The following is a 144,179-nucleotide window of genomic DNA, read 5'->3' as shown; positions in this document are numbered from 1 at the left end:
ACATTTCCAGCAGCCGTTACAAGCGTAACTGTTACGCGTAACCTCATTCCATAACTGTTACGCGTAATCAAATTACGTAACTGTTACACGTAACCTACTTGCGTAAATGTTACTCGTATCAATTTCCGTAACCACGTGCGCTTAATGTAGCACGCAGGTTAACCTTTTAGCTTATTCACGTACGAGCTTAACCTCTTTGTGTACCGTTACGACGCGTAACATTATTGGGAAACTGTAACGCGTAACCTCCTTGCGTAACTGTAACGCGTAACCTCCTTGCGTAACTGTAACGCGTAACCTTCTTGCGTTACTCTTAAGCGTGTCAAATTGCGTTACACAACGGAACAAATCGTAAATGTAACAATACTTAAGCGTAACCATAAACTTAAACGTAACCATAAACGTAACAGTTAACGTAATCGTAACCGCAAACGTAATCGTAACCGTAAACGTAACGTTATCCGTAAACGTAACAGAAAAATAACCGTGGCCATATACGTAAGCGTAAACGTAACAAAACGTAAGCGTTACAATGCATGAACGTAACAATAAACGTAAATGTAAACGTAACCGCAAACTTAAACGTAAAAGTAACCGTGAACGTAACCGTAAACTTGACCGTAACCGTTAACGTAACTGTAAACGTAACCGTAAACTTAAACGTTACCATAAACGTAACCGTTGACGTAACCGTAAACGAAATCATTAACCAAAACGTAGCCCTAAACTTAAACGTAACCATATTCATAAACGTAACCGTAAACCTAAACGTGAACGTTGGAAAATGTAAATGTAACACAAAGGAACTATTTGTAATCGTAAGAAAACAAAAACGTAAACGTACCGTAATTGTAAATGTATCCGTAAACGTAACTGTAACCATAAACGTAACAAAACCAAATGTAACAAAACGCAAACGTATCAAAACGCATAAAAAATTAAACGTAACAAAAATTAAATATAACACAAAATAAATAAAGCAAACGTAACATAACCTAAAGGTAACAAAACATAGAGTTAACACAACCAATTAAACGCAACCCACCGAACCCAACCATACCCAACCCAACGTAACCTAACCTATTTCACTTTCGCGTGTACGGGGGAAACATTTTTGAGTACGCGTGTACGCGCGCAATCTTCTTGCGAACCCGTGAACGCGCGAACACTTCTTGCGTACTTTTGCACGCAGGTATACATTTCCAGCAGCCGTTACAAGCGTAACCTACTTGCGTAACTATTACGCGTGTCAATTTGCGTAACCACGTGCGTTTAATCTAGCACGCAGGATAACCTTTTTAGCTTATTCACGTACGACCTTAACCTCCTTGTGTACCGTTACACGCGTAACATACTTGGGAAACTGTAACGCGTAACCTCCTTGCGTAACTGTAACGCGTAACCTTCTTGCGTAACTCTTAAACGTGTCAAATTGCGTTACACAACGGAACAAATCGTATACGTAACAATACTTAAGCGTAACCGTAAACGTAACCGCAACCGTAACCGTTAATATAACCGTAGCAATCAACGTAACCGTAACCTTAAACATCACCGTTACCGTAAACGTATCCGTAACCGTTAAGGTAAACGTAACAGTAAACGCAACAGTAAACGCAACTGTAACCGTAAACTTAACCGCAAACGTAACCGTAAACGTAAAAGTAACCGTAAACGTAACCTAAAATGTAACCGTAAACATGAAAGTAACCGTTAGCGTAACCGTAAACGTAACCGTAAATTTAAACGTAACCATAATCGTAACCGTTAACGTAATCGTAACCGTAAACGAAACCGTAAACCTAACCGTAAACTTAACACAACGGAACTATTCGTAATCGTAACAAAACTAAAACGTAACCGTGTACGTACCGTAATTGTAAACGTAACCGTATACGTAACTGAAACCATAAACGTAACAAAACCAAATGTAACAAAACTTAAACGTAGCAAATCGCATAAAAAACGTAAACGCTACAAAAATTAAACTTACGCGTGTACGCGCGCAATCTTCTTGCGAACCAGTGAACGCGCGCACACTTCTTGCGTGCTTTTGCACGCAGGTATACATTTCCAGCACCAGTTACAAGCGTACCCTACTTGCGCAACTGTTACGCGTAAGGTCATTGCGTAACTGTTACACGAAACCTACTTGCGTAACTGTTACGCGTATCAATTTCCGTAACCACGTGCGTTTAATCTAGCACAAAGGATAACCTTTTAGCTTATTCACGTACGAGCTTAACCTCCTTGTGTACCGTTTTACGCGTAACATTCTTGGGAAACTGTAACGCGTAACCTCCTTGCGTAACTGTAACGCGTAACCTTCTTGCGTTACTCTTAAGCGTGTCAAATTGCGTTACACAACGGAACAAATCGTAAACGAAGCTATACTTAAGCGTAACCGTAAACGTAACCGTAACCGCAACCGTAATCTTTAACGTAACCGTAACAGCAAACGTAACCGTAACAGTTAACGTAACCGTAAACGTAATCATAACAGTAACCGTAAACATAACCGTAACATTAAATGTAAATATAACCGTCACAGTTAACGTAACCGTTACAGTAAACGTTACCCCAAACGTAACCGTAACAGTAACCGTAAACGTAACCGTAACCGTTTACGTAACCGTAACAGTAAATGTAACTGTAACCGTCACAGTTAACGTAACAGTAACAATAAACGTAACAGTAACCGTAACCGTTAAAGTAACTGAAACCGTAAACGTATCCGTAACCGTAAATGTAACCGTATCCGTAAACTTAACCGCATACATAACCGTTAAACGTAGCCATATTTGTAAGAAAAAGGTAACAAACATAAATGTTACAATACATGACCGTAGCCGTAAACGTATCGCTATCAGTAAACGTAACAGAAAATGACCGTAGCCATAAACGTAAGCGTAAACGTAACAAAACATAAGCGTTACAATACATAAACGTAACAATAAGCGTAAATGTAAACGTAACCGCAAACGTAAACTTAAACGAAACCGTAAACGTAACCGTTAACGTAACTGCAAACGTAACCGCAAACTTAAACGTATCCATAAACATAACCAATTACGTAACCGTAACCGTATAATTAACGTTATCCGTACACGTAACAGAAAAATAAAAAGTTGCCATACACGTAAGCGTAAACGTAATGAAACGTACACAGCACAATACATAAACGTAACAGTAAACGTAAATGTAAACGTAACCGCAAACATAAACAAACTTAACCGTAAATGTAACCGTAAACATGAAAGTAACCTTAAATGTAACCCTAAACTTAAACGTAACCATAAACGTAACCATTAACGTAATCGTAACCATAAACGAAACAGTAAACCTAAACGAAAACTTAACTCAACGGAACTATTCGTAATCGTAACAAAACAAAAACGTAACAGTGAACGTATGGTAATTGTAAACGTAACCGTAAACGTAACTGAAACCATAAACGTAACAAAACCAAATGTAACCAAACTTAAACGTAACAAATCGCATAAAAACGTAACACAACTTAAAAAACGTAAACGTTTCTTAACGTAAAATTAACAAAACGTAGGCGTAACAAAACCAACTAATCCCAACACACCGAACCCTAACGAACCCAACCATAATCAACCCAACCTAACGTAACCTAACTTATTTCACTTTCCCTTGTACGGGGGTAAAATTTTTGAATACGCGTGTACGCGTTCAATCTTCTTGCGTACTTTAGCTTGCAGGTATACTTTTCCAGCAACCGTTACAAGCGTAACCTACTTGCGTAACTGTTACGCCTAACCTCATTGCGTAACTGTTACGCGTAACCTCATTGCGTAACTGTTACGCGTAACCACATTGCGTAACTGTTACGCGTAACCACATTGCGTAACTGTTACGCGTAACCACATTGCGTAACTGTTACGTGTAAACCCATTGCGTAACTGTTACGCGTAACCTCCTTGCGTATCTAAGGCGTAACCTTTCGTAATTCTTAAGAGTGTCAAATTGCGTTACACATCGGAACAAATCATAAACGAAATAATACTTAAGCGTAACCGTAAACGAAACCGTAGCAGTGAATGTAACCGTAACCGTTAACGTGTCCGTAAGAGTAAACTTAAACATGACCGTAAACGTAACCTCATCCATAACCATTAACGCTACTGTAACAGTTATCGTTAATCTAACCGTAAACGTAACAGTAACAGTAAATATAAGTGTAACTGTCATACTTACCGTAACAGTAAACGTAAACGTAACGGTAACCGTACTAATAAACATATACGCAACCGTAACCGTAAACGTAACCGTAATCGCAACCGTAACCGTTAACGTGACCGGAACAGTAACCGTAACCGTTAACGTGACCGTAACCGAAAAACGCAAACGTAACAGTAACCGTAACAGTAAATGTAACTGTAACCGTCACAGTTAACGTAACCATAACTGTAACCGCTAAAATAATCGTAAACGTAACCGTAGCCGTAAACGTAACCGTAAACGTAACTATCACCGCAAATGTATGTGTAACTGTCATAGTTAACGTAACAGTAAACGTAACCGTAAGCGTTAACGTAACCGTAGCAGTAAACGCAGCCGTAACCATATACCTAACCGTAAACGTAACCGTAACCGTTTACGTAACCATGACAGTAAATTTAACTGTAACCGTCACAGTTAACGTAACCGTAACAGTAAACTTAACCAGAACCGTTAACGTAACTGAAACCGTAAACGTAGCCGTAACCGTAAACGTAACCGTATAGGTAAATTTAACCGCTTACAAAACCACAAAACGTAACCGTAGCCATAAATGTAAGAAAAACGTAACAAAACATAAACGTTAAAATACATAAACGTAGACGTAAACGTAATCGTAACCGTAAACGTAACGTTATCCGTAAACGTAACAGACAAATAAACGTAGCCATATACGTAATCGTAAACCTAACAAAACGTGAGCGTTACAATACATAAACGTAACAGTAAACGTAAATGTAAACGTAACCGCAAACGTAAACATAAACGTAATAGTGAACGTAACCGTAAACGTCACCGTAACCGTTAACGTAACTGTAAACGTAACAGTAAACTTAAACGTAACCATAAACGTAACCGTTGTCGTAACCGTAACCGTAAACGAAATCATAAACCTAAACATAGCCCTAAACGTTAACGTAACCATATTTGTAAACGTAATCGTAAAGCTAACCGTGATCGTAACAAAGTGTAAACGTAACACGACGGAACTATTCGTAATCGTAAGAAAAGAAAAACGTAAGCGTAAACTTAAACGTAACCATAAACGTAACAGTTAACGTAATTGTAACCTTAAACAAAACCGTAAACCTGAACGTAAACTTAACACAACGGAACTATTCGTAATCGTAACAAAACAAAAACGTAACCGTGTACGTATCGTAATTGTAAACGTAACCGTAAACGTAACTGAAATCATAAACGTAACAAAACCAAATGTAACAAAACTTAAACGTAGCAAATCACATAAAAAACGTAAACGCAACAAAAATTAAACGTAACACAACTTAAAAAACGTAAACGTTTCTTACGTAAAATTAACAAGACGTAGACGTAACAAAACCATCTAATCCCAACACACCGAACCCTAACGAACCCAACCGTACTCAACCCAACCTAGCGTAGCCTAACCTATTTCACTTTCCCCTGTACGGGGTTAAATTTTTGAGTACGCGTGTACGCGCGCAAACTTCTTGCGTACCCGTGAACGCGCACAATCTTCTTGCGTACTTTTGCAAGCAGGTATACTTTTCCAGCAGCCGTTACAAGCGTAACCTACTGGCGTAACTGTTACGCGTAACCTTATTGCGTAACTTTTACGCGTAACCTCATTGCGTATCTTACGCGTAACCTCATTGCGTAACGGTTACGTGTAACCTCATTGCGTAACTGTTACGCGTAACCTACTTGCGTAACTGTAAAACGTAACCTTTTAGCGTAATTCTTAAGCGTGTCAAATTGCGTTACACATCGGAACAAATCGTAAACGAAACAATGTTTAAGCGTAACCGTAAACGTAACCGTAACCGCAACCGTAACCATTAACATAACCGGAACAGCAAACGGATCCGTAACCGTTAACGTAACCGTAAACGTAACCATAACCGTAACCGTAAAAGTAACTGTAACAGTAAACCGTCACAGTAAACGTAATCGTAACAGCAACCGTAACCGTTAACGTAACCGGCTCAGTAAACGTAACCGTAACCGTAGACGTAAACATGACCGTTAACGTAACCGTAAACATAAACGTAACTGTAACCGTCAAGGCAACCGTAAACGTAAACGTAGCCCTAACCGTTTATGTGACCGTAACAGTAAATGTACCTGTAACCGTCACAGTTAACGTAACCGTAACAGTATATGTAACCGTAAACGTAACCGTAACCGTAAACGTAACCGTAATTGTAACCGTAACATTAAACAGTTACTGTTACAGTTACTGTAACCGTCACAGTTAACGTAACCGTAACCGTTGACGTAACTGAAACCGTTAGCGTAGCCGTAACCCTATCCGTAAAGTTAACCGCGTACATAACCACAAAACGTAACCGTAACCATAAATGTAAGAAAAACGTAACATGACATAAACGTTACAATACATAAACGTAGCCGTAAACGTAATCGTAACCCTAAACGTAACATTAACGTAAAGGTAACAAAACATAGACTTAACACAACCAATTAAACGCAACTCACCGAACCCTACCGAACCCAATCATACCCAACCCAACCCAACGTAACCTAATCTATTTCACTTTCCCGTGTACGGGGGAAACATTTTTGAGTATGCGTGTACGCGCGCAATCTTCTTGCGAACCCATCAACGCGCGCACACTTCTTGCGTACATTTGCACGCAGGTATACATTTCTAGCACCCGTTACAAGCGTAACCTACTTGCGTATCTGTTACGCGTAACCTCATTGCGTAACTGTTACACGTAACTTACGTGTGTAACTGTTACGTGTATCAATTTGCGTAACCACGCGCACTTAATCTAGCACGCAGGTTAACCTTTTGGATTATTCAAGTACGAGCTTTACCTCCTTGTGTACCGTTACACGCATAACATTCTTGGGAAACTGTAACGCGTAACCTCCTTCCGTAACTGTAACGCGTAACCTTCTTGCGTAACTGTTACGTGTAACCTCATTACGTAACTCTTACGCGTAACCTCCTTGCGTAACTGTAACACGTAACCCTCTAGCGTAATTCTTAAGCGTGTCAAATTGCGTTACACATCGGAACAAATCGTAAACGAAACAAACCTTAAGCGTAACCGTAAACGTAACCATAAACGTAACCGTAACAGTAAATGTAACTGTAACCGTCACAGTTAACGTAACCGTCACAGTCAACGTAATCGTAACCGTAAAGTAACTGAAACCGTAAACGTAGCCGTAACCGTATCCGTAAGCTTAACCACATAACCATAAAACGTTAACGTAGTCATTAATGTAAGAAAAACGTAACAATACATAAACGTAGCCGTAAAAATAATCGTAACCGTAAATATAACGTTATCCGGAAACGTAAACGAAACCGTAACCGTAAACGTAACGATAACCGTAAACGTAACGATAACCGTAAACGTAAGCGTAAACGTAACCGTATCCGTAAACGTAACCTAACATCACCTAACCTAAACATAACCTAACCTAATCATAACCTAACAATAAGCTACCGTAACCTAACATCTGTTACGCATAACCTACCGTAACTGTTACGCCTAACATGCGTAACTTACGCGTAACCTACATGCGTAACTGTTACGAGTAACCTTGTACGAGTAAACGTAACCGTAAACATAACCGTAACCGTAAGAGTAAATGTAAACATAAACTTAATCGTAAACGTAAATAGAAGTAACAGTCAAAATAAAGGTAACACTATCGTAAACGTAACGGTAACAGTAAACGTAACAAAACGTGAACGAAGCAAAACGTAACAAAACTCAAATCAAAACGTAAACGTAACAAAACGTAAACGTAACACAACGTAACAAATCTTTAACGTATCTTAACGTAACAGTAACAAATCGTAGACGTAACAAAACCAACTAAACCCAAGCTACCCAACCCAACCAAACCCGACCATACCCAAACCCAACCTAACGTAACGTAACCTTTTTTATGTTCCAGTGTACGCAAGCAAGCGCGCAATCTTATTGCGAACCCGTGAACGCGCGCAAACTTATTGAGCACTTCCGTTCGCAGGGATACTTTTCCAGCACCCGTTACAAGCGTAACCTACTTGCGTAATTGTTACGCGTAAGCTCGTTGCGTCACAGTTACGCGTAACCTCATTGAGTAACTGTTACGCGTAACCTACTTGCGTAACTGTTACGCGTATCAACTTGCGTAACCATGTGTGCGTAATCTTGCACGCAAGTTAACCCTTTTGCTTATTCACGTAGGTGATTAAACTTCTTGTGTACAGTTACACAATGTTACGCGCGTAACATTCTTGCGAAACTGTAACGCGTAACATTCTTGCGTAACTAACGCGTAACATTTTTGCCCAACTCTTAAGCCTGTCAAATTGTATAACACAACGGAACAAATCGCAAACGAAACAATACGTAAACGCATCCGTAAACATAACCGTGACCATAAACGTAACCGTAGACGTAACCGGTAACGTAACCGTAATCGTAAACGCAAACCTAACCGTAAAAGTAAACGTAAACATAAACGCATCCTAAAGGTAACCGAGAAAATAACCGTAGCCGTAAATGTAAGCGTAAAAGTAGCAAAACGTAAACGTAACAAAACTTTACCGTAACGAGTAAAAGTAACAAAATATAAAAGTAAACGTAACCGTAACCATAATCGTATACGTAACCGTAAACGTAACCGTAAACGTAATCTTAACCGTAAACGTAAGCGTAAATTAAACCGTATCCGTAAACTTAGCCGTAACCGTAAACGCAACCGTAAACTTAGCCGTTAACGACAGAGAAACCGTTGCCGTAATCGTAACCGTAACCATAATCGTAAACGTAACAGTAACCATAAAATTAATCGTAACCGTAAACATAACCGTAACCTTAACCCTTCACGTAACCGCAATCGTGAACATAACCGTAACCGTTAACGTTATGGTAACAGTATGAGTATTCGTAACAGAGGACGTAAACGTAGCCGTAACAGTAAACGTAACCGTAGCCACAAATGTAAGCTTGCACGTAACTTATACGTTACATTATATAAACTTAACCTAAACGTAAACTTATATGAAAAACTAACCGTAAACGTAACCGTAACAGTAACCTTTAAGGTAACCGTAAATGTAGCCCTCAACGTAAACGTTACCCTGTCCGTAAACGTAACCGTAAACGAAACACTAAGGAACTATCCATAAACGTAATAAAACATAAACGTAACTGTGAACGTAAACCTAACCGTAATCGTAAAGGTAACCGTAAACGTATCAATGACCATAAAAGAAAAAGTGAACGTAACAAAACGAAACATAACAAAATGTAAACGTAACAGAATTTAAACGTAATAAAACGTATACCTAACAAACGTTCGCGTAACGAGTAAAAGTAATAGAATATAAACGTAGCCGTTAACGGAACCCTAACAGTAATCGTAACCGTAAACGTAACCTTATCCGTAAACGTAACCGTAACCGTAAATGTAACGATTACCGTAAACGTAAGCGTAAACTTAACCGTATCCGTAAACGTAACGTAACCTAATCTAACCTAAATATAACCTAACCTAATCATAACCTAACAATAAGCTACCCTAACCTAACATTTGTTACGCCTAACATTCTTGCGTAACTTACGCGTAACCTACCTGCGTAACTGTTACGCGTAACCATGTACGAGTAATCTTGCCTGATCACTTAACCGTGAACATAACCGTTAAAGTAAACGTAAACGTAACTGTAACCGCAAACGTAACCAACCGTAGACCTAACCGAAAAACGTAAACGTAACCGTATACATAACCTTAACCGTAAACGTAAACATAAACTTAACTGTAAATGTTAATAGAAGTAACAGTCAAAATAAACGTAAACGTAACCCTAACGTAAACGTAACCGTAACAGTAAACGTAACAAAACGTGAACGAAGCAAATCGTAACAAAACTAAATGCAAAATGTAAACGTAACAAAACGTAAACGTACCACATCGTAACAAATCGTAAACGTAACTTACCGTAAGAGTAACAAAACGTAGACTTAACAAAACCATCTAAACCCAGTCCACCCAACCCAACCAAACCCAACCATACCCAACCCAACCTTACATAACCTATCCTTTTTTACGTTCCCGTGTATGCTTGAACGCGCGCAAACTTATTGCGTACCCGTGAACGTTCGCAAACATTTTGCGCTCCCGTTACAAGCGTAACCTACTTGCGTAACCTCATTGCGTAACTGTTACGCGTATCAACTTGCATAACCATGTGCGCGTAATCTTGCACGCAGGTTAACCGACTTCTTAGTCACGTAGGCGATTAAACATCTTTTGTAAACGTGAGCGTAAACATAACCGTAACCGTAAACGTAAACATAAAATTAACCGTAAACGTTAATAGAAGTAACAGTCAAAGGACACGTAAACGTAACCCTAACGTAAACGTAACCGTAACAGTAAACGTAACAAAACATGAACGAAGCAAAACGTAACAAAACCCAAAGCAAACCGTAAACATAACAAAACGTAAACGAACCACGACGTAACAAATCTTAAACGTAACTTAACGTAAGAGTAACAAAACGTAGATGTAACATAACCAACTAAACCCAAGATACCCAAACCAACCAAACCCTACCATACCCAACCCAACGTCTTTTATGTTCCTGTTTTAGCATGCAAGCGGGCAATTTTATTGCGTTCCTGTGAATACGCGCAAACTTCTTGCGCACTTTCGTTCGCAGGGATACTTTTCCATCACCCGTTAAAAGCGTAACCTACTTGCGTAACTCTTACGCGTAACCTCGTTGCGTAACTGTTACGCGTAACCTCATTACGTAACTGTTACGCGTATCCAATTGCGTAAGCATGTGCGCGTAATCTTGCACGCAGGTTAACCGTTTTGCTTATTCACGTAGGCTCTTAAACTTCTTGTGCACAGTTACACAACGTTACGCGGGTAACATTCTTGCGAAACTGTAACGCTTAACATTCTTGCGTAACTCTAATGCTTGTCAACTTGCCTAACACAACGGAACAAATCGCAAACGTAACAATATGTAAACGCATCCGTAAACATAACCGTAACCGTAAGCGTAACCGTAGACGTTACAGGTTAAGTAACCGTAAAAGTAACCATAAACATAACCTTATCCGTAAAGGTAACCTAGAAAATAACCGTAGCCGTAAACGTAAGCGTAAAAGTAGCAAAACGTAAACGCAACAAAACGTAAACGTAACAATACGGTATCGTAACAACGCGTAAAAGTAATAAAATATAAATGTCACCGTAAACGTAACCCCAAACGTAATCGTAAACGTAACCGTAACAGTAACCGTAAACGTAACCGTATCCATAAACTTAAACTTGACCGCAAACGTAACCGTATCCGTAAACTTAACCGTATCCTAAAGGTAACCGAGAAAATAACCTCAGCCGTAAACGTAAGCGTAAAAGTAGCAAAACGTAAATGTAACAAAACGTTACCGTGACAACGCGTAAAAGCAACAAAATTCAAAAGTAACCGTAAACGTAACGTAATCTTAAACGTAACCGTTAATGTAACCGTAACCGTAAACGTAACCTGAACCAGATCCCTAACCGTAAACGTAAGCGTAACCGTAACCGTAAACCTAAACATAACCTTAGACGTAAGCGTAACCTTAAACGTTAACATAACCGTAACCGTTACCGTAATAGTAACCGTAACCATAATTGTAAACGTAACCGTAACCATAATAGTAAACGTAACCGTAAACGCAACCATAAACTTAATCGTTAAATTAACCGTAATCGTAAACGTAACCTTAACCGTTAACGTTAATGTAGCCGTAACCGTATCAGTATACGTAACAGAGAACGTAAACGTAACCGTAACAGTAATCGTAACCGTAGCCAAAACTTAAGCCCACACGTAACTTAAACGTTACAATATATGAACTCATCCGTAAACATAAATGTAAACCTAAACGTAACCGTGACAGTAACCGTTAATTTAACCGTAAACACAACCGTAATCATAGCTCTCAACGTATACGTAACCGCAAACGAAACACAACGGAACTATCCATAAATGTAACCTCCTTCCGTTACTACTACGCGTAACATACTTGCGTAACTTACGCGTAATCTACTTGCTTGATCACTTAACCATGAACGGAACCGTTAAAGTAAACGTAATCGTAACCGCAAACATATACAACCGTAGACGTAACCGAAAACGTTAACGTAACTGTAAACATAACCGTAACAGTAACCGTAAACGTAAACATAAACATAAGCGTAAACGTAAATAGATGTAACAGTAAAAGTAAACGTAAACGTAACCCTAACGTAAACGGAGCCGTAGGAGTAAACGTAAAAAAACATGAACGAAGCAAAACGTAACAAAACTCAAAGCAAAACGTAAACGCAACAAAATGTAAACGTACCACATCGTAACAAATCGTAAACGTAACTGAACGTAACAGTAAGAACACATAGACGTAACAACCAACTAAACCCAAGCTACCCAACCCAACCAAACCCGACCATACCCAACCCAACCTTACGTAACCTAACCTTTTTTACGTTCCAGTGTACGCATGCACGCGCGCAATCTTATTGCGTACCCGTGAACGCGCGCAAACTTTCTGCGCAATTTCGTTCGCAGGGATACTTTTCCAGCACCCGTTACAAGCGAAATATACTTGCGTAACTGTTACGCGTAACCTCATTGCGTAATTGTTACGCGTATCAACTAGAGTAACCATGTGCGCGTAATCTTGCACGCAAATTAACTGTTTTGCTTATTCACGTAGGCGAATAAACATCTTGTGTACAGTTACACAACGTAACGCGCGTAACATTCTTGTGAAACTGTAACGCGCAACATTTTTGCGTTATTAACATGAAACATTTTAGACTAACTCTTATGCGTGTCAACTTGTATAACACAACGGAAAAAAACGCAAACGTAACAATACGTAATCGCAACCGAAACATAACCGTAACAGTAAACTTACCCGTAGGCGTTACCGGTAACGTAACCGTAACCTTAAAAGTAAACCTAACCGTAAACATAACCGTATCCTAAAGGTAACGGAGAAAATAACCGTAGCCGTAAACGTAAATTTAGCAAAAGGTATATGTAACTAAACGTTATCGTAACAAAGCGTAAAAGTACCAAAATTCAAAAGTAATCGTAAACGTAAACGTAACCGTAATCGTAAATGTAACCGTAAACGTTAACGTAACCGTAAACATAACCGTAACCGTAAACGTAGCCATAACCATAACTATAACCGTAACCGTAAACGTAACAGTAATCTTAAAAAATAAACATAACCGTAACCGTTACCGTAATCGTAACCTTAACCAAAATAGTAAACGTATCCGTAACCATAAAGTAAACGTAACCGTAAACGCAAGCGTAACCTTAACAGTTAAATTAACCATAATCGTAAACGTAACGTTACCCGTTAACGTTACCGTAACCGTAACCGTATCAGTATACGTTACAGAGAACGTAAACGTAACCGTAACAGTAAACGTAACCGTAGCCAAAAATGTAAACGCACACGTAACTTAAACGTTACAATATCTACACTTAACCGTAAACATAAATGTAAACCTAAACGTAAACGTAACCGTAACCGTAACCGTTAATGTAACCGTAAACACAACCGTAAGCATTGCTCTCAACGGAACTATCCATAAACGTAACAAAACATAAACGTAATTGCAAAAGTAACTGTGAAAGTAAACGTGTACCTAAGAAACGTTACCGTATCAACGAGTAAACGTCATAGAATATAAACATAGCCTTTAACGTAACCCTAACCGTACACGTAAACGTAACCGTAACCGTATCCGTAACCGTAAATGTAAACGTAACCGTAACCGTAAACGTAACCATAACCGTAGACGTAAGCGTAAACGTAATCGTATCCGTAAACGTAATGTAAACTAAACTAACCAAACCATAACCTAACCTAATCATAACCTAACAATAAGCTACCCTAACCTAACATATCTGTTACGCGTAACCTCCTTCCGTAACTGTTACGCGTAACATACTTGCATAACTTACGCGTAATCTACTTGCCTGATCACTTAACCATGAATGTAACCGTTAAAGTAAACGTAATCGTAGCCGCAAACATATACAACCGTAGACGTAACCGAAAACGTTAACGTAACCGTAAACATAACCGTAACCGTAAAAACGTAAACAGAAACTTAACCGTAAACGTAAATAGAATTAACTGTAAAAGTAAACGTAAACCTAACCCTAACGTAAACGTAACCGTAAAAGTAAACGTAAAAAACCTGAACGAAATAAAACGTATGAAAACTCAAAGCAGAAAGTAAACGTAAGAAAACGTAAACGTACCACAACGTAACAAATCGTAAACGTAACTTAAAGTAACAGTAACAACACGTACACGTAACATAACCAACTAAACCCAAGCTACCCAACCCAACCAAACCCGACCATACCCAACCCAACCTTACGTAACCTAACCATTTTTACGTTCCCGTGTACGCCTGCACGCGCGCAATCTTATTGCGTAACGTGAACGCGCGCAAACATCTTGCGCACTTTCGTTCGCATGCATACTTTTCCAGCACCAGTTACTAGCGTAACCTACTTGCGTAACTGTTACGCGTAACCTCGTTGCGTAACAGTTACGCGTAACCTCATTGCGCAACGGTTACGCGTAACCTATTTACGTAACTGTTACGCGTATCAACTTGCGTAACAATGTGCGCGTAATCTTGCACGCAGGTTAACGGTTTTGCTTATTAACGTAGGCGATTAAACTTCTTGTGTACATTTACACAACGTTACGCGTGTGACATTCTTGAGAAACTGTAAAGCGTAACATTCTTGCGTAACATTTTAACCTAACTCCTAAGCGTGTTAACTTGATAACACAACGGAACAAATCGCAAACGTAACAATACGTAAACGCAACCGTAAACCTATCCGTAACCGTAAACGTAACCGTAGACGTTACCGGTAACGTAACCGTAACCGTAAAAGTGAACCTAACTGTAAAAGTAAACATAAACGCATCCTAAAAGTAACCGAGAAAATAACCGTAGCTCTAAACGTAAGCGTAAAAGTAGCAAAACGTAAACGTAACATAACGTTACCGTAACGAGTAAACGTATCAAAATATAAAAGTAACCGTAAACGTAACCGTAAGCGTAATCGTATACGTAACCGTAAACCTAACAGTAAACGTAAACGGAATCGTAACTGTAAACGTAAGCGTAAACGTAACCGTATCCGTAAACGTAACCGTAACCATAAACGCAACCGTAACCTTAACCGTTAACGCAAAGATGCCGTTACCGTAATCGTAAACGTAACCATAATCGTAAACGTAACAGTAACATTAACAGTAATCGTAACCGTAAACGAAACCGTAACCTTCACCGTTAACGTAACCGTAATCGTAAACGTAACCATAACTGTTAATTTTGCCGTAACCGTATCAGTATTCGTAACAGAGAACGTAAACGTAACCGTAACAGTAAACGTAACCGTAGCCAGAAATATAAGCGTACACGTAACTTATACGTTACAATATATAAACCTAACCGTAAACGTAAACATAAATGTAAACCTTAACGTAATCTTAACTTTAAACGTAACCGTAACCGTAACAGTTAAGGTAACCGTAAACACAACCGTAAACATAGCCCTCGACGGAAACGTACCCCTGTCCGTAAAAGTAAAAGTAAACGAAACCCAACGGAACTATCCATAAAAGTAATAAAACATAAACGTAACCGTAAACGTAACTGCGAACGTAAGCCTAACAGTAATCGTAAAGGTAATCGTAAACGTATCCGTAACCATAAACGAAAACGTGAACGTAACAAAACGAAACAAAACAAAACGTAAACGTAACAAAATTTAAACGAAATTAAACGTATACCTAACAAACGTTACCGTAACAACGCGTAAACGTAATAGAATATAAACATAGCCGTTAACGTAACCCTAACCGTACACGTAAACGTAACCTTAACCGTATACGTAAACGTAAACGTAACCGTAAATGTAACCGTAACCGTTAACGTAACCGTAACCGTAAACTTAACCTAAACTGTAGACGTAACCGTAAACGTAACCGTAGCCGCAAATGTAACCTAACCTAAACTCACCTAACTATATCTAAACCTAATCATAACCTAACAATAAGCTACCCTAACCTAACATATCTGTAACGCGTAACCTCCTTCCGTAACTGTTGCGCGTAACATACTTGCGTAACTTACGCCTAATCTACTTTCATGATCACTTAACCGTGAAAGTAACCGTTAAAGTAAACGTAAACGTAATCGTAACCGCAAACATATACAACTGTAGACGTAACCGAAAACGTAAACGTAACCTTAAACATAACCGTAAACGTAAACATAAACTTAGCCGTAAACGCAAATAGAAGTAACAGTAAAAGTAAACGTAAACGTAACCGTAACAGTAAACGTAAGAAAACGTGAACGAAATAAAACGTAAACGTAACAAAACGTAAACGTACCACAATGTATCAAATCGTAAACGTAACTTAAAGTAACAGTAACAACATGTAGACTTAACATAACCAACTAAACCCATGCTACCGAACCCAACCAAACCCGACCATTCCCAACCCAGCCTTACGTAACCAAACCTTTTTTACGTTCCCGTGTACGCATGCACGCGCGCACCGAAGCCGTTACCGTAACCGTAACCATAATCATAATCGTAAACGTAACAGTAACCTTAAAAGTAATCGTAATCATAACCTTAACCTTTAACGTAACCTTAATCGTAAACGTAACCGTAACCGTTACCGATACCGTAACCGTATCAGTTTACGTAACAGAGAACGTAAAATTAACCGTAACAGTAAACGTAACCGCAGCCGGAAATGTAAGCGTACACGTAACTTATACGTTACAATATATAAACCTAACCATAAACGTAAACATAAATGTAAACCTAAACGCAAACTTAACCGTAAACGTAACCGTAACCGTAACCGTTAGGTAACCGTAAACACAACCGTAAACATAGCCCTCAACGTAAACGTAACCCTGTCCGTAAACGTAACCGTAAACGTAACTGCGAACGTAGGCCTAACCGTAATCATAAAGGTAACAGTAAACGTATCCGTAACCATAAACGAAAACGTGCACGTAACAAAACGAAACATAACAAAACATAAACGTAACAAAATTTAAACGTAATTAAATGTATACCCAACAAACGTTACCGTAACAACGCGTAAACGTAATACAATATAAACGTAGCCGTTAACGTAACCCTAAGCGTAATCGTAACCTTAAACGTAACCTTATCCGTAAACGTAACCATAACAGTAACCGTAACAACCAAACAATAAGCTAACCTGAACCAACATATCTGTTACGCGTAACATCCTTCCGTAACTGTTAGGCCTAACACACCTGCGTAACTTATGCGTAACCTACTTGCGTAAATGTTACGCGTAACCATGTACGAGTAATCTTGGCAGATCACCTAACCGCGAACGTAACCGTTGAAGTAAAAGTAAACGTAACCGTAACCGCAAATATAAACAACCGTAGACGTAACTGAAAACGTAAACATAACCGTAAACATAAACGTAACCGTAACCGTAAAAGTGAACATAAACTTAACCGTAAACGTAAATAGAAGTAGCAATAAAAGCAAACGTAAACGTAACCGTAACAGTAAACGTAACAAAACGTGAACAAAGCAAAACGTAACAAAACTGAAAGCAAAATGTAAACGTAACAAAACATAATCGTACCGCAACGTAACAAATATTAAACGTAACTTAACGAAACAGTAACAAATCGTAGACGTAACAAACCCAACTAAACACAATCTATCCAACCCAACCAAACCCAACCATACCCAACCCAACCTTACATAACCTAACCTTTTTTTCGTTCCCGTGCTTGCATGCACGCGCGCAATCTTATTGCGTACTCGTGAACGTTCGCAAACTTCTTGCGCACTTTCGTTCGCAGGGATACTTTTCCAGCACCCGTTACAAGCGTAACCTACTTGCGTAACTCTTACGCGTAACCTCGTTGCGCAACTGTTACGCGTAATCTCATTGCGTAACTGTTACGCGTATCAACTTGCGTAACCATGCGCACGTAATCTTGCACGCAGGTTAACAGTTTTGCTTATTCACGTAGGCGATTAAACATCTTGTGTACAGTTACACAACATTACGCGCGTAACATTCTTGTGAAACTGTAACGCGTAACATTCTTGCGTAACTAACGCGTAACATTTTAGCCTAACTCTTAAGCGTATCAACTTGTATAACAAAACGGAACAAATCGCAAACGTAACAATACGTAAACGCAACCGAAACATAACCGTAACCTTAAGCTTAACCGTAGACGTTACCGGTAACGTAACCGTAACCTTAAACGTAAACCTAACCGTAAAAGTAACCGTAAACATAACCGTATCATAAAGGTAATCGACAAAATAACAGAAGCCGTAAACGTAAGCGTAAAAGTAGAAAACGTAAACGTAGAAAACGTAAACCTAACAAAACGTTATCGTAACAACGAGTAAAAGTAAAAAAATATAAAAGTAACCGTACACGTAACCGTAACGTAATCGTATACGTAACCTTAAGCGTTGACGTAACCGTAACCTTAAACGTAATCGTAACCATAACCGTAAACGTAATCGTAACCGTAAACGTAAGCGTAAACGTAACCGTAAACGTAACCGTAGCCGTAAACGCAACCGTAACCTTAACCGTTAACGGCACCGAAACCGTTACCGTAATCGTAACCGTAACCATAATCGTAAGCGTAACCGTAACCTTAAAAGTAATCGTAACCGTAAACGCAACTGTAACCTTAACCGTTAACGTAACCGTAATCGTAAACGTAACCGTAACCGTTAACGTTATCGTAACCGTATCAGTATACGTAACAAAGAACGTAAACGTAACCGTAACAGTAAACGTAACCGTAGCCAGAAATGTAAGCGTACACGTAAATTATACTTTACAATTTATAAACCTAACCGTAAACGTAAACATAAATGTAAACCTAAACGTAAACCTAACCGTAAACGTAACCGTAACCGTTAAGGTAACCGTAAACACAACCGTAAACATAGCCCTCAACGTAAACGTAACCCTGTCCGTAAACGAAACAACGGAAATGTCCATTAACGTAATAAAACTTAAACGTAACCGTAAACGTTACAGTTAACGTAAACCTAACCGTAATCGTAAAGGTAACCGTAAACGTATCCGTAACCATAAACGAAAACGTAAACGTAACAAAACTAAACATAACAAAACGTAAACGTAATAAATTTAAACGTAATAAAACGTATACCTAACAAACGTTACCGTAACAACGCGTAAACGTAATAGAATATAAACGTAGCCGTTAGCGTAACCCTAACCGTAAACGTAACCTTAACCTTAAACGTAAACCTAAACATAACCGTAAACGTAAGCGTTAACGTAACCGTATCCGTAAACGTAACGTAACCTAACCTAAATACAACCTAACCTAATCACAACGTAACAATGAGATAATCTGACCCAACATATCTGTTACGCGTAACCTCCTTCCGTAACTGTTACGCCTAACATACTTGCGTAACTTATGCGTAACCTACTTGCGTAAATGTTACGCGTAACCATGTACGAGTAATCTTGGCTGATCACTTATCCGTGAACGTAACCGTTAAAGTAAACGTAAACGTAACCGTAACCGCAAATATAAACAACCGTAGACGTAACTTAATACGTAAACATAACCGTAAATATAACCGTAACCGTAACCGTAAGCGTGAACATAAACTTAACCGTAAACGTAAATAGAAGTAGCAATAAAAGCAAACGTAAACGTAACCGTAACAGTAAACGTAACAAAACGTGAACGAAGCAAAACGTAACAAAACTCAAAGCAAAATGTCAACGTAACAAAACGTAAACGTACCACAACGTAACAAATCGTAAACGTAACGTAAGAGTAACAAATCGTAGACGTAACAAAACCAACTAAACCCAATCTAGCCAACCCTACCAAACCCAACCATACCCAACCCAACCTACACAACCTAACCTTTTTTACGTTCCAGTATATGCATGCACGCGCGCAATCTTATTATGTACCCGTCAACGTTTGCAAACTTCTTCCGCACTTTCGTTTGCAGGGATACTTTTCCAGCACCCGTTACAAGCGTAACCTAGTTGCGTAACTGTTACGCGTAATCTCGTTGCCTAACAGTTACGCGTAACCTCATTGCGTAACTCTTACGCGTAACCTAATTGCGTAACTTTTACGCGTAACCTCATTGCATAACTGTTACCCGTATCAACTTGCGTAACCATGTACGCGTCATCTTCCACGCAGGTTAACGGTTTTGCCTATTCACGTAGGCGATTAAACATCTTGTGTATAGTTACACAACGTTACGCGCGTAACATTCTTGTGTAACTGTAACGCGTAACATTCTTGCGTAAATAACGCGTAACATTTTAGCCTAACTCTTAAGCGTGTCAACTTGTATAACACAACGGAGCAAATCGCAAACGTAACAATACGTAAACGCATTCGAAACATTACCGTAACCCTAAGCTTAACCGTAGACGTTACCATTAACGTAACTGTAACATTAAACGTAAACCTAACCGTAAAAGTAACCGTAAACATAACCGTATCATAAAGGTAACCGAGAAAATAACCGTAGCCGTAAATGTAAGCGTAAAAGTAGCAAAACGTAAACGTAACAAAACGTTACCGTAACAACGCGTAATAGTAATAAAATTCAAAAGTAACCGTAAACGTAATAGTAATCGTAAACGTAACCAAAACCGTTAACGTAACAGTAACCATAACCGTAAACGTAACCGTTTCCGTAAACGTAAACGTTACCATAACTGCAACCGCAAACGTAAACGTAAACGTAACCTTATACGTAAGCGGAAACGTAACCATATCCGTAAACATAGCCATAACCGTAACCGTAAACGCAACAGTAACCTTAACCGTTAACATAACCGTGACCGTTACCGTAATCGTAACCGTAACCACAATCGTAAACGTAACCGTAACCATAAAAGTAAACGTAAACGTAAACGCAACCGTAAACTTAACCGTTAAATTAACCGTAATCGTAAACGTGACATTAACCGTTAACGTTACCGTAACCGGATCAGTATACGTAACAGAGAACGTAAACATAACCGTAGCCAAAAATGTAAGCGCACACGTAACATAACGTTACAATATATTAACTTAACCGTAAACATAAATGTAAACCAAAACGTAACCGTAAATGTAACCATAACCGTAACCGTTAAGGTAACCGTAAACACAACAGTAAACATAGCTCTCAACGTATACGTAACCGGAAACGAAACACAACGGAACTATCCATAAACGTAACAAAATATAAACGTATCCGTAAACGTAAATGTGAACATAAACATAACCGTAATCATAAATGTAACCGCAAACGTTTCCGTAACCATAAACGTAAACCTGAACGTAGCAAAACGAAACACAGAAAAACGTAAACGTAACAAAACGTATACCTAACAAACGTAACCGTATCAACGCGTAAACGTAACAGAATATAAACATAGCCGTTAACGTAACCCTAACCGTACACGTAACCGTACCCGTAAACGTAACCGTAACCGTATCCGTAACCGTAAACGTAACCGTAACCCTAAACGTAACCGTAACCGTTAACGTAACCATAACCGTAGACGTAAGCGTAAACGTAACCGTATCCGTAAAAGTAACCTAACCTAAACTAACCTAACTATAGCCTAACATAATCATAACCTAACAATAAGCTAACCTAACCTAACATATCTGTTACGCGTAACCTCCTTCCGTGACTCTTACGCGTAAAATACTTGCGTAACTTACGCGTAATCTACTTGCCTGATCACTTAACCGTGAACGTAACCGTTAAATAAACGTAAACGTAATCGTAACCGCAAACATAAACAACCGTAGACGTAAGCGAAAACGTAAACATAACCCTAAACATAACCATAACCGTAACCGTAGTCATAAACTTAACCGTAAACGTAAATAGAAGTAACAGTAAAAGTAAACGTAAACCTAACGTAAACCTGACCGTAACAGTAAACATAACAAAACGTGAACGAATCAAAACGCAACAAAACACAAAGCAAAACGTAAACGTAACAAAACGTAAACGTACCACAACGTAACAAATCGTAAACGTAACTTAACGTAGCAGTAACAAAACATCGACTTAACAAACCCAACTAAACCGAAGCTACCCAACCCAACCAAACCCAACCGTACTCAACCCAACCAAAGCCAACCGTACCCAACCCAACCTAACGTAACCTAACCTTTTTTACGTTCTCGTGTACGCATGCTCGCGCGCAATCTTATTGAGTACCCGTAAACGCCCTCAAACTTCTTGCGCACTTTCGTTCACAGGGATATTTTTCCAGCACCCGTTACAAGCGTAAACTACTTCCGTAACTGTTACGCGTAAACTCGTTGCGTAACAGTTACGCGTAACCTCATTGCGTAACTGTTACGCGTAACCTACTTGCGTAACTGTTACGCGTAACCTCACTGCGGAACTGTTACGAGTATCCACTTGCGTAACCATGTGCGCATAATCTTGCACGCAGGTTAACCTTTTTGCTTATTCACGTAGGCGATTAAATTTCTTGTGTACAGTTACACAACTTTACGCGCGTAATATTCTTGTGAATCTTCTTGCGTACCAGTAAACGCGCGCAAATTTCTTTAGTACTTTTGTATGCAGGTATACTTTTCCAACACCCGCTATTAGCGTAAATCTTGTATAACTGATACGCGTATCAACTTGCGTAAACATGTGCGTGTAATGTTGCACGTACGTTAACCTTTTTGCTTATGCACGCACGCGCTTTACCTTTCTTGTGTAACGTTACACGCGTAGCCCTCTTGCGAAACTATAACGCGTAACTTTTTGCTTAATCGTTAAGCGTGTCAACTTGCATAAACAACGGAACATATCGCAAACGTAACAATACGTAAACGTAACCGTAAACGTAACCGCAAGCGTAAATGTAACCGTAACCATAACCGTAAAAGTAAAAAAACCATATCCGTAAACGTAACCGTAAAAGTAACCGAAAAAATAACCGTAGCCATACACGTAAGCGTAAAAATAGCAAAACATACACGAATCAAAACATAAACGTAACAAAACGTAAATGTAAAAAAGGTTACCGTAATAAAATATAAACGTAACCGTAACCGTGACCGTTAACGTAACGGTAACCGTTAACATAACCGTAACCGTAAACATAACCGTGACAGTAAACTTAACTCTAATCAGAAATCTAAACGCAAGCGTAACCGTAAAAGTAACCGTAAACATAAGCGTAACCGTAACCGTTAACGTATCCGATACCGCAACCATAACCGTAACCGTACACGCAAGCGTACACTTAACCGTGTCCGTAAACGTAACCGATAACGTAACAAAACTTAAATGTTATAATACGTAAACGTAAACATAAACGTAACCGTAAACGCAGCCCTAACGCAAACGTAACCGTAACAGTAAACGTAACAAAGCGTTAATGCAGCATAATAAATATAAAAGTAACTATACGTAAACGTAACAAAACGTTACCGTAACAGAGCGGAAAAGAAAGAAAATGTAAACGTAACCGTAAAAGTAAACTTAACATTAACCGTAAACATAAACGTAAAACTAACCGTAACCTTTAACGTAACCTTAGCCGTAAATAGCCGTAAACGTAACCGTTATCGTAAACTTAACTATAACCGTAAATGTAACCTTAAACGTAACTAACAGTAACCGTAAACGTAGCCGTAAATGTAAACGTAAGCGTATACGTAACCGTATCCGTAATCGTACTGTAACCATAAACGTAATAGTATGTGTAAACGTAACCGTAACCGTAATCATATCCGTAAAATTATCCGTAACCTTAAACGTAACCGTTAGAGTAAACGTAATCGTTTCCGTAAGCGTAACCCTATCCGGAAACGTACAGGTAGGCGTAAACGTAACCGTATCCGTAAACATAACCGTACCCGTAACCGTTAACAGAACTGTAACCATAAACGTAATCGTAACCATAACCGTTAAAGCAACCGTAACCTTAAACGTAATCATAAATCTAACCGTAACGCTAAACGTAACCACAAACGTAAACGTAACCGTAACAGTAAACTTAAACGTAAACATAACCGTTATCGTACCCGTAACCGTAACCGTATCCGTAAAAGTGACCGATACCTTAACCGATGCCATAAACGTAAGCGTAAACGTAACATGACTTAAACCTTACAATACATAAACGTAAACGCAATCCTAACCATAAACGTAACCGTAAACTTATACGTAACCATCATTGTTAACGTAACTGTAAACAGAACCATAAGCGTAGCTCTAAACGTAAACGTTACCTTGTCCGTAAACCTATCCGTAAACATAACCGTAAACGTAACCTTAACCGTAAACGTAAGCGTAACCGTAACAGTTAATAGAACCGTAACCGTATATTTAACCGTAACAACATCATCGTAAATGTAAACGTATCATTAAACATAACCGATAACGTAACCTTTGCCATAAGCGTAAGCGAAAACGTAAAAAACTTACATGTTACAATACATAAACGTAACCGTAAATGTAACCCTAACGTAAACGTAACTGTAACAGTAAACGTAACAAAACGTGATCTCAGAAAAATAAATATAACCGTAAAAAATAGTTACCGTAAGAAGGCGTAAACGTATCCGTAAACGTAACCGTAACAGTAAACGTAACCGTTACCGTAACTCTAACCGTAACTGTAACCCTAAACGTAACCTTATACGTAACTTTAACCGTAGACGTAACCGTAAACCGTAAACCGCTTACGTTTACGATTAAGGTTATTTTAACCGTAAACGTAAGCATAAACGTAACCGTATCCGTAAACGTAACTGTAACCGTAAACCTGACCGTAACCGTAAACGCAACGAAACCGTAACCGCAAAAGTAACCGTAACCATATCATTAAAAGTAACCGTAACCGTGAACGTAACCATTATTGTAAACTTAATCGTAACCGTAATCGTAACAGTAACCGTAACCGTAAACGTATGCTTAAACTTAACCGTATCCGTAAGCGAAACCGTAACCATTTCGTAAACGTAACTGTAGCCATAAACGTAAGCGTAAAATTAAAAAACTTAAACGTAACCTTAAACGTAACCGCAAACGTAACCGTAAACACAAACGTAAGCGTAAACGTAATTTTAACCGTATCCATAAACGTAACCCAAAACGTAAAGTAGCCGCAACCGTAAACGTAACTGCCAACGTAGCCGTAACCGTAAACGTAACCGTATCAGTAAACGTAACCGCAAACGTATCTGTAGCCATAAATGTACTCATACACGTAACAAAACTTAAAAAATATAAGAATAACCGTAAACGTAAACATAAACGTAACCGAAAACGTAACCGTAGACATAAACGCAAGCGTAAAAGCAACAAAACATAAACGCAACCTTAAACGTAACCGTAGAAGTAAACGTAACCGAAAACCTTACAGTAGCCTTAAGCGTAAGCGTGCACGTAACAAAACTATAACGTTAGATTATATAAACGTAACCGTAAACGAAAACATAAACGTAACCGTAAACGTAACAGTAAACGTAACTGTTAACGTAACCGTAACCGTAAACGTAACCATAAAAGTAAACGTAACAAAACGTAAATGTAACAAAACGCATACGTAACATACTTTACCGTAACAACGCGGAAACGTAACCTACTCGCGTAACTGTTACGAGTAACCTCATTCCGTAATTCTTACGCGTAACCTCATTGTCTAACTGTTACGCGTAACCTACTTGCGTAACAATGAGCGCGTAATCTTGCACGCAGGTTAACCTTTTTGCTTATTCAAGTACGCGCTTAACCTTCTTGTGTACCGTTACACGCGTAAACTTGCGAAACTGTAACGCGTAACCTTCTTGCATAAATGTAACGCGTAACTTTCTTGCGCAACTGTTAAGCATTTCAACTTTCATAATACAAATCGCAAACCTTAAACGTATCCATAACCGTAAACGTAACCATAGCCATAAACGTAAGCGTACACGTAACAAAACTTAAACGTTACAATATATAAACGTAACTGTAAACGTACACATAAAGGTAACCGTAAAAGTAACATTAACTGTAACCGTTGACATAACCGTAAACATAACCGTAAACGTAGCCCTCAACCTAAACGTAAACCTGTTCTTAAACGTAACCGTAAACGTAACATAACGGAACTATTCGTAAACTAACAAAACATAAACGTAACCGTGAACGTAGACGTAAACGTAACCGTAATCTTAAACGTGACCGTAAAAGTATCCGTAACCATGAACGTAAACGTAACAAAACGAAAAGTAACAAAGCGTACGTAACCTCGTTGCGTTACTGTTACGCGTAACCTCATAGCGTAACTGTTACGCGTAACCTACTTGCGTAACTGTTACACGTAACCTACTTGCGTAACTGTTACGCGTATCAACTTGCGTAACCATGTGCGCATATAGCTTGCACGCAGGTTAACCATCTTGCTTATTCACGTACGCGCTTAACCTTCTTGTGTAACGTTACACGCGTAACCTTCTTGCGAAACTGTAACGCGTAGCCTTCTTGCGTTATTGTAACGCGTAACATTCTTGCGTAACTGTCAATCGTGTCAACTTGCGTAACACAACGGAACAAATCGTAAACGTAACTATAAGTAAAAGTTACCATAACCGTTACCGTTAAGTGAACCGTAACCGTAAACGTAACTGTAACCGTTAAAGTAAACGCAAACGCAACTGTATCCGTAAAAGTAACCGTAAACGTTACCGAAAACATAACCGTAGCCACAAACGTAAGCTTAAACGAAAAAATACGTAAACGTAGCAAAACGTAAACATAACAAAACGTAACCGTAACAAAGCGTAGACGTAACAAAACGTAAACGTAACAAAACATAAACGTAAAAAACGTAAACGTAACAAATTGCAAACGTAGCAAAACGTAAACGTACGAAATCGCAAAAAACTCAAACGTAACAGGACGTAAACGTAACACAACATAACAAATCGTAAACGTACCTTAACGTAAAAGTAACACAACGTACACGTAACAAAACCAACTAAACCCAAGCCACCCTACCCTGCCAAACCCAACCATTCCCAACCTAACGTAAGGTAACCTAACCTTTTTTACGTTCCCGTGTACGGGAGTAACTTTTGCTTATGCATGCACGTGCGTAATCTTCTTGCGTACTTTTTATGCTGGTATACTTTTCCAGCACCCGCTACAAGCGCAAACCACTTGCGTAACTGTTACGCGTAACCTCATTGCGTAACTGTTACTCGTAACCTCATTGCGTAGCTGTTACGGGTATCAACTTGCGTAACCATGTGCGAGTATTCTTGCACGCAGGTTAACCATCTTGTTTATTCACGTACGCGCTTAATATTCTTGTGTACCGTTACACGTGTAGCCTTCTTGTGAAACTAACGTGTAACCTTCTAGCGCACCTGTAACGCGTAAACTTCTTGCGTAAATATTAAGCGTGTCAACTTGTATGACACAACGGAAAGAATTGCAAACGTAACAATACGTAAACGGAACCGTAAATGTAACCGTAAACGAAGACGTAAACGTAACCATAAACTTAAACGTATCCGTAAACGTAACCGTAAACGTAGCCAAATAAAACCCGTAGCCATAAACGTAAGCGTAAAAGTAGCAAAACATAAACGTAACAAAACATAAACGTAACAAAACGTTACCGTAACAATGCGTAAACGTAATAAAATATAAACGTAACCGTAAACGTAACCGTAACCGTAGACATAACAGTAACCCTAAACATAACCCTAGCCGTAAACGTTACCGTAAACATAACCGTAACCGTAAACGTAAGCGTAAACGTAACCGTTAACGTAACCGTAAACGTAAGCGTAAACGTAACCATATCCGTAAACGTAACCGATAACGTAACCGTAGCCATAAACATAAGCGTAAACGTAAAAAACTTAAGTTACAATACATAAATGCAACCGTAAACATAAACCTAACCGTAATCGTAACCCCAACTTAAACTTAACCGTAACAGTAAACGTAACAAAACGTGAACGCTGCAAAATAAATATAAACGTAACAAAACGTATACGTAAAAAAAGTTACCGTAACAAAGCGTAAACGTAACTTTAAAAGTAAACGTAACCGTAAGCGTAAACGTAACCGTAAGCGTAAACGTAACCGTTAACGTAACCGTAACCGTAGCAGTAACCTTAATCGTAACCGTAAACTTAACCGTAACCGTAAAAATAACCGTAAACGTAATCGTATCCGTAATCGTAACCGTAACCGTAAACGTAACTTAAAATGTAACCATAAACGTAAGCGCAAACCTAACAACACATAAACGTAACGAAACAAAAACGTAGCAATACGTATACATAACAAAACGTAACCGTAACAACGCGCAAACGTAACAAAACGTAACCGTTAACGTATCCGTAACCGTAAACGTAACCTTAAAATTGCATTCAAGTAGTGCAATATTAACACATTATAAGGGATAATTCCTCAAAAGTGCAGTGTGCTGAACTCTAGAGGCAACTAGCCTACTTAAATGGACCGAAAGTGAGTGTGTTTTCTCTTTTCCCACCAAGGAAGACCAAAGTTTAAAATGGATTAGAGCTATTCATCGGAAAGATTTTATTCCTACGAGAAACTCCAAGATATGTGTAATGTTAGCTTACTGGTACCGGCAGTTATAAAAGTGAAATATTCCTTCAGTGGGCGTTGGATACTCTACATTCACCTATAATTTTCTTGGTCTGGAGTTAGTTCCGCCTGAGTCACGTTTATGTTTAGTGCGATCTAAGGCACGACTAGTGAATCTTTATGAACAGCATCCTATAATTACAACATACGGAATCTATGTAGTAAATACGTGTAATCCGCCAGTTTCCGCTAGTATCCTCACACTCTGATTTGTTATATGGACTACATATTGATAAAATAAAAGATTATAATTAACAGTGCCTCCCAAATTCTTCCTGGGTTTCAATAACTGACCAATGTTGGCTTAGCTGTGGGCTCCTATTACATGAGAAAATTACGCGTAACATGCCTAAAATTTACTTCTTGCATTGTGAGGTAACGTCAATGTAATTAATAATATTTCGGAGGTATGTATGGAGACTTCTTTCTTATTCACATTATTTTTATTCCACTGTCCATTTTTTTCGAAAGATGTATTAGATTATGTTAGACAAAAATAATGTAATTCTAGGCGCGCCATATTCTTTCAGATGGCAGGGAAAAAACTCAGAGAAAGAGCGCTCCGGGAATAATCTATCAAAGAAAAGTGTTCATTATCCGTAAGTTAGTTTATATAGCGCAAAATGAACAACCATAAACCGAAAACTGAAGTTATAATTATGTTAACTTACGTTTCGCCAGTGCACCTCTAGCAAACATCCATCCCAAGCGACGCCATACTCTAAATGACTTCTACGAAGTTACGAATGGTCATCTATAAACAGATCACACACAGATGACGTTATTGGGGTGAGTTCCAGAAAGATCTTCCAGAAGCTTTCAACAATAACACCAAACGGAGAGCCAGCGAACGAGACGGACGTATTGTGTACTGCTCCGCACCAGTCATGGGTCCTCAGAACAACTCGTATGCTGCAAGCGCTGTAAAGCTAAGCTGGTGAATGGTTTGAAATGTTCTGATTGCGAAAACATTTACCATCCTAGTTGTGCAAGGTCAATTAATCCTATCCAATTTATTGATGAAGAAACCATTAAGTGCTGCAAAAATAGTGAAACTGTAAGTATACTTGAACACAGTTCAGAAAATTCAGTGGATATTGACGAAGATTTCCAGAATGCTCTATCAGAGCTTTCTGATTCTGATAATAAAATTGATGTGCGCATTTTCAATTACGTGATTAAACAAAAGGACGAAATAATTAAGCAGAAGGACATAATTATTAGTGAGCTTCAAGACAAAATCAAGTTGTTAGTGAAACAAGCGGAAATGCCTGCAAAATCAAAGATTGTCGACGTAATTACTAATAGTAGTGAATTCGACGACTTTGATCAGTGCACGTCAGCAAATAAAAAACAAACTAACAGTATTAAACTTGATAAATTGGAAAGTGTTGCTTCTACGAGTGTGAACTTAAATAATGTATGTACATCTATCGAGTCGGGAAATGAGTTATCTGATAAATCGAGGTTACAATCATGTGAGGTTATACGAAATGACGAATGTAAGATACAAGATAGTTCAGAACAATCTACATCTGTTCGGACCAATACAAATTTGTATAGTGATATAGTTAAAGGAGCTCTAGATCGACCTAATACTGATAAAGTTGTTCATAGTCATGTAAGAGATGACTATAATAATTCGGGTAATGAGTGGAAGACTGTTCAACCGAAGAAACGTACAAATTCTCGTGTTCAAATAGTGGGTAATAATAGGTGTAGTGGCATAAAAACAGTACCTAAATGTGTTGATCTACATGTATATAGAATAGATCCTGACATTACCGTAACTGATATAAAGAGAATGTTAATTTCAAAATTTCCAGAAGTAATATGTGAACAATTGTTCGGAAGAAATACAAAACAATATTCTTCCTTTAAGGTCACAATTTATGAGAGTAATTTTAGAAATGCCATGAATCCTTCAATATGGCCGTATGGCGCATGTATCGGCAAGTTTTTTCACATTCGTCCGAGGTTGCCTCCAAAAGAGTGATATTTGACCCGGATTTATTGTTACTTAATATTCGTGGTATTTCTTCAAATAAGATTAACGATATTGAGATTGATTTTTTATCTGATGCCAGTAATTTAAAATTCTTATGTTTCACTGAAGTTTGGGTCACTTCAGATTCCATTCAATCATGTAATTTTAATAACTTTACCTTGTCTACTTTTTACTGTAGGAATGAATTTTTACATGGTGGTGTTGCTATTTGGACTAAGTTGGGACTAGACACATGTGTTATCGATTTAAATGCTTTTTGCATTGATAAACATATTGAAATTTGTGGTCTAAAATGGTTAATTAATGGTGTTTCTTATATTATTTTGGTCTGTTATAGATCACCTAGTGGTAAACTTAATATATTCTTCGATGGTATTTACAATGTTTTACATAGTTTATATACACCAACTGTAAATATCATTTTATGTGGAGATTTTAACTTGAATTGTTATCAGCCCTCAAAAGATTTTATTGATTTTAGTAACTTGTTATCTGTCTTTGGCCTTACGCATAGAGTTCAATGGCCTACGCGTGTTTCTGAAAATAGTGCTACTACGATCGATAACATTTTTACCAAGGTTGATGCTAGGGACACCTGCTGTGTCATTGACAATACGTTTTCTGATCATCGTACTATTTTATATGAATTTTATTGTAATGATGTATTTAGAAATAATTCTGTATATCCTAAAAGAATTTTTAATTTAACCAATTGTGAGAAATTTTTAAATATGGTGGCTGGAGAGGATTGGATAGATGTCTTCGAACTATCACATTTCTATGATAAATTTAGTTATTTTTATAATGTATTAATGTATTATTTTAACATATGTTTTCCTGTCAAATTCTGTAAATCTTCTGAATCCTCTAGATACTGGGTTAACAACGAAGTTAAATATTCAAGCATGTATCTTAAGAAATTATTTTTTCTATCTAAAGTTTATCCGGAATGTGATATTGTTTATAAAAATGCTAAGCGTAACCATAGAATATTGGTTAATAACACCAAACGACATTACTACAGTAATATGTTGGATAATGCACTGAATAAAGGTAGTATGGCTTGGAAAATAATCAGAAAGGTAACAAATCGTCAAAATATACATGAAAATATTTCTCTGAAAATTGATGATGTTATCACGAAAAATCCTCAAGATATAGTTGATAATTTCAACAATTTTTTTAAAGATGCACCAGCACAAGTTATCTCTCACTTAAATGGTTCTAATTTTGAACACAATGCTAGTAATTTTAAGTCTACTGACAAATCCATGTATTTGAGTGAATTTTCAGAGCCCGAAGTTCATAAAATTATAAAAACTAAACTTAAACGTAAATTCTCATCCGGCCCTGATGATTTTCCTTCTATGTTAATTATTACAGGTAGTGAGTTTATAATTAAACCACTTACATACCTTATTAACATGTCTTTCTGTTGGGGTATATTTCCAAATGAATTAAAACTTAATAAAGTTATTCCAGTCTTTAAAAAATCTGATAAATTGAAAGTGGAAAATTATAGACCCATTGCAATTTGTAATACTATTTCTAAGGTTTTTGAATATTGCATGCTAGACAGACTACTCAAGTACCTGGATCGTTTTAATATTTTAGTCAATAATCAGCATGGTTTCAGACCCTCAAAGTCCACCAATACTGCTATCTATAGCGTATTCAATGAAATTTTGTCTGCTCTTGATAATGGTAAGCCTCCTGTTGGAATTTTTTGCGATCTTAGCAGAGCTTTCGACTGTGTGAATCATAACCTTCTTCTGGCTAAGCTTGAAAGATATGGTATTCGTGGGATAGTTTTAAAATGGTTTGCCTCTTATCTTCAAAACAGATATCAATATGTGGAAATACTACACAAGGATCATAAAATAAATAATTTTACACATAAATATAGATCCAAGAATGTACATATTGATGTGGGTGTTCCTCAGGGCTCTGTTCTGGGCCCTGTATTGTTTCTTTTATATGTAAACGATTTACCCATGTATGTAAGAAATCATTTTATGTGTATGTATGCTGATGATACTTCTGTCATTGTAAAAGATGGAGAGGAACTGGATTTAGAGACAACCTGTTGTGACCTGTTAAAAGATCTCAAAACATGGTTTGATAGCAATCTGCTTCACTTAAATTTTAATAAGACCGGATATATTTACTTTCACAATTCTCAAAAGAGAAATTTGAAGGACATCAATATTTCTATTCAAGATCAATACTTATGTAAATGGGAAACTACTAAATTCTTGGGCGTTAAATTTGATGATTGTTTGTCTTGGAGACCCCATTGCACAAGTTTAATTTCTAAGCTCAATAGCATTTGTTATCAAATCAGAATTTTGAGGACGATAATAAATCACGATGTATTAATGTCTTATTATTTCGCACACGTCGAGTCAAGGCTTTCATATGGTATTTGTTTTTGGGGATCTGGAACCATGCTGAATGATATATTTATTGCTCAAAAGCGTATTGTCAGATGCATAGCGGGTGTTGACAGTAGGACCTCTTGTAGGGAACATTTTTTACAATATAATATTCTTACTGTTTATGGTTTATACATTTTCAATGTTTTACTACTAATTTATAAAAATCTGTCTGATTTTCATCAAAATTGTGATTTCCATACCTACGACACTCGTAACAAAAATAGTTTAACTATTCCAGCTCACCACCTTACAAACACTAGTAGAACATATATGGTCTTTGGTATTAAAATATACAACAGTTTGCCTGATGACATCAAATATACAAAAAATTCTCTGAAATTTAGGAATTATATAAAAACGAAATTAATAAAATTGTGTCCCTACAGTCTTGAGGATGCACGCATGGGCCGTTGAAATGAATATATATATATATATATATATATATATATATATATATATATATATATATATATATATATTTGACTTATTTTAAATTAAATTGTAATTGTATATATTTGACAATGTCTATGCATACATTGTGCCATCGACAATAAAGTTCTATCTATCTATCTATCTATCTATCTATCTATCTATCTATCTATCTATCTATCTATCTATCTATCTATCTTCTATCTATCATTAACAAATACATACAAAGATAAAAAGTGCTATTTTTAAGCCTCTCATGCACAGCTTATTCAAAGCACCAACATATTAGAAAAAGTGCAATGTAATTTATAAGAGAAAGTAGATACTTCACATCATTTCCTTATTTTGAGCTTCGATACTGGCAGCACTTTTTTTGTTGTGCCTCCATTGCTGAAAGTATTGTGCCACATTTACCCTCTAAAAATTTCTAAATGTCAAAACTCGCCAGTTGCGGGAGCTGCAGGTTCATATTGCTGCCAGGGTGAATGTATTTATTTATTTATTTATTTATTTATTTATTTATTTATTTATTTATTTACTCTGACAGGATTAGGTCATAAGGCCTTCTCTTTCATCCTCCCAGATAGCACACATAAATAAAAAATGCAAACACTGATGAAAATAATACAAATTAAATTAACCCTTAAGCAGTCCCACTTAACCAACCAACCCACCCACTTAAACCGTTATCTCGAGTATTCAAATTCCGATTTCAGAAATATTTAGGGTTATTGTTGCCTTACCAATTCCAATAAAGGTACTGAAAGTTTCGGAAGTACAGGGTTACTGAATATATAGTTACGAGTTCCGTAATACCTGTCTGGGGTGTTCACAACATCTGGGGATAATACATATTCCTCGGCATCACGTCACTTAGATATCCCTCAAAAATACTAACCTTGTCACATACCTTGTAGAAGGCCGGTGTCGTCTCGGAAATTCCCAATCATTTTAACAAACAAATCTGATTTCAAGAAAAAATCTTATTTCAATAAAAAAATCACTAGTAATATACCAACTCTGAATTTATTGAACATAAATAAGGTTATACTTGTATGAAGCTTATGCTAACGCCATTACTTCTATTATTTACCTTTTATGCTGTGCTGCATTATTTGCCACAGGAAACCAAAATAACTGGGTTTTCCCATGACTGCAGTACACTGTAATATATTTACGGTGTAGGAGATCAGCCATCTGCCTTTCAATTAACTGAAACAAACAGTAGGCTAGTATTATGTAACGTATTAACACAGTCTAGTATAAACAGTCGCGAACCTCAATACGTAGTAAATATGAAAACATAAGGTAGTTGCTCACCACTAGGATCGCTAATATCGCCTCATTACAGGCAATGCAAAATAGTACCGTCACAGTCTACTGTTTCTAGCACCCTCAAAACTCAAGCTTCGTGACTGTATATAGTAGACTGTGATATTAATAACACTACATTTCATAAAACAATTAAGGCTCGATTCACATTATACGGTACATCAACGTCACTGACCATCACCATCACCGTCATGTCCAATGCAAACTCATTCACACTTAACGGCAAGTGACAGTCAGTTTGCCGGCGTCATCAAGGATAGGGAAGTAGTCTATGCTCTCAAACAATGTCGTAGCTTCTGTGAGAGACAATCAATTGCACTGTAATTTTTAGTGTTCATATAATTATAAATGTCTAAGGAAAGCATATAAAAAAATTGAAATTATGGACAATGGTAATTACTTTTAAAAGTGGTTGATATTCAAAACCTGTATCGGCTTGCGAGTTGCGGCGAGTTTAATGTGGGGGATGGCGTGGCGGACTTTCTTATGCACGGTGACAGCTTTTGCCTGTCAGAACTGCGGATTCTCATTGAAATCATCGCTCTCATTCCAAATTTGTGTTCAAAATATTTCCATTGTTTAAGGTTATCGAGTTAATCATGAGTTTTGAAATGTAATTAATATATTCCTAGTACAGTATATAAATAACATCTATGTTGATTAAACACTAGTATGGCATAACTTGAAATTGAGAAAAAATAAAAGAAAGAATTTATTATTGTATTATGTCGTTATTATTATTATTATTATTATTATTATTATTATTATTATTATTATTACAAATGGCTTTCAAGGAACCCGCAGGTTCATTGCCGCCCTCACATAAGCCCGCCATCGGTCCCTATCCTGTGCAAGATTAATCCAGTCTGTATCATCATATCCCACCTCCCTCAAATCCATTTTAATATTATTAATATATTAATATTATATTAGCAATGATACGCAATAAATATAATATTTCACTGAACTCCATACACTGAAATAGAAAACCCGAACATAACATTACGGCCTGGTCTAGATTGAAAAGACATTGACTGTGCCGTATTTCGCAATGTTGTGAAAAGTTGTGTAAACTGTGAAATGTTCGTTATCGGTTGTAATAACTGTAAATGAACAGGTTATTTGAGAAACCCCTCATGTCCATTTTTTTTTTCAAAATTGAGATAAGTATCATATAATATCTTTAGGGGTCGATACATCGTTTTATGGAGAAACTCCTCAAGTTTAGCCATTCTTGTAGCATATAGAACCTGTTGAAAAAGACATATATTTGAGAAACCCCTCAAGTACAGGACATGAGGGTTTTCTCAATTACATCACTTTCTGTGATTTTGGAATAGCTTTCAAAATGTTACAACATTTAATATTTATATGTTGGTAATGTCTCGGGAGGAAATTAAACACAGAATAAATATGGAAAATGTCTCTTATTATTCGGTTGAGAAGCTTTTATCATCCAGTATGCTTTAAAAAACCCTGAAAGTTAGAATTTATAAAACAGATATATTACCGGTTGTTCTTTATGGTTGTGAAACTTGGACTCTCACTTTGAGAGAGAAACAGAGATTAAGGATGTTTGAGAATGAGGTGCTTAGGAAAATATTTGGGGCTAAGAGGGATGAAGTTGCAGTATTCTTCATTTCACATAATTAGAAGCATTAAATTCAGACATTTGAGATGAGCAGGGCATGTAACAGTATGGGCGAATTTATTGAATATAGTGTTGGGACGCCGGAGCGAAAAAGACCTCTAGGGAGGCCGAGACGTAGATGGGAGCATAATATTAAAATGGATTTGAGGGAGGTGGGATATGATTGTAGACACTGAAATAATCTTGCTCAGGATAGTGACCGATGGCGGGCTTATATAAAGGCAATGAAACTCCGGGTTCCTTAAAAGCCATAAGTAAATAAGTAATGTTAAAAGTTACATATTTATATGTTGGTAGCATTTGCATGATTTGATATAACTGGACAGTGCTGTAGTAAGACATTACCTAAGAATGATTAATAGAAAATTCTTATCAATCAACTTTTGTTTCACAGTATTATTGACTGATACCAATCATTTTTGGAGACTTCAAAATATAGGCTGTGGCAGTGGGATATGACGGTTTTTACAGCCCTGTTGTGGGGAACTCGGGACGAATTGAAAGGAAACACATACTGGACGTAATCGCTTCATTATCCATCTGGAACAAAACGTAAGGAACAAAATTAGTGGCATCGAACCTGTTTTGTTGGGACGAGTTATGCAGAAGTTTCATAGCAGATTGCAGAAATGAATTCGTTGCCGTGGAGGCTGCTTACGAAATGTAATTTTTAAAAAGTAATCAGACATTAATAAATTGCATTATACTAGATTACTTCCAGTATATGTGTTTTCTTTTAATTCGTCCTGAGTGTCTCACAACAGGGCTATAAAAACCGTCATATCCCACTGCTGCACTCTATATAATACGTGTATTAATATTTTATAACAATACAATACCTTCAATCGCATTCTGCTTCAATAATAATGATATAACTTCCTACATTTAATCTTTTATATGAGAAAGCCCTCATGTCCCAAATATTTAAATAATTTTTCTGAGGAACTGACTCTTGTTAAAACATTAATTATGAACTTGAAACATGTAGTTACACCGTAAAACCAAGGGAAAAATATATATTTCCATAAAATTATTTTCATATGGGAAATATTTCGTTTTTTATCTCTCCTGAAAATTTTAAGATTTTGGACATGAGGGGTTTCTCAAATAACGTGTTCAAATGGCTCAAATACAATAATCTGAATAATAATATGGGACAAGAAGACGTTTGTAGTACTATAAATTGTAAGAAGTTATCCTTCTTCCGAAAGATCCAGGAAGGTGATATATTCTATCGTCTGCGATAGAAGCGATCCTGGTGGTTAGCAACTACCTATGTTTGCATATTTAGTAAGTATTGAGCTTCGTGACTGTATATAGTATACTGTGATACAACCCCAATTCGATTAGGTCGATAATCGCGATTAGTGACTGTGGTCTGTCACCAGGACCGCCAGTATTACCGGGATTTACACGAGAGGCTCGGGGCAGGATTATCGACGGTGTGAGAAGGCTGTGGGCAGGTGCTGTCTACCAATGGTAGCTGACCTGTAGTTTACCATATGTTGCTGCATCTGGCCAATGCTAAGCGTGCAATGTTTCGTGGAAGGCTGTCACAAGAACGGCGCCAAAACAATCGCCATCTTGAAGTCGGCTGGCAGGCGCTGTATGAAGAGTTTGCCTATTTTGTGTGATATTGAGCTACTGCAGTGTCTCTTTCAGTGTCCTGTTATTCGTGTTAAAAATAAATAAATAATGATCTTTGCCTGAGTAAGATGTCGAAGCAACACATGTGGTAAGTATATTGTTATATTTGTACTTGTGAACTTGTCATATCCGACATAAAATTCACACCTACCCTGTAGGTTTCTGTTCTCTTGAAGGTTTGTGAAGTTTATATAAGCTTACCGACTCGTTAGGTAACACATTACAATGAAGAAGATGCTGTGCATGTTGTTACATTGAAATTTCAGGTATAATATTTTTTACCCGTACAATAAAAGTGCATAAGTACTATCACTGATAATGAATTTGCGGCTACAGACGTGATGTATTGAATATACAAAGTAGAAATTACCGGTACATCTTTCTACTCTTTGTTTTTACTCCGTGAGACAAGTAGTATGAAGTGCTGCCTATTGTTATTTGACGAATATTTTAAATGCTACGAAATTTCCAACTTCGTGTAAGCTTTGTTTAGCCTTTATCCGATATTAATGTATGACAGCATGCTACCTTGGAACAAATTTTCTTCGGACAAGTTAGGTTATAATACATGAGAATTATTTTGGAATGAAGACGGGCAAAAATTCTCTTCGATTATGATAATGTCAATTTAAAAGTAAACTAGTGATCATAATTCAAAAGTGTTGTGGTGGACAAGGATAATATGTGGCAAGGATTAAGTTTACATTTTTATAAGTTTGTGTAAGGAGAGATGTATTCGTGAGTTAAAGCTTACCTAACTGTATGGGGGAAAAAAAAAAGAATTTAGGCTACTATCGTAAATAGCGTTGAAGTTGAACTTCTCTGAATTATACTTAGACAAACTATAGGATCAAATCTCACAGGTAAGCCTGTCTATAACCCTGTTAGGTCTACTGAATCAACATAAGTAGGCCTACTTCATCAAAGTGTTATAACTTTATGTTGCCTGTAAGTTGGTAGATTTTACTGGAAACTGTAGGGTGTCTCTTTGGAATATCACCCAAATGATATAATTTCTTCATTAGCTGCCCAGTTTGGCTAAACTAGCGCTGAGATAGTTCCCTTCATACTCCGCTTATACATCTTGCATATACGAATCTGTGACAGGTATGGTTTAAATTAACTTTTGTTATGCCTTGCATGTATACAATCAACTGCATCTCCACAAAAAAATTCCGTACAAATTCAACCATTTTCATTTCCAAAGTCACCGTACTATACCTCAGCGCTAGTTTCACAATTCAGTAGACTCATTATCGAGTGGAAGTATGCAAAGTATATGAGGGTTGATTCTTATGCTGACCCACTTATAGTTGAAAAATATTTAATTTTACCTCATTTTTCCACATAGTAGATTGATGCACTTCTCCCAACGGTGCTCCAACATTTCCACATCTTCCTGAAAGAAGGTTTGCCCAACCTCTGCAAACCATTGGTTTACGGACTACATGACTTCATTATTAGACGAAATGGCGTTCCTGTCCTTTTCAATTACCCAACATTTTTTCCCACGCAAGTTTGGGAATAGCCTGAAGTTGCGGGTGCCAGATCTGGTGAACAGGGTGGCTGGTCCAGCATTTCAAATTCCGCTGTTGAAATTGCAACTAAGGACTTGTGGCTTAGTGGAAAAGAACCTTTCGCCTCAACTTGCTACGAGTTTCTCCTTGATAGCATCCCGCAATTTTTCAGTTAAATTTGCATAATAAGGGCCTGCTATTGTGGCTCCTTTCTGCAAATTGGGCATCCCAAAAAACAGAGAGCAGCATCTTGCCTGCTGATGGCGGAACCCTTATGTTTCCACTCCATACTTTGAATTTTGGTTTCAGGGTCATAGTATTGAACCCATGTCTCATCCATAGTCATATCCTATCGTAAGAAATTTTTTTTGTTTGCTCTAAACTTAAGATTAGTTAAATGCTGCTCACAGAGCACTGGTCTTTGTCGGTGTCAAGTTAATTTTTTCATGCCCAGTTCGTTCACTAAATATTGTGCACTCTATTGTATGACTTCTATTAAGTCCTTGATTGTATCTTGCTGCACTAAATCATGCACTTTATTAATGTTTTCTGGTGTTGTGACAGTTCTTGAAGGGCTGCCACCAGTGGCGGTTCCTCGGGGGAGGGAAGGGAGGAACGTCCTCCTCATATTTTTCTTCTTTTGAAAGTAAATACCAAATAGAATATGTGCCTTGAAATTCGAGGAAGATTCGATAATTTTTAAGTTCACAGCTATAAGAAAATCTTGGTTGATTGAGTTTTAAACGATACGCGCCCAAGTGCTCCTAGAAAACTGTGAGAAAGATGTGAGATTGTTTGTGTGGAGGAAAGTCAATCCATTCCTCCTTTACTGCAGTTAACACACATAGACAACAGCGCACTAGCGGCCAGAGAAAGAAGCAGAGTTTTAAAGCAAGTAAATGAACGAATAGGAGGAGATCCTCCTCTGAATCAGTCATGGGCGGGAAATAGAAACTGACTGGTTGTGCAGCAACCTCGCTACTGCTGCCATCTAACGATGTTGAATTCAACCAGACTATAACACATCTACGTAGGAGGAGGCACAATAAAAACAGTTTTAATGCAACGCTATGGAAGACACCATATAGGCCTAAACTTTTTTAAATTATAAATCAAAAATATTATTCACTGCACTTTATATAGGCTACTATTCATGGTTTGAAACTTTCAAAGGATATTTGAAGGTTAAAGTCGGGTTTATATAAAACAAAGAGGAATTAGTTCTACGTTAGTATCGCAGATCTTTTTGGCCCCTGAAATTCACTTCCATTCATTGTGTACTAGACAGGGCAACAGCCAAGTTGTCAGTTTTGGGTACAAATATATTTGAAATTGAAAATAGGTACTCCAAACTACATTATTTTTAACATAAAAAATTAATCGGCCACCGGCAGCTTTGAACAATAATGGTAATATGGCTTTACAAGAACTGACATTTTTCAAAAGCATGTGATACTGAACTTGTGGCAACACAGACCACGTTGATGAGTGCAGTGTTCTCCTTTCTTCAGATTATTTCCAATTCCCATTTCCGTAAAACGGTTCTGGTTACTTGTTAGTAGCTATAGTCTGCTGCAACATGTGTGATGCTGTAGTGTGCGTGAAAAATGCTGCGAGGTTGTGAATTTCCTTGTAAATGTTAATTTGTGCAATTATTCAACGATGAATGGAAGTGAAAACATATTATATTTTGGAAATTTATGAAACTCAGTTTACAAGCACATTATTGCTACACAGAAGGGAAGGCCAACCCCAACACTACCTGGTCTTCTTATATGTATGCATGTAGGCTAATTTGTAGCATGTTTCATTCAAGAAGGTGTCATTTCGTGTTGTTAACTTCTTTCCTCCTCTTAAGAAATACGCAGGAGCCGCCACTGGCTGCCACCATGTTCATCTTCACACAATGTTCTCCACATCTAAACATTTGACATACAGTACATTCTTCTAAGGTACCTGTCATATCTTGATGAATTTGAAATGAAGACAGTCAATTCTTTTGCAGGTATTTAATCACAGGTCTTTGCTCGAAAGGGTCCAATTTTCTACTGACGCAGCATCCCCAGCCAATGTGGATATGTACAGACTTGCCTTGGCACGTAGCCATAACACATTTCAGTCATTTGTGTGCCACATACAGAAATTTTAGTTCAACTAAAGATAGGTCAGGGCTACAGCATGGAGGTCAACCCTCATATAGTTTTTAAGGTATTGATATTTACAATCTATTGCATAGATTTAATAGCAAAACAAGCTGAATTTAGTTTGGAGTAATTTCTTTAATATGATTTTTCCAATTTAATATATTATCGATTTGTAAGCCAAGAAATTTGCTTGTTGTTTAAATTAGGAACCTGTTGTTGATTATTGCTCTTGAAATTTGCGAGGTTGAATTTTGGCAGGATTTAAAATGGAATCATGATCAGAAAGACTATTAATTATTTGAGATACACTTATTCTTTCCTTTCCAATAAATATGTTGTTTATTGCAGTAGCTGAATCCCCTTGTATTCTAGTGGGAAAGTTTGCTGTGTAAATTAAATTGAAATATGCTAGCAGTGAATTTAATTGATCTTTTTATTGCCTTCTGTTAGATAATCGACATTGATGTCTCTGCAAGTAATGCATTCACGTTTCAGTTTTAGTAAGTATTCCAGTATCTTTTCCAATAAATTGATCAGATTTTCGTAATCTCCAGATGGTGCTGTAATTATATATGTTGCCAATGAACTGAAAACACACATGTCATTACGGTACTCGTTCCGTGGTTCAAGGCTGTGCATGACCAACACCTTTCATCAGCCGGCTGAAGGATGCGTGCACTCAAAGAGAACAGATTTTGCAGCAAGTGAATCTAGTTGACTAACTTATGCACATTTGTGTGCAATTGTCCCTTATTACATTATCATATATAGTAGTTGGTCTTGTGTTAGTAGGTTGTTGTCTGTACTTCATACACTGATCAGTCTGCAGTTTTTTTTGTTGGTATGATCTTTTGGAGTAATAATACATCGCAGTCCTTCCATCTGAGAAGTAAGAATCTCAAACAAAAGCTTGCTGCATGTATTAAGGTTACCAGACGTCCCTGTTTCCTGGGGACAGTCCCCGAATTCTTATTTTTGTCCCTGGATTTAACATGTCTCCAGATATTCCCGGATTTTCAGTGTTAATTATTAATATGGTTTAATCATCTTTACATACTGCTGTGGATGGATTTTGCTTTTTCATGACGACATAACCAAATCTCAATATAACTTCAGTGGAGTCTTCCAATATGGAAGGTTAATGGAAAAACTGAATTCCACGAAAGAAGAGAAATTTATTCCATCATCAGTTAAGCTACTTTAGAAGACGTGTTACGTATTCCACAACAGAATTCTGTTCTTGTGAAATTTATGAAAGTGCTGTTGAATATCTCAGTGACTGGATTATTCATTCACAAGATAAGATATCTATGGACTGTAATTGTATTGCTGAGAGCTCCTCCAGAAGAGAAACATTTGAAAAGACAGTTCGTTATTTTTCTTCAAATAATATAGGTGAAATTAACCTGGATGAAGATAATTTGATGAGATTCCTTATGTGAAATATGTGACTTCAAGAAAATATCATAGTGGAATGAAGAAAATGCCACTCTTTGCTCAAAGTAGAAACAATTTTTTTAATTTTCTCAGAAAATTATTTCCTGTGCACAACTCTAGAAATTTACTGAACTATCTCTGAGACTTCTAGGAAGTAATGCTTCATTGCACAGAGTTTTTACTTCAATGAACTTGATGTGGACATCTGAAATCAATTTAGAAACTGATCGAACCATGCTTGCTATCTTAACCAACTTCATTACAACCTGTCAGGAACTTGCTGTAAAATTGGGATCCAGAGTAGACCTGCTTAAGAAATTATGAAATATACCAATAGTACAGTAGAAGTCCAATCATCAGCTACCTAGATCGCCAATTATCCATATCAATTTTCAGAAAAGTGAGAAATTATTTATTCAGTGATAGAAAATACTTCTCTTTACTCCAGACATTTCAAAAGTAGCCTTGAGTACTACACAGTGCCGTTCCGTTCTGCAATATGAAGATTTCCAATTAATCTTTGATTCTTTGTACAGATAACGTACTTTAAAATACTTTTTGTGTTTATATATTTGACATTTTTCTTATACTAAAAACTTTTGTTCTTTTAGTACATGCAATACTGCACTGTACTGCTCTGAATAGGACATAGGAAACGGAGAAGTTATCTAGAATCTGTGCGTATGTGGAGAGATTCCAGGAAAAATCGCAATCACGTGTAGAAGCTCAGTTCTTAAAGTCAATCTGATGCTGTTTGATAAACTGACTCAACAGACGGATCTTGAGTGACATGCACAGTACAGTTTGATTGCACCGTGTACTAGTGTGATATTTACTTAAGTCTCAATCATCCGGGTCACACCAATCCCCAATTAGTCCGGGTAATTCCACTTCTACTGTACCTAAGTAAGTAGAATGAATGTGTAAATAAAATTAGTATTTTAATTCCTCAAATTGTGCGAAAACAATACAAGTCAATGGAAAACTAACAGAAATGTTAAAAGTATGTAGTAGTTTTTTCTTATGTCGATCTATATCTGTCCCCAGAAATGGTGAAAAAATATGATAACCTTAGCATAATTACAGTCAGAAATTTAATAGCCTTGTTGATTTAGAAGTATATTAGGCCTACCACTTGAATAGTTGTATACGGTAATGTCTGAGGCTTCTGTAGTTATGTAGTTGGGTTGTTTTGATGGATGGCTCCTTTTCAAAATTACCCACAAATGTGCGATGGGGTTGAAGTCTGATGATTGAGAAGGTGTTCGCAGTTCCATGTCAGCCAGTCCTTATTGATTTGGGTAGGCCTAGTTTGTCTTTTGGAACATATCCCCATTTTTTGTGCACTGTGCCTAACACTTGACCTTAAAATGTTATTGTACATATATTTATCCATAAACCCATCTATGAAGTCAATATTCTCCAGATACACATCTCCACAATAGTATGCATTCACCCCCATCTTTCGCTGTAGGTAGGCCTACTGTGTTGTTTCTGTTGTTATCTGTGTTGGACTTCCTCCATATTCTATTAATGCCATCGGAACCATAAAAATTTATCTGACCAAATCACCCTGTTCCAAAATTTCTAATCCTTACCAATATGTTCTTTAGTGAAGTCCAATCTTCGAGCTTGATTTGTCTGACTAACGTATGACCTCTTTCGTGGTCTGCCATGATAACCATTTTACCACAACACATCGGATAGTTTGATTATTGATCTTCATGTTTGAAGACTCTTCAGTCATGATTCGAATTTGTGGAAATTTTTGACAACTTGATTAACTATGAATCTCTTGTTACGTGCATTTAGCAATTTTTGCTTCCCCGTTCCCCCCCCCCCCCCAAGTTCAAGTTCCATGATTTCGAAATATTTCTGCAGTGTGTTGTACTTAGAATGTGTGTTATGTAGTACTTTACCTATTTTTCTACAGGAATATCTTTTCAAAGCCAGGCGAACAATAAGTTTCTTTAAATTGGAATTGAGCTCCTTATGGCATTTCATTGTACACTTTGTCAGAATGAAAGTGGCCGGCATCTGAGGGACTTAATAAAATCTTCTGAGAAAAAAATTCATGTACGAGATTTAAAACAGACAGAGTTTAGACAGTGAATCTTATAACACGAACACTATATACTGTATAACAGATTCTCAAATGGAGTATGACCATTACTTGTTACAATGCCATTTTGACTGTAGGAAAATCTTAGCATAGTTTGTAGAGCGATAGCTAACAGTTCGTGAGGAGGTAAGTTCAAATCTTCGTGGAGTTACTGAACTTTTTTTTTATTGCCATTTAAATTCATCAGTGAAAATATAACAGGTTTTCGTCATTTTTTTTTTTTTCCTTAGAATACCTTTCGCTTTATTATTTTTCCGTGTTAATAGAAACTTTTGACGCTAGATGGAAGTGACACTAAACACGACAATTAGGGGCTTTCATATTAAAATGCTGTGTTAATTATTTTATTAATCCCTGCTGCTTTGCACTCTATTGCGTAAGTAACATTCAGGAAATATGTTGACGGTGAAATAATAATAATAATCATCATCATCATTATTGGCACTATAGCCCGTTATGAGCCCTGGCCTCCCTCAGTAGGCTTTGCCATCTGTCAGATGGTTAAATAATTAATTTGCAAGTTGTGCTGCAGGAAATATGATTATTATACTAATCTAAATCCGTGGTCATAAGGGCCTAAACGTAGCAATTGTAAACAAGAAGAAAAAAATATATATATTCTGATTTCCTGGAATTATACCACAAATTTTCACCAATTTTGTAATTATTATCTATAAGTAACATGAATTAACATACCAAAATTATTTCATTATATTACACTAGAAGGAGTTGTAAAAAATAAAAGAAAGGACTAAACAAAAAATTTACTACAGAGACTCGAAGCATGCTGTGGAGGTAGCCCAAATCAGCGCCTTGTATTATGGAGTTAACTAAAGTGGCACACGGGGGTTTACGGTAGTGAACTGCACGCTCGCCCGAAGGGACTTGGAAAATTTTCGCTGCTCAAGAGACCGGCCACTTTCATTTTGACGAAGTGTGCGATTCTGAATGACATTAACAGCAAGTGAGCTGCACTGAAAGACAACCCTGTGCGCACTGCATGCTTGTTTACTACGTAACTACCCCCTCTCCGTGGGGTAGGCAGGGTGCGAATTAAGATTTCTGATGAGGGGATAAAATCCTAGATAGGGAATACATACATAAAATTATTATTATCCTCATTCGATACGGTTCAATGCTTGGTCGCACTGAGTTGCTTGTCTTGCATCTTGATTATAACAATGATTGTATTCATGAGCAAGCTTAAGATAAGATGTGTAATTCCTAAGTTATTGATTGTTGTTTGTTTGCCGGTGATGATAACACATTCATATTATTTTATTTACTTACTTTATACTGCACTTTATAAAGTATACTTGTATTAAAACAATTATATTTTGTAAGGGGGGATAGAAATTATCCTGGCAGGATGTTAATATGATTTTATGAGAGGGATTATAACTTCCCAACAAGGGGGAAATCCCCCCGTTAATTGGCACCCTATGCCTAAGTGTATGAACAACAGTGTTACATGAATTTCACGGAATATGTGATTTTAAATTTTTTTGTAACAGGTGTATGGAAATTAATTATATTCATGTCAGTGTGTTCGTTTTAACTGATCAAACATAATGAATTTAGCTTTATTGCTATATTTTGAATTTTAATGTAATTTCAAAGGTTAGTTTAACAATATATGAAGTGTACGAACAACACTGTATAAGTTGACCATATATAGTAGCTCATGGAGACAATGAACTGTCGCTATGGAAAATAAACAATCATGACAGCTGAATATTAAAAATACAGTTAAAATAATCTATTAAATCTATAACCGAATTTTTTCTGGTAATTTTCGCTTTTTCAAAAATAATCGGTGTCATCATGTATAATTAATTATCCTGAAACCAAAAATCGCATTTTTGAAATTTTTGTTTGTATGTCTGTCTGTGTGGATCCTTTTCACGCTATAATGGCTGAACCGATATATATGAAAATTGGAATATAAATTAAGTTCATTCCAACTTAAATTTTAGGCTATATGGCATTTAAAATATGTTATTTAAAAGGGGGGGTTATGAGGAGGCGTGAATTAAATAAATCGAAATATCTCTCTTATTATTGATTTTCATGAAAGATATTACATAACAGAAGTTTCTTTAAAAATGATTTCCGATAAGTTTTATTCTATGCAAAAGTTTGATAGGACTGATATTTAATGAGATAAATGAGTTTTAAAATAAGAATGCCACCTAATGGGCTGTAATGAAGTAAAAACAAATGACTTCGTCCATAAGGGGACTTAAACAACAAACGGAAGCTATTAACATACAGAGAATGTTTGTGTTTGTATGAAGTATTCTCAGAAGCTAATTAAGCGATTTGTATAATTATTATTTCACGATTGGAAAGTGTAGTTTCTCTAGGTGGACATAATTCCATAATGTTATTATTACAGTAACGTCTGGGTGAATCGAGGACAGGTAAGATTAAAATAGCTTCTTATGCACAGAAAACTTGATAGGCTATTCTGTATATTCGTTTGCCGTATTTCTCAAAATAATGTTTATGTACTGCGTACATCTCAGAGAATTAACGAACGAGAGTGTATTGATTTAGTATGCAGTAATAGTATGTTAGCTTAGCATTCCATTGTTTTATAATCCAAATTTTAACTATACTGAATTGAATTGTGTTAAAATAGATAAAATGAATAAACTATGCAATAAATGCAATGCAAAAAAAATTGGGTAATGAGCCAAGCAGATTATGTTGCGCTGTTGTAAAAGTTGTTCCTCCTGAGATTCAAGAGCCCTCACAACAAATTAAAAACATACATTCGTAATCAGCACACTTTTTAAATAATATAATCTATACTAATAATAAATCTGTAACCAAAATTTTTGTGATAATTTTCGCTTTCCGAAAAATAATTGGTGTTAACATGTAGGCCTATAATTAACCGCCCTGAGACCGAAAATCCCTTTTTTTTTTTTTTTTTTTTTTTTTTTTATGTCTGTCAACTTTTTACGCGATAATGGTTGAACCAATTTATATGAAAATTGGAATATAAATTAAGTTCGTTGTAACTTAGATTTTAGGTTATATGTAATTCAAAATACTTTATTTAAAAGGGGGGGTTATAAGGGGGCCTGAATTAAATTGAAATATCTCGCTTACACTGCCCAACAATGAAAATGTTTCGGGCTCAAAAATAGCTAATTCTTATGTATTTCCACCTGCTGAATTAAAAAATCACCATAAAAATGACAAATTAGCTCTTGTTTTGGAGATAAAGTGACATTTCGTTTTTTAGAGTCAACATTTTCATTTTGGGGGAAATTTTGTTTTGGGAGTTGGCACACCTGTCAAATAACAAAAAAACGAATGTTCTTCAGCTGTTTGTAAGTTATAAATATAGATATTGTTGCTGTGACTGTGAATTTCATATTGTTTCTGCTGTAATTAATGCAGAATTTCTGGTTTGGAAGTGCTTTTAAAGTGTAAAATTTGTAAAAATGCCACGGAAATGTGTAAATATGAATAATTTTTGTTATATTTGTGGTGAAATAACATTTTCGTAACAGAAACGCCTCTTGTGAAGACTGCCTATCAGCATTATTTCGGTATGAAGGTAGGGGACCAGGATAAGTCATTGCAACTCGTTCAGTTACATTGCGAGAATGGCTGAAAAATAAGATACGATCTATGGCTTTTGCTGTGCCTATGGTTTGGCGGGAGCCTAGAAACCATACAGACGACTGCAATTTCTGCTTGACTCCACCTATAAAGGCAGGATTGTCTATGAAGAAAAGAAGAACAGTTCAATACCCGAATCTTCGATCTGCTATTCGACCTATTCCACATTCAGATAGTTTACCAGTTCCTAGTCCACCCGAAAATTGTGTGTTTGAAGTAGAAAATGAAGACAGTGTGGAACAAGAAGGAGAACCCAACAAGCCTTCCACATCCCATGACTCTGATTTTGAGGAAAAAGATGATAAACCGCACAGATTGAGTCAAGCGGAATTGAGTGATCTCATTAGAGACCTTGACCTGTCAAAGGAGAAGGCAGAAATTCTAGGGTCTAGATTACAGCAATGGAATCTTCTCGAACGTGATGTCAGGGTCTCACAGTACAGACGTCACAGGGATCTGCTTCCCTTTTTTGAGAAGAAAAACAATCTTGTTGTTTGCTGCAGTGGCGTATACTGGTTTAAGGGTCTGGGCTACCACTGACCCTATTATTACACAAAATATATTTTAAATCCCTATAATAAAATTACTTACTTATTTATAAGTGAATTCCAGACGTCTTGATTGGGACGAAAATACGTTGATGACTTCGTTTTTGAAATTGCAGTTGGGCCACTTGCGAAGTTTCTGTAGAAATGACTTTTCAATGGACATCAGTGCCAAGCCGGATAAACGTTCTTGTGTATGAGTTGATCTACAGTAGGATTTTATTCTCTTCAACGCAGAAAATGTTCTTTCTACCAATGCTGACGTAGCTGGTATTGTCACAATTAACGTTGCCAATTTAAGGACTTCAGGAATAACTTGGTTCAGCTGGTTTTCATATATGGCATATAATATTTCATGGATAGGTTTGTTCGAAAAATCAAAGACTTCTGCTGAATATATTACACTTAATTCATTTTTCAAATGTACTTGATCAAGGTGACTGTTATAGGACTGAAATAATTTGTTTAGTGCCTCATTCGAGAAGTTTTGTCTATAAGCAGAAAATTTTTTAGAATCTAGGAGATATGTGAACTGAAGCTTTCCATAATCAGAAAATCTGTCAGTAATTTCCATGTGCATACGATCTAGTATGCTGTAGTACAGCTGCCTGTATTTCAGTTCATCATCTCCTTGTCTTCGCTTTAATGGTGGCTCCATTGTATTGGCTGAAGAATTTTCATTTTCCATATGGACGGAAACCCACTACGTCTGAACTCGGATATAGTATTTTTTAACTTTGATACCTCTTGCAAGCAGTATGCTATGTCTAGACTTTTTGTCTGAAGAATATTGTAGAGCACATCTGTATGTGCGAACACTCTAGCATAAACTTCAAGAAGAAATATATTCTGAAAATGTGTGAAAAAATGCAAATATCCTTGAGCTTGCACAATTACATCATCATCCCAGTTTTCTTCAGAGTCATTACAAATGTTATTTTCAAAGAAAGCAGTCAGTTGTTCTCTGTATTCCTTTACTGTATTTACAAGTCGAGATGTAAAATTCCATCTAGTTGGTGTTACTTTTGGGAGTTTCTTGTTCATAAATTCTTTGAGTTTTTCTGATCTTTTAGGAGATGATGAGAAAAATGCAGCTAAACCCGACAGTGTTTTGAAAAAAAATGCGGTATTCTGGAATGGATGAAGTAGTTTGTTGCAAAACTAAATTGAGAACATGGCTGTAACAATGAACAAATAGTGCTTGAGGATACTTTTCTTGAACTTTTGTTTTTAAGCCATTAATATTTCCTGCCATAACTGAAGCACCATCGTATGCCTGTGCAATTAACTTATTGCCGACATTGTATTCTGCTGTAACACCTTCCACATGCTGAAACAAAGCAGCAGCAGTTTTGCCCGAACTGACGTTTGTGAATCCTATAAACCGTTCTTGAACATTGGCAATACTGTCGACGTATCTTAAAACAGTGGACAATTGACTCTGATTAGAGCAGTCACTTGTTTCATCAACAACAATGGCCATAAAAGGTGCTTCTTCTATTTCAGATTTTATGTTCTTTATCATAACCCCACTTATAGCAAATGTTAAGTGATTCTGAATTGCAGGAGAAGTACCACGAAATACTGTTGAACCCACAAGATGATTGGCCAGTAAATGGTCAAATTCACTTAAGGAACTTAAATATTCAATATAATTTCCTATATTGTCTGATTCCACACTCTCATTATGACCCCGAAAAGCCAACTATTGTTTTCCTAGAAAGCAGACTGCGTTAATAAGACGCAGTAAAATCTTTTTTTTCACAAGAGCATTGTGTTGGTTGATGTGTAGAGCCTTTTGCTTATCTAGCTGTAAATCAATTCTTGTCTTCCCAAAGTTTGCAAAGTTCATGCTACTACAAATATGAGCTTTTGATTTGTCGTGTTTTAGGACTGCCGTTCGAAGGGAGTTCATATTAGAAAACCTCTCTTTTGACCACACATTAGTTTCACGGCTAAATAACAAACATGGCCAGCAAAATAGTTTAGACAGTTTAGAACTACCACACAACCAATTCCACTTACCATATGATGTTGAAGTGAAATGGCGTGTGTACTCACGCTGTTTTTCTTTTCCGTCCATGGACAAATTTAACTCAGGAGTTGGTCTTTCCATTTTCACAATTTCAACTTTCTCGTTGTATTTACGACGGTTAAAAGGCACTTTTAATAAACCTTCTACTACACAGTCATTTTCAACACAAACCTCTCCAGAAACTTGTTCTGCCATATTTTTCACAATGTCACTTAATTGGGAAATTAAAAACTTAATAATTCACAATTAATATATCTCTTAGACACTCGAACAAATCACACATTTAAAATACTGCACTGCAAGCACACAATCACATTCATGAGCTAGCGTACTAAGCGTATTGTTGCTTTGCGCCTGCGAAGAAACCGATCACGAGAGCGGCAACTCACCTGCCTACACTGCACGAAGGAAACGGGTGGGAGCGGGGAACGGGCAGTTGTGCGAAGGACAGCGTGCGGGGAACGGTCACAGGCTACCATTCGTAGGAGCGGTTTCTCCAGCGATGCCGCCTTGATAACTTGTTTCTTTTCGAGAGCAGAGAGCGCATATAAATCTAACAGTTACTTCAGTTTTAATTACTATGATAAAACTAATAATACAAAATTATTACATTATGTTATATCATAAACTTTTTCTTTTGTAATTTCCTTGGGCTACCGCCGGTAGCCCCGGTAGTCCGCAAAATACGCCCCTGGTTTGTTGCGACATTAATGGCTTATGAAATGTTTGAATTTGAACCATGATCCAACTGCATGGAGGCTATCCTCCAAGCTTAGTTTGAAAGCTATATTACTTCACAATGGCAACCGTCTTCCTTTTATTCCTGTTGGTCATGCAGTTCACATGGAGACTTATGCAAATATGACAGCCCTCTTCGACTCAATCAAATATCATGAACACAAGTGGAAAATCTGTGGTGATCTAAAATTCATTTCTATACTCTTAGGAATGCAACTGGGGTACACAAAATATTGCTGCTTTTTATGTATGTGGGACAGCAGGGATAGGAAATCACATTGTATTCAAGCAGACTGGCCTGCAAGAAATTTTAACCCTAGCGAGAAATATGTCGTTGCCGAGCCTCTCATGGACCCAAAAGATGTTCTTCCACCCCTGCATATTAAGCTGGGTTTGATAAAAAATTTTGTCAAAGGTATGAACCAATAAGGACAGGCCTTTAAGTACGTAAGAGAGAAATTTCCGAAATTGATGCCAAAGTTAAGGAAGGTATTTTTGTCGGGCCACAAATTCGAGAACTTGTAAAGGATCCTGCATTTGACCAAGTTTTGGAGGGGAAAGAAAAGGAAGATTGGGAAGCCTTCAAGGGAGTTATTCAAACTCAAGCTCAAACGTCTGGATTTAATGTTCCTAATTATGTCAGGTGAAGAATACAATGCGTGCAGTTCTGTGTTGTGTAACTTTCTCCATTCTCCTGTAACTTCATCCCTCTTAGCCCCAAATATTTTCCTAAGCACCTTATTCTCAAACACCCTTAACCTATGTTCCTCTCTCAAAGTGAGAGTCCAAGTTTCACAACCATAAAGAACAACCGGTAATATAACTGTTTTATAAATTCTAACTTTCATATTAACATAATACCAAGCTTGAAAGTAGAATTAATCGAACAATTCCAGAATCTATTGCATGGTATTTTATTTTTATTTATTTATTTGGTGGTGTCAATAAAGACACATGTTATTAAAAGTGCCAGGTCATATGGCCCTTATCTTAACAAGAATATTGCTTAGTATGACATGAGTAGGTGTGCATAAATGAAGTGTGACCATCTTCTCCATCAGAAACAGTGACTGGTAAGCTGGATGTGTAGGTAAACGTTCAGTCAATGATTTTAGCAGAAAAGTTAAAATTACTTGATAGTTCACTGAATGCTATGTGTAATTATGTTTAATAAGTGGATTAGGGTGTGTTTGTAGTTTCTGAAGTTAATTTTTGCGTAAGTGCTGCACGTAGTCACTGGATAAAATGATTTCCAGGTCACTGTAAATTGTGCGTTAGTAATGCAAAAATCAGCCCCTGTGATGGTTCTGCACACAGCTCTTTGGATAGCATCTAGTTTCTTGATGTGGCGGGGATGGGTTTGAGCCCAAATTTCTGATGCGTAGGACATGTATGATCGTTTAAGTGATCAGTACAGCAATAGTTTGGTTTTGAGGGAAATGAAGCTTTAAAGTATTGGATATAATTCTAAGAATCTTTGCAAAGCTCTGTCTCGTACTGACTGTATATGTTGTCTGTATGTCATATGACTGTCCAGCACTAGACCAAGATATCTGACCGTTGTTTTGAAGGGGATGTGTTGATTCTGAACAGAGAGCGGTTGTAATAATCGTGGAAATCTCCTTGTAAAAACTACTGCTGTACTTTTCTCACCGTTAATTTTCAGTCGCCATCTTGTAGACCATTGGGTCATTAAGTCCAAGGCTTCTTGCATCTGTTGTAAAGCACATTTGATGTCGTGATGTTTTGTATATAGGGCTGTGTCATCCGCATATAAGGCGTGTCGGCAGTTGGTGTGCTTGGGAATGTCATGAACATATATAGCGTAGAGAATTGGACTTAGAACAGAGCCTTGAGCAACTCCTGCTTCAATTTATCTTGAACTGGAAAGGCAGTTACCTTGTCGCACTCTGAATGATGTGTTTTTCAGGTAGTCTGCAATAAAATGTACGTATGCATCAGGAACTGAAATTTTAAAGAAGGCCGGCATGCCACACTGTGTCGAATGCCTGTTGTATGTCCAGGAATGTTAATTGCATCGTAATAACAGTTCATTCTAGTTCTAAATACAACTTTGAAAGTAATTCAGGAGCAAACGATTTATAATTGATAATAAATTAATTATTCACTAACCGCAACAAAGTTGTATTTGGAAATATAACAGCCTAGTACACAACATAACTCTCCACAGATACACATCATGCACATTGTGGTCCGCCAAAGTGGTGTGCAACTTGAAAATAGGTCACAATGTTGCCATCTACCCGCAATACGTAAGTGAAGAGTGTAGGCATTGGATACACGTAATAATTCTGATTTGTGAAGTAAATTGATTCAGTTGCGGTAATCAAGTCTGCAATCGTAATGCTTTGTGTGACTAATGTGCAGAGGACGATTTTATAATCTAGTAATGACTGCTGCACAGTTTCTTCATTTGAACCACATAGTCGTGTATATTTAACTCTGATTGTAAACTGTAGCAGATACATGCGTAGACTGTGAGACAGTGTGATAGCACGATTGGTACCGCGTCACACCAAGCAGTGAAGGAAGGTGTGCTTCAAGGACAGGCTGTTCCTTCACCTGCCGTTCTGCTGCAGGTTGCAAAAAGCAGCAACGACGCTTCTCTGTTCAGTGACGTCTAGTTACGAAGACCTTCAATAAGCAAGATGACTACCATATTTGATTTATTTTAAACACAAATCATCTTTGTCACGACTTATTGCGTGAAATACGACCGACAGTGTTACATGGAATAATAAAGATATAATTATTACAATATGTAAATCCATTGATTATTGATCGGGTTAGGTGTTTTTTATTCATACTATAGTTTATATTGCCTTTGCATGTAACTATTTTACATAGCAAGAACTAATTGCGAATTATCAGCGACGATTTTTTATTTTTTTTATTTTAGTTGGTTATTTAACGACGCTGTATCAACTACTAAGTTATTTAGCGTCGATGAGATTGGTGATAGCGAGATGATATTTGGCGAGATGAGGCCGAGGATTCGCCATAGACTTCCTTGCATTCACATTACGGTTGGGGAAAACCTCGGAAAAAACCCAACCAGGTAATCAGCCCAAGCGGGGATCGAACCCGCGCCCGAACGCAACTTCAGACCGGCAGGCAAGCTCAGCGACGATAAAACTTTGCAGTGGAATTCGACATTTCTACGTCTCTGACTCCTAGAATCTACTGATATATCGATGTGCGTATATAGATATGTTCAACACTTTTATTTCGCTCGCAATATTACATGATTCTATTTTAATCTAGTATTTTGCATCTACTGTACTCCTTTGTTTTTTCATTGCAAATGACGTCAGCCTATCTGGCTTGCTTTTCGTAAGGTTAATACACGTCTGCTTCAAGTAAATACCATTATAGGCTTACCACACAGTGAACTATTGTTTGGTTGTAATGCCCTTTCTCAGCATTTGCGTTCACAGTTCCGTGACTTTTTTCATGTTTGAAGTCAGTTTCTCTGTTACAAATTAAGTAATATTAATTGTCTGTTTCTGTGGTTCTCAAACTTTTAAAGTCCGGGACTATTTTGAAGGATATTAAACTTCACGTTACCTATAAGTTAAATTAGTAACTCTAATCACTTATGAAAAAGTAAATAGTGTATGATTTCTAATTGAGCACATGTTGCACTCGCCGAACTAATGTGAGGATCAGCCTGTCGTGTAATCAAGTCTATGCTTTTCACTTGAACTTAAGAGGAAAGATACGACATTGCGATCGGCATGAGTAACTTTAATGCCCCATTCGGAAGTTCAGGATATTCATGCCTTAATGATATCCAAAAAGTTGTTATATCTGAGTGTAGAAATTTAGTTTTTGCAATACTTGATATGTAAGTTAATTAATTTTAACATATCGATGGCTGAGAACCAAACTGTTCTAAGTCCAACTTTTTATAGGAAAGAAATCTGTGTTTCATTGTGTTCCAGTTCTTGTCTGCATATATGAATCGAACAAAATTGTAAATATTCCTCTGCATAAGGTTGCTATGAAGCTATTCCAAATTGTTTCATGAAGCTTTGCATGTCAGGAACTTAAAAATAGCATTCCTGAACAAAAAATAGTAAAATGGAATTGGAACAGCCTGGTTCTGGGCCATCAATATAATTATTTGGCAGTGAAAGTAAAATTTACAGTTCATTCTTAATTGCCATGGTAACAAATTGTTGAACAGGTCTGAAATACTTACAGTACCACCTGTACTTTGTTTCCTAAGAAGGAAGAACTTTTGTCTGAACGTCTAATCTATTTGTTTACTATGTTTAGGCCTGTTATGTGTATGCTATTATCTGTACTTAATTTCCCCTTTTTGTTCGTTCCCCACATTTCTCTTTTGTGGTCTGTTTTTGTTTTCACCGTGTGTTATGCTTTGTCCCGTTATTGGGAAAGCTGACAAACTGTCTTTCTCTATTTAAGGTTTGTGAAAAGCAACCAAGTCATGTGTTACTTGAATTAATGAATCTATTGCAAAATTTAGAAATGCACTTTTTACATTTTTTTAAATATTGCAAAAAGTTATTCACTAAGTCACACTGTAAATGACTTATCTGATCTCGAATCTTGGAAACCTCGACTCTTCCCAAACTGCATTCTCACAGTTCTCGGTAAGTTACGTAATATACTATTTAATATCAGAATCACAGCTGTTCACTGACAAGTTTGAACTTTCGAAATATAGGAATGGGTCTCGAATCCAATTGAATTCGCTGCAATTTTCTAGAAAATAACTTTCAATCTCATTACTGAGAGCAGAGAGATAGGATACCTACTACAGAATCACAAAAATCAGAAGGTAAGGGAAAATCATTTTGACTTGGAAAGTGTTCTAAGGTTGGAAAGGCAGAAAAATTATTAATTTTGACGTACTCAAACCACAGATTGATTTTTTCTGGAATGACTTGACTTTATCATAAGCTTTGAACACAGTGATGGTTGGGCCTTGAGTTCATTTAGTTTGGAATATATGTCAGCCAATTGTTATATAAATTCAAAGCCATGTAGCCTACTCTTTCTTACAATCATTAAAAAACTGTAAAACTTCTTTAACAATATTCTTAACCACGGGAAGGATCAGTCCCTACCTATAGATTGAGGTTTTCCAGCAAACTAGCCAAATATGATGATTCCAAAGCCTTTGAAGTCAGTGACTCTACTTCAGATACAGCAGATTTTTCCCGTTTAAATCGCGAAATATTTTTCACTTTTATTTTTAACATCTGAATGTTTTGTATTTTAGTGGTTTCATGGAAGCATTTGAGAGAACTTCGTAATATAATACACGTCTTCATCACCACACCAAATAGTTCGCGCCATGTTTACGCTGATATTGCTGCTTTCCTTTCGCTTCAATCGCCGAACGTCGCAATTACGATTCACTGTCACTTGTTGGCAGCCATCGTCAAGTATCGAGACGGAGACTGGGTGTGAATGATAGCAAAACTATCAAAAGAGACTGGCCCGAAGAAATTACTTTGATCTGTCCTGGCAACAATCACAGTTATTCACAAAAATGTGATTGTCGGCATAACATATTGTGGCCCCGTCACCACGTGTCACTTCTTTGCGGCAGCTTCAAACGCTGCTGCCTGTCAGCCATCATAGCGGCTTTCATGTAAAATCACAAGCCCAACAGCAGACTACTGAGGAAAATTGTAATTTTATTAGCAGTAACGTTTTATTCCTCATTATTAGATTTAAATTTCAAGCTGATTAAAACTCATTGTTGACTTTTGTCAGTTACAATTATTATCGCCGCGCTCTCATGGTTAACATTCGGCAGGTCTTTGAAATTTAATTGCATTATTGTTTTCAATTTCTTATGTCGCCGCTCCAATCAGTCGCCTCAATTTTAATATTGCAACCAATAAGCTGCTTCCATTATTAAATGACACCTACTTGTCTAATCCACGTGAACTAAAACCGAGGTTGCAATGTCTTGTGCTGAGGACGAACATTAAGGTATGTGATTAAAATTATTATTAAAGAGTTATTATTAAGAGTTAAGAATGTCAACATACCCGTATATGAAATAATAATAATAATAATAATAATAATAATAGTAATTTAACAATATAACAAATTAGTGCTTATTCTTATCGAGGAAGTAGACGTGACAACGTGGCGCTTAGAGTGAAAACTACAGAGCAATAATCGGTCGGTAAAATTGTGTTTTAAAAGCACACCGCACGTTATTGTATGATGCCGACATGTTAACCATGAGAGCGCGGCGATAAAATGCCGTACATAATACAAATACACTGTCACCCATCTGAGTTAAATTAAAAAGTGCGAATGCATTCGTAGCTGTTTTCTTTTCAGTCCCGCGTTTACTGGTTTGCATGTTCACTGGAAGCTGAGAAGTTAGTTGAATGTTGATAATAGGAAATGTTTTGTACACCAAAACATCGCCGTGGTCTGTTTTATAACGACCGTATGTAATACATTTCCAGCTGACGGGAAGGTCTGCAGCATTGCCAAATTGCCAGACTGATTACGAATATGTTCAGTATGGCAAACTTTATCACACTAATTAATGAGAACAGCACAGCTGCACAGTGACGTACACCTGCGGACAGGGTCAAGCAACTCTGGCTGGGCTGCATTCTAGTTCATGTGTTAACATTTGTGGATATGCGCATTTTTCATTTGACTATTAACATTAGGGAATTATTGGGGTTGGGTTTGTGACCTTGCTCAGTGTTAAGATGTGATGCGATTTGTAACGTAATGAAGGGAGATAATTTCTTTTTTCCATATCATTGTGATCGGTCGACAGTATCAAGGGGATTTTATCATCAGATATGTGGATGGGACTGGAAAGCATTACAATTTCTGTCTGTGCTGCTAAAGTCACCGCGTACTCACATGGCATGGCGTGTGGAGCGGATACAAGGCAGTACGGGCAGGTCTTTTACTGCAAACCCAACATTCCCCAGTCTTTCCTATTTTCTGCCTTCCTCTTTGTCTCCTCATATGATCCATATATCTTAATATCGTCTATCATCTGATTTCTGCTTCTACCCCGAACTCTTCTCCCGTTCACCATTCCTTTCAGTGCATTCTTCAGAAGGAAGTTTCTTCTCAGCCAGTGAACCAGTCAATTTCTTTCCCTCTTTCTGATCAGTTTCAGCATCATTATTTCTTCACCCGCTCTTTCCTACACAGTTACGTCTCTTATTCTGTCTGTCCACTTCATACTCTCTATCCATAGTTTAAATGCTTCTAGTCGCTTCTCTTCACTTCGTCGTAATGTGCATGTTTCTGCCCATATAATGCTACACTCCACACAGAGCACTTTACTAGTCTCTTCCTTAGTTCTTTTCCAGAGGTCCGCAGAAGATCCTCCTTTCTCTATTAACCCTTTGCAGCATAGTGGTTGTTCAGCAGAATCACAGTTTTCTTTCTTTTTAAATTTTATGGCACAGATATTCCACCAAAGAACCACCTCTTGAGTATACATAGAGGTGCTATCTGTGTTTTGAAATTGTTTGCAAAGTTAAAATGTTGAAAAAAATTAATCGAACCTTTGCTATGATCCATGATATGAAAATCATAAAAAATTGATTCGTGCTGCAAAGGGTTAAAAGCTTCCTTTGCCATTGCTATCCTCCTTTTGACTTCTTGGCAGCAGCTCATGTTACTGCTTATAGTACACCTCAAGTATTTGAAGCTGTCCACTTGCTCTACTGCCTCATTTAGAATTCGAAAGCTTACCTTCTTTACTTTTCTTCCTATGACCGTAGTATTCGTCTTGTTGGCATTTATCTTCATCCCATACTGCTCACAGCTGTCATTTAGCTCCAGTAGCATATCCCTTAGTATCATCTCCTCTTCTGCTAACAACGCCATATCATCAGCAAATCTTATACTGTATTCTTCACTAATTCCAGCAAGTAGATGTTGAACAAGGGCATCCTTGTCGTACTCCTCTTCCTATTTCACTTCCTTCTGACATTTCTTCTCCTTCTGACTTTGACTCGTTGTTTCATATAAGAGCCTCCTCAAATAATATATATGGGCTATTCCATATGAAATCGATCAGTAAAAAACCTCGCATTTTTATACTCTAATTTTTTCCCTATTTATACAGGGTGCTGAGGAGAGTGCATTTTCAAAAATATACTATCGAAAGTCAAACGATTTTCGTATTGTTGAGCGACAAATTTAGCGTATTTTATAAAAACAAGCCTCTTTCAGCGCTCAGAACTCTGGAACCATTTACTGTAGAACATTCAACGGGAGCTCATTTTGAAACTGACATTTGGTAGGTTATGTTAAGAAGTAATCCTTACTTTTATTGTACACACAGATACAGATGATCTGATTTTACTTACTTTTAGACTTTTTGCCAATTTGTAAAAATGTAAAAAAAATTGAGAAAAAAACTTGCATTATTAAGAGGGATTGGCATTGTTTGCTTAGTGGTATGGCAATACGTTTCGAGGGTATTAAATAGATTATTTTCACACGCCTGGACTTGAACGGCGCAGTACCGCACGCACTGGCCGAGAGCTGAAGATAAGCGAGCGTTGGGCGTCATTTTACTCCTGTGTTTATGAAAACTTGTGATACAGCTAGCCCAGCTATGCGCTACTAGACGAAACATTACGTGTTTGTCTCCTGGCCTTGCTTGTCTCGGCTAGCTCCCGCCTCACAGTCAGATGGTTAGTTCACGCGCGTACTATTTATTTTCTTTATTTGATATTTTCAATACTTTCTTATCAACGGTGCATCAGTAAAAAATATGTGTTTATTTGTACTTTAATGCGGAATCGAACTATATATTTTGAAAATATTTTTTCCTTGGCAAAGGCGTGTCAATGAGGAAAAGTCTAAATTTCTCCATTTCCATAAAAAGTAAGAAAATCTATTTATATGTCAATATAAACTTTAATTTCTCAGCATCAAAATAAACCATGATTTTGATCATTGGGTGAAAGGGTTTCGGAGCTACAACAGTTTAAAGTTTCTAATTTTGTGAAAATACGATAAATTTAAATATTTTTAATTTAAACACTATGAAGTTCTGATGCCTGAAACTTTGCACAAAGCATTGTATCACAGTTATCTAAGTACAAAAAACGTTTCATTGTATTTAGAAATCGTAAGGTCAATTTTCTCTATATTTCGGTCGATTTGAGATGGAATAGCTCATATGTACACAAAATTATTAAATAATTACATTTTCATGTAACATTTCCCTACAGTCAGATTTTTAAATAAGTTACAACGCAATCGAAATTTGAATATAATGCAAGTCACCTTCTTCAGTGAGCCAATGCTTCGAAGTGAAGAGAAGCGAATAGAAGCTTTTGAAATGTGGAACAGACAGAACAAGAAATGAAGCTGTGTTGGAAAGAGTGGGTGAAGAAAGAATCATGCTGAAACTGGTCAGGAAGAGGAAAAGAAATTGGTTTGGCTGAGAAGAAACTGCCTACTGAAGGATGCTGGAAGCAATGGTGAACGGGAGAAGAGTTCGGTGCAGAAGAAGATATCAGATGATTGACGACATTAAGATATATGGAGCGTACGTAGAGACAAAGAGGAAGGAAGAAAATAGGAAAATTGGGGAATACTGGGTTTGCAGGCAGAATATTATGAATGAATACTGAATTACATTGTCATGTCACCTTAACAGAAATATGACAATCCTCGGTTTCTTCAGTTGCTGAAACGTTTTCAAATGCTCGATATCTGTGTGTGGCCTTTCACATCAGACAGTGTTCTGCAGCGCGTCCCTCTGACTGTATAATGATGATGAAATTAATTCACAAGCCTATGTTGTACAGGAGTCGAATTTCTGTTTATTTGGAACTGTATAGTTCTCATTTCTCTCGCCTCCCGGTCCAGAACTTACTTACCTAGTGTCTCCTTCCTCCAGTTTTCGAGGCTTGTTGGACTAATTTACCAAAGTTTGTCTTGTTTTTTTGTCATTTCAGTGGGAGCATTTATTACATTGAATAGCTCCCCAGGAATAAGGGTAGGCCTATGTGATTGTTTCTCTGTGTACTTAGACCCTTATTCCGGGGTGGGTATTCAATTGATTAGAAATATATAGAGGAGCTTCGGTATTATGGCATAGTGACTGTAAAATTCCCAACCTACTGGAAACTGCTTCATACGTTTCTCTGACGCTACGGTTGAGTTGAACTAGTGACGACTTATTGTATAGTAATCAATTCTGTGTTCTGTTGTTTTTTAAAACTATTGCAGGTAATTGATAGTAGATGGTTACTAAATACACAGGTTGTAACTTTAATAATGACAACTATTTATTTAATACTAATGTACAAGTGATACATCTGTGAAACGTCTACAGTCCTTCAATGTAGCAACCAGCATTGTCTACAACTCGTTGCCAGCGATGTAGAAGCCGTAGTACCCCTGTAGCAGCGCCTGTTCTGTTGATGTGTCTGATGGACCGCCCTACCGCCTGCAGAGTATCGGGAACAGTCCGGAATCGAACGTCACGAAGTGGTTCCTTCATCTTTGGGATTAAGTCATAATCACAGGGACATAAGTCCGGTGAATGTGATGAATTTTTATTTCAGTAGGTTATTTTACGACGCTTTATCAACATCTTAGGTTATTTAGCGTCTGAAGGAGATGAAGGTGATAATGCTGGTGAAATGAGTCCGGGGTCCAGCACTGAAAGTTACCCAGCATTTGCTCATATTGGGTTGAGGGAAAACCCTGAACCAGGTAACTTACCCCGACCGGAAATCGAACCAGGGCCACCTGGTTTCGCTGCCAGACGCGCTAACCGTTACTCCTTAGGTGTGGGCGAATGTGGTGGATGAAGAAGCACTTCCCGCCCCAGCGACGGTACAGATCAGCTACAGGGTGTGCCGTGTGCGTTATCCTGCGAAATGATGGGAGGGCGCTTTCTTCGCAACGCTGGTGTCATTATGCTTCAAAAATGACGGAAATATTGTGCATTAACATTCTGTCTTTGCGGACGGTATGTGTTAGGATGACGCCGTCACAATCGTACACAACAATCAGCATAACTTTCACATTCGTAGGGATACGACGCTCCACTGTTTTGCGGTAATGACTCTACCGGTACCCATTTGACTGGCGCTTTAGTAGAGGTTCGTATGACCTGGCCCATCTCATCACGCGCAACAATATGGCGTAAGAAGGCGTCTCCTTTACAATCCTAACGCTCCAAGTGAGGTCGAGCGGTGTCGTGTCGAATCCATCATTGTGCCTCCGTCAAGTCCCAGGGAACTCACCGAGATGCAGTTTTTCTCATTTTTACGCGATTCTTTGGAATACGAAACACAGTCATATGCGATGTTCCTATCTCCTGGGCTAACTCGCGTACCGTCTGTCGTCGATCGTTGCCTGATAGCGCGCAAACAGCTTGCACGTCCTCTTCACTAACACTCGGCCGAGCCATGTTTTCCACGCGGTCACGCCCCTGTTGAAAGCTCGAACCCACCTCGCCACAGTCCTGTATGGTAACGCCGTCTCTCCACATGCCTCAACAAGACCGGCATGACATTGTCGTGCTGTACGACTACGGGCAGATTGAATTTTCAGCCAAGATCGCTGTTCCTGCTTTGTAAACATGGCAAAACACAACCGCTTAGAGCTGTAACTAACTGGAGACTAACTTCAACTTTCCACAGCGCATGCGCTGTGAGTCGGACGGAAGAGTCTTTTAGTGGGGAGGAGGGCGGACATGTGGTAGAAGTGACAACAATGAAGTCCGTCTCGTTTCGCTTTTACAGCAGTGTTGCCACTATTAAAGTTACACCCCTCGTACAGCAGTGTTGCCACTATTAAAGTTACACCCCACGTACAGCAGTGTTGCCACTATTAAAGTTACACCCCACGCATGCATAATTTAACGAAATGCGCCATGTAGTCAGTCTTTGTTATCTCAGTGGTTTCATGTGGTAGAAGTTTATTGTACAAAAAGTCTATGCAGGTAATATGGAATACCAATATTCCATATTGCCCTCACTTATAACCGTATATCTCATAGGACCATTAACCGCAAGAAAAATATAATTATGTTGAACTGAGGCATTGTATTATCTGCAGAAACACCCAGATTCTCGATTAGTGTTGTATTCCATATTACCCGGCAAATGTACATTTTTATGTTGATCGTTAATTACCTGACGTGAGTTGATGCTATGAAAAGAAGTCAAGCAAATTATAGGTAAGTAATTATTAACTTTGTGTCAGTAATGTTAACAAAAACAAAAAATGGTATTCCACAATAGCCGAAATTCCTCTGCGTACAGGCCTGGAGTTGGTTCACAGGGCTGGTCGTGCAACTCTCACGGATTTAGTGTAACTTGTTATATACCGTGGATCAGATACCACCTCCTGAATCACTTTATCGTAAGAATCCTTTCTTTATGCGTGTTCTATCATTTCCTTTGCTATATCCGTGACATCTGCTTGCATTGCATGCAAAGGTGGACCTGCTGAATTTCGAATTAAGGTGGGTGCAGTACTGGACATAAGTAGTCTCGACACGATTTAATTAAAAGTATTCGATCTTCTCTGTTCAAATAAAGGAGCCGTGCGAGGTGTTGCATATGCAGCTTGCAGCGTGGGTACTTACCCCTATGTAGACACACCTGGCTGCTCTCCCCAGCCATGGCACTATATTGTGTTCCCCCTAGTTCCTGTGTACCCCTCCTTCCCTGCTCAGTAGTTTCGGAACTGGCATCACGAAGGGAGCCGCTCTCGTCCTACCGGTTGCGTGTAGTGTGATCTGTGAACGCGATGGACGTTGTTACAAACTCCAGCTTGGCAGATTACGGTCTCTATTACTCTCCAGCTAATGTGGAACACAATGAGGCGTAAGTAATTACGAAAACTATGCTCTTGTTTGTGAAAGCACCCTCATCCCGTTGTCGTACTCATCTTTGGCATGTCATTAGTCTTCGTCCTGTTCATATCAATTCGAAACAATTTGCATCCTCATAGGCTATATTGAGGCTATTTATTGTATCCTAATTTCTGTTGTACAAGGGATATTCCAATTACAAGATGTAGGAATAGTTAAGGTTTTAATGAACTTCTAAATATTATTTTAATATAAGAATTCTGTAACGGGGAAGAAGTTGAAGTAAAAGTCTGCACTCTTTGTTCATACAATTCAGCATTAGACCTGCCGTAGACCGCCGAGTCTCCTTTCTACTTTTTAGCCTGTTATTTCTACATTGCTACCTTCTCCATCGGGCCACGTTATGCCATCAATTTTCAGTTACATCTTCCAGGCCTCGCTTCTGCATAGTTACAGAATCAACAGGAAGACTTGGTTTCACGCAAATACATATTGCTTGATGTATACGATAAATATGTACGCGCATGTGTGATCACTTCATATATTGGATAATTTCTAGAATTATTTGTTAAGTTTCTCTGTTGATTCCAGTGAAATGTTCCTCGGTGTTTTTTCTAGAGAAGAAAAGATTAATGCAAGTGTCTTCTTCATTTCATAATTATTGATAATAGCTTAATGATACGAAATGTAGACATCAAGGACTTCGTATACAGTGAAACATCGATGCATCGTATTTGTAGGGAAACAAGAACGATAATACCGGCAACCCATTAAAATTACCGTGCAGTAGACGCGTCCCACAGCCACATAATGGATGTAATAAAATTTAGGTATCATAATGGACGTGCCTTGTAATATTGTATTTTTTTTTATTTTAGTAGGTTATTTTACGACGCTTTATCAACAGCTCAGATTATTTAGCGTCTGAATGAGATGAAGGTGATAATGCCGGTGAAATGAGTGCGGGGTCCAACACCGAAAGTTACCCAGCATTTGCTCATATTGGGTTAAGGGAAAACCCCAGAAAAAACCTCAACCAGGTAACTTGCCCCAACCGGGAATCGAACCCGGGCCACCTTGTAATATTGTATTCTTGTTTGCAAACAAGTATATTGTATGCTTAAATAGGGTATAAAATGAACAACTGAATGACTATTGATGACACTGAATGCACATTTATTGGAACACTTTGTGCTGAAAAAGTCTGTGATTGGCTTTGTTTCGTTCACGAATTCCCGATAGCAATACTGAGGTAAACAGAATGGTGGTGTTTTACCATTACGTGATGTGGTGACGTACGCGCTACAATCCCTTACAAGATGTTGGCTGTAGATGGAAATGAAATCCTGTATGTTAAAATCATGGATCTAGTTGTTCATACGTTCAGAATGCAGCTACCACAAATCCATTCTCTTAAAATTACTACTACTACTACTACAATTTATTAAAATATTAAACGTAGAATATTTAATGTATTTTTGTGTCGCATATTTCTACTAAATTATGTTTATTTTGTTTAACCCAATTTTATTAATTATTGTACACCAGCGTATGTTTTTTATTGGTTATTTAACGACGTTTTACCTGCTGCTATGATTGTCTAGCGTCTGAGCGAAATGTGATAACGCCAGCCAAATGAGTCCAGGATCCTGCGCCGAATGTTACCCAGCATTTGCTCCTAATGAGTTGAGAAAAAATAACGGAAATATAACTTGATCTAACCAGGATTTGAACCCGGGTCCCCTCGTTTCACGGTCAGGCACGCTGTTATTCCATAGCGATGTTGCCAGTATTCCTGAACCATGAGTTCTGTTCATTAGAATATAAAAGTGTTTTCTTTTTTATTTCTATCTTCGTTTTGTAGTTATTTTAACATTATGCTTTATATATTAAGATAGTATAATTGTAAAATCTTTATAAATACATGCAATATTGAATTCAAATTCAAATGTTTTCGTCCTAAAAATAGAAATGTACTGAAAGTGGAAAATGCGCGAGAACATCAGTTGCGGTTCATTCTTTCGTCGCAGATGTCGCCAGACGTGAGTTTCTCAAGATGAAGTACGTAATTAGACTATCGTGTGCCTTATTTTCTCTTTGAATAATATTTGTCATGTTTTTATTACACTTAGCACCCGCTCCATCACTATAGCGTGTCTTGGCAGCGTTGCCAACGTCCTCGTGTCCATAGGTCACAACGCTGCAATTTTACATCTTGCTGACCCTTCTCACATTTACCTTCACCTTTATTTTATTTTATTTTTCTTCTCTCTTTCCCTTGTCGACAAATTCGCAAAATATGTGCCATCAATATGATAATGCTCCGATTGTTTTAATATCTTTCTTTGCTTTATGGCATGTTACGGAATAAACGAGGTAGGAGCGACCTTATCAAAAACATAGTTACGAAGATTCGGCCAATAGTTAAGTAATATAATCTATTCATCCCCCTCCTATCTTCTTTGCTTTTCCAATGCTTGTCTGATGGAAGACAATGTTATGTTTCGTTTTTCCTTTTACATTTCTAAATCCATGTTTTTATTTCATGAACTTCAGCTGACACATTATTATTTTCCACCTAGTTTATACCGTTTACTGTATAGTTTTTTTTTTATTTTTGTACGTTTTTATTTCTTTATTTGTGTAGACATAACGTACGTACAGCCTAAACATAAGTTTTGTTCAGTTGGTAGTAGCCACTGCATTCAAACATGGCCAAGGACGTCGGAAATGTGGATATCGATACGAATTATGACGGAATCCAAAAGATTTTCGAGACCCACGAAGACATGAGAGGCAGTGAATAACAGCATGAACAGCAGGGCGGACGGATGGAGGCATCATTCGAGTGTATTATTATTATTATTATTATTATTATTATTATTATTATTATACCAATCGATTAATCAAATCAATTAGCCGAACAATTAAAAAATGGTTAACAGATCTAATGTGTTTCATTCTATTAATTCAACCATGTGGTGAAGGCAACATAACTGTATAATGTATGTATATATGTATGTCGTCTGGTGAGGTAAACTCTCAGCTGATTGACAGTTGGTGAGTGTGAACTGATATGTTTGTCCTCTTGCTTTAGAAAGCTAGTAATACTTTAAGTACAAGTACACAAAAATCCCTTTTTAATAGTTTTCTTCTTTGGAAACGCGGCTTAGATGAACATTTAGTTTAGTATGCATTTTATTTGTCGTCATTGTCCTTTGTCGAAATGAGTACTCGAAAGTAGCTGGATGTTTGCAATTGGAAGAAGGTTAATGATCCAAGTAATGGTATTTCTTGCAATTGAGTACATTGGTTTCGTCAGTACGCACTGATTTTGCCCATTAGTTAGCTCAGCTTTCGTTGGTTCTAGGTTATCAATTCATTTTCAAAGTCTGTGCGTGATTTCAGAGGTTCAGTGTGAACCTCAGTTAACACTCTTGAACCGTAGCGTGGAAAACTTCTTGAAAGTTTCGGATTTAAATTCAACGTTTGTGGGAAGGCGATGGACAGAAAGCCAAGTAGTCTGCATCTGCATCTGCGTTGTGTAGGTCATTTCTTATCTCGTGAAACCTAATCCGTGCGGGTGGGAAGCTTCCAGTCCACTTCTTACGCGCAGTAGGTTTCATGAGATAGCGAATGGCCTGTATTGCCAGTTAATTTGGAGTGAAGTCTTTATCCTGTGTTAAAGAAACTTAAATAAGGAACAAACTCGTCCAGGATAGCACACCCGGTCTTGGTCTCAAAGCTAGCTCACGGTAAGTTAGATGGCAGTGAAAAATAAAATTGCTAGACGAACTGAAACCTGCAGAATTTGTAAGCCTCACAGGGGGTGTTTGCTCTTCGGTATCTAACCATAGTTACAGTGCATTAGATTTACTCAATTTCGGAATATCCTAATTCAGACATGCAATAAAATTAAGTGTAACATGATGATTTTGGGTGTTTTTGTTCAAACTCACAACTATTGTTTAACATCGATTAAAGGTATGCGGTTCAAAATCTCTAGTCGATCGAGAGCTCTAATTCACCTTGGTGCAAGGTGTTCAGCATAAACTGAGGTTCTCATTATTCATAAATGTAACAATAATAATATTAGTAGTAATAATTTATGTGTTTGCCTGGCTTTTAGTTATCATTTCACACAATTCGTGAACATAAAGCTTGTTTACTCTTGTAAGAAGTAGAAATTAATATAATTGTGGGTTACCATTGTCTTGACCCAACGGGCTGAATTATCGTTGCAGGTGGTGGTGGTGGTGGCTAGTATTTATTTTTGAAAGGGGTTAGAATTGAGATGACAAAATGATTTTTTCCCATTGCATCCTCTTCTAATTCCCTGTTCGATTGTTTCGCACAGTACGTATTGCTAGTTATGTTGGTACAGGAGACACCTCGAACATTTTAGTGTGGTAGGTAGAGACTATACTCCGTGGCGCTGCAATGTAATTTGTTGGGGAGGGGAGCAAGAATTTTTCGTAGGCCTGTGCAGTTCTTATGAAAGCGTTACAGGTCATTCCGTATCTCGTGAAACGAACCTGCGCGTAAGGGGAAAGAAGTGGACTGGAAAGCTTCCCTCCCTCCACTTCTACTTGCAGATAGCTAGCTCGCTTACCCCAACATAAGGCTCTGCATTTGGTTTCACGAGATAGCGAATGACATATCCTATAACGTAATAAATTGCGATGGAAATTTGAATTATTAAGAAAAGTCAATTACATATTATATAGTTGATTTTAAAATAAATATGCGTTAAACATTATGCTGGATGTAAATGTTCATAAAATTGGTAATAAGCAATTTATTTAAAATATTTTTGCTTTTACCTTTTCACTTTAGTTATTGTAATAGTAGTCGTATAGCCGATTACATAAGGAACACTGAACAGATTGAATGCCGGTCCAACTGCTTGCGGTGTTTCGTGTGATTGTCGCAATGGTTCGAATTTGGTTATTTTTGTTGTTGCAGCAAAGTACTTTCATCTCATTAAAATAAATTGGGGGGGATACTTACTCCCCACGTATGAAGGCTGCGGAAATGCATTAAAACCGCATGTTTTATTCTATTTTAGTAATTCATATAATTGATTAAATTAGTTATTTTACCTCAAAAATTAACTTCTATTACTCATCACAGACGAGGTGTAGAGTTTTACGTGCAAACTACTTTAGCTTCATCAACTTGGTTCAGAGATCACTGGAATCTGGAAGCACGCATCATAAGGCATCCATGTTATGTCTGTTTTCACTGTGCAGGTCGAAAGTCTGTGTGTCCGTCTATTGTAGATCGAAAAAGAAACTATGCAAGACTGTTGAAGGGTTTATATAATATAAACTTGCCCGAGTAGGCCTATATGAAAAGTGTGTATACATACATACTTCAAAGATTTTCTTTTTCGCCTTGATTTGTATTATATGTATGATTAGGGTATTGTTTTTAAACGTGTACAGTTTGTCTATTTTTGTGAATGACTTGTTTTATTTTAAATTCTTTTAAAATTTTCTCATCTACCAAATAATATATAAGTAAGTTCATTTCATTCTTAAATGCTGAGTTTTATGTATGAATTGGGAGTTGCCGTAAACCTGAACACTTCGGTTTTAATAGTGCTTACAACTGATCTATGTCCACAAAAAAACTAAAGTGATTACGATGAGAGTTGAGCGGAGATTATATGGCGCCTGTTACAGCGTTGCCACTTCATAGTTCAGACAGTCATTTGTCAGGATTATGGTGTCGAACTCTGTTATTGGTTTAAACATAATTCAGTGATGGCTAAGAAAGGGTTTTAATTATTAATATACTACATGGTGCAGCCAGTCCATCGCTTCATAAGGGGGTTTACATAGTTAAACAGTCCACGTTTTCTCGTGTCATTCCATTTTCCTTGCCAATAGTTCCACAAATTCTCCATCTCATCACCCCAACCGATTTTGTTAGTCAGCAGTAGAGTACGCGGGGTTGTATCCACTGACTACGTGTGTAATAATGAATGCACTTTACATATGGTCATTGCTTTTGTCATATCTCATACAATTACGATGCAGTTTGGGTGTACGAAGGTAAAAAAAAAAAGTGTATTTTGGGGGTACGCTAGCAAAAAGTTTGAATACCACCCTAGATCATATATACCCCAGATAGGTCGGCCTTATAGGCTTTGACGTTAACAACTTTTGTCAGAATTACTACGCTGCCATCTAGTTGTTACATAAGGAGTCACGTCATAATTCCCATTTGAATTGCATTAGCGACTGTACTGCCATCTCGTGTGGCGGATGGGTGGCGATCCTGGCGGTTGTTCTCTTCAAAGTGCAAACGAATTTAACATAGCGATGACCTATCTGTTACTGGGATACCATTGAGCTGCTTGAGTTACCGCCACTCCCTCGCACGCATAATCACATTCGTGGTGACTGACATGACACAGCTGCCGTTGTAGCCAAGTCAGCGTAGTCGGTGTTGCCTACAGCAAGACTGACGCTAACATCCTCTGTTGCTTAGTAAACATTGTTTTGGTTAATTATTTATTTCTAAATTCGTTCGGATTAAGTACAATTTCAGATTGCTGGGTTCGGATTGGCGATGTTCTGTCGTGTTACAATTGAGACAAGAAAAGTAGTCAATATTATTTTCCGGCTGGAACTTCATGTTATAGTATTCCTCATTTCTTCGTCCGTAAAGGCTATTACTCATACGTTTTGTGGAATAGCCATACCGATTAATGTGTACGTCGTACATTTGTTAATTATTTTTTACGCTGTGTCCAGTAAACACAGTCTTTGTATTCGGTACACACAACATTTTGAATGATATCCTCATACATAAAATAAAATTTAGTTTACTTGGTCTAATAGAGATAGACAACACGAAGACATAGGAACGTTCAAAGTTCCACTTCTATGAAGGTAATCAGAGTTTGTACACAAAAAATTTGTGCTACGTGTAACTACTGTACAAAATTTCATAAAATTCTGTTTTGTAGGAGATAAGTTGTTAATTTTGTCCAAAACCACCGCATACAAAGGAGGTAGTTCCCCCTATATAAAATTAATCAGAGTTTGAACACTAAAAACGTATGCTACCTGTTACTCCTGTACAAAGTTTCATAAAATGTTATTGTATAGGAGAAGTTGTTCATTTTGTCGAACTAGACTTGCGTTCTGACCTACCGTACTGTGCGTCGGGTCAAATTCCTTGAGCTGATGACATGATTGGTTCCCCCCTTTATTCTGTGGCGAATCCTCTCGTTAAAATAGTGTCACTCCATCCCACCAGCGGGCGCTGTATAACCTTGCTCAGTTAGAGGAACAATTCAACTGCCTAAATATGTACACAAATTTTACAACGTTTTTGTACTATTCTGTCAGAATTTATTATTTTGACTTTCTTTTTTTAATCTTATTTCTTGACATGTACTTTGTAGTTGAAACACGTAATCCATCATGAGAATCTGCGAGCAGTGCATATTTGTAATAATAATAGGCAGTTGATGTATTCCTTTGCAGACATCTTACTTAGGGCAGAGAGCTATCGAATTCAGAGATGGGCCGGGTGAAAGATGTCCAAACCCTCGAGGTATAGATGATCCCCACCCTGCCCCAACACGCTGGGGTGCGCATCGTGGGAAGTGGCTTTGTGCGCGACCAGCCGGCCTGCGTGAGAATCCAGCTTCGATAAAGGAAGCAAGTTTGATTTGAGCTAGGGGTGTGAGGGAATTTAAATGGCGTATCTTGTGACCTGCTTATAACTCTGTAATGGCACTACTGTAACTGCACTCGAAATTTTTTTTTTTTAACTTGGTTATTTAACGACACTGTATCAACTACGAGGTTATTTAGCGTCGATGAGATTGGTGATAGCGAGATGAGGCCGAGGATTCGCCATAGATTACCTGACATTTGCCTTACGGTTGTGGAAAACCTCGGAAAAAACCCAGCCAGGTAATCAGCCCAAGCGAGAATCGAACCCGCGTCCGAGCAAGGCAAGTGACCTAGTCGACAGAGCTACGCCGGTGGCTGAAATGAAATTAAAGAAGTACATTTATGTAAAAGGAATTTATTGAAAACTAAGGACGAAGTCGCATAGTACGTATTACACATTTATAATATGAAGCAGTTAAAGAACTGTCTGTATCGACAGTGTTTCTACTCACTGCAAGAATTCTGTTGTCCATCCGTGCAATGTATGGAATGATATAAAAACGGACGACGAACGCGTAGCCAGTAATTTTGCCTATCTCTGCGATATCAAACCTGTGCCTTTAAAAAAGCCACGGTTAAGGTTTCTTAAGAATCTATCATTGGCCGGGTTTCAACCTCTGAACTTTGGATTCAGAGACAAGTAAGGTAGGCTAATCACGAATGAAGGCCGATCATTAGGGAGATCTTCTAATTTCCTGTATTAGTTGAGATCTGTTCACTTGGCTTGTTTGTTTCTCTTCTAGTAAGAATATTGTAGTTGTTTTGTTTCCTTATCGGTAGTATGTCTTACGATCAGGTTCCTAGTGTTAATATGGGCCTTTGTGCTATGGTACCACGTATTGTTTTAATCATCTCCATGGCAGTAAGATGCGTTAAAATAGCAATAGGCCTAATTAAACGTGTCTATTATTCCAATATCTTATTCTGAGTGAGGTGATTTCTTCCTTTGACAGTCATCAAATTTCCCTATTGCAGCGATTTAAATTACTAGAAATGTCTGCACTTCTTGAAAATTCTGCCCTGGATAATGCCGATTTAAATGTTGCCCATTTCTCGTTGCTGACGTGTTGATGCGGGCAGCCGCAGGTGTGCCGTGCAGACGGCAGATGTGCGGCCATTGTGCGGCATACCCTCACGTCCAGTTTTCAAAATCTTTATGTAAATGTAGAGCATGAAAATATCTATCAAGAGGACAACAATAATTTTATTCGGGGGAAAATGCTGAGATATTCGTATTCTGATGGTGCAGCAGGTCAGTATTTAAACTGCGGTGTGCCTTTTCATTTAAGATCATTAGTTTTTTTCTGATGTCCTCGTGCCCAAAAGCACAGCTACTTCATTTCGGTTGAAGTGTGTGTCCATGTCTCAGCTGATCTTGCCATAACCTTTTAAAATATAATCTTTTAGAGTCCTCATTAGTATTCCATACATTTTATTAGTATTGTGGGATTTAATCGATTAATCGATCAATTTCTATTGAAATATTAATCGATCAAAAATATTTAATCGAATCGAGTCGATTAAAATTAATCAGTTGTACTTGGTATCAGTTATTATTTTGTTAATGCAAACTCAGTAAAATTCCGACAATATTCGTCTCTCAGAAACTGCTTACTTCAGACACGATAATACTGCCATTTTGTAACTTCAAAGCAGGTAGCACAGGGCAGATCTTTGCACCAACACTTCAGAAAGAGATTAAGATATGAGGACAGTGACCTGGTCTACCCCTATTGAAAGTTGAAACACAATGCGAAACTCTTGTTAAATTTGTCAGCTCGTCTTCCTAGCATCAGATGCCTCAAACCACAGTCTAATAGATACAGTCACGCAACTTATACGTATAAAATATGCCAACATTTGACAGCTGGCGCGACAGTAGCCCTCTAGCGGCAGGCAAGTTAAAAGTGTGCACACGACATATGATAACACATCAGAAAACGGGTTTTGCGTAATTTATTTTATATCTTTATGCTATACAGTAAGTGTATATGGTTCTTATTAATTCTACTTTAGAATCCTGGAAGAATTTCACACGCAGTTAATCTACAAGTTTCAGAAGCTGGGAATAAACGTAATTCTTTCTGCTCCTTACAACTGAATCATGGCCCTGATCACGTATTATGGTTTGAAATAATATAATTGTTCGTGCGTGGTCGGTTAATTCAATTCATTCCGAAATATATTTATGAATCATTGGAACTTTGTATTTCCTGTGAGAAGAGTAAAAATTAGTAGCTTCAAAATTGTAGGGCATATCGCGTGGTGAACTCTTCTCCCTATTTCCTGAGAAATTAACGATTTTGCATACCGCAAATTGGGGTAAACTCGGCCGCTGAGGTAAACTTGAAAATAAAGAAAGGGGAGAATTTAAACATTAATATGAAGTTCATTATTTTTCCATTTCTTAAGAACCGGTATTTCCTTTATTATTTCGAGTCACAAATAGTGCTGATGTTAGGCCTATGGTTTAAATTTTTATGGCAAGTTTACCGCATTTTACATTACATTTCCAGTTTTCACACATAATGCCTAATTTTAACTTATCCTACCTATATAATACGTAATTTACATGCACTTACTGTTAATATGACGTAGGTGAGAACAAATAAATGAACACACAATTTTGTTGAAAAAATTGCAACTTCAATTAACTCAGAAAATGTAGGCCTAATTTTATTTTCAGAGCAGAAGTGGTGTAAGTCAAAAATGGGTAATGAGGGTTAAAGTAAACATTCTGTAAAATAGAGCGCAAAGTGGCAGTTAATATTGAATGTATTTAAACTATTAATAGTCGGTGAATAGCACGAAGGATATATTAATTGCTACTTTGCGCTGTATTTTACAGAATTTTTACTTTAAACCTCATTACCTGATTTTGACTTACACCACTTCTGCACTGAACGGCTCAAATAATCACTGGGAATGTAAAATCAACACCAATAACAGTCATGCAAATTATTACAGAAAAGATTGCTTTTTATATTAAATTTAAAAAGACTCTTTTATTTCTTGAGAACTTAATACGTCTGCCACATGAATCTACACCAACACATCAGAAATTTATCGACACAGTCTGGATTTATTCAAGAATTGAATATTTTGTAAAAGGATTACTATACTCCATGAAATCTTGCAAAATGAACACCATGATACCTACTTGAATGCTATATATCGTTCAACTTTTGAAAAATATAAAGAAAAAAACACGAATACAAAAATTATGGAATTACTTGCATCAAAAACTGTAGATATATTATCCAAAATCGGAATGGTTGCACATTTACACATATGATCTCTGCAAAAAATAATATACTGTAACAGGTATTTACTTTGTTTTTATTTAAACTGTCCTTCCTGACATACAAATAGGTAACTGATAACTAATAAATGTTTTATAGAACACAATACGTAGGCTACCTACAACGTGGATTATTGGTTATGATTGAGTTATGATTTTCTCTTGGTCTTTAGGGAATCTGAAGAACGACAAATTCGGAGATTTAAACTTGTTGTTACTGCAATTTTCGTCATTGCACGCATTGCCTTTATTCCGACGCATGATTAAAACGTTATTATAACATCTCGCATCCCTTTAAAGCACGTGCTGGCTGTATCACCCCTATGACCAGTGCCTTGCCTGCCGCTTGAGCGCTAGTGTCGCGACTGTATATATTAGACTGTGCCTCAAACTAGCAAGCTGTCTCGTTCGCGCAGGCGCATCTCCCCTACTGCTGTGCACTGTGGACTAGTTCTAATAGCAGTTGCTAAGGCTGTAGTCTGTGTGAGAACGTTTCTGTCGTTTGTGATAGAAGTTAGTTCTTCATTATGATGAGTAGTACACTATCGGGCTATAATCTACGGTATAATTTGGACTTATGTTAACGCCAATAACATTAAACGAGTTGTCTTACAACACTGCTCAACATATTATAGGGAGGATGCAACTTTAATACATTGCCAGGAAGTCAACTTTTCAGATAATATGACTATACATGGGTATCGGGGCCCCTTGCATTACCTCTCCTCTCCAGGCAGCTTCCTAGCTTGAGTTATCTGTACACACTTTTCTGGAATTCGCCTGCCTCATCCCTTATGCATGGCTACACTGTGTGCAAGTGACAGAGTAACTGTCTTCCCTTTCTAACTACCGAACGATTTTTATGTTGAAAGTGTTTGCGGCTGCAAACTAAAACCACTGTTTATCACTGTATTCATCTCACAAGTCATAAATTGGTAATTCTTTAGAAAAGCTTCTCTAAAAAGACACAATTTTTATAACCCCTTCAGAAGTTAAATTATCAAAATTTTAAAATCTTCAAAGTCTTCTGGGCCAGATAAAATTAGTAACCTAGTTCTTAAAATGTATCAAAGAAAGTTATGCCATATCACTAAGTTATTCAACTCAGCACTGAAATGTCAATATTTTCCTTCATCACAAATCATTACAGTTGTTCATGATGCTTATCTAAAAACCTTAAAGCCGCCGTAAAAACATATGAGAAAATACAAATGTGGAAAGAGAGCATCATAAATCACTTATGGTGGTCATGTGAAGGGACGACGTAGAAGACAGATTCATTTCTGTATTAAATCATGTTTGTAATATACACGAACAGAGACATATAAAAAATGTGCATACATTCACCCTTACAATAGCGAGAGGGAATGGATCGAACCTGGATCCAGCGATTACAGTACTCTGAAAAATGTTGTATGCAACCCTGCCTTTTTAAAGACCTAAAGCAGACTAATCAGTTTTGTCACACCAGCAAACTTGAATCATATCATAACGAGAGATTAGTTTACACTCCTAAGAGAAAACACTTTCCATGTGATGGAATGGTAACAAGAACTGTGATTGCGATAATGGGCCATAATTAAAAAGTGAAAAGAGATTAACTGGCTCCAGTAGGAATGGAAGTTTGGCAACCGAGCCTGTGAAGTTAACTGCGTCGCTCATTATAAAAGATGTCATCTCAGGGTAGTACAGGCCCTGCTGTTTGAACCAGAACCTTGCTTGGTATAAAACAAGTAGGGTGTAACACATTTACGAAAGCGACATATTTCAGTCTCGTGTTTGTAAAAAATGGTGATACATTCCAAATAATAATGGTGTACGTTAATTTTGCTGCATTATACAAGTATGTGCATTCGTGCATTGTCAAACATGAACCTGTTAAGAAAACTTCTGTACTGTGTTAACTTGGAAACTAGTCAGCCAGGTAGTGAGTTAACACAGTAAAAGTGTGTATAGAACAATGAAGAAAATGTTCTTTCGACGTCATACGATGTTATCGGTACGAATTTCAAATAGTTTTTATTTATTATAACCTTGTCTCTGTTCACTGTTTAGTTCATATTGCACTCCACAGAGTTTCGAATGTGCAGGATTTTTTTAAGAATGCTTTTCAGTTCTACTTTGCAGTTTAATTATGGGGATAATATTAATATACATTAGTCACGGCACACTGATGTGTTTCTTACAACCTCATCCAGGTTCGAATCCTCTAACTGTTGGATCATGGCGTACCTTTGTGTAAGTAAGCAAATTTATCCACAGGCCATTGAGCAACAGTTCGTACCAGCTGGTGTGAATTCGTTAAACAGTGGGCTGACACCTGATTTCTGGTACTTGTCCTGGGGTTTTGCGCTCCTGTGTGGCAACACAGCAAGGGACACTGCATACCATTATACGGAAAGGGGCTGTAACCCCTACAGAAATTCGTACTTTACGGCTGCTGCACTTGAAGCACGACTTCATGAACATATAACTACAATAAACTAATACGGTACAGTTTCTTCGAGCACTATATTGTATTAAGTACAAGTGAAGGAGGTTGATAAGACCGGCTATCACAACAGATGGACGATGCAATCTGTCCTCTTTAGAAAAGCGTTCCCGGAGGGTGGCACGTGGCGGGAGGGTGCGCTATGCCAGCTGCAGATCACGAACATTGCTCTTCACCTTCATTGCTGAAGTTCCTGTGTGTGTCAGAAGTTGTGTTGCCATGTCTCGCGTATTTTTATCTTACATACCAGAACCATCTTCAGTTACAAGTCGGAGCATGCGTACGTTTGGCGACACTGAGCGGAGGCGAGGTTTGACATTATAGTGCTTTGGTTTCGTTGTCACGTGTACATTTTCGACATTAACTTATACAGTAGTAAGTGGATATGATCAAGATTCAAAGTATTGATGTACGTAATTTATTACGCAATACGAAATGGTATTTTGAGTTTCGAAATAGCCTACCGCGTAAGTATTTACATAAACTGTGCCACTTAAAATATATATACAGGGTGATTCAGACCACCCGTAACAGTAATTTATTTCGGAAACTAGTGCATTAAAACTTTCGAGGCAAAAATATTTATAGCCTAACTAAAGCACATGTGAACTTTCACTTGAGCTTGTTTTCATAAATCAGCCCTAACAGGAAGTAGGGTCAGTGGCGTATTACTTTAAAATTTCAAATGGGAGTCGGGATCAAATAAGGTACCATTTGATAGAGCTCTTCAAAACAAACAACGTTCATAGGAAACGTTTTTATCAATTCCTACTCTTTCAATGAGAAAACGTACCAAAAGACAATGCCATCAATATTGAGAAAATTGTTACAATACGAAAATGTAAACAAGGCAATTAATGTTGACGTGTTACTGAAAGACTGGACAACGCCATTAATTTTTACAGATGTTCAAACTGTCTGCCGTTCTGAGCAGCACACACCCGTACTCTTCTTCTAACACTGTCAGCGACTCCCAACACTTCGGCGTGGAAGGTCTCTCGGATTCGCTGTTCTACGTATGTCATTTCTTGTTGTGGGACGATCTTGACAGACGATGTTTTTTTAACCGTCCCCAAAGATAGAAATCCAAATATTCAAGTCAGGAGATCGTGCTGGCCATAGAAATCCAAATATTCAAGTCAGGAGATCGTGCTGGCCATCCACAGGACCGCATCTGTTTGTAGTACGTAGGAGGTATTTGTAATCACTCTTAACTTTTAGGTACTTATTTTATTAGTCACAAAAGTAATTGCAAAACTAGAAATATGTATATACGTAAGAAAGAACTTCCTTCTTGCAGTACATTGTTGGGCAAGGCCACCTGAGCTTATTACCTGGCTAAGTGCAGTGTACATGTAGACCTGGCCGTAGATAGTGTATTGCGGTGACTAAAGGAAACACTGCTGAGCGCGCAAAGGGGAAGGGGTAGTTAACTTGTATTCACCCCTCGACGGTGGTGTCGGCCACCAGGTCTACTATGTCAACATTAAATGTACTTATCTAGTTTACATTTTCTTCTCGTAACATTAACTCAGTACTAATGACATATCTTTTCGTACGTTTTCTCATTGAAAGAGTAGGAATTGACAAAAACTCTTCCTATGAAAGTTGTTTGTTTTGAAGAGTTCTATCAAATGGTACCATATTTGATCACGACTACCATTTGAAGTTTTAAAGTAATACGCCACTGACCGTACTTCCTGTTAAGACTGATTGATGAAATCAAGCTCAAGTGAAAGTTCACATGTGTTTTAGTCATAAATATTTTTGTCTCGAAAATTTTAATGCACTAGCTTCCGAAATAAATGACTTGCGGGTGGTCTGAATCACTCTGTATATGTATATACGTGTTTTTTTATTGATAGTACAAGGGTAAATAAACAAATCCTTAAAAAATGCTACTTGTACCAAAAATAAATAATTCAATAATGACGTCCTATCGCAGTATCCTGTTAACATTATGTAGCTAGTAAATTGACAATGTTTTGGCGCTTTATGGTGTTTGACCGCTGACGTGAAAGCTCGAGGATATCATACACATTTTAATCTCATTAATTGAAATTATTCAAATTGTTCTTCCTCTGACACATCGTCAAGTGAGGTTACTGTCTGGTAATACATAGCTGCTACTGTATTAAGTGCGGTATCATAATTTCTTCGGCGTCAACTTGTTATTTATTGAGTAAACTTTATAATATTTTACTAGTAGCTTCCCCGTATGTGTAAGAAATGAATTCGCACAGATAATGATTGTTGTTGAAAGTGTGGCTTTGGACTATTTGATTCTTATCCCTTCCAACACACTTTTCCATGGTAACCGATTTGGCTGCTGTTCGTAGTACATATTCTTCAGTGATGTTGGCTCGTGCCAGATGACATCTGTTGTTGAAGGGGTGTGGCATCTGGCCATCGAGTGTCACGCTGGAGTGGTCAGACCGTCTTCATCCGGGTCGGCACGGGCCGGCCGGCCCTTCGTTCCACATGGCGGCCCTCCCCGAAGACGCCGCGCGGAGTAATTAAGGGCAGACGCCCCCCTCTGTTCATTTGTTACCATCTTCTGCTCGCTGCCTCCAACGGTTGCTGTTTTGTGATAAGCTTGAGTGACTTCTTAGGTAGCACGTGCCCTGAAAAACATCCCTTAGGACTATGGTGAGACAGTTGGTGCATATGTGCCTAATTTAGCTGCAATAAAATCCACGGATACGACTGGCATGATATAGCACGTGATTGAACACCCCACACGCATGTTGTGAATATTACATAACTGAAAATAATGATTACAACTTTCGTTGTACACGTCACTGTTAGTCTTCTTGGTCTGGCCACATCTCTTTCCTTCTATGCTGTCTTTGTCACTTATTCGCTCTGTATGTTGGAACCACTTACATATTCTTCAGTTTTATTTATTATTTCTTCTACAAGGTTAAACATGGTCTTATGATTTTATTTCTATGTTGTTAGTCTCTTGGGCTATTGTATGTCTTTGGGTATATTATGTGATACTGCCACCTGGCATATGCCAATTCGCTGTTAATACAGTACAGTTCACCTTAAAAAGAATGAGACGACTCTTGGTCATCGGAAGTTAAAGTTTTACAGCGCGGTGCACTCGATATCGACGTAGCCAGGAAGATCTGGTCGTGCATGCGTAGGCCTATTTTCATCCTACTCCAAAGTGCACACCAGTGCAAAATGTTATCAGTTGTCTGGAGTAGGTCTCTTTTTACGTCCTTGATCGTTTACCTGTAATGAAAGATTGAAATGTACCGTGCAACACGAAAGTCATTCGCGAAAGTGCAAAAACAATATTAATTTTGAAATTATAAGTGTAAACATACGGCAAAGACACCAAGGAACATTGTAAGGACCACGACAAGGACAAAGATCAGGACCATGGTTACACACAAGAAACACGACGAACACCACAAGAATTATGCCACGACATAGACCACCATAAGGATTAAAAGGACCAGTACCACGAAAAGGACTATTAGAAAGAAAACAAGGACCGCGATAAGGACCAAGATCAGGACCATGATAATATACTACGACAAGGGTTACGATAAGTACCACGACAAGGACTTCGAAATTTACCAAGATGAGGACTATGACAAAGACAACAGATACTAAGGACAATGACAAAAGCAGCAAGGAGGACAATAAAGACTATTACAATGACAACAATAAAGACAACATAGATCACGATAAGAGACTTATGAAAAGCCGGAACGAATTCCCCTATTTGTATGATCAGTAGCCATTACAGCATTACTATTGCTGTTATTACCAGTACCTGCTGGAGCAATCACCATACTATTAACCGATCGAAATCTGAATACATCCTTTTTGACCCAGCAGGAGGAGGTGATCCAATTCTATATCAACATTATTTTAATTCTTTGAACACCCAGAAGTATACATTTACAAGGATCACGGCAAAATAAGGACCATGACAAGGAAAACAAGAACCAATATAAGAAACGCGATATGGATAAAGGGCCACGATAAAAATTACGAATTAGACCACGATAAGGACAAGGTTCATGATAAGAGTCACGAATGAACCACGATAATGATTAATGACCAGGACTATAATAAGGATCATAACAAAGACAAATACAACGATACGGACAACAAAAACAAGGTTTATGATAAGAAACATGACAAAGACAACAGTGACCACAATAAGGACCGTGGCAAAGACAACAAGGATCATTATAAGATCACGATAAGGACCATGACATGGACCATGGAATAATCACCATAAGGACTTCGTCAAAGACAAGGACGATGTTAAGACCCATGACAACAACAAAACAAAGACAAGGACCACGATAAGAACGACGACATGTCACGACAATCACTATGATAAGTATCACGATAAAGACCATGACAAACACTACGATAAGGTTCATAAAGACCAAGACAGCGATAAGGACAATGCGAAGGAGAATACGGACCACTATAAGAATAAGGACGAGGACTACGATAAGGATCACGACATTGTCCACGACACGCACCACAAAGTTCAGGATGATAAGAACCATAACATGAACCACTTTAAGGACCAAGACCATGACAAAGACAAGGAGCAAGATAAGAGCTATTACAATGACAACAAAGATCACGACAAAGGCTACAATGATCACGATAAAAAACATGACAAAAAGAATTAGGATCACGATAAGGATTATGCCAGAGACAACAAGGATCAATGTAAGAAACGTCACATTGACGAAGACAAGAACCACGATAATAATCGCGATATAGACCACAATAAGAACCATGACAAAAACAGAAAGAACGATAAGGGCCATTACTTTTTTTTATTTTAGTGGGTTATTTTACGACGCTTTATCAACAGCTTAGGTTATTTAGCGTCTGAATGAGATGAAGGTGATAATGCCGGTGAAATGAGTCCGGGGTCCAACACCGAAAGTTACCCAACATTTGCTCATATTGGGTTGAGGGAAAACCTCGGAAAAACCTCAACCAAGTAACTTGCCCCGACCGGGAATCGAACCCGGGCCACCTGGTTTCGCGGCCAGACGCTCTAACCGTTACTCCACAGGTGTGGACTGGGGCCATTACAATGACAACTAGGACCACGACGACAACAATGTTCGTGATAAAAAAAATGACAAAGGGAAAATTATCACGGTAAGGAGCATGTTAGAGACAACTAGGACCAATATAAGGACGCGAAATGGACAAAGACAGACAACTATAAGAATCACGATAAGGACCAAGGCCACGATAGGAACCATGACAAAAACAAGATCGAAAAAAGGCCATTACAATGGAAAGAAGCTCTGTGATAAGGACCCAAACAAAGCAGAGAATGACCACATCAGAGAAAACAATGACCACGATAAATACCATGGCAAAGACATCAAGGACCACTATAAGGAACTAGATAAGGACAAGGACCACAATAAATATCATGACATGGACCATGACATGCACCACGACAGTGATCGCAATAAGACAACATTGTTGTCTTGGACAACAATAATGACCACGAAACGGACGAACACAGAGACCGCAGTAAGAATCAGGACATGCATCGCGATACGGATAACAATCAGGACTACGACATGGACACAACAAGGACCATGACAAGCATTACGACAAGCACCAAGGCCACGATTAGAACCTGGCAAAGACAACAAGGACCGTGATTAGGACTACAACAAAGGCAACAGGATGACGATAAGAATCACGAGAAAAACGACAAGGACTACGATAATGATGACGACATGGACAACGGAAAGCACCACGACAAGGATTACAATAACGATTACGATATGGTTCACGACTAGGAATACGAAAGAACCACAATACGGACCAAAATCACGATAAGTACCATTACAAATACAACAAGAATTATTGTTACAAGGACCACAACAAGGACAAGGACCAGAAGAAGGATCACGAAGAAGATAGCCACTTAAGGCCACGATTTCACAACATAGCTCGGGTCACAAAATATCATGGCAAATGCCTGCATGGGATCTAAATTCTGGACTGCTGCTAATGTCACTGTCTTGTCATCCGAGTACAGTAGCGTGTCGGTTCTACTGTATAACCGAAACGTCTCCTGTTTTTTAACGCGTTATAGTATATAGTACATAAATATTATTGACAACTTAAACATTCAAGATTTTGCAAAAAGATACTGCAATTCGTTATTTAACAGATGCATTTAATAATTAGTATTTATATATGTAATTAGTCAATAACTGCATCATAACATGAATAAAATTGAATGCACATTAATTTAAACACTATTGCAAACACGTAGATAAAATAGTTAAAATCAACTGAAGGGGTGGGAATGAGATAGTCCAAAGCCACACTTAACAAAAATTGTTTTGTGGGAGTGCATTTCTTACACATATGGGAAAACTAGTAATAAAATATTGTAATAATTACTCATCAAATGGCATAAGTCTAAGGAAAAGTTTGTCTTTATGGCTTAGGAATATTTTTTTTAATTTAATTCTAATTGTTAGTTATATATATATATATATATATATATATATATATATATATATCTGAAATGGAAGGTAATTTTGATGTTGAATTATAGACAAGGGCTCGTATTTGTAGCCCATACACAGATTTTAATAATTATGACTATAACGGAAACTAGCACTGAGATAGTTCCGGTAATTTCTGAAGTGAAAATCGTTTAATTTATTTTTTGTGGAGATGCATTTGATCCTATAAGCAAGGCATAATAAAAGCTTAAACTATCAAACTAATTCGTATATGCAAGGTGTATGAGTACGAAGGGAACTACCTCAGCTCTAGTTTAGCTCTAGTAACATATTGATCTAATCAGCCTTCAGATTGGAGTACTGTATGAAACGAATAAATACAATTGAAGTGTAGACAAATTGCATTTACAAGCTATACGTAGCGCTATGCTTAATTATAATGCATAATTGCGAATATAGAAATAAGGCAAGTACTGATAGAGTAAACATAACCTGTAATTTCGACACACAAAAAAATGTCTGCGATGCAACTGAAAATTACTGAATCGTGCTTGAAAGAATGTGCAAGAATTTCGTAATGAAGCGTGCGTGCTTTATTTCAATTAATTACAATGTTAGGTACTGTAACAGTAACGAAAAATATTCGATATAATTTTTCGTAATGTACTATATGTATCTCGTTTTAGTTCACAGTGTGTATATTATCAAACATTGTATTATTTATAATGTAGGTTATTAATTTATTACATAAAAGGGCGCAGTAATTTAAATTTAATAAAACAAATACAGTAAACAATAATGGTCTGATTATACAAGAGTAACATCAGTAACGCTGCACTTAGGACTAATCACAATTTACAGTACATCCCAGTCAAAGATTCCACTTTCACAGGTATATTATTACACTGTTTATAACACCAAAAAGTCACTTAACTACATAGAAGGGCGCAATATTTAGTCGAAATAAAGACAGATATTACACATAGAACTTCGCCTGCAACAACGTAATTTTCACATCAAAAATAATATTATACCTTAAGTAACTTGCAAGTGAATTACTGTATGTCTGAAGTGTCTCACAATCACTGTTTCAAATTTGATTAAAGCAATTACACTACATTTCAATGTTATTCTCCAACTAATTCATATGGTTGGAACGCCGCCCTTCGGGAGTCGCACGACCTGGCAGTGGCTGTGGTCTGATCCCTTGTCACACGTTGGCAGGTTCTTACTTCGAGATAAGAATGCATTGTGTGTCCACGTCGGATTACAGTGACCTCAATGTATAGATAAACTTTACACACATTCATGTTAATAATAATAATAATAATAATAATAATAATAATAATAATAATAATAATAATAATGATGATTAGGCCTATTTTACTCACTTCCTTACCATGGTGACATTATTTACATAGCCATTTTTTTTCTTTCGTCCGTTGTTAGCCTTCTAATGCAACATAATGCATTACATTGACAAACAGACCCATGATTGCTGTGGAGCTTCGATCCACGGCTGTAACTCCACGCAACGCCGACTGCTATGTTTAAGATCATCATTATTATTATTATTGTGGCGCACGATAGTTTCGCGGTTAAGGCGTAACGCTGCAAAGCCGAAAGTTCATGGGTTCGATTCCCTTTGAGATCACGAATTTTCTTCGCTGATCTCATCTTCCTACTGCATTACGGCCCTGAGGTTCACATAGATGAGTGTCGGGTGTGAAAGCGATAGCACATAAGGCTGTGGGAACCTTACCTCACTCTACCTTCATTTGAACGGTACACCTTGCCTTGTGGTTAGTATGGCGTAAGGTAGCCCAGAACACACACCGAGAGTGTTCGCTTGGATAGAATCAGCGTGCATTAAGAACTGTTGCCTCGGTGTGTTGGATGCCACAGCACTTACCGTGGCCTTCCTTCCGTGTCTCCTCCGGAAATTCTCAGCGGATGTCAAGGTGTTCCACGTCGTCGGTGAATCAGCTGTTGTCTTCATTTATTTCCAGTCCGATTGTCTCCAATATATTTCCGCCAATTTTGTTTAAGGACTTGCATTATTCAAGACTGTGCTTCGGAGCTAAACGTGTGTCCAAAAAACGCAAAATCGGTGTTTCTAGAATGTGTGTAGTAATGAGAACTAGCATTGAAGCAGCCACTTGGCTGGCAGTTCCACTTCCACAGTGTCGTTCACATATATACGCCTAGCCTCAGATCTCCCATAGTAAAGAAGCTAGTTTCGCTGCTATGTACAGTGAGCGCACTCTTGACGACGCTGCGTTCACACGAGCACGTTTGCTGCATTTCAGGCAAGTTTACATGTTAACCCTGCAAATAACCTTTTCTTTTTAATTTAGCTCATTCCACGTTATTATGAGAGATGTGAACGATACCATACAAAAACAGTATAATAAATATTATGAGTATAGTTTACTCATAAGTTAATTTTTGGCTTTGAGCTCTAGAACTATACAAGAAAAAAAAACGAGGAAAAAATAAATGCCAGTCTTAAGACATCTGTACCCGGGACAGTCAAACAAAAATTAATAAGATGTCTGTCGATCTTGCTGCTGTATGACGTCTCGAAGTCGATCGTGTATAGAAGCAGAGAGGCTTTCGAAGTAATACTCTTTGACAGCAAGTTTTTCCCAAAGCTTGAATATCATCGACCAGAGCTCATCCTTGGTTGTTGGTCGGCGTCGGGGTTTTCGAAGTCTTCATTAGGTGGCCGCTCTCTAGAAACTAAGTTCCCTTCGGGAATCTCCGCTACATTTCGAAGACCGGGGATGTTACATGTTGTTGGACCACGTTGTCTGGTATCTGCAGTTATAATTAAAGCATTGTCCGTCTTACTGCTGTAGCGTAATGGTAGCGTTTCGAGCTGATATTCGTGAGGTCGAGCGTTCAAACACAACCTAGTGCTTTTTATGGTTTTTTTTTTTAAAGAGAGACAGAAAATATTGTTCCTGTCTCTTTTATGACTGTTTTAGTAATTAACATCACATTCGTGAATGTATTATGCCATGAATTTATCATTACTTATTATGACATTATGGCTGCAAATGGAAAGAAAGAAAGATTATATTTTCAAAAAATATATATTTCACGGCATAAGCAAACCAAACTTACTGGCGTCTGCCTTAGAAAATTCATACAATTAAGAGCTCAAAAAACAAAACAGAAAACCACAATTCAATATTTAGTCCATCTTCCTCCCATCTCGATCACATCTTGCAGTCGAGTGGGCATGGAATCGATTAGTCCTTTCAGTTCTCAGCCTCGGCATCCCAGGACGAGTTTCCACAAATCAGGACGTCTTGGAGGAGGATTGGGCCAATATTTCGGCATATGCTTCTTTACTTGCGCCTTCTTAGCTCAGTCAGAAGAACGTTGGAATTTAGATGTCAGTGTCTCAGTTCGAAATCCTCGTAACTCCTTTTCATTTTATTGTGTTACAGGATAATACAATGTAATAATACTGATAATATAAGAAGAAAAACTAGCATTAGTATTATGTAACTGAATTATTTCAAACCTAACATTAAATTTATATTACTTACATCGCTAAAGAACGATAACAGAATATAAATGATAACTTGAATATTATTTATAACGCTAACGAACGCTAACAAAATAAAATTATAACTTGAATATTATTTATATCGCTAAAGAACGATAACAAAATACAATGATAACTTCGATATTATTTATAACGCTAAAGGACGATAACAGAATATAAATGTTAACTTGAATATTATTTATATCACTAAAAAGGTAACAAAATATAAATGATAACTTTAATATTATTTATATCGCTAAAGAACGATAACAGAATAGAAAATAAATGATAACTTGAACAAGATTCGAACTCACAACTTTCGAACCATTAAGCGAGCTCTCTACCGATGCTCTACGGGACGAAGGTATCGAATAACTCCATAGTTCCGAAACTGCTTCTACAAGTGCATTGCATCGTGTAACATCACCGTGATCCGAAGTGGACTTAGAAAATATTCGCTGTTCACGAGTGCGGCCACTTTTTTTATACAGCTGTACAATATCGGAAATTAAGAAAATGTAAGGATGGTTATGTAAAAAACACTTCCTGAACTTGCTTTCCATTGACTTAACTCTATTCAGAACTACAATTCATTTTCTGGGTTTAAACGGTTCCGAATCTTGCCTTTAATTTCAATTTTACAATAATTTAACTTTGTTGAACTTTTTCCTAAATTGTGTTGTAAGTATAAACATGTCATATTTTGAGACGAAATATGATCCCTATTTTAGTTGAACCAAAATACAATAAAACATTTGGACAAATTCATTTTTCGGTACTGTAGACTAACATTATACAATCAGTTTATTGAAATAAATCCAGAATTAAGTAACTTAATCAAATTTTCAATGAGAGAATTAAATATTAAGCTGTATTATATTGAAACTGCTGCCCATTACACTGGTCTACAAAAAAAATCCTTTTATCTGCTACTGAGGAAATGTTTAGTGTTTTATACTGAAATTGATGCGCTGATTCAAGATCTGTGATCAGATTTATCATAGCACGTCAGGTTTTTGAGTAACATTAAGTCTAAATCTTACTACTGTATTTAGTATACACCTGTACCGTAAAGTCGGAGATATAAATTGATCTTAGTTTATATATTCTTTGCGAAGTGTTATTATATTATTTAAATACGTTTGTAAGAAGATATTACATACTTACACATGGCTTTTAAGGAACCCGCAGGTTCATTGCCCGCCATCGGTCCCTATCCTGTGCAAGATTAATGCAGTCTCTATCATCATATCCCACCTCTCTCAAATCCGTTTTAATATTATCCTCCCATCTACGTCTCTGCCTCCCCATGTAAGAAGATATACACTTACAACATGTAGTAAGCACTAAAAACTTTATTAAAAGTGCTTGAGACCTTTGCTTGTCCTCTTACGCTGGCATGTGGTTGATCGCTCATCACCACGCTGGTACTGGCTGATGGAACCTCTCACCACTTAGGCCTACAGCGCCGAGCTTTGATGAAAAAAGTGAAGAAAGTGCATTTTTAAAGACGTGCGACAACCTAGATTCTGAAATGCTCTAAGCATGTTGTATACTAGCTCAGCATAATTATCACCTTGATAATTTCCTAAAAACCTAGTTGACACTGGTACAAATGTGTCCCAAGCTTCGAATTCAAGAGCACTCAGTTTTGATCCGAACATTAAGTGTTGGATCTCTGGCCCAATGAAAATTCCTGCCTTCAATTTATTTTGCATCACTTTCCACTCCTTCAGATATTTAAAGCCTTCGTCATCGTGATCCAGGCCCTGCACAAGTTTTCCATTAGGCCAAGTTTAATGTAAAGGAGTGGAAGAAATATCTTCTTTGCGTCAACAAGCGCCTTGTGTTAAAAATTAAAAATTTTATTATTTTAAAACTGTAACGTGATAGAAAAAAAACGGACTTCAGATCTGTAATGAGCACACTTAAATTAGGGTTGGTACACTTGTTTTGTTCAGTAGCAAAATCAAAATAAAATAATTAAAAAAGGATTTTTCGTATTAAAAATGTTATTATTTTAAAATTGTGACGTGACGAACTTCAGATCTGTAATCAGCACACTCAAATTAGGCTTGGTACACTTGTTTTTGTTCAGTAGCAAAATCACTGTACACCAGTATTATTTAACTTTTTTTCGTATAGATTTTTAACCAATGTTTAAATTTGAATAATATCACTGAACTTCTAGTATTATAATATGTAACAGGAGTTGCACCAAGAACGAACATTTGCAATCTATTATTTGAAATATGTATATTTTGTAATATTTTAATTTATATTGTCACCATTTTGAGCAAAAAAAAAAATGTGCTCCGGTTCATTCCTCTTCAAGTACACCCAGCAAGTGTCTCGTCTGTGGAGCTCCTAGAACAAAGCAGCAGTCTCTTCTCTATTCCCGTTCGATTGTCTTTGTCTTGTTCGTTATGCCCTTCCTGAAATGAATGGGCGTGATTCACGCCACAATGCCAGGATCTTCGTCTGGGTGCCTCGTGCGTGGGAATGCTGCCTTTATTACCGACACTAGTCGCATGGCAGGCTTCACTGGCCAAGTGGTCAGCACGAGATGTCACGAATAGCCAATCCTCTGGAATGGTGATAATTGATCAATCTCGAACCACGGACCTTATGGTTGTGAAGTCCACTAAGCCATAGCCATAGCAGCGGACACTGTAATTGTTTAAATCGGACTGACTAGTCTTTAGGACATTTGTTACTGACATGTTATTTTCATATTTGCTCATTTCTGCATCTGCATCTGTGGGAAGGTTGAACGCAAACAGGTGACTGTCGTATGCAGTGACAAACGAGCGTACGAATTACGTCATAGTAACTGACGGCGCCTACGTCGAGGGATCTACATCAGTCCAAATGAAATTTGTATAAGACAAAAACTATTCAAAGCATAGACAAATAGGCATACGATCGAGAGACTATTGAAATTGTAAGCGAATGTTGTCACTGGTGGCAAAAATCGGAACTTGAATGCAAGATACGAGCGCTAGTAAGCTCGTTGTTAGTTACAACCTACAGTTTGTCTGTGAGTGAGTCATGTGACAGTGAGTGTGTAAGAGTAATAATATTAGTCGTGACATCTCATTGCAATAATTAACTATACAGTATTGAGTATAGACGATCTGAAATTGGATAAAATAGTCTATCAAAATTAACGATTACTGCACTTCTTTGTACACGGGTACAACACTTTCACCACCACCTATACACTTGTATTCACAACTATCTCATACGACTCGCTGGCACGAACAGTAAACATCTCTTTATCGACTTGGTATTTACACATGGGTTCAAAGTCCAGAGAGGGAGGGAACTGTGATTCACATTCTTTCCGGACGCAGATTTTGTTTGTTTAGTTAACTGTCCGAAGATAGGTCTGAACCTCACAAGTGATAGCAAGAAGACACCTCTTTTGAGACAACTAGCCAGGAGATAATGGGGTACGGTGGCTAGTTCCTATCCCCTTCCATTGCATACATTGCCGACTAGCTACATGTTACATAGTCAGACTTCAGATGCATACAAACAATAATTGTTTTTCCTCTGACACACGTCATTAAGCGAGATGTACTGCCTGATAATAGATGTGCATATCAACCAGAACCTCAATCAGAGGTAAAACAGTGCCATCATCTATGTTATTTTCATTCACATTTGTATGTAAACTAGAATTATGATATTTGAAGGAAAAGTGAAAATAAAAATGATTTTATCTGAGAACAGCTTTTTTGCAGTTAAATATTCTGTCCAAGCACGACACAAATTAAGTTTGCACATTTCTGAACAACAGCTTTCTGATTATTTTCAGGAAGACACACGACAATCGCAGACGGATACTAAATCCATTTTTAGACAGTTGCGTTCAACTAGCGAAAAAAAATCATTTAAATATGTACGTACCTATGATGGAATGTTGAAACTAGACTTTTTCGCAGTGTGGTTCAAAAGACTGCATAAATATCCCGAGCTTGCAGAAGAAGCTCTTAAACTTTTTATAAAATTTGCAACCTCATATTTATGCAAAATAGCTTCTCGCCTATGATTGCCATCGAAACAAAGACAGTGAACTATGTTGAGTTTCGTTTGTTTCTAATGTATGTTAAGAAGGCGGTTTTTTTTTTATTTATTTTGTAAATCATCTCACGACCCCCTGATCTAGATGAGCATCGACGTGCTTGCAGGTCCCGCTCCGGGTACGACAGCGGCTCCAGCGACGAGGACGTGTCGGACGAGTCCGCCGCTGAGGAGACTCCGCCCACCGCCAGGGGAGGGGGCCGCAAGTCCATCAACAAGGGCCGCTGGAGCAAGGAAGAAGTAAGTGTGCTGAAACAATCTTGGATTGTTATGTAATGCCATATTGTAAGACGTGCAACAAAGAAGCAGCATTGAAAAAAGGCTGATTATTCTATAAAAATTGTATGATGACCAGGGCCGGGTATTTATGGAGATCGCGAAAATCACGACATAATAGATATACATTAGATTTTTACTAATCTTTACGAATTAAGTGATTCTGATTAATAATATGCGGATAAAACAACCACGGCAAATCGCGAAATAGAGTTCTAATAGCGAAATACGAACGCCTTCGCGAATTATTATTATTGCGTCGTTTTATAGCGAATTTCATATTCTGAAATTTTCGGATTTTTTCACTTGAATTTGTTATATATCCAAATAGGCTACATTACACGGTATTCCAGGTGTTCTGATTACATTAGTGAACTCAAGAGAAGGAGAATTCAACATTGAACTAATAATTTGAGAGTGTTAATTTGAGGGCTGTAAGTTTTTATCGTTTTTAATGAATGTGTGTTATATACAATCTCCAACAAATATTGTCAATTGGCCATACTGTACCTTTACTAGAATCCAACGAACTTTGACGTTAATTATTTGGAAAGTAATATTCATACCGAGTTAATACTCCAGTCCCAAAATAATAATGTATTTTTCAAAATTTCTATTAATCTCCGCCAAGAGTACAAGCCAATCTCCAAAAATCTCCGCCGACATCAATATTAAAAAAACACAAATGATGTATGTAGTGTTACGATGTAACGGAGCATACATACGTGTTCTGCCTATGGGCAGGTCTTTCATTGCATTCTCCAATCTTTCCTATTTTCTGCCTTCCTCTTAATCTCCGCATATGATTCATATATTTTAATGTCGTCTATCATCTGATATCTTCTTCTGCCATGTTAACAAATATATGTGCTTTCGAAACTTCAGTTTCCGCATTCAAATCGTTTTCAATACGTATCGATCGGGAGGCTCGTATTCAGTACGGTAAATATATTCCATTGAAACGTAGTATTCGTCGGCCTGGGTAGCGTAGTCAGTATAGCGCTGGCTTCTGTGCTCGAGGTTGCGAGTTCGACCCCGGCCCAGGTCGATGGCATTTAAGTGTCCTTAAATGCAACAGGCACATGTCAGTAGATTTATTGGCATACAAAAGAACTCTTGCGGGACAAAATTCCGGCACACCGGCGAAGCTGATATAACCTCGGTAGTTGCGAGCGTCGTTAAATAAACCATATTTAAATTAAATTACATTAAAACGTAGTATTTGATAGCTCACATCGCCTGTTGTATATGCAAGTAGGAGAGCCTTGGTGTATCTAAGTATTCTACGAATGCTGCTAGTTTCGTATTTCTCGCAACCTACAACACTCGTTACTATGCTGTTTGTTATGGCTGGTGAGCTGTCCCTGCCAAGGCACGATGTGTCCCGAAGTATCAAGTCTGCAGGATCTGAATTATGTGTCATGTTAGGAACCGCATGAAGGAAGAATGTTGGAGATTATTATTTATCAGGACAGAGATGTTTTATGTAGAATTCATTTTGTGCTGGAAACGGACAAACGACCTAATCTACGTTAAGTTGTTATTCCAGGGAACGTCTCAATAGCAGTCCTCGCTATTTTTTTAGGACGGACGACTGAAACAACTGGTGGAAGAATTCCACGAGAGGTGGGATCTGATCTCTCAACACTTCCCAGACCGCTCCGACATCCAGTGCCAGCAGCGATGGCAGAAGGTGGTCAATCCAGAGCTGGTGAAGGGGCCGTGGACCAAAGAGGTGCGATATCTTTTGGGATCTTCTTAGTGTACTTTTTTATTTACGCCATGTAGACACAACGTTGAACATTTTTGGGTGAAAATATAGTTTACCTGTGTATGCGAATTCGGAAGAATAGCCCTTTAAAGATGAAAAATAGTAAAGATAGCAAGAGCTGGTATCATGGAAAAGTTGCTACCCAAGTTCGTCATTCACAAAGCAACAGTCTTTACATTTAAGGAAAATTCGTAATTGTGCTGATGGTGAAAACGTGGTGATACAGGTAGGTTTCAACCAATACGCATTGGTGTCAGGATCGAATTTCAATTTTCACGCTGAATGATAGAAAGTAAATTACCCCACAGTGTCGGACAAGCTTGTGCATTGCCTATACAACCACAGACCTTCAGCTGCGGTTCAGTTTATGTACCGGCATCATACACTCTAGGCACATTGTTAACTGCATATGGTGGGGGGGGGGGGGAACAGTGAAGAGTCTCACAAACAACTGCCGTTGTTCTGCATTAGACTTGCGTCATCAGAAACAAAAGGGATAAATATTATGCTTATCAATGCAACTGACACCTCGTCTCTTGCTGTGGGAAAACGTGAGATGAATGTCTTTGACACATGAACTGCATTATACTGAGCTAATACTGTAGATCAAAGGAAAAGGTGTTGTACTGTATAAACATATAATATCTGGCATTTGAAGTAATGTTACGTAGGTTAATATTTGAAAACAAGTCTCGTTATATTTTAAATAAAATAAGCCATAACAGTTACAGTGAATTCGTTGTCCTGAAATTTGAAAATAATGCATTATACAAATTAATTACTGTGTGATGGAATCGAGCTATTGAAAGTAATTGAAATTCATGTGTCAGTGATGTATTTTAAGTGCTTTACCTAATTTGTTAACAGAAGTGTTTTTAAAATAGTACACACTAGAGTCAGGTTTTTTTTTATATTGTTAGTGTAATATTATAGCGGAATCTCAAGAAATATAATATATGGGTACAATTTTATAACTTTTATAAGGACATTTTCGGAATGCACATTTAATTTATTTCCTGGCACTAGATGGCCTAAACAGATTCTTACTTATGTACCAAGAGGAAAGAGGAAATTGGGAAGACCACGAAAGCGCTGGCATGAGACCGTAACAGATCCTGTAGGGTCTGATACGTGAGGGATATGATGATGAGATATATATATATATATATATATATATAAAGTTCCGAAAAATGTTAAAATAAACTTTGAATAATGAGTATAATCCCTTTTTTTTTTTTTCTTCATTTCAGAAATCTTAAATAATTCGCAGAGATTTAGAGTTTTCCAAAAACGGAAAATAAGACTGTCTGAAATATGTCATGTCCAGAATGCAAGTTCGACTCCAGTTTTCGTCAATACATATTCATAAAAGTTAAAAAATGTTTGCCTCAATCGAAAGAGGACAGATTCAAGAACATCTGCCACATTTTTCCCCCGAAATAAAAGTAATTAATGGGTTTAACTTAAAAAATGTAGTCCCAGCGTCACGAAATGACCCACATATAAGTGCTGTATGACAGTTTTTATTTAACTTGTATAATTTTCAACACTGATAATTGCGTTCTTATAATGGGCTAATAATTTACTTTTTTGGACATATTTTATTTTTAATTCTGGAGCTTTGGTTACAGATTCAGCTCCTCCTGTTAATTGGTGATGGAAATTTGCTATGATTTAGAAGAGGCTATTAACTATTAGGCAAATGGAGGGACTGCTGTTGTTATGTACTCTGACTACTGAATTTGAATGCCTGCTAGTACCATACAGGCCTCTGTCATAGTTCTGCTCTTCTATGAATATATTTTTCTATTCATTTTCATGTTAGGAGGATGAGAAGGTTGTTGAGCTTGTGAAACGATATGGTCCAAAAAAATGGACGTTGATCGCCAGACATTTAAAAGGAAGAATAGGAAAGCAGTGTCGAGAACGCTGGCACAACCACCTGAACCCTGCCATCAAGAAGACAGCCTGGACGGAGGAGGAGGACAGCGTGATCTACCAGGCCCATCGCCAGTGGGGGAACCAGTGGGCCAAGATTGCGAAACTTCTTCCTGGCAGGTATGCTGATAATCTATGAATCCCAGAATAAAATAGTGTCGAAAATTAACATAATGTAGGTGAATTATTTCCATGAGTTTTCTTCATATCAAAAGTTTCATAGCTCAAAAGAAGTCTTAAAAAACTTTGCAATGAAATTTGTTCAATTAATGCAGTTGAATTAATTCCATTATGAGAGAGACTTCCTCATGTTTCTGCTGTAAAAGTTACACAGTGCTAATAAAGATATTTTTCTCCTGTTAAAAACATGTAATGAAGAAATGTATTGAGTTTAGGCTGACCAGATATTTTATGGTCCAGCAGGGGACATAGGCAATTTAAAGAAAAACCCCAAACGCTTACCTAGTCACTGTCCTAGTTGAAATATTGTAGAAAATACATGTAACATAGATACAGTGATAGAACTTTGCACACTAAATTTGTAGAGTATCTTAACTTTCTGAATTAAATGCATAAGCACACGTAACTCTTATACATAATTATAGCCTCTGAGAATTCAATTTCAGCACTGACGCATGCATGGAAGTCCTTCTCACTGAACTCTTAACACACACATTTCATCTGAAGAATGTGTCGTTTTAAGGATCTGTTCATTACCACACAGCTTCACACTAAGCTCTTCACCTGAGAAATGAAAATTTGTCTTCACTTGTAACAAAGCATTAACTGTTTCAACTTTCATTTTTTACTTTTCATCAATCGAAATTGAGTTCATTGTGGAGAAAAATCTTTCAAATGATGAATTACTGCCTGGAAAACACCTGATTAATGACTCTATTGTGAGAAGATTTTCAAATGGAATGTAATTTTTTTTAATGTTGGAAAACATCTTACCATTTTTTCCCTGTTGGTTTGTCACAAAATTCCTAATTTTTAAAACTACTTAAAATAATGCTGCAGAGTTCTAACGCTTCCGCGCAATGCGAATGCTAAGATGACTAAAGACAAAGATGCTATGTTCTACCAAAGAGTGCAGAATACCTCGTACTGTGCTCGCTGGTTCTTCTGTCTTGTTGTTCAGAAAAGCGCGTGCATCGCAGCAGTTGCAATAAACTGTTGTTGAAACGAAACCAGAGCTTCTGGGGACTCGTTATGAGCTCCTCAGTGCAAGAGCCAAGCAACCTAAATCACTTTGATTGGGGGGAGGGGGCGCATTGCTCCCCTTATCTCTGCCTATGGCCCTCATTGTCACTTCACATAATTCTATATGCTTGTGAAATATGGACTGTAAACAAGTTTTAATTTGTTTTGAAATATGAGGGTCATCCAGGAAGTAATGCACAAATTATAAATTTTGTTTAAATGAAGTCAGTATCTGCAAGTGATACAGTTGACCTCCACATGGTCATCCAAGACTTCAAGGTGCCTCCTTGCAAAGGTCTGCTGCCAGTCCATTAACTAGTGGGCTCGTTTCATATCCGAAAACCCCTTAAGTGAGTGACCAGATGCCAGATCAGGGCTATGCATATGGTGGCCAGTGAGTGTTATCATGGGGAAGCACAACCCCAGCATTTATTCTGAGGCTTATTGTACCAGACTTTGAAGCTATGTTGCCCATCCAGAACAAAATGAGTTCGGAAGTTTTCAGCCATCCCTGATCTGGTGTCCGTGACTTGCTTGAACAGGAAGCATGCCGTGGATGATGGTAGGTGACTGCATTTAAATAAGATTTGAAACTTAAATAATGCAACAAGTGTTCACGTCCTGTATTTGAATGGTTTGTGGTTGGTTTATTTGAAGGACTGATAACGCAATTAAGAATCACTGGAACTCCACAATGCGACGAAAGTATGAAGCTGAGGAGAAATCTGAAGGAAAACGTGTGAAGGGTAAAACTCGAATCCAAACATGCACTTCGGAAGGTTACAGCGCCATGGAGACTGTCAGCTCACAGTACCAAACTTCAGCACCCGCTTCCCAGCAGGCTGCAGTACAAACGCTGCATGTGGCAGAATACCCGGCACAAACTGTCAATGTTGAAATGTATGAGGTATGTATGTCCTTTGTGTTTGCCTCTTCTCTTCTCTGTTTCGTTTTGGTATCAATATTTGTTTACGATTCGTACTATGAACCATCTGTTTCTTTCTGTATTAAGATTTCATTGGATTATAACTCTGAATATTTATTTCTTCATTCTTACTAAATTTGTGTTCTCAGAAATTTCATCTCAAGCATTGTAATAGTGTTACATATTTTCTTCTTAAGATCAGTATCTTACGTGTATGTAGATTGTTAAAGGGGCTGCCAACATTAAGGGGTGTAGAAGAATGTACTCCTCTCCAAAATTTCTTCTCCGTTTATTATTATTATTATTATTATTATTATCATCATCATCATCATCATCATCATCATCATTACTACTACTATCACTATTGTCTTCATCATCATCATCATCATCATATTTCGTAGACTTACATATACAGTTTATAATAAAACAAACAATGAAGAAATTCTAAGGAGGGCACATGCTTTTGCACCCTAGAATGTCGGTGACCTCTGGTTATTTCTGTCATATGATTTAGCCTGCCTATCTTTTGTTTAAATAAAAATCAGTCAGATGAGATACAACACACTCGTAGAAATAAGTTTAAGAAACTCTCTTTACAATGTAAGTAGTGATATTGCAGACATACAGAAGGAATGAAACTGAACTGTATGTGTGCTATTGACAAAAAAATGGTAGGATGCATGAAGTCCACAGGCCAGTCGTCTTTTCCAAATGTTTATTGGTTATGGCACACCTCTCTCGTTATTGCTCGAAGGTCTGTGAGGCTTTCCATTCTCATGGTGATCAATCAGGTGACGTAGATATTCATTTTTTAAATGCGGATACTTAAAGTAATATTATTATGATATCTTTTATTTTCGTATTAATTATTGATAAGTTCAGATTGAACTTAGAAGCCCATCAGCCATCTTTGAATCTAACATGAACTAATGACTAAATTTGGATGAGGAAATTGCGTGGCTTAGAGTTTTATTCTGCAATAGCACTTAGAGCGCACTGCTCCTTGCTGATTGTTCAGACGTGAACTAGACACAGAGGTGCTGAGTCACGCCAGTCACTCAGTTCTGCGTTAGCTACGTTCATGTTGGTTATAGTATAGTCTGAAACAGAGGGCTTTATGTAAGGTGCATGTGTAAAAATGAACTCGTGAGAACAGTGGTAAGGAGATTAACAGGAAAATACCTTGGTAACTTTATTCTTTAGTTTATTGAAATATTTTGACAAACAGGATCACTTAAATACAAAAAACATGTTACCAGATTCACAGTTCTTCCAGAAGAAAATTAGATGAAATAGGTCAGTGACTGGAACATACTCCAAATGTCTGTCTGTCATCTTGCTCAGGGAACGAGCATTTCAAAATCCTCAGCAAGAATTGCCACTACACTATAAAATTACATGCGTAGATTCCGATTTTCTAACTGGATGTTGTAGAGTGTTCCTGATGGGGTATTGCTTCCTGAATTAATCACATTTTTGTTTGAATTACTTTCTCAAAAGAACTGTTCTTGGAGTGCAGAAAATCCCCAGATTGTGCATGAAGTCCCATTGGTGTGCGATGTGGTTTGGATAATAGGGCCTATTCTTTATGAAGGCACCATCAATGCTGCAAGATATCAAGCAGAAATATTAAGATTTCTCTCCCCTCCCCCAAAAAAACTAACAGATGCTGAATACCAGCAGTCATTCTGTTGCTTACGAATAACTAGATCTTATGTCAGAGGTTTTAGCATAGAATTGTTAGCACTGGTTGTGGCTCCCTCGTGGCCCCGATCTCACTCCTTGTGATCTTTATTTGTTGGGGAACTTAAAAGACAAAATTCATAAAAAAAAAATAATAACCCTCACACAATAGCGAAATGAAAGAAAAATTGTTTTGAGCACATCTGAGGAACTTAAATGTATGAACGGAAATTTTCTGTGTAGGTGTCGAGAACGTGTTGCTGCTGAGGGATATGGTAGCACATGTTAGTGCTCCTTATTATTTCTCAGTTTTACATATCAATTTATCTTTCCTTTTCCCTGATGCATGGAGTGGAGTCCACTGCCTGCTCTGTAAATCTGTGGTTAAAATTAATTTATTTTAATTCATAATACATTTGAGGCAGTTATCCACAAAAAATTTTAATATGTGGAAAGAAAAGGAGCGCATCTTTGTCACAACTAGATGCAAGATTTAGCCCAGCTGAACAGCATAACATTGCTGCAGTAACTCACTGTTTATAATCTGCTCAGGATCGCTTAAGTTCTCCGTTTTGATCTTATAAGATCTCCAGCAGTACAAAACTCTAGGGCATATTTTGACATGAGTGTAACATTTTCGCGGAGATAGCAACTTTCTGCCACTATTGGGAATAAAATTAATACACATTCCAGTAGAGAGATAGAACATGATTTCTTCTAGCTAATGAATCCAAAACTGGACGAATTAAAGTTTAAATCTAAATGAATATGTTTTGAAAGTTCAGATGTCTCTGTTTGCACAGGGTGCTGACTGGTCTCCAGAGTATTACGATGCGTTGAGCAGTCAGTCAAGTGCTGCCTATTCACAGACAGGACCGAGTCCTGGACCCTCTGCAAGCCCGGTTGTGCACCAAGTGCCTCAGACTCCACGACTGACAACGAGCACGGCTATCCAGCCTCACTACGAGCAACAGTCCCCGCAGCGTGCCAGCCCACCACAAGTCTTCTCGCCTCTTAGGTAATGTGCTGAGCTATGGAATATACAACAGTTAAATTATAATTGAAAATGGTGGTAAACTAAGTGGAACACTACTCAAAACAATGCACAGCATAACTAGAACTTCCGGTCTTTAAATGACATAAGCTCATCATATATTTGATAACACAAGTTTTACCTCCGGGAAACTAATGGCTGTTTTTTTGTCAATTCTTACATGTAGAAACCGAATATGTTGTTTAAATTGGCTTAGCAGGTCTCAGTCTTTATTTATATTTGATTCCCGACTACAGTAAAATTAATTTCATTATGTACAGTAAATACTATGGTTCTGTTACTTAATTTTGTAGAATGAATACTAAAAAAAAACCTTTATACACAGTTTAAAACATAATTCTTACACTTCATAATGTTTGTATTTGGTGGGTTTCCTAATCCCTAACCTATCATGTGTGTCATGTACGAGGCAGATAGAACTTTATTATTGGATGCCCCTTGCCTGGGATGGGAGCGCCAGAGCACAAGAACTGAATTGTTTTGTATGGAAAAGAAGTCTTGTCTTAGTATATAAATATATAGTAAACATTTTATTCCTTGTTTTAAAATTGTTCTGAGTGAAACTTGCGTTTGGAGATTTGGTTTCGTAAATTAGTGTAGTGCTGTTGTTCTCTGAAGCAAGATAGTATTGTTTTATTGTTAATGATTTTATTTCTGTGCTCAACATAGATGAAAGTAACAATGTCAGTGTCGTAATCATCCAGAAAATTGTTTTCATGTTTGTGGAAAGTTCACACCAAAATATATTTTAAATTGTTAAAACACTTGCTTTCACTACTTTGGTTGCAAAATTGATGATCGAGATAAAAAGCAGGTTCCAAAACATTGTCTGAGCTCCTTAGTTGATTTAAGTATGTGCTATATTCATGGCAGATTTGTGGCAACGTTAAAGTGATTGGACTTCATGTAGGAATGCAGGAAGAATTCCCCAAACTACTGTTGCTTCATGACAGTCAGTGCAATGTGAAACATAACCTGTTTGTGAATCCCACAAATTTTCTCCTCCCACCTCTGCACATAAAATTGGGATTAGTGAAACATTTTGTCAAAGGACTCGATAGAGAAGGCGGTGATTAGTGTTTCCCAGTTTAACGTAAGTAAAGTTAAGGAGGGTATTTTCGTTGGCTCACAGATAGGGAGCTTTTAAAAAATGAAGTTTTTGAAAGTAAGTTAACAAATGTGAAACTGTCAGCGTGGCGTGGTGGAGGACTTCTCGCAATGTATGCACAATGTTATAAAGGATGTCACTGAAAGTGCATTTCCTCCACTCGCAGCTTTTTCCTGTGTTGTTACTGATGAACAGGGAGAGTATTTTGAAGAGTACATAGTCACAATGGAAAAACTTTACCAAGGTCTTTGGGATCCTACAATTTGGGACTATTGCTGGTTTCTGAAGGGGACCAGTAATTCTGACTACAAGAGAAATGCACCAAGTAGCAAGCAGTTTTAGGACCTAGGCAGTTCATTTATACTGTTGACATTTTAAGCGCCTTATATAAATTCATTTTATTGATATCTTGACTAACAAGTACAGACCCAGAAAGAAAATGTGAGCCACCTGTTCCAGTACTTGCTGAGTATGTGCAGTATGTTATAACGGAACTTGAAAAATTCAGGTGGCCCAATTTTGTTTCTGGATCTGTATCTTTCATTGTCCTTAAAAATAACAAAATTTAAATTGACAATTAAAAATTCCATAATTTTATTCTTATTTCATTTTTCTCGGATATCTTATGAACTAAGCCTGATAGGCATTCTCAATCAGCATTTGGATTTCCGTAAGAATCGGCTATTTTCACTCTGGGGGTATGACAAAAAATTTTTTTGTTCCCTAGTCTGATTACAGGGAAGATAATAAGACACTGAATAAGCTGCTTCTGTGGCAGTTGCAAGCTCCTCAGTTGTAATCTGCCTTCTTTTCCCCAAAATTAAATTATCGCCGGCCATTTTATTTAATACTTTGTTTCTTTTACAGTTAATAAGGCACTACATAAGCATTTATATTCCGAATGTTTGTTATTACACAGCTACATAAAAGAGGCTGGAATTACACTTTAAACTTCAGCTGTCAGAACTGTGAACTATGTTTATTACAGTTGACTACATAGAAAAGACCAAAATGAAATAATATGAACATAAAAACATTTGTAACTGTAAAACCGCGTCTGAAAATTTCAAAGATTTTTTTTTTTTTTTTTTTTTTTTACATAAATTTGATGGCATTGCTAACTGGACACATGCCTCAGGAGTTCAGATCATATTTGCCCCAACATGTCTATAAACATAGTTACAGTATGACACATTCAGTTCATCTTATTTCACTAATTTTTGTAGCTTTTGCAGCAGTGTTATGATTGCAATTCTTTCTTTGTACAGCATACTCAGAAAGTTGTACTTGATAAGTAGTTCATTGTTTGATCTTGATCTTTTCTTTCTTATATAGAATGTTTGATTTTGAGATCCTGACCGCACATTGCAGCCCCATAAAGTTGGTTTCCTCCCCAGACGAAGGGTTTGGAGACTTGAATGTTATGGATTTGGTACCTGATGGTGATTATATCACCTCTAACTTGTCACCTCCAAAAGAAACTTCGGAAAAACGATCACATATAGGTATGTATGATATATTTTTGTTTTTTGTTGTTTCATATTGAGTGTGCACTGGAGTTGCTCCTGTCAGCTGCTTTTTGTTTCGGACTGGAAATAGATCATAAATGAAATGGGCAGTTTTCTGATAATGTAGTTCATTCATGTGTCTGTTAACTTTGTCTGCCTTTCGTAACTCTGTTGTGTTTCAACTCGACATGTTTGACGTGTGTTAACATAATCAAGTGCATATTGCTTTAAGAGTGTGTGTGTGTGTGTGTGTGTGTGTGTGTATTTATGAGTAATTGTTGCTTTAGGAGATTATAAAACTGAACAGTGACTAATTTAGGTTAGGTAGGGTTAGTTTATTTTGGCTTTAGGTTTGATACAGCAATCTTTAGTTGGTTAATTGTACCAGTAGTCAATATCATGGCATAACAGATGCATGAAATATTATAAATTCACTCTGTGATAGCAGCTATAAATGACATACGATTTCAGTAAAACTCCATATTGTTTTATTATTTTAATAGACTTTTAAAATCAGCAATTAATTTAGTCTCTTTTAACACCATTTTCACGAATTTTCCTTGTTTGTGAAATAATAACAAACAAATTAACGCATGCATATGAGAAAATCGATACCTGCACCATCTCTCGACTACAACTGGTACTGTTAATCACAAAATATTATGACTCATCGTAAAATGCAAGATCATGTTTAAATATTGACAAATATATGATAAGTGTTTAAATTCTAATTATTCCTAATAAAATAATTCAGACAAATATTATAGGAATGATGATAAACCATTCCTTGCTTTCTGAAATACGAACTTATTGCCAAGGATGTGGACATAAACTAATTCAAGGTATAATGTCATGGGCAAACAGCAGTTCCTCTGCCATACACTTTTATGACGTCACTAATAACTAATAATGTATTAGACCATACTTTTGTGGAATAGGGCCCTGGACATCAAGATTATGCGAGATATGATGTTGGCCTTATGAAGTCTATTATAATTGTGTAATGTTTTCCTGTACTTCTCTGCTTTTTTTTTCTTTATCCCTGAAGAGTTTTCATATTCTGCTGACAAATGAAATAGGGAAGATTATTATATTTGTTGGTCATATACTGTCAGTATTTTACATTCGCTTCTTTCTTGCTTCCAATTTGCCTTTTTCGTCCTTTTTCCATTTTTTTATCTATTTTTCTTTTTTCTTTCCTTCTTTGCATCCTTAATTTTTTTTTCTTTCTTCAAGATCTAAACATGCGAAAGATTTACATTCATGCTGGACTACTTTAACGAATTAACACAATTTTTTCTAATTTATATATAATTTATTATTAAATAAACTAAATATTGGAAGACCATCCAAAAGATGGATGGACCAATTTCAGTAGCTGCTACAGGAATCAATTTCCTAATGCATGAAGGATGATGATGACGATGATTAAATAAACTATGTATTTTATTTACAATGTTTGATACAGTTTGTTTCGTCTAAGGTTGTAATGCATATCTTACATGCGTTTGTAAGGGTGTTACTAAGAAATGTTACTTTTTAACTTTCAGGTTATAGATTCGATGGTCAAACCATTCAGAATGTAAGCAATGAGCTGGCGTCAATGGGTGTGGGTGGTGGAGGCTTAATTCAGATCACACCCTCACTAGTAGGAACCAAACTGACTTCTCCTCCACCCATATTGAGGCGCGGGTTCCGCCACAAGCGGCACAGGAGTGAGTCGTCGGATCAGATGAACAATTCAGCCGATTTCATCTTACCTGACGAGCATCCTCTGTCTGGGCAGTTGGTGAGTGAACACAGAACTGCTGAACGAAAATAAGCTCCACCCAGAGGTGTGTGTGGCTTTGTTTGGTTACTGATCTAAACGTTATTTTTGCAGGATGACACTGGACTGTGTTCAACATTCCTCTCTGCAGAGCCACATAGGACGCCAGTCAAAGCATCGCCCATAAAGTCACTGCAGTTCAGTCCGTCACAAGTAAGTTTGTATATCAGAATTGTATAATATTTATTTTAAACATAATACCTCATTTTCTTTTATTGATTGTGTAAGGTTGCACTGATTACTTTAAAAAGCATTCACATAGATAAATGGAGAATAGAATGTGTTAGAGATATCCAGCAATGTTCTGCCCAGTGTACCACTGCTCTCTGCTGCCATATTCTCTGTAATGTAATGCTCGTTAACTCCACCACCATGTGCACGGTGTAGTCGAGCCTGCAGTGGCACACTTCGGTATTTTATTTCGTAGGAGGAGGGAAATGTTTCAATCATATCATAAAACACGTATTTATTAATTATATAGGTTCTCGATATATCTGAACCCCAACCAAGACCCTAAACTTCTTACTATGACACTGTTTCCTTTATAGATTTTACTCTCTGTTGGTTTGTATAGCAGAGTATATTGTACTCCCCCCCCCCCCCCCATTGAAAACAATTTAGAAAATACCTTTTCGGAAGTACCAAAACTGTCGAACAACTCCAGTGCAACAGCTGAATCTGAAGCATGTTAAAATGCAGTGGACCAAGAGATACTCAGCTTTGACAGTGCTTACAGTAGAGAGAGAATATATTGCTAAGAGCATCATAAGAAAAAATAGGAGAGCAGAGTTATTAATACGAGACTGTTCGTGATTTATTTTCAGTTTCTGAACAGCCCCAACCTGTCCTTCGATGTGGGAACGCCTTTGCGGCAGTGCACCATAACAGCGCAGTCCACACCGCTGCAGCAGCGACGAGACAAGGAAAACAGCCCAGGCCTGCTGTGCACTCCGAACCCCCTGCCGATGCAGCCAGTGAAGCAGAGTCAGATGAACAGGAACAGTGAGCGGGACTATTCCACGCCAAGCAAATCAAGGAGGTACCCTCCTGACTCCACGCCCAGGACTCCAACACCGTTCAAGAACGCACTGGCCGAGCTGGAGAAGAATGGTGGCGTGGTGAAGTACTTGGTAAGACTTGTTCAAGTAATCCCACATTTCATCTACAGGGTTAGTTAAAAATCCCGCACCACCTAAATAACTTTTGAAGCATGTGGCTCAGTGACATGAAAATTGTTGTGTTGGGATAACCATATACTAAGAACTCAATAATGATATTGCAGAGTTTTTTCTTCTTTCGGTTTAACCGGAAGTAACTCCAACTTTCTTATTTTAAATGGAACACCCAATATATTTTTTTATTTTTAATAATGCTCATTAAGAGCTTTTCAAAAAGTACCCACACTTGTTACTTCTGTGTTGCTAAATCAAGAAAGCAGAAAAGTGTATTCAATATAAAAATAATAAAATACTCCTTCGTGAACAAAAACAAAACAAAGCTAGCTCACCTTCTGAATTCTGTGTTCAAACTGGTAGCCCTCAGCTGCTTGACAATGTGCCAGTCGATCATAGAAAGCATTTAAGGAAGCTTTAGGAATATCTTGCAGTACTTCCATTATTCGATGCTCCAGATCTTCTAAGATGTTTGGTCTTTCTCGATATACTACTGACTTCAAATGGCCCCACAAAAAGAAGTCCAAAGGTGACAAATCTGGGGATCTAGCTGGCCACTCTATGTGACCTCTCCCACCTGGTCTAAATGCTCATAGTGAGCTGGAGCTCCATCTTGTTGGAAATAGATGTCATCTCTCGGTAGACGATGATTGACTGGATGTGGAAACAAGTTTGTGATGGCCAGTACTACTTGATTTTGGAGTACATCCAGTTTTGCTTAAAATGTCTATTAAATCTTACTTAATAGACGGAAGTTTTATTAACTTCCACACAATTGGTGAACTCGGAGGACCAAAATATTATCGTAAGAAATTTCAAAGGTCGTGAAATGAAACATCAGCTATGTGACAGACTAAATTTCTCACTAAGAACCCGAGGATTGAATTTGATAAACCATTGACACAGATTCAGAAGCATGATGGCTGTCACTCTAGAGAGAGAAAGATAGTAATAGACCCCTTTTAACCGCTCCGAACTGAAGATATTGCCCACTTACCTCATGTTGCTGTGGAATTCTCACACTCAGTAGGTTCCAAGGTGGGGTCAGTCCTGTTACACCATCTCATTCTAGTGCTGAGGGCATGAAAGAATGAAGCCCTAACTCCATGCCTCCCATGCACCTCCACACTCCTCACTTGTTAACATCAAGACAAGTAACAGTGAGAAGATATGGATGAAATCAGACAGTAAATAGATAGCAGATACCCAAACAGAAATAAGACTTGGTCTTCAGCTTACAGTCCTACCCCATGATTGATGCGATTTATATGTAGTATAGCTGAATGGATGTAGGAAGACTAGACAGTGCATCATACTGTATGAATCCCAGCAGTGGCATCTTTATAATGGCAATCCTGGTATGATTTCTTTTCTAGCCACAAAGCCCTGGTTGCTTGGTTGAAGATCTGACAGAGATCATGAAAAAGGAGCAAGATCTTTCAGATTCGCAGTACGAAACAGACAGCAGCTTGCTGTACTCAAACCAGCCAGTAAGTATGGCTGTGAGTATATACAGTTAGTCACATTATTTCAGAATCTCCTAGTATGTTTTTGATAAGCTGACAGCATTTCATTTTAGCATTGATATGTTTTATTTTATATATTACATTGTGAGGTGTGTGCTACAAAATGGGTTGTCTAAACGAAGTGTTGCTAGTGAGGGAAATTAAATTGTTACATTTTGTTTACAGGACATTCTTCAAGACAGTGGCTATTTAACAGTGAAACGCAAAGCATCACCTCCTGTTGGAAAAGAAAATGCTCAGCCCAACAAAAAGATACGGAAAGCTTTGGCACCTTCTTGGAGTACCCCAGGAAATATCGCCGTACCAGGAGTTACAGACATATCCTACATCGTGGAGACACCGGTATGATTCTTTGTGAATACATGCAGTACTTGCTGTAGATGATGATGATGTGGCATGCTGGCAGGAGAAATGGGAGTGTCCTGTCTAAAGCCTGCCCCCAATACTGTATTTGCTAAAATTAGACCATATCCACTGTAGAAATTTTGTTAAAAGTGCAGCTAATGAATTCAGCAAACAAACACTGATTTATACGCAAATTTTTCTCATCAGATTTTTTACCTCTGAATATTCTCCAAGGTCGTGTGTGTCCATTTGCTCTTCTGAATGCAGAATCTGCAATACGAAGTGTCGAGTACCCCTGCACCGACGTAACATTCTAAATTCGACTGCTATTTCTTTTTTTGTTTGGTTGATTCCTATTTTCCAGTGGCTTTGCATGTTTTATGTGTAATCTTCAGTTAAGATTTGTGGATAATTGCTATTGCTAAATAGTAGGTTTCTTTTGTTGCTGTTACACGCTCATGCGCGGGGGGGGGGGGGGGCGCGCGCACGCGTCCGTGCGTGTCCACTTGCGTGATTCGGGTTCTGCATGGTGTGGATAGACGGTAGAACTGTGACCCATTTTCTAGTTGTACACCACTTCGGCAGGTTACACTGTATGTGATGTGTATCTGTGGAGAGTTATGTCGTGTACTAAGGTGAGTGTATGTGTAAGTGTTCCTGTAAGTGTAGTGTCTGGAATGAGTGATAATGATGATGAAGGTGAGGAAGGGAGAAGGGGAAACCCAGTGCTGGCACGTAGCCTACTCCTGTCGAATAGCACCAAGGGGGCCACCAGGCTTAACATCCCCATCCGACGGACGAACTATAGAAAATACTGTAACTTTAACTGACTAAATGTCTAACAGGAAGACGTCGAATAACCAAAGTCATACAAATTCTGGGCATTCATGTGTTAAATCCAGTTAAATTCTACTTTAATATTCTTTAGACAACAACTTTATTCACTTATCTGTTATTTAATTGTATAAACAAAATTTTGGTGTGAGATTTTGTTGTAAATACACTCTTTCTCATCCATTAATCTGAAAATAAATGACGTCAGGCGTTCCATATTTCTGTATACAGCATTGGTTGGCGTTTCTGTCTCTAAGCTTCTGTGATAAGAAAGTTAATCTTTGTTAGATGCATTACCAAGTAATTCTAAGCGATCATCACTACTGTCTTCATCAAATTCATTGCTTGTGAATAGCTTCTGAGATAATTATTGAATCTGGCAATTCCACACTTGCTTCTCCTAAAACAAAAATGATAGAAGAGAATTGCACCTTTCTGACTTGCTTCATTCCTTAATTTCATTCTCGCAATGGAAACAGCTTACATTTTATTGCATAATAAATGTTCAAAACCAAGCTCTCAGGCTCATTACTGGTGGAATCAAAACAACACCAATAGATTCTATGAGATTCCTCACTAATATTAACAGCATCAAAATGACAATAGAAGAAAAAGCACTGATTCAATTTGAAAAACTTATCAGATTACAGGAAACAATTGGCATTCATACAGTCCTCTCTGTAGATTTAAAACTCAAAGAAGTTTCATATCCATGGTTCAAGAATTAAAACAGAAAATCAATCTCCCGAATTTAAAAGAAAACTTACAAATTAAACCAAACCCTTTAACTCTTTTGAATAAAGAATATAATCTAAATTTGACAAAAGAAATCGTGAAATCACAAGTAAACACTGAAATACTGAAACAATTGTCTTTAGAGACAATTAATATTAGGTGCCCTCCACAAAACTGGCTTCATTTATGCACCGACGGATCCTTGATCTCCAGAGAACAAGGTGCAGGTGCAGGTGTTACGTGCTGTCTCTTCTCACTTTATAGATCTCTTGGATATGGAACAACAAGTTTTGATGGAGAAATCATTGCAATCAGTGAAAGTCTCAGGAATCTTCTATGCCACATCAATAAATTTAAGAATGCAGTTATATTGTCAGACTCCAAAGCAGCTATTCTATCAATAGTCTCTAAACACACACCTTCATCTCAAACAGTAGAAATAACTAAAATGCTCTCTCAATTAATATCACTCAATAAAAGAATTGTATTCCAATGGATACCATTGTGGAATCCTGGGAAACGAGAATGCGGATGCTTTAGCAAAGAAGGGCAGCACTGCTACTTACGGATCTGTTACTAAATCTACATATTACTCTGTGAAAAGATTTATTAAATCTACATACTTTGACTTCAACAAACAAAATTTGATAACACAATCTCAAGGGAAAAAATGGAACTCTCTGCATCATAATCCACAGTTAATTCACGATTTACCACGCAAATCGTCTGTAGCTGCATTTAGATTGGCAACAGGCCATGATTGTTTGGCCAAACACCTACATAGAATTGGAATATATCAGTCCCCTAGCTGCCCATTGTGCAACTCAAACCAAGAAATGGATTCGGAACACCTCAAAATCTGTGCTTCAGTGGCTGACCATGATAATATCTTTGAAAAATATTGGAGTGCAAGAGGTGAAACGTCTGGCATTAGAAAACAATAACAACACAATTCGTTGAACAAATGATAGCACTTGTTGAAAGATTCGCAAATGGAAATGCTCGTAAAATCTAGGGGCATTCTGCTATTGAAATTTCAAATGTACTATCTTGAAAAATGTGAATTAGAGAGAAATTTTAACACAGGTTTTATTGCTTTTCAGCACAGACTATAAATTTATAGCATGAATCTGAGAGAAAGTACTGTACACATATTTTTTGTTAAACAAATTGCTTTAACAAATAGAATACACAGATGAGAAGTTCATATATTTTCTTGGCATGGCAGATCCCACATTGCTGTCCTTAGTCAAGCATGTCTACGTATCTTGGAGTATTGTGCTGAAGCTGTAAAGGCTCTGATGTTGCGACATTGCTGTCATGAGAGTAAATGTCGCTGCGTGGGAACAGTTTTAGATGCCATAGTGTTGTGACAGTGATGTTTCATATTCCAAAGTTTTGATATGCAACACTGGGCACTGGCACCAGAGTGACACCACTGCAAGGTGCCACCCACACTGAAGTGAACTCGACCCTGTGTTGTGAGTACTGTCACTAGTGACAGGGATGTCATATTCTAAACCATTTGACGATTCAGGATGTGTAGAATGCAATCACTTCTAAAGTTTCATATTTCATAATATTTTGGTACCATTTTCATATTTCATAATGTTTTAGTACCAGTAGCATTTTTATATTTCATAATGTTTTGGTACCATTTTCATATTTTCTTTTCATATCTTGCATAGTTTTTTCTCTCCATTAATATTACTGTAACTACCATTGAACCAGCTTTCCATATTCCTGGAGGCAATAGATATGTTTAAAAACCCATGCGATCCATTCCACAATTCCCAAGAACAAGAGGAATCTATTGAACTAGTAGCATCAATAAATTTGAGAAACCAAAACAAAATGAGTGGTTCGTATTTCTCCTTTGCTCATTGTTTCGAATCTGGTGCAAGTCTTTTCAGTGTTGTTGTGACTACTTTTATACATGCAAATTAATGTTTCAAACGTCAATTTTACTCCTTACTTGATTTCTCTTCTTTTTGCAACTTCATTGGTTTTTCATCATACAAAATGATATTAACTGGCACAATGTGTAATCTTTTGCCAGAAAAGCTACTTGTGTTGTATTGAAACCGGTGTTGAGTCGAGCCAATGTATAAATATGTATAGCTATTCTTTTGATCCGAGTTATGGATATGAGTGTGAAAATGACATGCGACACTTTTTGACACGCTATGGTCAATGCTTATATCTCAGAAACTATGCAATCAAGTGAATGGTGCACATGTAAAGTGGGATTCGGCGACAGAATTAAAAAATGTTGAAGGTTGTCACTCAGAAAGCCAAGACGAAATACTTGAAAGCACATCAGGATGGTAGAGGACATCGATTGTGATGTCTGTAGAGATTATAGGGCATGTCTTAAAGCAGAGCGTCAGCCAGGCGCGAATGCCTGATGTTTACCTTAACAGAAATTCTATCAGTGAAGTCTTCACGAATAAAACTTGCGATACAGTCTACCCTGATTTTTTTTTTGTTCTCTTCAGTGTAAAAAAGTGAGTTATCTAGTTCTTGCATTCGGGTAAAGATTTGATGATACTGACAAACTGTTTAATTATGCAGATTTATTGTATTTTATTTCTTAGGATATTAGATGAAACTATTAATTTCTAAAGCTTTATTTTATAAAGAGAGAGAAATTCTAGAAAGGGATAGCTGCCCTATGATAAGGGTTATCATTTGGTTACAGCCACGTAATTAATTTCTTTGTTTATGTACAAAAAACAATATTTCTTTATAATTAAGTTTTTCTCTTTTTTTACCCTTTGCTTTATCAGCAGCCATCCCTTTAACCGAATTATATATTTATTTATTTATTCATTCATTTATAAAACTGTATAAATGGTGATTTACAATTAACAAAGAAGAATTTAAAATTTGTTTAGATATATCCTGGAGAACTGATGCATTGATATGAAATTTATCTGAAAAATTTACACTAAATTTTGAAATAGTTCCACATTCTCCAAACAATAATCCAATTATTCCAGATATTTGAAGCAAGGTTCATAGTGCCTCTTCTTTTCACGATGTATTGTCGGACCATCGGATCTTTGCCCCTTCAGCGCTGTCGTCGTTCTTGGAAAAGTTAACGCCTCTACTCACCCCATTCCACCAGTTTCTCTCCCACTATGTCAAACAGCAGGCCATGAACCTTGCCGAATAGGGATGTTGCTAAACTTCCGTCAGTGTCATGTCTCTTGAATATTGCTTATAATACTGTAAGGTTAATTATTACTTATTCATAATTTAATTTAAGTAGGTCTAATGACGCTGATTGACTTATGCAAAATGCTATTACTTGCTTAGTAATATTTGTTTCACCACTCTGTGCTACAGTATTCATGTTGAGTTGACAACACTGGACTGCAAGTGCAAATAAACTGTCCCGCAAGAAGGCTCAAAATTGTGAGTAGTGGGGGAGAGAAAGGGAGAGGGGTAGAAAAGAGAGAAATAGGAATACAGGGAGAGAAATGAATTGCCGAGGCTGAAAAGGAATTAAGGTTCAGTTCGCATATCTTACGGGGGCACAATGTTGCCAATGTTGATTGCAGTGATGTCAGCACGTTTCTTGGAAACTTCAATTGAGATACACGGAACTTCTTCATAGGTTTCAAAGTTTTCAAATTTTCTAAGGCATTTGGCAGTGTTACTCCTTACCATGTGATGTCTGTTATTTCTTAATAGCTCCCCTTTGGGACAAACACCAAGAACATGTAAGAGAGTTTCATTCCCATTGCAGTGACGGTTTCAGAAATATCGAGTGTACAAGTTTGGATATGCTTTTATTTAATTTACTTATGATGGATTTTTCATCTAAAATCACTTTATCAATAAAAGTAACGCCCAAATATTTAATGTGTTCTCTTTCATCCATGGATGCTATATTAAGACAGAAATAGTTGTAATAACAGTTTTCTTTATCTTCCCTGTTGCCTATGGTTAAGTGTGAGGCACTGATTTGCAGAGTAGCTGATACGTTAGGAAGGTTTATCATGACAGTGTAACCAAACTGAGAAGCACATTCTGCATTACATAGTTCTCTTAATATGAAGTCAACTGCCAAACCTTGAACTACTCCTCTACAAACTTTGATGTCCTTGTCCTTTGTCCGGGTTGTGGTATTTATTTCTACGTGTTAACAGAGAGATAGCCTCTGAGGAACTGAAGTCATTTTCAAGTTGAGTATGGCCGATGTTATCAAAGGCTTTGGAAACATCTAGAAAAGTAAGACAGCTGTTTACAAGTATGAGTTGATAAACTGACCTGGTATCCGCACAAAACCTCTTTGTTGTGTTGGTAAACCAATAAGAGGCCTAATTTTCTTTTCTATAATCCTCTTCAATGGTTATGAGGCACCAGTTGCTAATTGCCAGTATGTTTGGATCTCCCAATTTATAAATTAAGACACTGAAGTTCATAAACCTGCTTCATATGTATTGGGAACGAAGGTATTTTAATATTGAATTGCTGTATTTATTTCATATTTTGGAAAAATGTTCTCTCTGTTGTGCCAGTTTCTGCATATCACCCTACTTGTAGGATTATGTGGATGACGTGAATATGTTAGGAGAAAATCCACAAACGATTAGGGAAGCAAGTAATGAGATAGATATGGAAGTAAATCCCGAAAAGACAAAATATATGATTAATGATTATGTCTCGTGACCAGAACATTGTACGAAATGGAAATATGAAAATTGGAAATTTATCCTTTGAAGAGGTGGAAAAATTCAAATATCTTGGAGCAACAGTAACAAATATGAATGATACTAGAGAGGAAATTAAATGCAGAACAAATATGGCAAATGCCTACTATTATTCAGTTGAGAAGCTTTTGTCTTCTAGTCTGCTTTCAAAAAAACTTAAAGTTGGAATTTATAGAACAGTTATACTACCGGTTGGACTGTCACTTTGAGAGAGGAACAGAGGTTAAGGATGTTCGAGAGTGAGGTGCTTAGGAAAGTATTTGGTGCTAAGAGAGATGAAATTACAGGAGAATGGAGAAAGTTACACAACACAGAACTGCATGCATTGTATTCTTCACCTGACTTAATTAGGAACATTAAATCCAAATGTTTGAGATGGGCAGGGCATGTAGCATGTATGGATGAATTCAGAAATGCGTATAGAGTGTTAGTTGGAAGACCTGAAAGGAAATACCTTTGGGGAGACTGAAACATAGATGGGAGGATAATATAAAAATGGATTTGAGGGAGGTGGGATATGATGGTAGGGATAGGGACCGATGGTAGGCTTATGTGAGGGCGGCAATGAACTTCTGGGTTCTCTAAAAGCCATTTGTAAGTAAATAAGTTTTCAAATGTTTAACGCAATGGGAAATATTCTCGACTGCTGTAGAGGATTCCATCGGTTTATGAGCATTGCCAAGTACATTGTAGAAGCTGTGTGGTGGGTAGGCGTTTCTATGGCAACTAGTGATGTGATGGAACAGCCCCTATGCCCTATGCTTTTTCTTAACCTTGAATCCTCTATAGCTACAAATGGCAATGAAAGAAAATCCAAATTTCTGAGCCTGTCACGTGGACAGGTAACTGCCATGACATCAGTGTCACGGTATCAGTGCTGTCATGAGAACAAACCTTAAACCACTTTACTGCTTTGAACATAGTGCACCATATGGAAATGGTGCAGACTTTCCTTTGTAATAGTTCTTGTTTTATAATTCTGCAGGAAGTAATACTTCTACATTTTTTTCGTGTGCTGAAAAATGCCATTTTCAAGTTCGTAATTGCTAAATGTATTGTGTTAATGTTAAACACTTCAAAGTTTGAGAAGAAAAAACAATAACTACAGAATCAAATCTAAACGACTTCCCCATAAATTGTCCATTAAAGAAAACTGCTTCGTTTATTCCACCTAACGTCTTTTAGTTCACTAATTACCAACTGAAGTTACAGATAAAATTGTTCATTATCTTGTCATGTCCAGCCTTTCCATTGATAAGTGTGACATTTCAAAGATAACAGAATAGGTGTGAGATGTGCATTCTCCTTCCATTGAAGTGACTGACCACCCTACCCAAAAGGTTCAGTACAACGCTAGTCAACACAATACAAGTTGTAACGCTTGTTAGAGATCAGTTATGTGAAAGTAAAGTGTCAAAGTTAAGAGAAAACATTTCGCCATCCTTTAATTGGGCATCCTGTTCCATTTGGATTGTAATAGAGGAACTGAAATGGTAGACGATGGTGTTCCATTCTTTCTACATGTTGATTCCATCTATTTCTATATTGTTGTATAATGTCATTCAAAGCATTCAGTTTCAATTCATTTCTGACCCATTAAAGAGTACCCTGCTATTGAGCAAAGGAATCTCATTGCAGCAGCCTCTGTTATTTTTTCTTCTCCCAAGTCTCGGAGCCGTATGTTAATATCTTGATTACAATGTAGTGATTGTGTCTTTTCTTACTTTGCACACAGGGTCCTCCTTATTGTACTATTAACCTTTTGGAACCTGGATAATTTATTATCAACATCTGCAGATTTCAAATATGAAATGTTACAACCTAAATAGGAAAATTCAGAAACCTGTTGCAATATTTTATCTTGTATTATTATTTTTCCCTTTAAGTTCTCATCACCTCTAAATTCCATTAGTTTTGTTTTTGTAAGCGATATTTCCACATAATTTCCTACCACATTATTTAAAACAAACAAAGATCTCTGAAGAGTATATCTTCTCTTGGTAATAATTACTATATTGTCAGCAAATAAAATACAATACATAGGAAGATCACACTGGAAAAATAACATAAGATAAAATAAGAACGACAATTCATGTGTAGTAGAATTGCCTCACTTGAAATAAAACTCTTTAGAAAAATTAAAAAAAAAAAAAACATTTAAATCATTTTGACAGGTTGGGCCGTATTCAGCAGCTGTACATGTGCAGAGGATGTGTCACCAATGCGTATGGAGGGGGGAGATAGGTTTTAGTCTGAGATGAACTTCCGAGTCGGAATATTAGAATAATATTAATCATCATGAAATAAACTCTCTTTCTGATAGCTTATTCTTTCCCTGTCACACAGCTCACATGCCAGGTCTATACAGGAATTATAGAAAAGATCTGTTTGATTGCTTTGCAGAGTAAGTCACTTGTGGGAGACACTTCTGTCCTCTTCTCCCCTCCTTCTATTGTGAGGGATATTTTGCCTGAAGAAAACACTGTAACGTCAGCAGTGCAACCTGTGTTACAGCAGCGACCTTCTCCTAACACGAAGGTAAAATGTGAACATTGTTAGCATTAGTAGTGTGCATGAGAGGGTGAAATTAAACTGTTAAACATACGAAATGCAGTCGTGTGAAATAAAAACTGTTTGTTCTTGAATAAAAACATTTCTTATTAACTTTGGTTCGAAATTAATGAAAAAGTTACATGTGATGTTAAATACCAAATAGTTCTAAATCTACTAAAATAATATGAATGCATACGTAGTTGTGTAATGTCAGCGTCTTTTTAATGAATATTGTAATTTAAGTCCCTCAAAATTAGTAGTAGACCTTTTAAGCATCGAAATTTTGAACTTACTTGAAAATATTGAGACACATCGGTTTGCAAGAATTTATCTGAAAATAAAGTGTTACGTCAATTATCATGTGATTGTGACGACACATCCACTGAATAATCAGTTGAACTTTGGTAGCCCTGCGGTGCACTGTGATGAGGTGTGGAGAACATGATAGCCACGGTTTCCATGGAAATGTTTCACTTAGGAATTCCTGAACTATGCTAGAAGGAGCACCATTTCCAGCATATTGAGGTTATAATGTATTCCGTGAATAATATGAAGGGGATTATTTTTATGTACCTGAGATCTTCTTGAATTCTGTTATGTCACTTACACATAAACATTATTAGCCCACATAGAGAAATATAAATTTCCAAGCAAACCGCATAAAAAAATTCAACTGTGCTGTTATGTGGGTATGAAAAACTGTTACAAAGGAATTTAAATGAATTACTTAAAAAACTGGAGTGCTAGTTTAGCACAAATGTAACCGTTTTAGATAGAGCACCATCTTTTTCTGCTTTGGCGGTACTACCCCCAAAATGTTTGGCGGGCCACACCCGTCGTTAGTTGGCCGGGAGGATTATCAATGTAAGACCACTGACCTTTTCCCCTGTTACCAGCGAGGGGACGGGTCAGCGTGGCTCTACTGTATGGAGGTGTTGGTCATCCTCTTCCCACGTTAGCTTCTTCTCACCTCTTACCGACCAGCAAGTTAGAAAGGTCCAACTTTCCTGATTTGGTCGTCTGGTTCATTGGATACCTGCCCCCAAAAATAATGATTACTTCACAATACCACAAAATTATAACAAATCATCATTTCCAAAAATAAAAGGTGGGAATCTGTCTCAACCCAAAACATCCCTGGATACTCAAGGAAGAATCCACGACTGCTTGGCCAAGCATCTCCACAGGACTGGGACATTTCCTTCACCACTCTGCCCTTATGTGACCTTCAGGAGGAAATGCATCAAAATCATCTTCAACACTGTCCAGTTACTATCAACTTGGCATCCTTGAGTGAAAAATACTGGAGAGCGAGAGAATTAATGATTTCGTAGTCAGATATTCGGCATTAGCAAACGACAACAACAACAAATGAATTACTTGAAATTAGAAACATCATAACACGTACGGCATTTAATTATAGTTTATATTTTAGCTCTCTACTTATCAGAAAACTTTACTTATTTTTCGTAAAGATCTTTAAAACAGTTAACAATTTTTAATATACAGTCCGTTTCAAAAATCACACATTTTCTGCTACAGCTAAATGAAAATGTTTTTTCGAAAAATGCTTGGACACGTCAAACAGTATATTTTAAAAAACACTTTTTCACAAAAACAAACCATTCTTGATATCATTGTTGTGTGACTTGTGATATCATCGGAAACATTTTTAAATGACATCCTGTATATTTCTGTATACCATCTGAAAGATTTTATTATTCTCCATGGTTACACAAGCTATCAGTTGTTTTAAACAACAAACGTTGCTATGGTAACAAAGTAAATAGCTAAAATAAGTGTGTTACAGAAACAAATGTTCAATTAATTAAATGTTAAAAATCAAAATGTTGCCCATTTACGATCTGGCAATGTAAAAGACGCAGAACAAATTCCTATTTCACATTTTCAATCACTGCTGGTGCTATTTCTCTATACTCCACTCGTATTCTTCTTTTCATCGCATCAATATCAGCAGGCTTCGTAGCAAATACAGTAAAATCCCTCTTAACCGGCACCAAAGGGACCAGGCTAGTTCCGGATACGAGATTTTGCCGGATAATTGAATAAATACCAGTATATACAAAAAAAAAAAAAAAAGTTCGTATTTCGTGGTGCCAGATGTTGAAACTGCAGCCATGTGAAGCTTATTTCTCTATCACTTGCTCATAACTGAATAAACGTAAAAACTGTGTGGATTTTCCTTATTAAACAAAAATAATACACTAATTCTAGGTTCGAATATTCACTGAAAATGAAAGTTCGTGCGAACTTCCTAATGTGGCAAAACTGACGACCCAGACTGTGGCAATATGGCAGACTTAACTCTTCCCCCTTCCTCCCCCCAGCTAAAAGTGCCATTGTTTTGGTATTGCCGGTTACAAGGGATTTTACTGTAACTTACATTTCAAATAACCCCATAGAAAGTAATCAAGAGAGGAAAGATCCAGCATTCTTGCAGGCCCTCTTGTTCCGACCCGTCTGTTAGGAAACCCTTCACAGGAACAGCATAATGAGGAGGAGCTGATGCCATTTGGACTCATTAGATGAGTCTGGTTCCTGGAGGTTTGGGTGAAGAACGGCAAGGCTGGTATTAACGCTTAACACAAAAATTCTAAATATGTGCCCCATTAAGTGTATCGTCAAAAAAAGTAGGGGCCCAAACTCTGCATCTTAGAATTCCTGCCCATACATTTACCTTCTGGGGAAATTGCATGTCAGTTTGTACCATCCAGCGTGGGTTAGTTTTGTGACCAGTACCTGCAATTTTGTCTATTCACTTCTCCATTCAGACAAAATGTAGATTCATCAGAGAAAAGCAAGCTTCATATGAAATTGGGATCTCTATCGCAGAGGTTGGTCATTGTGTCACAGAATTGCAATGTTCTGTCTGTCATCTTTCATTACCTCCTGCAAGGATGATATTTATTACAACGCAGCAGTCTCCAGATGGTTGTTCAAATGTAGATTATAATTCAATAAGTGAAGAATGTGGATTGCCTTCCACTGTTATCAGTTCTTCAGTAGTTGATGATGATCTGCCAGAACTTTGAACATCTCACATATCCATGTTCATTTAATTTGTTTTGTATTATACTCACAGTTGACTGATAAATAGGAGGCCGATCAGAATGTGTTTAATTGAAAAGTGCATGTACTTCATCTTGTGTATGTTTTCTGTCACCATATCCAATCATCATTAAAATCTCAATCCTCTCACTTTCACTTAATAACATCGCTATTTTCTGTTAATTTCTATGAATATACTGCTTCCATAACACCAGGAAATCCAACTATTTATTTTGTTATCATAACGTTTTTTGTATAAAACAATTGATAGCTTGTGTAACCATCGAGAATAATACCATCCGAAAGATGGTATACAGAAAAATACAGTGAAAAGTGTTTCCGATGACGTCACAACTCACACAACAATGACATCAAGAATGGTTTGTTTTTGTGAAAAGATGTCTTTTAAAATATACTGTTTGATGTGTCCGAGCATTTTTCGAAAAACATTTCCATTTAGCTGCAGCAGAAAACATGCATGACTTTTGAAACACGCTATATTGAAATAGTGAATGAACAAATGAATAACCTAGATACAAGAATGATAATAGTGAGCGTGGGGAATTACGTATTTCTGCAGCGTAATGCCTAATGGCATTTTGAGTTGCATTACATGTCTTAGTTGAACGATGATTTTATATCCACATCTAACCTTGTTTCTACTGGAAATTTGCTGCTCCCGAACTAATTTCTTTATTAGGTACCTCAGAGATTGTTGGCCAGCTATCTGATCCTCAGTCCTCACATGTACCTAGCTGGCAGAGATAGGTGTCTTTTTTTTTCCCCATACTACTGCTATTGCTGCTGCTGCTACTACTACTACTACTACTACTACTACTACTACTACTACTACTACTACTACTACTACTACTACTATTACTACTACTACTATTACTGCTCTATTACTGCTACTGCTTCCATTACCACTACTACTATTGCTACTACTACTACTGCCCGATATTGGGTCTTGGCCCTCTCCAAATGTCTTCTTTTACTGAGTCCTCACTCTAGAATTCTTCTTCCACAGCGTCCCTCCATCTGTTCCTTGGTCATGCTCCAATTGAAATGAATATGCCCAGCCCAGACTATTATGGAGATGTTTAGGTCTTACTCTCCCCATCTTCCTTTCTGTGTTGATAGTCCATAATGCTGTTTACAGGTGGAATCTTTAATTCCTCTTCCTCATTAGGATTTTACTGCAGCGATGCAATAGCAAACACAGCTTCATATGGTGTTGTATTGATCTGTGTAAATAAGCATGTACCTTACATCCTAATGACACACTCTCTTGACTTTGTGAGTGGCAAGGTGCCTATTAGATTATAGTATGCCCCTTCCTCTGTTCTCTTAATCTTCAAGGGTTTGACAATAGACACTTTGGTAGTTCAATATAAATTTGTAATCTCTATCATGTTCTATCTGCATTGCTTAATATCAAACCTCACTTCTCTTGTCATGTTACAATATTTTGTTTCTAGTTCTTTGTCTGTATATGTTGTATGTTTGTACCAGTGTCTAGGTGTGCTTTGTGAATTATATAGTTCATCATTAGAATAATGTTCGAAACTCTGAATGTAAATTCTAACGCTTGACATTTCTAGGTTTGGTCGTTTCAAGACAGCCAAAGTCAGGAGAAAAAAAGTAATTTGGGCTTTAGTAGTTATGAAACGTCCAAACCTAGGATTGCATAAATAATTCGAACTTTACTCCCAACGCATGCACGCACGCACGCACAAAAGCTCTCTCCTGTCACTTCGTTCTGTTTTCGACCATATTTGATCAAATTAAATTTATCTGTGCTAGTATGTTTTTCTGCATATTTTAATTTCATCCTCCCAATATGTGTATCATGTTTATGTGTGATCATCTACTACTGTAATCCGGTAAGTATATGTTAATATGAAATCAGTATGTTTCTTCAGAAAGTAGTCGAGCATGATGATTTATAATGGACGTGCATGGAATATTGCTACACAATGTTATTGAAGTAATTTTTAAGAATTTCCATAAATAGTTTCCTCCTTTGCAATAAAATAGTGTTGAATCATAGTTTATTATCGTAAAATGTAGTCTCCCTTCTTTTCATATGCATACCATTATAATACGTTTATAGTTTAATTTCTTGCAGCCCTGCTGAACAGTCTTCCAATGGTGGAAACGTTGATAATACTGTCGTAACTAGCCAGTCACCTCTGCTCTGTTCTCATCTTAAAATTGTCACGATCCAGCTTTGCAAGGAATCTTCCTTCCTTGATTGATTTTTCATAACTGTTAAAGCAGAAATTGTAAGAAGTTTTAAACTTTCCTGTCTTATCTTCACAGCAAACTTTGAATGAATGTGTTTACAAATCTTCACTGCATTGTGTTTTTCTATCTAGACACAAATAGCAGGAGATTGTTTTGACTGCAATCTGTTCTGAAGACATTGTATTATTCTAAATGTAATTTAGCTTCAAAATATTATAGGCCTACTTTGTATGTCTGTTTTCTAGTATATTTTTCGAAACCATTTGTAGATCAGACATGTTAGATACTTAAATAATATTTTTGTATAATTTATTTCCTTTTGCACTTACTTAATAGTCAAATTTCTGACTTCAGTCCCTAAGTTCAAAATAAATTAGGTTGTGCAAAATATCGCATTTCTTTCTTTATATGAATTTTTTTATAGAAAGTGTTGCTTTAAAATTGTTAAATCTCATGCATGGATGTAACTAAATTTTTATTCCTTTGTGTATTAAACTCCCTTCTAAAATAGTGTATGCTTCATCTGAAACTCGTTTATTAATTCATTAAAAACATACAGCTTAATATTTCGTGAAGAGACAGGCAACAAACATCAGTTTAATCCAGTCTAAAAAACCAAAGTTCATTTTAATTTAGTCGTGATTTTCAATGTACGGTTTATGATGCAACTTCCAAACAATCATTTAGATCTCATATCATCACCATCACCATCATCATCATCATCATCATCATCATCATCATCATCATCAATGTAGACACAAAACTTTAACACACCATATAGTAAACAAATTGACGTTTTAAACTGGAAAAAGGCATTTCTAATAGACCATTTTAGTTCAAGTAGAAATTGTTTATAATAACTTTAAACTAGTTATTTTATCAAGAATGATTTAATAATACATTAAGTAAATAAATATGTGTTTTAAATTATTATTGGATAGTTCACAATCTGACATGTCTGATATGGTAGTTGTTCATTTGGTGGTATGGTTTAACATGTTCAATGTTGGTGGTTGTATGTAGTTTTGGTATTGTCCCTGTTCAGAATCCTGGTACTCAACTGAGACATTCTGCTGTCAAGCGGATCCACTTTGGAGATGTAACATATGAGCGGAAATTCCCGAAGGTGAGTCCCCCTCCAGCTGTTGGTATGAATCCTTGTATTCTCTAACATAGGCAATTTCTGTTCTTTACTGTTGTTAGAGTGCATTGTTCTGTGGTTCCACAATACTATGCAGATTGCCACAACATGACACTAAATGTATACACTTCACTAGACGACACTTGAGTTAGGAATAATGTTACTAGATGGCAGATTTATCTTCCCAGAAAGATGCATCACTTTTTACTATTACAATGAAACTCATTAATCTGGACAAATTGGGCTGAGAGTTGTCTGTATTAGCAAAAGTCCCGATTAATAGATATGAAAGATAATTTGTGAATAAGAACAATTTATTTTAGTATAACATAATAAAGTACAGTATCTGTGTTGATGTCACAAGTTGTGTGCATAATTTCCTTCCTTTGATTTAAGAAAACTGTCAGTTTTTTTTTTTTTTTTTTCTTCTTCCACTAAATGTTCACGGAGATGCCTCTTGTGGCAGTAATCTTTGTTGAAACATTCAAGTGTTCTGTAATCTGACTTCAGACAAGATCGCCTTCATCTTTGTCAAACCAGTCCTCAACCTCTTCACATGTGGCATCCCTCCCCACCCTATTCAATGCTTCATTGTAGTCTTTTATTTCAATTTCTTTGCTCTCCAGTTCGACAGATCACTATTTGTTTAGCTATTCCAAATTCCGCACATACACTGGCAACAGATTTTCAATGATATTTCATTTCTCGTGCAAAGAGAGAGCTTCATGTTTTCATTTTTCTGATTATGTCGCTGGTTTGCTGATATGATGTTAAAAAAAATTCTTAGAAAAGCCGATAAGCACCTGCTGTATAAAAACATACAAGGTAAGCAGATTTTTCAGCCCAGCAGTATTTATACTTGTCACTGAAGCCAGTATGTCTCACAGTAATAAATTGCCCAGCTGCTCGTCTCCACAAGCTTGTGTGGAGAAGCAGACTCAGTCATGACCAAGTGCAGTGCTCTCAACTCCATTGGCAAGCAATTTGTTCTAAGTGTCTGAGTATTAAGTAAATAAACATTGTTTCAGGTATTTTTTTTTCGACAATTTTAAGTCATTTTCTCAAGTTTTTTTTTAGGATTTTCTAGATCATTTTTAGGGATTCTTAGGTCAAAATCCTCGCCCTTATGATGTCAAGTAAGGCAGAATAAGACCATTGCTGGCTTCTCCATGCAAGGTGAGTACTTGACTTCGTCATCCACCTGTGTGAAGCCAGTTGTGTCGCAGGAGGCTACCCCCACAATGAGATGATGATGCAGCTTTGTTAGGATGCCGGAGCTCCCTGAAGAAACCTCTGTGTTACCTGGACCGTGGGCATCCCCAACACAAGTCCTAAATCAGGGGTACACTGGGGATTGAACTCTGGTCCTCGGGATTATGAGTTTAGGAAGGAAGATTGTACAATATTCGATATAAACTACTCCAGTACTTGGCTATCATTCTTGCTAGTAGGAATAATTAATACAGAATAGGTGTCCTACTGTTAGACTAGCAGAGTTTAGTGAAGTGTTAGTTGAGGCATTAATCAAATCTGAGTTATTAAAAACATTAGTTCCGTGTTGTTAATTGAGTTGCCAGTTGCAACATGATCTGCATTGTACCATTCCTTGTCTGTTTTGTATTGTGTGATTGCTTATGCTTGGAGCAGTGGTAGACACTTGACATGTTTATATTGTGTAAAGTACATTAATTTTGCATGCATGTAATAAGGTTAAATTGTAAACCTCTCTCTGTATGCACCTAGATTACAAACTTACACTGCATATTTTCTTCTCTCCACCATTTATTTCCAGCTGATCATTTTTCAGTACCGAGAATATGAACCCAAAAGTTAATTTATGTACGTAACAATTACACTCTGGAGATCATTGGGCGTGAAACGATTTTATCCCAGATTACACGTGACACATCGTGTTTAGTTTCCAGGACTGCTCCATTTGACAGGGATTTGTGAAATCCCTCACATTTGGTGAAACGTCTTTATTCTTGGCATGTAGCTTTTAGGATTAAACTTAAAAATGCTACCACAGGCAGGATGAGTACAGCCTATCAAATAATTCCATAATGATGCAAGACAAGCCATGTCGCACATTAAATAGAGATGTACCAGGTTTCCATGGTACCAGGAGTGACGTTAAAGCGTTACAATATTTCTTTCCTTGTACAGACGTTTCCCATCAAACATTGCATGCACTTATTGCACATTATGCATATAGGACAAATACATCTGTATGACACAATTTGAGTGTATACTAGATCATAGTGTAGTTTCCTGTTTGGTTGAATTTTAAATTGCAACATGTAGATTTCTTTCCCGCCCATTGAAAAATAAGTTCTTTCTATTAAATTCTGTTATTAAAATTCACTCTTGATACTTATTTAATAAATGCATTAAACATTTTTACTAATCTTGAAACTTTTCTGAAAGAAATATGAAACGTCATTAATTGTTTGGATTATATCGCTTTCATTTTCATACAAGTAAATTTTATTAAATAATATTTAGTAAGGTTGTAAATAATAATAATAATAATTTCTCACGAAGAAAGGGGGCATCTGCCTGACAGATCAGGTGGCCATTCAGAATTACGAACATACAAGAATTTAATTTAATTAACATGAACACTAGGATTGATGGTTTGTGTATACCTATGCATTATTGATGAATAAAATGCATGTGTGTGATATGATATAACTACTTGAAAATAAATTAAAACGTAATTTAGATGTAGTGTTAGTACAGCATAACCCTAAATTTTATATTCAGCTGGCATAAAAGGAAATTTAATTAAAACTGCGCCTTGTATTGCCACAATGCAAGTTTTAGGATTATTTTATTTCATTGTGCCACCATAACCTCAGTTTAAGTGTTTTGAAAGTCTATTAGATATGTTTTAAAATAATTTACCGTGTACAAATCATTTTTCAAAGTCACTCTCAGTTCGAAAATATCTTGTCTCAGTCCATGTGCGTCTCATGTTTGCAGGAAAATCATTGGTGGAACCCCCTCAAATTTTATGTCTGCCATTTTCAAATGAACAAAAATCGTATTTTTTACTTTTATATTAAATAAAGTTTATATAAATTATGTCAAATACATAATCTTAATGCAATAAAGATCTTTCCATCATACCATATATCTGTCTGCCTTCCATCCATTCATCTTTCTGCCCATCTGTGACAGTAAATAATACAGTTTGGGATAATTGACATAGAAAAAAAATATATATAAATTCAATCTGATAAATAAAAAAGCATAGTTGAAGGAGTATTGAAAAGGCTAGCATGGATTATATGAGTGGAATAGATACAACTTCCTAACGAACTGTGTACATCAATTCCGATTTTAACATTGTCATAGTAACAAACACATTTTGTACGGTAGTTTATTGAATTCTATTATATGATAGGAATACAAAGCTTAGTAGAAGAGAATATATTCTCCTTAATAGATTTCCAATCTATCACCTAGAAGTCATCTTCATAAACTCCAAAAATTAGAGTTAAATCTACATTGATATAGTATCTGAACATTTGAAACTTCCCTGTTAAGTCTTCTGGCCTTCTCTTGACGAGTAGTGTTTTCTTTCAGCTGGACGTGAGATGGGAGATGGTAGCTTGTGGGAAGACGCAGGATCAGTTGGACCTTACAGAACAAGCACACAAACTCCTCAGCATGACCTCAACTCTGAAACCTCGCTCATTCAACCTCTAGGGGACTGCACCTTGGGATGGGCTCTTCACGTAGCAATCCAGCATGCAGTAGTAGTATTTGCTTATTCTTACCTGACTTATCATGTGAACTGCAGGCTGTTCCAAGAAGCAAGTGGACCTAGCCAGGCAGCAAGGACTTCGATCATCGACCTTGAAGTACCTGGAACTGAAATCTCAACATATATACTGTATTTATTTGCATAATTTTCATGTCTATGAAGGAGAGGTTTTATTATATATGTTAAAATAGAAAGTATTGTTTATCCATTCTATTGAGATGGAGGGAGGGACTTAAACGCATGTGTAGTATACAGCATGAATGGTAATAATACATCACTTTTAAGCATTGCAGTACACAAAGGAAACAAGGTTTGAGAACATTATGAAAATAATAATAGAACTGCGTTTAAAATTGCTTACAAGATTGAAAGAAACTGCAAAGTGAGCTAAACAAGCTGCCTCGTGTTGAACTAACAAGACAGGCCTACCCTGTGTATGCTTATTCATTGGTTCTGTACACGTTGTGTCTGTCATGCCTCTTTATGAGAATAAATAAGGCCATATTGTATCTTAAACAACAGCGGTTGGGCTATGAGCAGTTTTGTGTCAAGAAATTTGGAACTGTTAACAATAGGATGATGATTAAATGTTTTATGCAGACATGCACCACAGTAGTATTAAAGAAAGATTTTAAAAGTAAGGAATGTGATTTCTTCAGTTTTATATAATTTTGATAAGCGAGATGGTAACATTTTCAACTGTTACTTGCAACGTACTATAAGAAACCAGTTTTATGGAGCAGTATTTTATAATGGTAATTTTGTCACTTCTTCCCCCCCCCCCTCCCCAGAAGATAATTTTCTCATGAAGGGTTACTGATATCTTAGTGAGTGATTTTTTTATTTTTTGGCAAGTGTAGTGACATAAAATGCTTACGACCTGAATGACAACCATATACAGATTTTGAGGATTGTTGTCAGATAATTGAAAATGAAGCCGATCATCCTCTTGCTCTCATAATGGCACTGCTTCATTCAGCTACTAGTCATGTTGGCTCTGTAGACACTTGGTTTGAGAGCTGCCACAGTGTTGAAGTATGCAAAGGGTGTTGGCTAGAAATTGCATTTATATTGGTCACTGTTTTCCCGTACATGTAGCCTACTCATGCAGCAACTTTCCTAACATTTTTATTAAGGTACCCAAGAAAATGAAAGAACTCTGTTTGGGATGAAATGTGGCTTTATGACTTGTAATGAAGCTGACTCAAGACATTAATTTGTACCAGAACTAGAACGAAAATAACTAAATTTTAATTATGAAAGTAGTGAGAAATTATGTGTGTAAATACAGTTATTTTTAGATCTGTTGTCTTTGTCATTTTATCTCCAATATTGTATTTTCCCGATTATGTACATTGTTATACTAGTGTAATATTAAAATATTTTTTTACAGACTTGGTTTAATATTGACGTTTTGTATTTTTTTTTTTCGGAGTCACGAGTCTCAGGAAATTAGTACACTCAAGAAGTGAACAGCATCTTGACTGTTTGCAATATATATTTCATTAAAATATTTTAATGAAGAGAAATACGTATTAAAACTATTTACTACTAGTTTGGTGGAAGCAGTTATTCCAGGTCTGTTAATATATATTGACTGTACAAATACTAAACAGTTGGGACAAAGATTTCCTTAAATTATTCAATATTTTATGAGCTTGGATTTGGATTTGGCATAAAAGTTTAAAGTTAATTTTCAGAACTTGTACAACTGACAAAGTATGTAATACTTGCAAATTTGTTTAGAAAAGGTGTTGAATTTATAATACATTTAATTAATCTGTATTATTATTATTATTAACAGTATCTGCTATAATTACGATTAACATAACGTCATGTTCCCGTTTTTCTTACATAGAAAATTGTACACGACAATCCAGGGTAAAATTACGTGAGTGATAATGTCTTCTCCAGAAGTTACGTGAACAATGTCAACTGCATGCAGATTTTTAGAGCACTTTTGTGTTGTTACCCACTACCTGAATAACATTTATGTAGGTCAAATTGAACTATTATAAAGAATATGGAATATGCTGTATAGAACTGTGTGTTGTTGAAATGCACTAATTTAATTTTGAATCTCTAAATATGCAATTTAAAGTTCTGAGATTAAATAATTGATCTGACTTCGTTATAACATATGTTTATTTACATTATACACAGAAAAATATAAGATAGCATTGTCCATTTGAAGAGTGTATATATCCATTCACTAAATACATATGCACGATTTCAAGTATTGTGTGAAATTCTGGCTGTTTCATGTGTTAGAATGGAAATAATGAGTGCCAGAACTTGGAAACATATCCAGATGGATTTTCACCGATGTCCACACCCTAGCAAATCATGGTATTGACTTATTTAACACAATTTTCTTAATATTTTCTGTTCCATAGCTGAGCTTTTGCTTCCTATAATTTATTTCTTTACATTTCTCATTGTTCTACGTATTGTTAAATACTTGCATATGCAATGTGTAGTTCTAAGCAGTCATTTTTACGATTTTGATATATTGCAAACAGGGTTATAAATATTTTCTATTGCATTTTACTGGGCTAATGAACAGTCATCTGCATTTACGTTTTGAGTAAAACTGCTCTAATGGAAACTTTACACTATTGTCACTTGAAAATGAGCTGCTAAGATAGCTGAACAAATTCTGTTATTGTTATGACGTGATCCTAGTACCCAGTCTTTAATATTATGTTATTAAAGTTTTGTAGCCTGTTCTTTTCTTATGATAGTTCTCATGCTTACCTGTTATTATTTTGATGCTCAGGCAAATGTTTATTTTAAGAAACTTCATTACTGATAAGCACTAAGATTAAGTACTTGTGCATTTAGAATATGGTACTGTCAAAGTGTTGTTGTAATAGATGAGGTTACCATTTTTGATATAATATTCTAAATTGTTACATTTGAGATCCGTGGAATTCTATTGCTAATGTCTTTTCATATGTTCTTATGTGCATTCATTAATGTCTAAATTACAGTAGGAAAGTGCATTTAGTTGGCTGAAAGATTATGCATTGTTCTGTAGTGTTACTATAATTCATTATGGAGTCTACAGTCATAAATTAAATAATGTTGCAGTGCACAAATATTTGAAACCCTTTACTTCTCAAGATATATTTATATAAATATGTCACAACTTAACAGCTCCCCTTCATATGTTGTTTTCTAATGCCAGGCTTTTGGCAACAAAGTCATTTGCCCTCTTGCACTCCAATATTTTTCAAAGATATTATCATGGTCAGCCACAGAAGCACAGATTTTGAGGTGTTCCGAATCCATGCTCCCCTTCATATAAATATAAATATACCGTGAGAGATAAAGAATGTGATACTAGTTAAGTCTATCCAGTTTGATAAGGATAAATTATCAGCAGGTGGAAGTTATTAAATATATAGCCTATAGTTTTTTCCCCCTATACTGTTAATTAAATTTCGTTTACATTTAAGTTGGTAAAACTATTCCTCATATGACAAGCTGCAAACAGTCTTCTGTGCAGGATCGCAAATGACATCTCCCCCCCCACAAACGTTAAAAATAATCCGTGTCTTTTCTGTTGGAACTTCATTTCTTCTACATGCCATTGCCCCATGTTTGTGGTAACCTTGTCATTTTGAGACACCATGGAACAGACAAATCTTGAGTGGCGTCATTAAAAGAACAACAAATCAGAACGTGATAGTGGGAACCTGAACTCATTGTGTCGTTATTATTATTGCAGCTCAATATCAGTTCCCTGATGCCGGCAAGCATGTATCCTTTAGTGTACTTGCCGAACCAGCAATGCTGCGACATGTTGTTATGTAACACTGTCTGCTCGTCACACAGATTTGAAGAAAAATGATGCTATCTCGAGAAGATAATATTCAATAGAAATAAAAGTCCTTTCAGAAATACAAAATGCACAGAATATTAAACATTTTGTACTTGTGAAATCTTCGAGTTCTTACAAACAAAGATATTGCATTACTTTTCCAATGTCTTTATGTAGCATTGGGTGCATATAAACTACAAATTATTGATTAAGCATTTGCCTGTGTCATCATTCAGTTGTTAAGTTTTATTAGAAGTTGTATAGTTTATTTGTAGCTAGTTTACAAATATTTTCATTTAACAGATTTGAGGTTTTTTTTTTTCATCTCCCTTAATTTCCAGTAGTGATATAACTTTGTCTAGCCAGATAACGAATTACATACGAAGAAAATTTATTATGTCATTCTTATGTAACGAACTTGCATATTTATTGTATAATAAATATATAGGTAACTTTAGCATAAATTTCGCAGATCACGGATTGTTGGATGAGACAGCTCTTTGTTTAGTGAAAACTTGTGTCACTACATTGTCATTGATCATTTTTTTAACCAGTACATTAGGTTTAATAATTGGGATTTCCGCACACATTTATCAATGTTATTAAATTATAATTATTGATAGATCGAATGATTACTACCAATAAAATAATAATAATATAAATGTCGGTATTTGAGTGGAAGGGTGCACGAAGCAAGAGAGATCAAATCAAAACTTGTAAATCTTCTCAAACCTAATGTTAATATTAAACTCACACGTATAATAATGGAAATCACTAACAATATAAAGTTTTCCTTACTCAGGCTTAGCATCTTACTATGTGTCGCCTGTTTGCTTTGTTCATAATTTTGTCTTCCTGAAAAGTTAAGAATTTCTAGTGTATCCAATTATCGTAATACTGTAACAAGTTCAGTCAAATCAGCTGTAAGATCACTTTCATAACTTGAAAATTGCGCACATGTGTTACAAATAGTGTTATTGATGCTGAGGTCCTGTTACTTAGATTGCTGTTAGAAAAAATTATTATTGCGGAATGGAGGATTTATCACACAAAGCATGACGATGCCAGTGGTAGTGATGAGATAAAGATGGTAGTGGAGAATATTCGTGTTTATAGTTCCGGAAGTCAAAATCTATTAATATGACTTATTGACACGTTACATGTTGTGTGTAATTTGTTATCTGATGTGTAGTATGTTCACTAGAATTTGCTGTGCTCTGAAAGCCGTGTTAACTTCATTCCATGATCTGATTGCATAGAAACCAAAGTCCTGTGAGGTCAGCAACATAAAGCATATGCTGTTTTTGTTGTTGATCATGCTTGCTTGTATTTATGAATTGTATGTTATTTATTGATTTTGCTTCGATGTTGATACTATTGGGAAGCAAACATTTGTGATTATTTGCCATAAAATGAGTTTACCAAGCTTAACGCACGTCATGCTATTTGGATACCAGAGGACTGTATCCCCGCTCGGTCTGTGGCAGCAGTTGGTAGGCAGTGGTTTTTCTGCACAGAGCACTGACGAGGTTTTAGAGTTCATAGATTAACCCTCGGGAAAAGAATTTGTAACAGATTAACAAATTTAATTACCCAAGTGCTGAAACTCGAAGTGTTATTTTTATTGTTGTAACACAAATATTTGCTTCCATTGGCTGTCTTCGATTAGTGTGATACACTCTTTTGTAAATACACAGAACTGTATGCATGTACATAGTAACTTGCATGACGACAAGAATTATTATTATTATATGGTGTTTGGACGGCCTCTATTATCACTATTTATTTTCATTTAATGCACTTGTACCTTAAAATCTAATTTATAGTAAAGTCAGAACACAAAATGTTCTGTTTTCACATTTGGAAGGATGTAGTATGGTTAGGTTAGGTTAGGTTATAGGTATGCGACAAAGTACAATGATTACAAACAGCACACTTTCATCACAGGTGCAATCCGCACTTTCATGGGGGCAGCTGAATGCTTAGTAAACACTTTTTTAAGCTTGTATATTAATTACTTGATACTTTATATTGACATGCACATACTTTTTAATTTATTCTGTCTAGTGTAGATATTGTGTTGGACTTGGAACAGTGAGATGTGTGCTGGCTTAAATGTCATTATTTATAACCTTTCGAAGAAGGTTTATTGGAGATGAACGGAAAAGTCTATAGTGCATGCCAATAGGTAGGATATTAGTCTGCTAGACTCTAAGAATGTAGAATATTTACCAGTGATTATTTTCCTCCACATGACATCACTATGTCGTCGATAAAAATAAGTATTATCACTGTGATTCTCTATATGATTATTGTATTAACAGCCAGTCTTGTCATTAATCTGTACATTGTAAAATATGTGAAGTATTCAAGAAAGGGTGAGACATTGTTAACTTTCCTTTAAAAAAAATGTCGAAGTATATAGGTCCTGACCTTGTTATAAACAGAGCTTTCACTAGAATGCTGTGGCATGTGGCAAGTTATTTATTTGGAAACTCTCTATAAACATCCAAATTTTGCATCAGCTGATCTAGAGTAATCAGAAATTAACTCGGTAGTCCAGTGTTTCTCCCATTTTCAGTTCATTTTGTACTTCTAGCAGTTTTAAAGTTCTCATATTCCTAATTTTTTTCAGCATTCTATTGATGAAGATTTTCGTTTCAGGTTGTTGGATTCCATACAGTCTATAATGTGGAACTATGGTCTTGCCGAAATTTGTATTTGTTTAATTATATGAGGTGCATTTCTATGATTTTAGTCAAAGCCTATGCCATAAGATTTAATTGAGATGTTTACGTTACAGTGGGGTATCAGCAAAAAAGAAAAGTTAAATTTGTTTTCGTTTCAGTAATGGATGAGAGCTCCACTATGTCAGAATTTGGCGTGTCTGCCTCACTTCCGTGTTTTACGCAAATATGTTTGTTGTCTTTCCCACCATTCAGAAATGTAGGTTGTAAAATAATGCAAAGCAGAAACTTCCATAGCTCCAGTTGTGGGGTTGGGAAAGAGAATTTGCTAGTAAGATAAACATACTGCGAAAGGTTTAGCATTGCCACCATCACGAGAATGTGTATGAGGTCCAGATGTCTAAACTAAAATTTCGAAGATGCACCATTCCCCAGAAAATAATGTAGTAAACCTATGAATTTCTTACATGCTACAAGAAGACGTGACCAATAAGCACAATACTTACTTACAAATAGCTTTTAAGGAACCCGCAGGTTCATTGCAGCCCTCACATAAGCCTGCCATCGGTTCCTATTTTGTGCAAGATTAATCCAATCTCTATCATACACCACCTCAAATCCATTTTAATACTGTATTATCCTCCTATCTACGTCTCGGCCTCCCAACTAACTCTACATGCATTTCTGGATTCGCCCATATGTGCTATATGCCCTGCCCATCAAAAACGTTCCTAATCTGTGGTTGTGGCAGAGAATCAGTCCCATTCCGAGGCTTATTGTATGGATTCGTAACAAGTTTTACGGTGCCCAACCCCCAAGCTGGAGAACCACCCCTTATCGGCTGTCCACAAGTGCTTATTCAATATATTCGCAGCTATCCTCCATATCTGGAGGCCGTCTCCTCTATCAGCAACCTGATGATAGGGACCCACAATACATGGACCAATAAGCACAATATGTTACTAAAGTGTTATTAAGCACAGATGACTCAATGCTGAAACCATTGTTGCTGAAGTATCTCTTTACTTCAAATACGGGATTGATTGAAAGGGTAAAACTCACTTTTAAAGTTCTACCGACATGAAACATATTGCAGAAGTTAATTCCATATCACAAGTAAAAACAAACTAAATATGCATTTGCTTATAAATCCGGTGTCTAGTGATAAAGGTAGTTTTACTGAATATGGCTAAAAACGATCTAGATTAGACTTGAGCACTTAAAGCTCAAGGGATTCTTTGTGCCTATTTCCTCAACATAAAAAATAAGAGTTTAGCAAGCTTTATTAGTTTTGGAACCTTGAGTACAGCATGATAGACACAGATAAATTTATAACACGTTAGGTCATCCTATGCACTCTTTGACATTAACAGGCATGAAAGTGTGTAACACTTTCTCTAAATGTCAAGATTATGGAAAGATGCATATAGTGTTCGCATATTTGTTGATTTACAGTCACCTGTCTTGAAGTAAAGGAAACAGTAAATTTTGGAGAATTTTGTGGACACTTTTACCTCTGTATTTTCATTCTTTCATGATACTGAACTGCAGCACTAATATTGTAATTAGTTGACTTTTGCAGTTTTTGTTTGATCTTTTGAAAAAGATAAGATAGTGTATTGTGTATGTATATACAATATGCTTGTACTGTTCATATGTTAGTTCACTGCAGGTAAGGTTGAGTAACAATTTCATTAAATACTTTGAAATCGTAGAACAGCCAATGCGTGGAACTGGGGGTCCTGGGTTCGATCCCCAGCGGTGGAGCCATTTTTCTCCGTTATTAACCAATAACAACCATAACAGATAATTCTGTAGGACAAAAAAAAAATTAATAATCTTTACGTAGATATTACCTTCTTGTTTGTTAGGCTGCATCTCTTTTCAAGAACAGATTTGTTGATAGAATACATAAGATCCAGCTTGTAGTAATTTCTGTTTTTTATGTCAGAATTATCATCTCGGTGGAAAGTAGTTATGATAGTGATGGTAATGTAACAATTCGACATCAACAAGACTATGATAGATATAAAAGCATCTCTATGACGTACAAAATATACAAGTTCAGCGAGTTTGGCCCAAAAAGATGTGATATCATTATGAAATAGTTTTGCATCTATTTGTGCAAATGTATTTAAACATGGTCGCTAATATTCATTAGTCACAGTCTTTCTTGAATACTTTCTTAAATATCTCATCCGGTGAATAAGTCAATTGCAACTTGTGCCTTTCAATGCCATTATTAAGTGCCTTTCAAACATTGTGTCTGGATCTTGGAACAGATGAAGTTTATTTCACCACAAAAGCCGTGTTACCTCTCAGGAAAAGGAAAGATGTTGCAAGGCAGTTCCTTGCCATGTACTGTGGCAGGATGGGAAGAGTGGTTGGGTTGTATGTTCTGCGCTTGTACATAAGCTTAAAATTATGCATTTGTGTACAACATTAATATAAATTGTACAATTTTGGTTTCAAATATAAAATTACTTTTCATATACATACCAAATTAATTTATTATCTTGAGGACATGATACATCCATTTATATATTTATAGTTCAGAAAAGTGTGCTGATAAAGTAGCAGTATGAATATTGTACAGTTTGAGTGATATAATGTTTACCGGTAACACTTTCTGATCTTTGGAATTTGTGTTAAAAAAGTTATTTGGACACTTGAGAATTAAACTTCCATAACTCCACTGAGTACAGCATTGTGTGTATTGACTACCTGCAGTTTTTGGAATCATTTTTTGAAAGGAATAGAAATAATAGTTTTCAGTATGAGATGAAATAGAGAATCTTTGGATATATTAAGCAGAACGCCATTTAGCCAGAATAACAGTCCCCCCCCTCCCTTTAAAAGTAAGAAACATATTTGCACAGAATTTGTGCACGTGCGCGCGTGCGTGTGTGTATGTGTGTGTGTGTGTGTGTAAGAGAGATGAACCACTGCCTTCGTTACTCTTAAATAAAATGGATTAGTAGGGTTGAAGAAAGCATTTAAAGCTTGACTGTCTTATTGCCATGACTTTATTGTGCATAAAAAGTTCCTTGTTGTTCATATTTGTGCCTTACCTTGCATTGACGTATCAGTGTATCTGGTATTGCTATCATCCCTGTGTTTTATAAATTCTTATGGTAAAGGTCAGTATAAAATACGTTCACCATGACACGAAGCAACAACAAGACATTTCAAAGTAACTTTGGCATTGGCAGAGAACACCGGCCTGGATATATAATATTTCTTATAGGTGTTTTAAGGTTATTCGCTAATACAAAATGCAACACTTGGAAGTCATATTACTTGATTTATATACATCACGTGTTGATATTTTAAATACACCATAGCTAGAGCTTGGATATGTATGCAGAAATAAATACTGAAATAACCCAAATCACTTAAAGTGAAGTGGGTAGGTATTAGATACATACATAAATACTGAAATTTTGTGCTCATATACACAAAAGAAGTGTGTAGTTCTATTTATTCGTATATTGAAACTTCTGTTATATTTTTTGTTGGTCACTATAAAAATAACAATTTTGAATAACCAGTGCTTTGCAGTTGTTTGGGTATGTAATGGATTGCATTCTTGTTACACTTTTTTGTTCCAGTAGCCATTACCGTGAAACAAACTGTTTGCTTTTATAGTAAATTTGAGTCTTGAACTGGAACAATATTTGTAAATGTGCATTTTATGCACAGATGCATGTGAACTTGTAGAAAAAGTAAAACATCTCACTTTTGTATACTTTACAGAATGTTGCATACAGCATGCATTTTACATGGCAATGGTTTTTAATGTAAAGAATTTGGAACCTTTTTTTTTATTGTTATTATACAGAGCATTCAAATTAAAAGAGAACCCGCCATAGACAGCTACTGCATATAGTATGTTAGAAAGGATATCCTCCCATTTCAATGCATTTCTCCACAACAACTGATTGTTGCTTGGATATTAATGTTTATGACGTAGGAATATATATTACTACTACAAACAAAATATACACTTAGTTATGTTATGCATTCTTCAGTGTCCAGTTCTCTTTTAAATTGATTGCAATGTACTTGAAGTAGATTCTTAATTGATGCATGTATTTTGTGTGTGTGGCGCATACATTTTTAACATTTTGTGATATATTTATAGCTGACATGGGGTTGAACAGCAATAAGCTCAGCTACTTAAGTAACTTGATGTTCATACAGCAGATATACGAGTAATTACTCCACAAAACTAAAACTGAAGTATAATTTGCTAAGTTCTCTATTGCTATTTTTGTAACTGTTTGTATCTGTACATGTCTATATTTTGAATAACAAATAAAAAAATTATATATATCTAAATACATATATTGTTGTTTAGTCAACTGTCTGAAGACTGGTTGGAACCTCACAAGTGACACTCATGAGGCAACTAAGCCAGGAGATGATAGGGTAGGGCCAGTTTCTTTCCCCCTCCAATGCACACATCGTTCACTAATAACATATTACACTAGTCAGACTTCGGATGCATACAAACAGTTGTTCTTCCTCTGACATATATCGTCAAGTGAGATGTACTGCCTGGTAATAAATGTACATATCAGCCCTAATCACATATATAACATTGCTCAGCCTTATAGGCTTTGACAGCAAAAACTTTATCAATTTCACTATGCTGCCATCTAGCTACTGCATAAGAAGTCACGTTTGAATTGCCTGAACAACTGTACTCCCACCTAGCGGTCGTTGTCAATCGACGGTGGTAATCCTGGCAGTTGTTCTCTTCCATATGTTAACATGGGAGTGGCCAATCTGTTATATATGTGATCAAGGATTAAATGCATATATACGGAGCGATCAGATGAGGTGTGGGCAGGAGCGATGTGTGCTGTTGACGCATTCACTTTGGTGAACAGTGGTTATGCAAGCATGCACGTTTTGTCCTGGTTCGTGTCAGTGTTAGTGAATCAGTCTCAAAATGACTGGTGAGTGGCATGGAACATACTACGGTGTATTATATGGTGTTTTCTTGTGAATAAGTGCAAACTGTATAATAGCTAATCAAATGTTTTCAACTGAACAACGTCTATATCTTTATGATCCATATGTGTTAACCTAGTCTGTCAGCCAAGTACGAGGGCGGTTTGAAATACGATTCTCGGGTGTAAAAATTCCATCACTTACAACAATCCATAATCTTTGTAAATGTTCAGCCTAAAAAACAGAACAGACAGCTTAGGATTCTCACATTGATGACACTAGTCATCGATTGATGCAGTATATATTGACTATACCCCAACTCTGGCTACTAGCAACAGGCATCTATAATGAACACCAATCAAAATACCCCTCATTTCTCGTGAAGAACAACAACTGAATAGACTACAGTGGACTATAGTGGACTTTATGTTGTCAGCAAACAGCTGGATACATTAAGAAGATTGATCGATTGATTGAATATCCTAAGGAGTATAGAAATATCACTAACTAGTATAGTATAGTATTCAAACTCCGATCCTAGAAAGTATACATATACTTAATACACAATTACAGTTCAATACCCATACATCACGATACACAGCACACAAACAACCACCCCCACCCCTACAACTGACGAATGCAAGATCAACAAGAACAACAGAAGTTCGTAAGACACTGAAGATGATGCCGCACCGGCGTCAAAATGGGCCGTCTGTCTAAGGTACATAACCTTTTTTTAAAATTTTAACGTGTCGTTTAACAATTTTAAGTTTTTTATTCTCAGAAGCTATTTAACCGATTTGGATAATTCCTTTACTCTTTGAAAGTGTAGTTTCTCTAGATGGATGTAAAGCTATATGCCATTACAGTAACTCCTGAGTTTTTTTCTTTACTGGATTATTTTACAACACTTCATTCACATCTCAGGTTATTTACTATCTGAAGGAAATGAAGGTGATAATGCTGGTGAAATGAGTCTGGGGTCCAGCACCGATAGTTACCCAGCATTTGCTCATATTGGGTTCAGGGAAAACACCAGAACAAACCTCAACCAGGTAACTTGCCCCGACCAGGATTCGAACCCAGGCCACCTGGTGACTCCTGAGTGAATCGAGGACTGAGGTAAGATTAAAATAGATTCTTACGCACATAAAACTTGATATTGTTGCAATATTGTATTACTTGATTATTTAAACTTTATTTGGTCTATATAAAATACTCTAATTTTATGCACTTCAGTTCCTTTTTGTCCACAGAACATAATAGTATTTTTAAGAGTTTTGTCGCAAATATGAATATTTTTACTGGACCAAAAATACAGCACATATAAAGTAAAAATTAGTATTTTACTGTTGAGCTCACTGGAGCTGAGTCATTTTACAAAGTGTCATGAAATGGCGTTCCCGTGCTCATAATTTACCCATATTCGTTTTCTGTGTTTCTTAAAATAATATTTATGTATCACATTCATTTTCATTTTTTATTTACATAAAGAATGATGCACAATCGAGTGAGTGGGCTCAGACGGTAGAGTTTGAGACTCGCATTCAGGAGGTCACAGGTTCAAATTCTGTGGCTGACCAATCTGACTGAGGTTTTTCATGGTTTCCCTTAGTCACAAAGGCAAATGCCAGATTGCAAATTTACATGCCATGATTGATCACCGCCTTATTTACCAATATCAAAAACATTAATCAAAGTCTATAATAAGTTACATGAACACAAGAAATCTACACACACAAGTTCGGCCTGGGTAGCGCAGTCGGTTGGCCTTCTGTGCTCGAGGTTGTGGGTTGATCCCAGCCCAGGACGATGGCATTTAAGTGTGCTTAAATGCGACAGGCTCATGTCAGGAAATTTACTGGCTTGTAAAAGAACTCCTGCGGGACAAAACTCTGGCACACTGGTGATTTGATATAATTTCGGCAGTTGCGAGCGTTGTTAAATAAGCCATGATTTTTTCTTTCTATACAAATAATAGAAACAGGAACTCAACAAGAGTAAAAGAGCCCTACTGGTATACCCACAGATTCTAATCACGCGCCATGACCACAGATGTTAAAGCGTGTATAAATAAACTTAACAAAGAAAAAAAAATAGATGAACAGTGAGACCAACATAAAAAATTATATTCGGTACACAATCCACTCTATATTGGCATTAATTTGGAGTGATTTATTGAAGGATGAATTCAAGACTAATTTAGAAAAATGTTGGCCTAAACGAATTATCCTTGCACCAAAAACGGATGTTCCTTGGACCAAATGATCCTATTTTAATTATTTGCATATAATAATAATTAAGAAAAATGTTAAAGGAATTATGCTTTCACCAAATAAGTGCTCCCTCGTTCAAAATGATCGCATTTTAATTATTTAAATACAATTTCAATTAAATAACATATTAAATGATTTATTCTTCTATCAAACATGGTGTTCCCTGGACCAAATGTCCTACTTTAATTATGTAACTACTTGATACTGTATTTATTTCTAACAAGTGCAGCGAAGCACACAGGTATGGCCAGCGAGGAAAGTGATCAAGTGAGACGGTATGGAATACCACCACTGGGTTCTATGGCCAAAAAACATACCGTTAGTGAAAAACGACATACCGTCAATGAAAATAATGTGATCCATAAAAATTTATTTATACATTCTTTTACAGCAAAGATTACTATCTGTTTGGTTCGTAGATCTAAACGACAGATTTCTGGAACTGCATTCAACGTGCATTTAGACATGTTTATTTGATATGTCAATCTCTGGAATACTTAAAACGGTAGCATTGCCAGTATAGAAGGCTGTGTTCCGTAGCTTGTTGTGGCCATTGTTGCAAATTTAGTGACTTTGTCATCAGATCTTATTCTTTTAAAATATTTGTGTGACAAATATCGTTACTTATCTATTATTTAAATAAGGTCAAATACTATTTTAAGTACTTGTTAGTGTTAGAAATAAAGTTTTAATCATTAACAATATAGGAAGTAAATTATTTTTGCACCGCTGTTTACCGATTTTCCGTAAAGCAGTATTGCCAACGTTTGGTTCTGGTTTGAACTTTGAGTTTCGAGCTTTACAAATTCAGTACGCAGCGTCATTAAGTAACGGTTAACACAGACGTTTAAATCTAGTAATTCTCATGCTTCTTTATTACGGTACTGGTGTAGTGGTGTTTGTAATATAATAATGGATAAATTTGCCATAAGAAGAGTAAAGAGAAACATTTGTGACACAAAAGAGGATAACAGTTATTGTGTTAATGATGATCCGACTAGGCCCAGTGAATCCAGCCTACAAGAAAATAGTTTGATTACGCGGGCTTTGTCAAACGCTTACGCTTCTTCAAGCCAGCAAAGTGGTAGTGAAATAGATTTTGGTTATTTGGCGACATTTCTAAAAGAATAGGAAGCAAAATTTCAAGAACATCACTGGCTAACCTATAAAACTGAAACAAAAGGAATAAACTCCGGGTGAAAACTGCCTTCCTGATGTTGGTAGGCACCCCTGTGCACAAGTTCAGGCCAGAGAAATGTGAAGACACGGCTAAGTAAGGGACGTCGAGGTGCTGTTGAAAACAGGCATCAGATGTTGCTTCCCAGGATTGAAAGCAGGCTGGGAGTTTCAAATGAATAAGATGACGGGCCTCAAGTCAGAAGGTAAATTTCTTCTTCGGCATACTTTTGTAAAATAATTTTTGTTGGTAGTGCACTTTTTATTAATGATAAATTAAGTAAGGTACTTTGAAGCTTTAACTTTATTTAAATGATAAGTCTCAATGGATATTACTAAATAATCTGGTAAATAACTTAAGTAACATGAAATTATTATATTAAGAAATTTAATGTGTTGCATAAGTTTCAAAGATTCGCGTTAGGGCCTACTGTCGAAACAGTTTATTGTAGCCTATATCATGTAGCTACTGTGCTCCAACCACGAGAAAGTCTCTGCCGGATGAGACGAAGGAGGGTAATGCTGTGAATGAATGTTGATGTCATAAGGTCACACACGTGGGTACTCTTATCTGTATTGGCTAGCTCTCACAGCACAAACCATAACATTGATACAGACATATTGATACTATCCTAGTTACA

The 144,179-nt window shown here is 37.0% G+C and overlaps 1 protein-coding gene across 4 annotated transcripts; it reads left to right on the top strand.

Moving 5' to 3' along the window:
- The first annotated feature begins 38,337 nt into the window (after window positions 1–38,337).
- Window positions 38,338–139,470, top strand: Myb (proto-oncogene like protein Myb). 4 transcript variants are annotated; one of them, XM_069846534.1, is made up of 15 exons: window positions 38,338–38,626; window positions 93,313–93,445; window positions 95,067–95,216; window positions 97,078–97,310; window positions 99,051–99,300; window positions 101,805–102,019; window positions 104,499–104,668; window positions 106,222–106,460; window positions 106,554–106,652; window positions 107,324–107,629; window positions 109,048–109,173; window positions 109,363–109,539; window positions 118,236–118,370; window positions 124,747–124,827; window positions 128,434–139,470. In XM_069846534.1, the coding sequence occupies exons 1-15, from the start codon at window positions 38,607–38,609 to the stop codon at window positions 128,554–128,556; spliced, it is 2,457 nt and encodes an 818-aa protein (XP_069702635.1). In that variant the 5' UTR covers window positions 38,338–38,606; the 3' UTR covers window positions 128,557–139,470. The 4 variants fall into 4 exon arrangements, with proteins under 4 accessions (XP_069702635.1, XP_069702634.1, XP_069702633.1 ...); XM_069846533.1 differs by lacking the exon at window positions 38,338–38,626 and adding an exon at window positions 65,439–65,578 and having other exon boundaries at window positions 109,048–109,161; XM_069846532.1 differs by lacking the exon at window positions 38,338–38,626 and adding an exon at window positions 65,439–65,578.
- Window positions 139,471–144,179: the final 4,709 nt, after the last annotated feature.

This window comes from Periplaneta americana, chromosome 14 (genome assembly GCF_040183065.1).
Source record: "Periplaneta americana isolate PAMFEO1 chromosome 14, P.americana_PAMFEO1_priV1, whole genome shotgun sequence".
NCBI lineage: Eukaryota > Metazoa > Arthropoda > Insecta > Blattodea > Blattidae > Periplaneta > Periplaneta americana.
The sequence above is the reverse complement of the archived record's forward strand: the minus strand, read 5'-3'. Positions and strand labels throughout refer to the sequence as shown.

Bases quoted from the DNA above. Each gene is read 5' to 3' on its own strand.
- Myb (XM_069846532.1), top strand. From the start codon at position 65,502: ATGGACGTTGTTACAAACTCCAGCTTGGCAGATTACGGTCTCTATTAC. The intron at 102,020-104,498 runs GTAATGTGCTGA...TTTCTTATATAG, and splicing joins CAAGTCTTCTCGCCTCTTAG to AATGTTTGATTTTGAGATCC. The intron at 118,371-124,746 runs GTAAAATGTGAA...GTCCCTGTTCAG, and splicing joins GACCTTCTCCTAACACGAAG to AATCCTGGTACTCAACTGAG.